The sequence below is a fragment of the Falco peregrinus genome, chromosome 5, assembly GCF_023634155.1.
Source record: "Falco peregrinus isolate bFalPer1 chromosome 5, bFalPer1.pri, whole genome shotgun sequence".
Taxonomy (NCBI): domain Eukaryota; kingdom Metazoa; phylum Chordata; class Aves; order Falconiformes; family Falconidae; genus Falco; species Falco peregrinus.
The window spans coordinates 33,849,849-33,994,027 of NC_073725.1; the positions used below are offsets into that span (position 1 = coordinate 33,849,849).

Sequence of the window (144,179 nt, forward strand, 5' to 3'; positions counted from 1 at the left end):
TATACTGGAAATTAGGCCAGCATCTCTCTTTGTAGCCACTGGTAATTCCAGATTAAAACTATGTGAACGATTGACTTTTCTCGGGGGGGGGCAGTTCCAAAAATGTGAAATGTGAATTTGCTCCAGAACAGCTAAAATATTTTTTAAAACTCAGCCATCAAAAGTATCTATAAACTTAAAGCCTGTCATTTCAGGTAATTTCAAATATTGCTACCTACTATTTTCAAACATTTTTAAGAAGTGCCTTGTATATTTCTAAAAGAAAGCTAGAATCTTTTACTTGAAAAACCAAAAATGTTTTGATTTGTTAAGACATTGGTAGTCATTCATACATGGTAGGCTTTTTTGTTTGATTTTTATTTTTTTTAATGGGAGGAAATCAGGAATACCCAACAAATTAATGATACATTTTTGTATACATGAAGCTGGACTTCTCAGCTGCAACAAAACCCATCTCATCAAATAAACTTGACTGACAACCACTATAGCAAAATACTTCTGATGAAACTAGAAAAATTTGATTTGGAAAGCACCAGAATGTCTGCTACATGGAATATCTAATCTACCACCTTTAAAAGTGGAGTTGAAGCTCAATCATCCATCCAAGGTCTACATTGGTTTACTTATCAAATATGCAACAGCACACAGGAAATGTACAATTTTGTGAGGGATGATTTAAAAACAACAGCAAATATATCTCCTTAATGGCTTGGTGGAAAGGTTTTAAAGTCATGATGGTAACTATGAGAATTTCACAGATGAATTACTATTACAGAAGAGAAATGATCATATTTAGAGCCCATGGACTGAGTAGCTTTAATGCCTTCCAGTTCTCCACAGTATACAATATACAGTGAAACCCAGAATGAATTGAACTAATAAAGAAACAGAGTAAAGAAGTAATAGAACAAGTGATACATATGAGCCAAGGTCTCAAAAGTATTTTAAGCTCATGCTGAGGAGCTGCCCAAGACCCAACAGATAAGGCAATTTAGCATTAGAGATGCCAAACAGTCCTGGTTAAACTGTTCAAGCAAATGAGACAGTGACACATTTCGTAATGTTTAGCATCATATTTAGATGATCTATCCAATTTTTTTCAGTAACTGATAACATTCAGGGCATAGTAAATGGTCTGCAGCCAATTTACAATGGCTTCTAACAGGTTCTGATCATGGACGTGCCCACAGTAAGACACCAAGCACTCCCCTTCTGTGCTCTATTTTACAGAAGCAAAAGGGTAGAAGTAAGGAGAACAGATCTGGAAAAACTAGCCAGCATCATGAAAATAAAGCTTGTGGAACTCTGCAACATTAATCAACAAAATATCTGTAAATATCTGCGAAGTTCTCTAATTTCTGTGAACTTCCAAATGCTTTTCTTATATGAGAAGCAAGAAAATAAAAGGCAGCCATATTGATTTCTCCAGTTGCCTTTTTTTTTTGTTTCATATTTTTATTTCCTCTGGGTGAGGAAATAACACTGTATGTGCATAACCCTAATAAAGGAACAGTGGAAGGAGAATGTCTTGGCAAACCTGTAAGTCTTTGGCTTCTCTGTGCTGGTACAAGGACAGGTGGAGGAAGGGGAGTTTTTCTATTTTTAAATTCAGGGTGATCTCCTAGGATCCTTATACAGCCCTTTTAAGTAATAATTTTATTCATAAATGCCTTTTTTTTAAATTCAATTTTAGTTCTCTGATTTCTTTGGGGAAGCAAAGTTTCAGTTAAATCTTCAAGCCAAGTCAGAAATCACTGTTCAGAAAGCAAATCTAGGCAAAGGTCCCTACAAAAGAGACTACATGCATAGAAAGATTACTCCTATAGACCAACAGAATCTCTCGTGATCCTCTTTAGACTGTGAGAGGAAATGTGTTTTTAATCAACCAGTGCAAAGGGGTTTAAGTATAGATAAATCTTTCTATATTCATGTCAGTGAAAATGAGCACAAATACATGGAGGTCCCAAGTGCCTAGGAGATACCAAGTAGTTGAACAGAAAACATTTGCTTTGTGTGTATGTAACAAGTTTGTGTAGTGGAAGTTTCTTTAAATAGTACACTAAGCTGGTGCTTAGTAAGCAATATCTGGCTTAAGAATAACTACTATTTGGATGATGAAGGCGTTTTTGACTTACTGAAATGCAGGCTTTTAGCAGAGAGTAGATTCATCTTGCTTTTGATCAAGGTAAGAGAAGATGCTTTGATCAGAGTAAATAAGTGATAAATATGAAATTTCAGTGACCTCATGAATCATGATGACTGTTATTAACATTTTGCCACAGGTTTGTAGCATTGTGAGGGGGGAAAAAAAGGGAGAAAAAAGTCCTTCTAATTATGGTTTTTATAAGCAGAACTTAGTTGAAAAGTCAGTTTTACAGAATCTAAGAAAAGAAATAAATCTCATGATATGTATTGTAAGGTTGCTGACTGATACCTTTGAGAGAACAAAGTGGTTTTAAGTCTGAAATGATAGGATCTATGGAAGATGTTTTCTTGAGCCTAATCAACAGATTGGTATTTTTCAATATTTTTTTTATTTTTTTTTTAATTTTCAATGGTACGATTGAAATATAAATGTTCTTAAATAGTTTGCTAATTTTGAACATCCAGAATTTCCAAATATTTGCTTTCCTGTTTTTTAAGGTTAACCTTATTTTCTCTCTTTTACTCTATAGAGATATATAGAGCACGAATCAGGAAATCTTAATTGCAGATAGTTTTATACTAGCTTTTTATGGGAAACTTTCAGATCCATCTAATAATAAAAAGGTGTTAATACATTCCTGTATGAATAAATGTGGAAATATGTTAAATAAGGAGAGGGGGGAATTTTTCCCTGCTTTTGTAACAAACATTTATCTAACATAGGTTGTCTTTTAAGAGGTGACACCTATTTTAGAGAAGTAATTTCTGATTTTGTCTTCTTAAGTTTTTTAAGCTCTCAGCTTCAAGGTTAAATTTACTCTCTTTCTGCTTTTGCTGGTCTGGATTCAACATTCAACTCTGGATATGGATATGTGCTTTATGGACATCCATATTTTTACTGTATGATTCAGCCAAAATACTTAGGTATTTTGTTATTTTACCATTGTAATTTGTTAATGGCTTTCTTAACTAATTTGACTTTATGTATTACCTGTGGCATCCTTGTTCTCAGTAGTTGAGCTGAATTGCATTATGCATGACTAACAATTTCCTCATTGCTTAGGTTTTTGATCATTGTCCAAGAATGTCTGAACAAACTGACCAGTATCTGTCAGGTACACCATCTTTACTATCCTAAGGATAGGATTGGGAATGGAATATTTAGGTTTTCAATAATTTTAGGTGTGTCTGTGTGTAAGTGATTCTTTGTCTATGTTACTGCTCCTTTGTGTCTGTCATCCAAGAAACTTGTACCAAAGATGGCATCTTTATGATGATGACATGAACCTCCCTGGGAGGCAAGAATAACTTTCATCCTGTATCTTTTAGTTTTTGAAATTAATATTCTGACACCCTATGAAGAGAACTTGACAGTTAAGAATAGCATCTAGGCTAGAGAATGAAACAACAAAATCATTGTACCGACTTAGAAGACTGATAGTCCTCCTTGGAAGGTTTTTCTTTGACTGGTAGTTCACTGCTAGCCCTCCAACACTTTGTACATGTTTTTTGCCAGGAACTACATTTACAAAATGTAATTTAGTAATCACAGTTGATAAAACCACGTTAACAGAAAGTGCCATAATTCAGGTATGTTTTCCTTTGTATCTTCCCTGTGGAAAAAAAAAAATTAAAAATCACAATGACTCAAGGGGCTGTGCTTAGTAAATTTGATCTTTCTTTTGTAAGATGTGAATAAAAGCCAGCTTCGTTTCTTAGGCCATCATCAAAAGCATAGCGATGATAATAGAAAGAGTCAACAGAGTTTCTAATGGTAATACTCTGAATAAAGTACCAGATTTCAGAGATTGTAACCTTAGATATAAGAAGTCTTATATTTTTATGGTTTTCCTGAGGCAAATCTACAAGCTGAGGACTTTTATGCTTTTCTGAGCTTCTGTTCTTATTTGTGCTGGATCCTAACTGAATAAGATTTTTTATTATTTTTTTTTATAAATATAGCCTGGCCCTGCTCACAATGGGATTCCAACATTTCCTGTTAGAATGTGATTTACCAGGAATTTAATTAATCTCCAGTTCAAACTGTACTGCAGGCCTCTAAAATTAAAAAGAAAAATAAACATAGCAATTAACATTGAAAGAGAGCTAAACTTAGCAGTTGAAACTAAAATTACAATAAATAAAAATGAACCCAAACCAAAATTGAAAAAATGAATGCCAGTGAAGCCTATTGTGTTCAAAAGCCAAACACAATTGCTGTATTTTAAATCTAGAGTTAAGAAATAAAATTATCATTATATGAATGGTATAATGTCATTAAATAATCTGAGTCCTTATCACATATACACTGTACCTTTTATATTGCCGTTTCTCTTAGAGACGTTTATTTCTTCTCCTTCCCTCTTTCTCAACCAAGATGTGATTTCAAAACACAAGCAAATAAATGTCAAATCCTTCTGCCTCTGTTCTGCCATTCCATTTCTGAAAATCTGCCAAAGTGAAAATTTTCATTCAGACTGACTGGCATTTGCTGAAATGATTATTTTTTTTAATTATTATTTTATTTTAACACTCTTTCTTTCAAAGGTAGTTGAAACTGTGCAACCCTTGCTGTGTCTATGTATGACGCTTTACAAGCAGCTGCTTCTGCAGATCTTTTTCACAATAGTACATTTTTTCCTGCAGATGCTCTGAAATCCTTTCACAAAAAACTTCAGTTGTAAGTCTTGGTCTGTGTTGTTTCCAAACTTTTATGTAGAGCAGGTACCACCCAATTTAACACCATGCCAATCTAAGAAATACAGACACCAAATGAAAAGCTACAGTAAGGAGTAAATGAGACGAGTGGAAAATTTGTTAAAATTCTAGCTGTTTACTTATTGAGGCAGTAGAGAGTTCTCAGAATATGTACTATTTTAGTTATAGAACCATTTTTTTAAAAATATACAATAATGGAAAGTCACTGGTGAATTCTTCTATGTTTGTGCAGACCTGAAAAGCCTAAAACTGTGGATCCATAGCAAGATATTTCAGGGAGCAAAGATGTTCCTTTTCTGGGCAGCTTCCTTTAAGCTGCACTCCTGCCATCTTCTTACTTCCCTATGGTGAACCTGTAGCTGCAGCAGCAGCAGCAGCAGCAGATAGAGCTAGGCCATATTTGGCCTTTGTCATATGTAACGGGGCTTCAATTCCACCTCCTGCTTTCAGTTCCTTGTTTGTTTGTTTATTTGAATGCAGGAGATATTTTAAAATAGAATTTATTCTTCAAACCAGACAAAAAAAATATTTATGACAAAATAAAATTCAATATGAACCAGTAACTTAATGCCTTATTAAAACATGATACTTTAAAAAATGAAATTCCTAACGTTCAAAGATTGCATGTTCTTCCCTTCTCCCCTCTTCTTCAAATACTGAAAATAATGAATTGCAAAGTTGCGAATGATGGTAACCTTGTGCACTCTATGTGGAAGAAGCCTCTAAAATCAGAGCTGAGTTTGGTGACCCAATATAGCTAGGTCAGAGAAGCAATGAAGTCCTTGAATATGACTGAAACCCTCCCAGCATGCAACATTTGTCCCTCTTCTTGATCCTTGGTATACTTGCAAGTGCCTAATTTTCTTATTTCTAAAAACAGGGGTAATTATGCTTTCCTACCTCGCTAACAGATTTTGGGAGGTGCAAATGTAAGTTTTTAAGCACATTAAATTCACTGAATGAAAAGATCACTTCCTGCTTCTAAATGTTCTGTGCCTGTTATGTTTTCTATGGGTTCAAGTGTTATTGTGTTGGTATATCCTCTGTGACATTTATTATTTCTGTGAAGACTTGCACAACTCGTTTAGGAGGACTCTGGCTCGTAGTTCCTGTACATCCTATTTCATCTGTACATATAATCATAGGCTCCATTTTTAAGTGATTTCTCCCAACCTCGAATTTTTTCTTACCACATGGATAAAATAATTATTTAGTCCTCCATCTGAACCTTGCTAACATTAGCTTTTCCCAGTCACTGCCTACCTGAAATTTTCTTATCTCTGAACTTCACTTTCTGTTTTGGTGGCACCTCTACCTACTACGGTAGTGCTGCCAAGGAGTAGTTCCTTCCCTGTATTGCCATCCTCTCCCTGGTCTCCATGCTCTTCTCAACCATCTTTCACAGCAGCACCCTGCTTTTGACTCTTTGCAATGTAGTTCAACCTGACTGTGATATTGTCTGCTCTAGGTAGCTGCCCAATAGCTGTAATAGCCAAACAAGCAATAATAAAAGCCTGTAGTGACCCGCATCTGCTGCTTATTTTCTGCATTACACGGGAAAAGTTCCCATGGAAATCGCAGGAACCTCATGAGTTGTGTTCTTTCAAACACTGCCTTAAAACCTCTGATTTAAAATGCCTCTGTCTGACACATAGAAGCCATACCTAGCTACTGCCTATTTCATTGCTTCTGCCTCTCAAGGGTACCGGGTTGGGGCTGGAGGGAGGACACATTTTCATTGCTGTTTAATGAAGGAACACCTATGCTCTCTAGGGCAGAGACCAGCATCTTTACTCGGCACCATAACAGGCACAATAGAGCCCCACTGTAAGGCTGTCATTCTCAGCAAGCAAAAATTACAAAACCTACTAAATATGGCAAACGTGAGAACATAACGTATATGATCTGATTATCCCGACAGAAGTTAACATAGTCCTTTTCTCCTATATTAGCTACTCTGTAACAAATACATGCTCCCTACTGCCAATAAACACAAAAAATTAATTCCTCACCTGAACACAAAGGGCAAAACATCTCTCTTACCCCGTCGCTGGCAAAGTAGCTTCCTAATTAACTGGAGATTGGGGCAGGGTTTGTCTCTGAAACAGCATTTGCAACAAGTATGCTCTTCAACTAACGTCATGGTTTACTTAGGTCTTCATTGTTTCTGCTGTTCAGTCAACTCTTTACTATTTTAAAAAGAATTAAGAAACACAACTCGCTGCCTCTTAATTTTTTCTTTCTTTAAGTAATCTATACCTGCTTTTTGGTGTCTTGCTATTTTAAGTGCATGGAGCTGAGCTTAAGATTTTGTCCTCTTTCTTTGACTCTAGTATTGTTTCTCTTGGAATACTCAGACGCTATATTCAGATATCTGGGTTTAAGGATGGTATGCATGTGAAAAAGGATGGTTAGGTCTGAATGGTTATAGGTGTTTATGGTTTCACATGTGTGTATGTAGCTCCAGAAGGGAAGACTAGTATATAAAGAGGAGAGCATAACAGGTGGTTAACATTAATAATACAGGTATGATAATGCCAATTTGATGTAGTATCAATATAGCCATTGTCTGCTAATAGTAATAGTTTTGATAGTTGCTGTAACAGCCAAAATACATAAATGAACATTTGTAAAGAGAGGAAGTATTTTGTACTAGCCCAGTTGATGCAGCTACTGAAGAACAGAAGATAAACTTAAGGCCCTTCTTTGGGTTCAAAAGCTTGTTTGGTTTTTTTGTCATTATAGCCACCCATTTAATAAACGGCATTGCTTTTTCCTCCAGACTTCTTGCTGCTATGTTAATATCTGTGCTCAAGCTCTGAGCATGTCCAGTAGTGATCTTGAGTGAGAGTCTGTAATTCTGAAAGGGCGCTTTGTATCATTTTTGTGCCTTCTGGATTTCAGGCTACTAGAAGGGCTTAAATTCAAAAAAGCCATTTAACGTGCAGTGAACAACTTCTAAACGACAGATTTTCCAGCAAACTTAGTAAACACAAACTTTAAGCATTTCTCTTCCTTTTCCTTCTTTCATGTTTGTCTTAGGCTATAACTGCATCAGGAGATTTGAGGTTTTGTACAACCCTTATGAAATATGGTGGGGCAGAAATCTCCCATAAAATATGTGAAGGATTCTGAAGTGTTTGCATGATTTTCTCTTGGTATTCATAAGGGAGGACATGCAAATTACAGCCATCTGTGTGATTAGGGGTTGTGCAGAAATTCTTTGACTGGCCTGATATCCAAATGACTTCTAGGCTTCTTCATTATCACTTAATCATGGCTGGCCATTTCATGAGTGTAATTGTAAGGACAGCAAGCTGGGAACCTCCCTGACCCTGCAAGAACCTATTACAATTCACGTTCCCATGTTTTTACTTGGTTTGCTCTTCCAGTGGCCGATATATTGCTATATTAGGTCCCGGGCTAGTATCTTTTTTATCTGATTTTGATTTGTTCAGTTAGTCAGGAAATGAACATTGTTGAGACAAGGCAGTGATGGTTTATATGAGTCAATCAAACTCATGTAACTTGTTCTCTGGTAGTCTGTGGTAGAGGACTGCTTACTGCTTTGCCTGTGATGGTATGTGGAGCTGGGTGTTCTTTCCTGAGCATCAGTTCACAGGTCTAGATGATAGTCCTCCTTTGTAGCAACTGTTATTGAAGTTATTACCTATGTGTAGCATGAATTTGGCCCTTCACTGATTCAGAAGGATCTAGATTAGGACATTCCAAGGAGCTATGTGCAGTCAGGATCTCCACAACGGACTTTCTATTATTTTCAACAGTACTTCTCAAGTGAAGAAACTGTCGTCCCACTTTATAGGCACAAACCCCCCAATGAGATGACAGGGGTTGCTAGTGCAAGGATTACCTAGAAGACTATTAGCAGAACCTGAACAATACTGAGATTACTTTGCTGCAACAAATGGGCCAGTTCCCAGGCCTTCTCATTTCTAAAGCTTTTCTAGTCAACCCTAAGTTTGAAGTCTTAGTTACACTGAAGGCTGAAAATACTGTTAAACTAAATTTATTTCTCACCTTTCTGCAATAAAAGATTTGTTTGGGCTTTTACCTTCTTGCACTGTTTGTGAAATATCTTAATTTTAGTTTTCCTGGCTAGAATAATTTTCTAGTACATAAATGTTTACTGAAAATTGCCTAGCATTGCATTATCAGGTAAATGGGCATGTAAATGGAGTTGCTTATGGAGGCCTCTAGGTTTGTGCAATGGTAGTTCTGAATTATAATGATGTATGCAATGTGTTAAAAACAGCTAAACTGGGATTACTTCTTTGTTTTCCTTCCTCTTTCTTTGAAGATACTTGTTTGCATGTACTTTTAATTCCACATCTGATAGTTTAGCATATGAATATAATCATCATGTGTTTTCTTCCTACTGGTACTTTCCTTTTCCTAGTTTAAGATTCAGTCCTGGATGCTGCATTTCAATCAAAGGCTTTACAAAAAGCCATGCTGCTGGGCAAGTATCTGCCCTATTCCTTTCTCTGTTTTTTTTTTCTGTTTAATTTTGCCATTATACACTACTTTGTTGTATGTCAGTAGCGTCATGATAAAATAAGCACTGTTAACCTGCTGTAAGAGTCAGCATCAGAAGGTTAAAATGTGGTCAAGGGTTAATTTACCAGACAGAAATCTCATTAGATTTTCATGGTTTTGCTGTACTCAGTCCCATAGTTAGTTGTTATTTTATTGAGTCTGCTATAGATTATGTTTTAAAAGTTGCTGCTAAACTGTTGTTTAGATTGATGGCATCCCTTTTATTGTATATCAGACCCATAAGTACTTCACATTTACTGGGAAAATGCCTGGATGGAGTGGTTAGGTTAAACAATTTCAGAAAAACAAGTAGGATTTTTTTAATTTATTGATATTTTGAAATTTACTTGTGTAGTATATTTAAATGGTGACTATCCTTTTTCTGAAGGATTTTCGTTAGCGTAAGCATATCTTATGAAGGTGTCCCAAAAGGTTTATTTTTCAGCATAAAGCATTTTTAGTGTGATTCTTTGCATTGTTATAAAGTCAGTTAATATTTTTTATTATTGAATTTAGATTTTATAATATTGGATTATGATGGAGTCTTTCTTCATTTGAAAATATGGTTAAATTCTTCTCACATTTTCCAGAAGAGACTGGTGTTTATCAAATCTTCTCTTTGCTCTATCTGTCTGGATTTACTTCTATTTTTTATGTTACAGCAATAATTTGTAGCTCCATAGTGTGTCAAATCAAGCAAGAAATATATATTTCATTGTCCTCTTTCATATTAGTGTGTGAAGTATATATTGCAATTATGAAATGGAAATAATATATAATTTTCAATATATAGTGAAGCTTCACAGTGTAATTGAACATGTCTGTTTCTAAAAGAAAACAAGTATCTTGCTTCTAAAGCAGTACCATTAGAAAAGCTGGATTTTTAAAACAATTTTTTCTAGTAATTTTTTTTTTAGATTTTTTTTAGCATATTTTTTAGAATATTTTCAATTTGGTAGAAACTGTTCAGTCTTTTAAGCTAAAAAATAAAGTGATTTTGAGATTACTTTTTTTTTTCTAAAAGGCTTATTTTTTAAAAAAAAGGTATTTAAGAGTACTATTTTCTGAAAATAGTAGTTAAAACATAAAAACTTTATTACAAAAAAACCCCAGCAAAACAAAGTTGCAAGAGTTTTGGACAAACATGCAAAATTACAAAATAATTACGGTGGCCACACCAATTTACAAGTAGATGGGTGTGACCTGTGACAGTAAAATTCTGCATTTCTGCACACAGATACTGGAGTGCATTGCCAGTAGGTATGTCGGTTGGTTGTGGGGTGCTTTGGGGTTTTGTTTGTTTGTTTGTTTTGTTCCCTGTAAGCATCTACTTCTTAATAGTTAATGAAATTTCCCTGAGTAGCACTCAGCACAGTGGATGAACAGACATGAGGATAAAGAGGTCTTCAAAATAGCTTTACTCTTTCTTTCCTCCCCAGCATGTCTGAAAGGGCCAGCTAGGTGGAGGAGGGAAGGAAGAGGCATGTGGTGTGAGGAGTAACAGCAAGCGATACAGCATGCCTCCTGTCAGGACATCTTTAATGCATGGCTTCTCTTGGAGTTCCAGCCCAGCCGGGAGTGCAAAGAGCTCAGCTGCTGCAGAGTGCTGACCTCCTCCGGCCCGGTAATCTAGGGTGCCAAGCCTGTGGCCGTGTGTGTGTGCTGGAAGGTGCCCCTGCTACCGTGCCAGTAGCCTCCGAGGTGCAGGCTATGGTGTAGGGAAGCACAAGATGGGAACCAGTGGTGCGCATTTCACAGGTGGTACATAATACCTGATGGGTCTGAGGTCCCTTGGAAACTTCAGTTGAGGGTGGTTTAATTAGCTTGTCTGGCTGACACACCTACAATTTTTAGTGCCCTGTTTAAAGATAAGACAATCCATCACTGATTTTGGTTTAGAAAAATACACGGTAAAAGCCCAGCGCTTTGGGGGTTGGTTGATGGTTGGCTCAGACACCCCCTCTGCAGGGTGGGGTGGACAATTAGAGATGATAGCTTCATCAGCCCTCCTGGTCCAGGGGTTAAAGTGGCCACATTGCTCCCCAGGGATAGGATAGATTCATAGCCACAGCCTTCCTACAAGCGCAGCAGCTACTCTAGTCTGGCTATGAGTATAAATAAAAAAATGATGGTCTCATTACCCAGGTAATTTCATTTATACCTGGAGCATTTGGTAGAGTTTTATTCCCCTGTAATATCACACAAGTGGCTTACAGGAGCAGCAACTCCAAGACTTGGCCAAGAACACAATAAAATGATTATAGGTTTATACAACATTTAGAATGTCATTACTTTCATGTAATTCCAGGTGTGCTTCTGCGGAAACAGAAGCAGCAAGAAAACAGAAAACATACTGCTGGTGGTGGATGCTTTTGCTGAACAAGGCAGTATGGGAAGGACAGAAGCTGTGGGAATGTGGTGCTTTGCTCTTCCTTGGCTGGACAGGACAAGTGGCAAGTGAGTACGAATAGTGAGATCAGAAGCGGGGGGGAATCACATCAGAAAGTAATATGCTCCAGAATAGACCGCAGAGAAAAAATTGCAATTTTCAGAACAGAGTAGTACAGAAGATTTAACCTGAATATTGTTAATATCACTGCAGGCTATTTATGCAAAAGCAAGTTTCTTTAGTTGCCTTTACACCCTCAGCTATAAAACAAGCCCTCAGAAGGGGCTGAGGGCAAAGCTGGACTCGCTAGCTTGGGGCTCTGCCTGTTAATTGCAGGACTACATCATAGCATAAAGATCTGAAACTTCATGGCTCGCAGCAAGCCAGCATCGTGAATACCTAAATATACCACCTGATTCCTGTGATACCTGGAATTCAGTGCTCAAAGAGAGGACAAATATAGCTGTTATGAAACCACACAATCTGCTTTGGTGCATTTCGGCAGTTCAGAGAGGGAAGAATTTTTGGACACAGCCCTCCAACAGCCACTCTGTACAGAGAAAAGAAAGCTCACTTTCTTTGAGAAGTCCTCAGAAATCCTGAGATTGATAGGTCCTGGCACCACTGCAGCAAAAAAACCCAACAAAACAACAAACCAAAACCAACAAAAACCCAACACCCTAGATCCGGTGCCTGGATGCTGCCAAATTCTGTCCACAAAACCTAGAAATTATGTCATCCTAGTAGAAATAACAATTGCTTTCTATGATTCAGCTAAGAAAAAAAAACAACAAAAAACACACAAAAGAAAACAACAACAACAACAACAAAATCCAACCCCAAACAAACAAACGGAAGAAACCAACCCCAAATCCCCAGAGCTCCGGGATGCCACCAGCTCCTGACCGGGCAGCGCCAAGCGGCCGCCGCCGCGCTCCCCTCTCCCGGGCCGGGCTCCCGCGGCGCTGTGCGGGGCCGGCTCCGCCGCCGGAACGGGCGCGGGGGTGGGGTTGTTTGTTGTTGTTGTTGGGGTGGGTGTTTGTTTTTTTGTTTGTTTATTGTGGGGTTTTTTTCTTTTCGGAGTCAGGGAGGCTAAACTTTTTTTATTATTATTTTTTGAAACCAGTTCTGTGCGGGGAGGGGGTCGCCGTGCCAGCCGGGGGGCGCAGGGAACCCGGTGTGCCTGCGGCAGGATGCCGGGATGCGCGTGGCGGCACCGAGTCGCGATTTCCCCCCGCCCCCGGCCCCCGGCGGGGGAGCCCAGGGGAGGCCGGGGGCTCGCCCCCCGCGTTGGCGGCGGGGCCGGGCGGGGGGCGGCGGGGCCGGGGCCGGGGCCGAGGCCGGGGCGGGCGGGCGCGCGGCGATCCGGCGATCCGGCGGGGGGCGCGGGGAGCCAATGGGCGACGGGGATCCGCCGGCGCGGCTCGGGGGCCCCTGGAGGAGGAGGAGAGGAAAAACCACGGGATTGAGCTCTGTCAGTGGCGCTCGCCGCTTCCAAGGGGGAAGTGCTGGGGAATAATTAATGTTTTTATTAAATTTGGAGGGAATTTTTTGCAGCCGATCGCCGCGCGTGGCCTTCAGGTGGGTCTTCCCCGCAACTTTGTCCGCCGCCCTGCAGGATTGCGCGGTGGTGGGCTGCCAGAGCGACCCTGGGGGAGAAGGTGGCGGGGTGCGTGTGCGGGGCGTGCGGGGGGGCGCGCGCGCGTGTGTGTGCGTGCGTGTGCGCGGCCGCGGGTGGCGGGCGCCGCCGCCGGGAGGTGCGCGGCCAGCCCCGCCGATCGCCATTACGAGTTGAGCACACGTTAGCGAGAGTGGGGCTGCCGCTTGCGCGGATCGCCCGGGGGTACGGCGGGGAGTGTAAATAAACCCTGCCTCTCCCCGGCTCGGCGGCTGCTCGAAGTGCCTTTGCGCCGTGTTTTCCTGGCAGAAGCGTGTAACCCAGGTGAAGGCAGAGAAGGAAGGGTTGTTTTTATGAATGGGACTCGGAGGTTAATTAGCTATGCACATTCAAGCAGTTCATTCATCGGTTTTTTTTGGGGTGGGGGGGTGTTTTTGGGTTTTTTGGTGGGTTTTTTTTGGTTTTGGTGGGTTTTTTTTTTCAATCTAAAAGCCATCTTGTATTCCCCTCTAGGCTGATTGAAGTCCAGATCCCGAGGAAATCTCCAGATCAAATGCCCAGTAAATAAAACACTGAGCTAAGACTTCTGGAAGAGCTGCAGAATGGATGGATTTTATGACCAGCAAGTGCCTTACATGGTCACCAATGTGAGTGATCAGTTCAAAGTTGGTGTTTATAAACTTGACTCCGACTTATTTCTGTGGGGGAGTTTTGCAGACAGATTATCTGCTTTGTTACCACTGTAGGGGCGACTCTTCAGCTGGGAGCTTTGCCTGTGAGATGAGCCTGTCTTCTTAGTTATTTCAATAAAGCGTCATGTTCTTTTAAAGACAGTTTTGGGGATGATTAAAAAATCATGCAAATGATTAGCGGATGAGAGAGGCAAGAGCAGCAGCAGCTGCATTCAAAGTTTCTGGCAGCGTTTGCCTCCACTCTCAGAAGAATGAAGTTGAGGCAAATGTTAACATTTGCCCCCCCTCCTTTTCGCGCCCCCCCCCCCCCCTTTCTTTTTTTTTCTTTCAGGACTTTGCAAACAATGTTATAAGTAACACAGGGAAACAGAGCAGTCTGTTATAATCTCGTATCTGAGTTCTCCCGCATAGCTTATGCAGAGGGGATTTATGTGCTGTTGTGTAGGTTTGTGTACTTTAGCTGCTAAAAATACATGGTTGGTATTGTGTTGCTGCTGCTTGAACACATTATGTATGTATCTGTACAAATAGATGTCTACATAGATAGATAGAAATGTGTTTCATTTAGACACAGGAATTTTTTGGAGGGTGTTAGGTGCTCAGCAGTATCTTTTGCTAGAAATTGGAGGCTGCAAGACAATCATTTCCCTGCTTGAAAATGTAAAGGATTCTTGGTTAAATGAAAAAAAAAGGCCAACAAACCAACAATCAAACAAAAAATCAAACCACCTAAGATTTCTGAAGTAACTGATCTTTCCTGTTTATAGAATCCGCGTGGGAGAAACTGTAATGAGAGACCGACAAATGTCAGGAAAAGAAAATTCATTAACAGAGACCTGGCTCATGATTCAGAAGGTGAGGGCTTGTCCAGTGGCTGTCCCCCGTCGGTGTGTCTGTGTCCCGTGTCCGTGTCGGCCCCCCCCCCCCCCTCCTTTTCTTTCTTAGACCGCTTTATTTTGGAGGTAAATATATCTAAATCAATCTGAATAAACCAGGCAAGAAAATTGCATTTACTACTGTGATTGCAAACTGGCAAACATAATAAATGATAAAGTTAATATTCTTTCCTTGACTTACCCTGTTGCATTTTAGGTACTGCTGCACGTGCCACATGGATGTCATGCACTGAAGCCAAGCCTTTGCAGCATCTGACACTAGTTATAGCACCTGGCTTTTTCACCTTAAGGCCTCTTGAGATTCAGGGCTTTCCTCATTCCTCCCATCTTTTAACATCCTTTTCACTGGTGTGCCTTCACCAGTGTTAGCAGGAGCGAGAATGCTGGTGTGGACGTTGTTGGTTTTCACTCTAGCTTTACTGTAGTGCTGTTAGTCAGGCTCCTGGTGTCTGGCAGCCCGTTTCTATTGCTGTGTAACACTGGTAGGGTTAAAAATCCTGGGAAATTCGTTTAAGGGAGTCTAGAGTGGGCAAAGTTTTAGGTGGCCAAAGATCTGTAACTTGGTCCCATCAGTAGACACTCACATGGTTGTAGCTTGAGAACTGTAGTTGAACAATAGCTGTTAACACATCTTTAGGTTACATGGCCGGTATAGATGCTATGCCTACACCCTGCGAGTACAAAGACGTACAGGAAGGTATATAGGGACCTACAGTTTACCCCTATATACACCTTCCTAGGATGAGGACACATGGATACACTTTTCAAAATCTCTACTTACTTGTTTGGAAAAGTTTATTTTAGGGTAGATTGAAAAGAAAACAACTTGCTGATTTTAAGTTAAATGACTTACCAATGTGAACATGAGGTATCAGTCCACAGAATAAATGAATAGCCTCTGTCATTTAAGTGTATGTAAATAGTTATCTGACAGCATTCATAAAGGAGGAAGTCTCTCTCAAAATACAGTAAATTAAAAATAAACCATTTATCTTTTGAAATATCCTACCTAGTAAACAGAATTTTCTTAACTGAGTTTCTGAGCTTTGCAAGTAAGCTGAATGCTGCTCTGGTTTACACCCATTATGAGCAATTGATTTCAGTGAATTGCAAAAAAATACAAGCTGCTGCAAAACTCTGTCCATGGAGAAGGTGGTTTCACTTTAAGTACAGTGAGTACAACATAGAGGAAACAGTGGTGATTCTCTTGTCATACAAAGTAAAACATAAAGGGAAGTACAGAAGATTTCCCATTTCTATTTGCTGTTGCAGCAGCTCAGGTGTTTGGTTCAGAATTTTTATATGATAGTTATGACACTGTGAATAAAAATACTCAGTCATTGCTCCGGCGGGACTCCTGTTGAAGTCTGAGAGAGCTTTTTCTGGGGCAGACACTGCAGGAGGAGGCCCAAATTGTATAAGGAAAAATAATTCACCTTCTAAGAAAGGTTATAATTTTTAACTTTCTATGTATTACTGAATAAGCCTTTTATACTACAAAGTTTGGTTGAGATTCTGGTTATTATTTTAAGGGTTGATAAAACAATTCAGTATGTACTTCTTGATTAGTAGGTGTAGAAAAATCAGGAACTGCAACCCGAAAATACCTGCGTGGTCTATATGTTTGACTGCCAAAATAGAATTCATATACATTGTTCTTCAGGAAAAAATGTGTTTTCAAACATATTTTAATCTTACAAGGGATTAAAGGTATGAGCCTTTTATCCATGTCTTCATCTTTTTGCAGAACTCTTTCAAGATCTGAGTCAATTACAGGAGACATGGCTTGCAGAAGGTAAGGGAAAAAACTGCTTGTAAAAAGAGGAAAAAAACTCTGGAGGGGGAGAAACAAAACAAAAAAAAAAGTCCTGAACTTGCTGTCTTAATGTTCAGCCCAATTAATTGAGCTCTAAAAGAGCCACCTCATGTGTCATGCATACATTAGAGCCTCTGATGAGTTTGTCTTTGGGGACTCTGGGGCTGCTCTACCCAGTGTCATCACAAATTACCAGGAGAAATTGCTTCCAGCTCACAATCACATCTGCTTTTGGCAAGAACTAATGCACCAAGACTTCAAGTTCTAAGCCTCGGTTCAGATTTTAATTGCAATTGATCAGGTTTATATTATTGTACCTCGAGAGACTACATACAGCCAGAACTGGGCTTGCTGTTTCCTTTAGAGCAGCACATATAATTATTTGGTGTTCTGGTGGAGTACTTTTCTGATGGCAGAAATTAGTTTCTCTGGGTTCATCGGGACGGGATGCTTCAAGATTTAAGTGCAAGTGTCTTCTTTCCACCTTGTTCACAGCACAGAACATTAGGTGTGTATGGAATACTTAAAAAGTACTATTTCTTTTTTTATTTTTCTTCTATTTAATTTTTTCCCTCCAGAAACCTTTAAATATTTTGCATGTTATTTTTGTCTTTGTATTTGTAGTTGTGAGACTGTGTAAGGGGTGATTGGAAAACTGACATCAGTCTGTTCTACACCGGCTTGTGCTTTTAACTATTTCAAATAATCTTGCAGAGGACATTGTACTGAAGAGAGAAGGTTTAAGAACAATAATGTAGAAATCTGAATTTAGAGTAGCTGTTGAGAGAATCATTTAACAATAGCAAAAAATGAGCTGCTGCATTAAGAGAACTTTTAACAAAATGCAAGGTAGCTTTCTGCTTGTTGAAGTGTATTTGTTTTCTTCAGCTATGTTTTCTGATATTTTTTCCTTTGATATTTATAATAGTGTTTATTTTAAGCATAAAGAATTTTATGTATTGTCTGTTCTTAGTGTTTCTGGTTCAAATTTTTATGTAAACTGCATCTGAAATAAACATGATTTTGATGCAAGTTAACATAATCTCTCCAAATTTATCCTGATATAAATGAATCTGAGTATTCACATATGTTTAATTTTTATCATATACTGGACTGTGAACAGCTGTTCATATACTAGGTATTCTGTTTTTTTGGGAAGGAGGGATGTTGGAGTGAAATGCTTGCTGTTGGTTTTCATAGAAAGAGAAATATGCTGATGATTACTTGCCTACATAGTGATTCTGTTTGAACAGCTTTATATGTAGTTAGGCAAGTTCTTAACCTTTAAGTAAGTTGTTGGGTATTGTTTATTTTGCTGATGTTTTTATTCTCCTAGCATTATTTTTAGCATGTAGTTATTCTATATATAATCAAAAAGTTCTCTTTAAATTAATGGAACAGAGGATATATTTTTATGAATTAATATGATTCTTTCCTAGTCACTGAAAACAGGATGTTCTGTACTGAGATCATTTTTGTAGTATAATGATCAGATACAATTGTAATTGTCTTCCTGTGGTAATTTGCCTAAGGAACTCCTTATTTTGTGTTATCTCATTCATTCTGACAAGCCAGAAATATGTTAAAATGCTACTATTTCTTGGCGGAGAGGAGAAATTTTAGTTTGATTTTTCACTGGCATGGGTGTTTTTATTTCTGAAAATGATTAAATTTCTTTGATCATAAGTCAGAAAAATAGAGGTAGATTCATAATGCATGTGCAGATAGTAATGAAAGTTTGAAAAATAATTTAAAACTGATTTAATAATTTCTGTAGGTACATAGATTACTGTAATGGCAATTTTTATTCTGGAAGCACTGCTTATTTTAGAATGAATTGTTTGACAGCCTTTTTTTCTCTGTAGTGGAGTCTATTTCACTGACTAAATTTGGATAGGTTTTGAGAGAGAAAGGTGTCTAGTCCAGTGTCAGCTAGGTTGAGGAGCCTTTGTAAAAGCAGATAGCATCATCTGGTAAGTATTTAAAAATGAAAAAAACAGAAGTTGCCTTTTCATCTAGCAGAGGATAGTAAAGCTAAATAATGTTATAATTATATTTTCCCACAGCATATTACAACTAAATATTTACAGGTGTTTCAGTGTTCTAGAAATACTTTAAGAAATCTATGTGTTTCAGGCCATGCCATCGTTTTAGGTGTTCCATAAAACACAAACTTTGTACAGCTTTTCTAAAGGCTAAACTAAAGTTGAAATAAAAAGTCAATATGAGAAACCAAAATATTAAGCTATTAACTTTATCCCATATTTTTATTAAAAAAAACAACAAAACCAACAACAAACAACTAAACCCACTTTTGGTAGTCTTTGTAATATATTAGTATTTGAGGATATTATAGCTCTGCTCAAATGTCTACAGGGATGAGATTAGCCAGGAAACAGATTTTGAAATCAGACTTGTTTACTCATTGCTAGATGTGTCCATTTATGTTCTTCTGGACCTTCATGGGCTAGAAGTCTGCCAATTTGGCAGCGTCAGTAATGTTTACATATTTCTTTTCATAATGCTCTGGAGCCAGGGAAATGACCATGAAATTTTAAAACATCTTGACCCTTTTTAAGAAAAGCAGTGGCAGCTGACCAGGTTTCTCCCACGAGTTCAGATCCCCACTGGGGAGTAACCAGGTCAAAAATCTACTTATTAGTTAGGAGAAGAAAGTGAGTTGCATTTTATGACACACAAAAAAATGCTTGTGGGTTTCTTTTTGTTTGCTTTTCCTGAAGCTATCCTTACTACATCACGTATTTTAGCCTGGAGATTTTTACAGTTAGTGTCACCTGTGAGAAGTTGGTGGTAAACAAGTAAACAGAAAATAAATGTGTTCTTTTCCCACCAAAAATGGTAGGAGGTTCACATGTATTAAAGAATTAATCCAAAATGTAAACAGTTCAGTAACCTCTTTAATATTTTATTGCTCCATAATTAACAAGCTGAATACGACTTACAGAAAACTTACAGATGTGTTCCACTAGCTGCATACTAGATTTTTATGGAAATTAGTTTTTCTTCTTACTCTGTTTAACATGAAATATGTAAGAACATCTAAATGATTTTGATATAAAACTTACTTTGAATAAGATTCCCTCTGGCAGTTGTTACGCTGGACAGAATATAGATTGTAACAGTTTCCTGATGCCAGAAACTTGAAAGTGGGGGGAGCCTTTAATAATTGTTTCAACCTTCAAACTTGAAAGGAAATAGTTAAAATTACCTATTGCTAATGAAGGCAAATATTATTCGGATACTATCTTTTGTTTTATATTTAAATAACTTGATGGCAACATTTTGTCATGATAATATTATAAAATGACTATTGATTCCATATATTTGGAATCAGATAGGTTTTGGCAGATTGCAATTGTTCAGTGACTTGATAAAAATAGTTCAAATATTAATCTAATGCTAGCTTATCATGGTAGCTGTTACTTCTTGTTCTGAAATAAAATGGACAGATAGAAAAAATTCTTAGTGAGTGAATGTCTCCTTTCCATGGTGAAAGCATTTGGTTTTGGGGTATAATGGATTTACAACAAATCAGTTTTTTATTTAAACTTACCCTTTCAGCGGCTAGTTTCTCCTGCAGCTTGTTAAAGGTATGTAAAAGGCATCCCAGGCAAAGACAAATAATGAATTTGTGCACTGGATCTGCTTCTTAAAGCAATAGATAGTACGCTTCTCAGATGTTAATAAACTGAAAAATAAAAATGTTTTTGGGTGACTTGAAAAAACACAAAAAGATTACGTGAACAATAAGTGGTTTGAAATAATAGCTACAGGTAACAGGTTCATGCCTCTAGTGCAGTTTAGCTAAACAATGGATGGGCTACTACAAGCTACCGGTATTTAAATGGCAGTTCTTGTTATCACAAAGTTACTCCTCCGAAGTAATACCCGAATTTGGAGTGAACTTTAGGAAATAACTTTCTGTCCTGTTCTCCTACTGTGAAGGATACAGCAGTGTTATGATGTCTAAGCTGGTGTTGACTTCTAGTTTTTTCATTAATTGAAGAGGTATGAAAATAAGTAGTTTATAGTTCTTAAAGTTTTTTTTTTTAAATAAAAGTACTAGATCTTCAAATATTAGCCTAGTTAGAGTGGCTTCGTTTAAATCAGTGAAGATGTGTAGCATCTTACTCTGGCTGACTAGCTTTCTTCTGCCAAAAAGTTATAAAATCTATCCAGTGTAAGGTAAATGCTATGTAGCCTTATGCGAGAACTATCCACGTTTTTATAGGAGCAAAAATAATGAAGAGATGGTAATTTACACCTCCGTGGCTGAGAGCTATCTGATGGGGGCAGACACTCAAAAGCAGTGAAAAGATTTTCATTTTGGAATCTGTAATACAAAAAAAAAAAATCCATTTTTTAGTATCATTATTATAGTGACCTAACACATTTGGCTTTCAAATACTTGTAACTCTAATATATGTGCACAAAAAAAGGAGAAAAGTTAATTAGGTAAAAAGGTGTGTGTGTGTGTGTGCGTTCTTTTAAAAAGAAACCCAAAAGAAATAAAACCACCAGAAATGCACAAGTCTGAAAGTCTCTGTAGTAACAAACTTTTTAACGTTCCTTTTTGCTGGAGTAGTAAATGCCTTTTATTCAAAACAATAATTTCCAAAGGTATAGTGAGTTTTGCGATCCATGAAAGATGCAGCAAAATGTTAAATGCGAATATTCCTTTTAAGCTAACTTTTTTCTCATTTTTAATGTAGCAGCAAATGAAGAGCAGATTCTGCAAACCCATCTTCATATTCCTAGGGATTATTCACATAAGGAAGAATTTTGTAATCTGGAGCTAGTTTTGAACTGCATTTGAGTTTATTAGTCAGAGCATCTCACGTTATGTAAAAAGGGGTTTGGATTGTTTTGACAGCAAATCCAGTGCTTATGGGAAATAATATTTTTTACCATCTTGAAATTTGTCACTGTTCTGCCTTCTGAATTCTCCTTTGTTAGAAACAGTTGTTCCCGTAGGAAAAAAACAACCAACAACCACCACCCTCACACACACCCTCACCGCTGCCCCCCCCCCCAGCCCCTGCTCTTTCAGGGATACTTCCAATTTACACAATCTTTCAGATACTCAGAAGTGACAATGAATCAAAGAAAACTCAATAGAGTCATTACTGTTGAGGCCTGAAGTCTTATTTTAGCTGAAGCCAAAATACTGCTGTTCTTATATAATTTCCTGCCAATTTCTTTTGCCGCTTTGAATAAATGATTGATATTTTAAAACAAATTGCTCTTAGCTCTAAAAGTGAAGTGTGAGGTCAGAGAACACAGTACCGCAGGAAGTGTTCTGCTGCCCAAAATAAAGTTTTTAAGTGAAGCGAGGCGGTTTGCAGCTTCTTGTTTTTCTGGAAAGTTTCCGTTTTTTAACAGGAACACCTTTCCCTGGCGTGCAGCTGAGCTTTTGGAAGCTGTTTGTGATTGGGAGAAGGAAGAGTTAAATTTAAGCCCTTTATAGTTCGCTTAACTTGTCATTTATTAAATAACGTTCCTCGGCAGGTCTGTGCTGCATCTTGAGACAAAGCAGTGAAATCAGTGTGTTTATGCCTAAAGTTCAAGTTTACTTTGCTGTAGCTTTCTGGAAGGGTGTGACATGAAAAGCTTGTGGTTGGGGCCACATGGTTCATGCTGGACTGTGTTTTTGTGAATGGAGGCAGAACTCCAGTTCTGACTGCTTGTCTTGAGGAATTGCTTCGGAGATCAGCTGTCTCATTCACTGGCAGAAAGAATGACTCATACATCTTCTGCCTTGTTTGGCTCCAGGTCATTGTTACAGTGGATAGAGCTGGTTTTAATTAAATATTAACTCCTTTTGTTCTGGATACTTGCTAGCGGGGACTTTTTATTTTTGTTTACTTGCAATGAAAGCCAGCTAACAGGCCCTAGTTCTAAACCTTTTTTTGTTTGTTTTCTCAAATTGCTTTCCATTTTCAAAATGAGCCGTCAGTTCAGTTTTTCCAAAGGCTTTTTAAAGCTCTAAAAACTACAAACAAGTTTTAAGTATTTTTGTGCTGTGAATGTTTGCTTTTGGAAAACTGGTTTTAACTCAGTAGGTAGTGAAACTGTAAAATCTAAACAGATAACGTCCTCAAGATCATCATTAACATTTCTGTACACTTCCCAAATCCTCTTGAGACGTTATAGCTATCAGAAGAAAAAGAAAACTTTTGGTAATAATCTAGGCTGAGCCTGGATAGTTTATGCTGCAGATGTTGTCTGCTTCAGGAGTCTGAGACTTGATGGCTCTGAATGTGAAATGAACTAATGTAGCTGCTTCTGCTATTAGCAGTAAAAGCCACGTGCTTAATATCCTTCAAAACCTTTTATTAGTCTTTTGGAATATACTTGCCTTCTCAAACCCCCATAATTAAGTAGCTCAGGGAAATACTCTCATTCAGTTAGATGATCATTTCGGATATCTTTTTCAATTTTCCTCTGAATGGCAAAATGGAAAAAAAAAGTTTTGGTGATTTATGCATTGTGTCTTGTGTTGAGTATGTTAACCGAAGACCAGTGAAGATTTTATGGCAGCCTTATTGAACTGCAGTATTTGTGAATAAAAGAAGAAAGGAAATGAATGGCATACATAAATGTGCAGACAGTTGCAGCGCTGCAAGTTAAATCTTCCTTTCAGACATTCAGGTTGAATTGTCCTTACCTGTCTGTTTAATTTCCAATGAAGTCTGCCTGTACTTATCCAAACTCAAGGTACAAAAGCCCTCTTCCCTTTGAGTAACAGAATGATGTATTCCAGCAGTTTGCCCTCTTGTAGCAAGGTGCTGGTGCAAGACGTGTATTTATTGGGCCTGATGGTGGTTGCTTGCATTTCTGCAGTATGATCATGAGCGAGTTTCAGTTCTGCTAGTTTAAAAATAATAACAGATTAAGTGAAGGAATAGTTGAAGTTCTCATTTCCAACAGTTAACAAGCCCTTTTAATTTCTTTGTATAGACTTGTGGGCTCGTTTCTAAGGTACTGCTGCTACTAAAATTAGATTCCAGTAGGAAATACATGTTCCTGGGTTGAACACTTTGGATGTTGTTATTTGTTTTGTTTATATTTGGCAGGGTTTTAAACACTTCTTAACTTGCTGTATTTCTTTTCCTACAGAGGCTTTAAGGCTATGTTACTGTTGTATTTAAAATACATTTTGACAGTGTAGTCTCCATCTATTTCTAGAGTACTGATAAAGTGATGCGCTTTGATCTCTATTAAATATGCCTTCATCAATTTGGGGCATCTATGAATTAAGTATATTTTTCTTATTTGCTCCAGACCAAATCAGGGGTAATGACAATCTCTCTAAAGTAATATATTGGTTTTCCATGACAGTTCAACCAGATGTATTTTATTTTTTCTTACTTTTTGGGTGGGGAAAAAAAGGACCTTATTTGTTCTGGAGTAAGTCAAGTTAGACGGATAAAACCTGAATAAAGCACCGGTGAAGCAGTCTGGTGCACAGAGTATGCTTTAGAAAGTTATGTAAGATTGCTGTCCCGGTTCTGCAATCACTAAATGTAGCCTCCTGATTTCAACAGGAGGGTTTTTGTTTTCTTTAAGACTTTTTTAGATATCCTGGATTCACAAATTAACATATATATATATACACATATATATGTAAAACACACGCATGTATGTGTATAAAAAAATTAGGCATACTAGCTTTCTTGCTGCATTTGAAAAGGATAGCTGGCTTAAGAAAATGCGTGGGATGGGAATTCTGTAAACAAGAAATTACTTGATACAATTCCTTTAACTGAATGTACTCACAAACCCTTCAAAAACAATTGGAAATGTAAGAAATCCTTAGAAACTGATCTTTTAAGTAGGAGACCTTGATTTCATGGTCAGATTCTTCTGTGACAGTCAAACATTTGGCATTTTTGTAAGGAAGGTGCCGAACATTTGCATGCAGTGAATTGCCTGAAATGTCAGAAATTGTGGAGCGTTAGTGTCTGGCCTTATGCTGTCCCTGTGTTAATTTTTGGTAAAAGTTCTGTGGTTTCTCTGGAGGAAAGAGAAATGTAATCCATGAAAAATATTGGGAATATTTGGGTCGGTAAAATACATGTTTTATACAGCTTCAAACTTCGAGGAGCTAACATGTCCTCAGAGGTACTGGTTTCTCCTAAAAAGGATAGGTTACTGTATTGTGTTGTTTTCTTTTTTGAATTAAAAACCCCAAACAACAAAGCAACAGTAGCTGTGCTTTTTTCCAGGGTAATCCTAATTACACTTTTTGTATTTATCTTACACTTCTTTTCAAATCTGGGTTTGCAGATTTCCTAAGGTCATTTGTTCTTAAAGGGTATTTGCTGCAGTTAAGACATTAGGACTTTAAACGTTTATTTTAAAACTGAGAGCAAATAATTTTTCAGTATAATGAGCCTGATTCTGAACTCTTTACCCAGGAAAAAAACTCCCAGTTAAGTCATTAGAAATATTTCCTGAGTTAAGGAGTGGAGGTCTGGTCCATGAAGAGTACTATAGTGCACATTCAAAAAAATTGTGAGTAATTATAATTAAATATGTATTTTTCATTCAAACAAATTCTGTTAAACTAGTAGCAGTTCACATATATCAGGGGGAATATACGCTTCCTAAACTAAAAAGTGTTCTGAGAGCATTAAAGTTACATTTTATCATTTAGCGTATTTTATTTAATGGTTTGATAGTCATGGTTTTGATAAAAGATTATATAACCAGTATTTACCTCTCAAATCTTATTGGGTAACCAGATCATGGCAGATGTTAACTTTTAATTAAGATCATATGAATTACTTGCTTGTCTTTAGACAAGAACTGTGTAAATTATAGTATTTTCAAACAGATAATTTTATGCAGCTTTGCTGTGATGATTCTTGTTAGTGTATGTTGAGGAAAAGATGACAAAGTTCAGAAACAATAAGCTGGATCTCTCTTGGGATGTCGAGTCATGCTCCGAGGATGCCGCTTCTCAGTGTCATGTTCTGCAGTTGTTCGAATGTATTCACCTATAATGTATATTCAGTGGTATTTCAGCTTAAATGGTTTACAGGAGTTTAGAACACAGTATGAGAGATGGCTAATGTCTTGGACACATAATGAAAAGGAACTGTGGTACCACAGACGCAAAATTATGTATCAGCAGACCGTGAAATGATTGTATTTTATAGCTCAGATTTGTGATAAAAGTTTCCTAAAAGCACAGATGATCTTACGCAAGGTGAATGGATGTTAATAATGATTCTTGCTTTAAGTAAATAACTTTTTTTGATGCCTGAAATGTTGTCGTTGAACCAGGAATTCTGTGGTTTGGTAAAACAGTTCTTTTTGAGTATTTAAAATAATAACAAAAAAAACCCCTACTGTGTTGGCTGACTGCCATGAGAAATTGGAATCACTTTAAGTAAGATGAAGGTGTGGTAGTTTGGGGTTAAAGATGTGTAAATGTTAAACACTTTATGTAGACTTCATGTGTACCTATTTTGAAACTGACAAGTTTTACCAGTGGCATGGTAGGTCCGGGCCCTGATGCAGGCAGTGAGGCAGGGCCAGGGCCAGTGCCAGCCTTCACGGCCTCCCACCCCTGTCACTGCGCCGGGGCTGCTCTGGACTCGCAGTGTACCGCACAGCTTCACCCCAGGGTTCATCTGATAGTAAAATGGCATGCTTGCCTAATTTTCATGCTCAACAATGAGAAAAAAAAAATTGTTAGTTCTAATCTTGGCTGCGTTTCAAATTAAGCACAAGAGTCTTTATTTATGCTTTAATGGCTTCTTTTAATTCTTTCCTTGTTTTTGTTTTTTGTTTGTTTTTTTTTTTTGTTTTTGTTTTCCTTTCTTCAGCTCAGGTACCTGACAATGACGAGCAGTTTGTGCCAGACTATCAGGCTGAAAGTTGTAAGTATAGTATGAATCATCACTTTGTTAAAAATTAGTATATTTATATTTGAGTTTTCATATTTGTGATTTATTGTGTCATCTGCAGTCATGTGATAGCTCCTTTTGCTGGTCGGTGACATCAGAATGATGAATAGATAAATCAAGTGGCATTTTGACATGCAGCTAAAAAGAAGGTTTTTTGGTCTGAAGGTACCACCTTTAGCAGTTGGCCCTCTCCTGTAGTTCCCACCTGCCAGCCCCAAGGGAAGCAAGGAGAGACGCAGATTGTGGGGATGGGGGTGTGTTTCTCTGTCCATAGAGTGAGGAGTGGAATGTGTTGAGGCAGGACAAGATCAGATGCTGTGTGATACTGTGATACGCTGAGCAGAAATAGGGCTGCTCAGTATGTTTTGTGTATAAATAAATTCACCACATAATCAATCAAATACAGTCACTGCTGAAGCATTTTTAAGTTGTCTTAGCATGTGGCACTTTGTTGCTCTAACAAAATTTCCCTTTGAATTAATGGGAGGAAGCAGGAGTTACGTTAAGCTGGATGCTTTGCATTGTTTGGTTTGCTACTTTACTTAGTATGTGCCCCAATTTACTTTTTTTAGCCTGTGCTCCTCAAATCTTGCCTTTACTTGCTGAAGTGCTGCTGTTCTGTTAAGCACTGATTCCCCTTCGCTGTACCTGCTGTTCTGTGATTTTGGGTGGTTGCAAGGGCCTAATAAAGAAATGGCATGAGAAACTTTATCTGCCAAAGTCACGGGATTCTTGGAGCTTCTTTATGCATCTTTCTTCCTCATGGCAAAGCTTCTCTTCGTCATCGAAGGTCTCTTCTAAACAGTGTCTGCTGATTGCAGCAGAGCGCTTGGTAGCTTTTGCGTTTTGCTAAATAACTTAAGTAATTTATCCTATCAGAGTGAATTTCTGCAGTTCACTAAACCAGATAGCTGTTGAATACAGCATTCATGTACTGAAATGTTAGGATTAAAATTAGAAAGATTCAAAAGAATTGCATTAGAGTAGTCTTTAACCCCACAACCAAATTCAGACTTGTTTTCTTATAAATCTTTTAGAGGATTTTTTCCCAGTTATTTAGAAACTGTTTTAAGAAGAATTTGAGCATATTCGTAACAACATTTTGTAGGGAAAGAAAAGAAAAAAAAGATGATTTTTTGTCCCCTGTACTCTTGATAGTATACCTGCACAGCAACAATTTATTTTTGTTTTTCTCTAGAAGTTCTTGTACATATACTAACCAGCAGTCATGGTCACTTTCAAACTTCAAAAGTTGGCTTTTGTAACAGTTGGGGTTTTTTTTTTCCCACCTCTGGCTTCAAAGACTTCTTTTTTTTTTTTTTTAAATGAAACTATATTATGAAAGCCAGAACAGTCTGTAAGTTGAAAATCAGTTATGTTATCCTACATATGAAGCTGTGTCCAAATATAGTCATGTATGCATACATCCTTTGTGTAAGAGTACAAAGTTCAGTTAGGGCTTCTATTAACCCGCAATTATCGTTACACAACAAGTCAATGATTCCTGGAAAATAATTTGTGAACAGTGAATGAAAAGCCTCATTGAAGCTGGTCACTGCTTTTGGTGATAAAGAAATTCTCCTAATATGGCTATTTTATTAATGCTGTTGTATTTCAAAGTTCCTTAGCCACAGCTTACACATTACTATCAAAGGAACATTTATTTCTTCATTTCAGTTGGTTTCTTTATCTTAAGTAAAGGTCAGGAGAGCTTCCTGGAGTGTTATTCTGGCAAAGGTTGTGGAGTTTCAGACATATACTTGGATATAATGTATGTTGCTGTGGGCTCTGCAAAACAGGAACGGAGATCAACATAACCAAAGCCATGGGGAAATTACTGCTGCAGAAGTAGCACAATTGTGACTGTTATCTCTGGGATCCAAACCTGCCTCCAAACGCTATTATAATGACTATATAATCTATAAGTACTTGCCCTGTTACTGGCAGCAGCCTGGCAGGAACACTTGGCGCTTTTTTTAAATTTTTTTATTTTAAAAAATGTTTATTGTTTTGAAACATGGGAGAGGATGGGCAAGCTTTCGTAGGTTCAGTCTTTAGTACACTTAACTGAGCCATAAGCAGTGAAGGACAGAAGTGTATGCCAGTGAAGGGGGTCACAGTCGCTTTAGTTCACAGGCAACCAAACTGTTGTTTGCTGCACAGATTCAGTTTATGGAGCCGTGTGTAGGTAAGGGTGTGTGTGTGTGTATTGTGCAGAGTTCGTGAAGAAAACAAGTGCTCCACTGAAACAGTTATAGTCTGCAGTCCAGGTACAAAAATTAGTGAGGTTTTATTTCTAGTGTCATTGATAGAGAAATGGGCTTTAAACCTGAGGTAGGTTTGTGGTCATAAATGGAAATTTTTAGCACTGAAAGAACTTGTAAGAAACTTTGGTAACAGTAGCAGTGCTGGAAAGCTGTGGTAAAAACTTTCTTGCCTAGAAATCACCAAGTTAGTTAACTCTTGAAGCAAAGATAGGGAGCATAGTAGAGGAATTGATACTGCCAAGATCATGTGCTGTGTCCTAGTGCTGAGCAGGATTAAATGCCCCTTAAAGTGCCATGGGTTTTGCGTTTCTTTTCTGTAATAATGATTTTAACTAGTGAAACTGCACTGGTATTAGTAACTAAGGGAAACATTTAGTTTAGATTAGATACATAGTCCACTTTATCCACTTTGGGGATTTAACTTCAGAGCTAGTGTGGAAGCCATGAATATTTCAATTATGAGTTGCTATTAAACTTCACTCAGTTTTCAAAAAGCAAACATAATACATATATTTATAGTTCAGGTGTGGGCTTTAGATATACGAGTGAGATCAACAGCTAGCATGACTTCATGTGATATTATTGACGTTACTAGAACTGTGCATATTTCTACTAGCTAAGGATCCAGCATAAGCTTTGCCTTAATGTTTTAAGCTTCAGTTTACCTGTTCAAAGCTGAATTTATTTTGTTATTCCATTATGTCTTCTTGAAAGTGGTTCTTCCTGCCATAATAATCTTAGAAATGTCTGCATTTCCAATCCTTTCTTTTTTTTTCACAGCGTCCAAAGCCCCATCTTGCCCATCTTGTATTACCTTTTTATTAAGTATTTTTTTAACTTCGAATACTTATCACAAAGAACCTTTTTGTAGTTTAGCTCAGTGTGAGCGGAATGAAGAGTAGATAACAGCTAGCCTGTTCGGATGAAATTTGAAAAACAAATCGCAGTTTAGTTTCTTGTAACCTTTTGCTTTCTGCAGTGCCTGAACTTTTTGAGTTCTAAGGGAGAAAAACATGTTTCAGAAAGACTTTTGGGTATTTTTTTCGGCTTGCAATTACAGTGGAGAAATACCACAACTGCATATTAAATAATGTAGTTTTCTTACTCTTTCCATTCTCATTAGAAAAAAATCCACAAAAAGAGGGAGGAAATCACTTTTACAGGCATTTGCTTCGAAATTCTGTGTTAGGCAGATTGATTTTGCCCCATTCTGAATCTGCTTCTACACTTCAGCTGACCTGTTTGCGATATATTCAAGTGACTTCCTAAAGACTCTTCTGTTAGTAATTACATGAAAAATCGTGTAAGGCAAAACCACAACATCTGTTTCTCCAAAAAGGTGGATGTCTCTTTTTTAAAAAAAATCAGCATTCTGTATGTGACACTGTTCCCAAATTCTTATCTAATTCCTAAGACCTAGTTAAGCTGTTTTTCTGCCTGTATAAAGTCAGTATTCATGTGTGGAGAAGGGTGACCTGTGTTAACTTCCTCAGATAAGGTTTCCTATTGTTTCAAATCCATTTTCATATACTGAGGAGGAGCCAGATCCTGAACCTGTTGTAATCAGTGGTGAGGCTTTCAGATACTGTAGAACAGCAAGGACTTTCCAGTCTAGGAGTAAAAATGAATATAGTGTTCAGCTTGCTTGAAGTCAGTAGCTGTTGAGGTGAAGATTGCTTGCTCCCATTGTTTGGATGGTTTCTATGACAGACACAAGAGGAAGTAGGTAGGATTTGCTGATGTTTAAAGGATGTAGTTGGCAGAGAAAACTCTGTTTTGTCAACAATCCACTGATTTGTAAATCAACCTTGGTACAATTGGTTATAAATGGGGATTACCCTGCACCAAACCAGATTGCCTGGTGTGTTAATAGCATAATTGTTTTTTGTTTTGTTTGAATAATATGTATTTACGTTGCTCTGTTCTTCCAGAGTTTGGGATGCTTTTTTTCCATTTCTTCTTTTGCCCCAAAATGTACATTACTCCTTTAAAATTAATGATAAACTCTGTCTTTTTGCTCTTTATTTCTTACTGAGTTTCTGCTAATGAGGATTTGTGTTGTGCTTCACCTTCTTGATCGGTTTCCTTCCTTGTCTTTCATTTTGTTCCTGTATTGTTTCCCTGACCATCAGAGCCTTAACACTGCCGAGGGGTAAATGTTAATGTTAGACCACAGCTGTTGACAGTAAATGGGAAGGGCTGGCTGTAAAATCTGTGTTCCTCCATGTCTGATTCAACTTTAAGATAGGAAAAATACTTTTTTAGTAGTGATTTTGTCACTCATCTTTCACAGCCTTTATTCTTTCACTTACCTCTGGATTTTTTCCTCCAGGGTTAGCAAAGGAGCTCTTTCAACGTAGATTCCAGGAGCCTTAAATTATTCAGGGATGTGCTTTTTAGATGCTCTGGCTTGCAATCTTTAAAAGCCTGTTAAAGAGAGATTCTTTACATAGGCTTCAGGTAGCTGTATTCTTCTGTCATTTTAACTAATGGCTTAGGATATTCCAAATGCGGTTTAAATGAGGAAAGGCTTTAATATTTATTTACATGTTCATAGCATCCAAAATCATACTTTTTTTTTTTTTTTTTCACGATCAGGTGAAGAATGCTTGGTTTGTTTTATTTTTGTTCTCTTTACTTTTGTGGCTTAAATTCCAAAAGGGAATTTCAGAACTAGAAGAGCATTTCCTGTTTGTTTTAGTATAGCAAAAGATGGTGAGCAATTGGTAGAGGTTAATTTTCACTTATTTTGACATATTTTGGAGAAAAAACCCCACATGATTAAAACAGTAGAAAACACCAGAATGATATAAGTTCTGATGGGCCTGCTGAAGTCAAAGGGAGATCTGTTTACTGGGTTTGTTTTTGTTTATGATGCAGAATGTTTTAATTTTGCAGCTTCTAGAAAAAAATTTAGTGGACTGAAAAAAATGACATTTTTTTAACGCGGTGATTCACTACGTAGGCAGCTGGTAGTCATGTCTTGGTAGTGCACAATGTCCTAGAAATTGCAGTTGGTAGTGTTTTGGTTTTCTCTGTACGGCAAGTTGCACACACTAGTGTGTTTTCAGGTTTGGGGTTTTTTTTCTACAAATTTCCTTTTTATTTCTTTTTTTTTTTTTAAAGAGCCTATGTGGCTGGTCTCAAATGTAGCTCTGCAAGTGTGGTACTGTAGCAGGCAGTCTGATAAATATCCTACAAGGTGGTGCTAGTTATTCTTGGTGCTTAGCTATTCCCTAGTAGGGCTTTCTACTGCAGCTGTGTTTTGGTTTTTGCCACTTGTCTTGAAACTACTTCCTTTCATAGGTCAGACACTGTCAAATACAGAGACATTTACTTATTTATTTTAGTGCATGCCCGACTGTGACGGATTCTTTCTAAAGGGCTGCAGGAGTCAGGGCTCTGTGGTTTGTTCTGCCCTTAGCTTTGCATGACCTTGGGCATGTTGCTTAACATCTTTGTTTCTCGGTTTGAAGTAGGTACAGAAATGCATGTATCATGCTGCTGTGAGATATACAGCTTTCTTAATGATCACTTATCTAGAGATCTCAAAAGCATTTTACAAAGAGTGTCCAATGCAATTGCTGTTGTAAGAGCTGGAGAGGTCAGACTGAGGAGTCCATGCAGACCACCTTATCTCCCTTCATAGTTGCCTTAGATAGCCTTGCTTCTTTCATTGTGTCCCTGGGCACTTGTTTCCTTTGTTTAAAGCAGGACTGAAACTGTTACCAGCTGTTAACTTTCTTTTTCTTTTTTTTTTTTTGTTTTGTTTTGTTTTGTTGTGGGGTTTGGTTTTTTTTGGTTAAATTCTTGTTCAAAAGAAATTAGGAATTGGTGTTTTTCAGAGAACCTTGTGGGCTCATTTTGTGGTTCATCACTGGGCATCAGCCTGTGCTAATACAGATTTTATTTTTTTTTCTTCTTCTTCTAGAGGATTTTTGGAAATATTTAAAACTGCCATAATCGTGACCTTTTCCATAATTGCAAGATTTAATTCTTGGAAAAGTTTTACCAAGAGGCAGACTGTTGACCATAATGCCTTTAATTTGTGATCTTAACAGTAGAGAATTTGTGGGTTTGCTTTGATTTTAATAGGCAATTTCTGTTTATTTGCTTTTCTGCTTGTGTTGTCATGCTGAATTTTCCAGCTTTGAAATGGTGAAGACTTTAGGCTCTCCTAGATTCTAGTAGTGGTAGTGGCACACAGGTTGTGTAAATACTAATGGCAACAGTAGCACTGTGAATTGAATTACAAGACCCCATCAAATACACAGGTTTTGATTTTAAAAACTTTTTAAGTGGAAGCTATTCCTTTCAGAGTGCCCTGTATGCCATGTGAACATTATTACTAACGAAAAAGTGCAACTGGGCATCCCAGCAGAGATGGCAGCCACATTATGCAGATTTTAACTGCACAGGGCCACTGTGAACCTGATGGTCACCAGCTCTATGGGGCATGGAGGAGCAACAGCACCTGGACAGGGCTCTTCTTGTGGGGTGCTGCCCCCCTGGCTGCCCCCTGGCCCTCCATTGGCATGTCCCTGCTCAGCCAAACTGACTTGATTTCCTTTCCTCAGAGCCTCATCCTAGTTTGCTGTTTTATTGCAGATTAAAGGCTTGGGTTGCATGTGGACGTTATCAGCTAATGAATAAACTTCAGTCATCCTGTCCTGTGATAAATCTGCCTCCTAGATCAAAGATGAAGCATGTAGACCTTTTTTCTTTCAAATGGTAATTTCTTAAGGCTGTCAGATCACTTCCTAAAGTCTGTTTACATAAAAACAAAAACATTAAACATATTTTATTCAAAATGTTGAATTTTTGGTTTTGAAAAAACCTATTTCCTCTCCGAGGAAGCCTCCCCTCCTCCCGTCCCCATAAGGACTCTGTGAAGATCCCATCTGTGGAAATACAAGCAAGCCTCACATTGTGACTTGTAGTCATGGCAGTATTTTCTTAACACTACAGTTATTTCTGTTTTAAAACAGATAGTTGTTTAGTTAATTTCATCAGGAGTATGTATATGTATTAGAGCATCTGTTCAGTTCCAGTTGTATTAAAGTATGCAAAATTTGTTTCAACTGTATTTTTGCACAGAAACCAAACAAGGCAGATTGAAGGGTCTTTGTGATTCTGTTTTGATACAAAACTGTTATTCTCCCTAAACTGCTTTCCATGCAGTGTTTTTGCAAAATGTGTTTTGTATTCCAAGAGCAGCCTAAATAATGATTTGAAAATCCATGAGCTCTGAGATGGTGTAAAATAAGGAGGCAGTCTGCAAGCTGAGTCCATCTACTTCTCTTTATTTCATATTTGATATGTTTAAGTAAAATGTTTTTACGATCTGTATAATTTCTGTGTCTTTTTTCTTCTGGTTGCTGCCTCAGCAACTGAAGACAGAAGTCAGAGTCTCCCACAGACTGCCATGAAGTTTTCAAAGGGTACAGCAGGAAGAAGAGGGAGGAGAGAGTGATAGTCCTCAAAATATCAGTTAAACATTGGAGAGTCTGTGACATGTTCATGTCATGTAGGACTGGTATAGCTAGCCCGCTGTAAGCATACAGGAAAAATAGCCTTTTGTTTTTTCAGGTTCTGTGTCCTTTTGTTTTGGTCTTATGCATTTCAGTACTGAGAAGTAATTATGGTGGAGCCATTTATAAGCAGAGAAATATGCGGAAATGATTTTTTTTTTTTTTTTTGAGTTTTAGAAGTCATCAGTGTTTCTCCTAGGAATGATCTAAACCTAGTCTAAACTGGCAAATGGAAAACTGATTACTTTTTCAAGATGTGCTCTAGTTTTTTTCCCTGAGAAGGATTCTTTTCTTTTCCTTTCACTTACTCTTCATGGTCTCCTTGTCTGCAATACATTAGTCTTACCCGTTCCTGGATTATAGTTTGACCTTGGTGAGGTGAATAGGGAAGTGAACTGTCTTGGTAAAGGATAACTTTATTCTTTCCTATCTATTTGTTCTGTAAGCTGAGGATTATGCATGTTAGAAAAGAGTGAATCATTAGCAGCTTTATTTCTGGCTGTCTTTTTTCCCGTGGCTGTTTATGAACTTATTCAGCAAATGTGGTTGCCAGTAAGTTAATGTAGTGAAATATTTTTTAGCAGTGACATTTACTGCCAAGTCCTGCAGTCACTGAATAGGAAGGTTACTGACTGGCCAGGTTTTTGTCTTTAAATTTATATATTATGAGTCGTCATCAAGGGCATTTGAAAAATTACATGTGCAAAAACAATTCCCAGTCTTGCTAATTTGATCCTCTTTGCTCAAATATTGTTTCCGTTCTGCTTCTAATGTATACCTAACAAAAATACTTAATTATTTTTTTTAATTCTCTGTCTTCATGCTGAAACTGAGTGCAGTGTTTCCTTATTAACCCATCTGTAAATAAAATCGCACATGACCAAAGCACTAACATAAATGGAGACAAAAGAGACTTTGAAAAGTGTCAGTATTCAGTGAAGACCGAAAGTTTAAAGCATTTGGGATTAGAATCTGGGAGCTGGATTTGTACAAGTGTATGTGTATATGCAAAGTGTATACTCTGTGTATACATATTCTTTGTGTATATGTATGTATATATATGCATGCACACATGTAAGAAATATACATGCCATGTAATCATCGGTATTACTGATTGCATGCATGTGTGAAATAGTCATACAACTTCAGGAACAATTGGCTTCAGAAAAAATGTGCAGTGTGCATATTGGTAATGTATATTCAGTTGCAAGTCTCATATACAGTTAAGAATGCTTTAAGTAGCGGCAGAAGCCTTAAATATCTGTGCTGAGAACCATGAGCCTGTTTGCAGGTGGTCAAAATTCCGCCAGCTTCAGAAAGCACTTTGCTGTGAGTCTTTGAATATTGGGCTACTTATTTAAGCCCTGACTTTGTTCCTAGAGGTAACCACTTCTGACAATGGCTTCTTTGTTTCCCTGTTGAATCAGTGATAAAACTTGTGAGCTGAATTTTATTGTCGACTTAGTGCAATGGCCAGCACCTTTTCCAGTGGAGACCGCAGTTTTTTGCAGTGGTTTTTAGTAGTGGACTAAAGATTTAGATTTCAGCCTTGCTCTTATGAATTATAAATTAGATCTGTTAGAGTTGCCTTACTGGTGGGCATTTGTGAAAACTTAACATTGAAGCATGAAGGACACATGTATTTAGAGTAGTGACAGTCTCGTTCTTCTGAAGGAGTGTACGAAAAGTAAACAAAAAACTAGAGAACGAAAGTAAACAAAAATCCCATTAGCTACCCTGAGTTAGTGTATACTTGTTCTATGAATGTATACACATTTTTATTGTTAAAGGCAAAATCAAATTAAAAATCATCTTCTCAAAATGCAATTTTGTTTCTTTTAGTGCTTATTATTGAGAGTTGCTAAAATAAAAAAAATTATAAATATTTTTAAATTAGTTGTTTAATTTATGCTAGAGAGTGCTCACTGTAGTCCGTTTCATTATTCATTGACTCCTCTTGCTTTTGCATATTCCTAAGTAGCTAACTGACAGGCATGATTATCCTTAAGAGTAATCTTTTATTATGATGATACTCCTGTTTTTACAAGGAAGCAAACTGACACACTGCTTATGAAACTCAGAAGGTAGGATCCTAAGACTATTTCAAACTAGAATCAGCCTTCCGACACCAGTTGTTTAGGTTATGAACAACAAATGGCAGAACCAGAGATTAAATCCAGTTTCTTTCACATATTGTCCAGCTGCAAGTACAAGATCAGCAGCCTTCCCATCTATAGCTGGCTGTTGGCTCTTAGCACGGATACAGCAGAAAAGAACAAAAAATAATAACTAGATTGATATAACTTGAAACTTCCATAAGAGAGGAAATGAGGCAGAGTAAGTTCCTGTTTGTTTTCTGCTGTGGGTATGCTTTCCTAGATACCAAGTTGTTGATACCTTTGAAACAATAAATACAAAAAATATGAACTTGTTTATCTTAAAGCTTATTGTTACTTCTGGCAAAAATTCTTGTTGCAGCCTCCAAAGTTTTCTTCATAATTCTGTTTCCACCAAACCTATTAAAATCCAGACGTAAACTGTCAAACTGCAGATTTACATGAAGTGGAAAGTGTATGTGTGTGGAAAACGCTGGGATATTATCTCACTTGGATATTTTAGTAATGGAAGTTATGTAGTGCTTAGCCATTACCTCTTACAATTTAAATTAAATTTTGGAAATTGCTGCAAATGGAAATCCTGTCCTCAGAAAAGCACACAGATCCTGATTTAGTGGCCAGCTCTTCTCCTTGCGTTTAACTTTATTGGTAATTCCCAGGTAGGAATACAATTTAGGTTTTCTCCCAGGCTTGGTTGTACATTAAAGCCTTTCTCTTTAGCAGGATCTCTAAAGGTGGATCTCCTCTCCGTGCACTCTCCGCCTGGGAGCCTTTGGAGCCACATATATTACAAGTAACTGTAGGAACAAGTGCCCCGACCTCCTCCCAGGATTTTAACACTGAAAGCTAATGCAGATGAACAGCAACCCTGTTTCTCTGTGGGGTCTTGGAGGTTGCAGATCCAGCATAGAGGGGTTAAAAATTCTTCAAGATTTCTTTTTTCTCCTACAGTCATCTTATGCTATTCACAGGTTTTAGATCAATTGCTACAGAATCCAGCTGGCTTAATTTTTATTAGGTTACTGCTTCCTCCTCCAGAGAGCACTAAGCTGCTGTTTATTTTGGGGGCAGGGGGAGAGGGAGAGCTCTTCCTCCTGCCTCACCTACTCCTCAGACATCAAAGCAAGCCAGTTTGCTCCTCCTAACTTAATCCTCCCTTTCTCCCTCCCGCCAGTGTTCTGCAAATTTCCTTGTATTCTTTTCAGAGTTCCCGGTGCCCGTGGTATTTGTCAGCAGGTTAACTCCTGCCCTGGAGGGACTTGCTCCCTCTGCCTGGAGGCAGAGCTCCCCTGGCAGCCCTTTCCCCTCCACTGCCTGCAAGTACGAGTCTCCTACAGCCAGACAGGTAACTGTCTGGAAAGGAGAGAGAGCACTGTATGAAGGGGACGTAAGTCACAATAAAACAGTGGCCGTGACAGCATTTTTGTGAGATTGCTGCTTTTGCAGGCTAAGAAACCATGTCAGTAACTGCAGCTCCCACTGCATGAAAATATCTTCTAGACAAAAACTGGAAGCTGGAATCTTTTGGGGGTGGAGGAGAAGAGGGGTCAGCTAACCAAAATCACTTCGAACCATTCCTTTGCTTGGGGGCAGAAGAGTAGAGAAAGTCTTAGAATACTGTGTGGCAGTTCAGCTGCCCTAATACAGTGTCAGTTTAGGCCAAAGGACCTATAGTATCCTAACAAGGTGTTTACTAGTAGCCTCTTGAAAAGTTTGCTTGGAATTGCTCATTTTGGGGTTTAGGGAGTAGGTTAACTGTTACTGATAATTACTGAAAGCTTCCCCTGTGCCCCTGCTTCTCTAGCTAGGTGGCTTACCCTTCTGGGTGGGCTTTTTAGGTTTTACTATACTGAACATACTCACAGACTTCACATTTCAACCGACACGTTCCTTTTAAATGAGAAGCCAAGTGGCTACAAATATCTGAATTATCTCAGTGGTGCTTTCAGCATTTCCAGCATCAGAAAGCTGCAGGTGTACCTACCCTCAGTAACTAATGAATATTTCAGAAATTGCAACTGCACAGACAAGCAAATAAGGGATGTCTTGCACTAAAAATAGGGATTTATAGCACTGAACCAATTATTAAGCTGTATGGGTGCAACCTCTAATATTGTGCCCTGTCTTCCACACTGGCTGAGAACCCCTCCATTGCTTAGGAAGGCTGCATCTGTCATGGCAGGGGGGATCTTGAATTAGCTGCCCAGAAATAGCTAAACTGGCAAAACTTTTTAGTATCTTAACACCCAAGCTTTAGAAAAGCACGTTTCAGTTAAAGAATAACGTTTATTTCCATTTGTGAAGAAGCATCTAGAACAATTTCTTTGCTGAATAGGGGCAGAAGTATCATGTTTAGAAGGCAGAATAAGCTGTGCTGTGGAGAAGTGGCGTGTGTCTGCTTTGTAATGACGATTTTGTTGGTCTGGGGTTTTTTTCTTCCTTTTTTGTCTTCCATGTACAAACGCCCTCATATAAACCCGCTTTATGGATAGTGGTGCAGCTTTGATGTGCTGTAGGTACAGTGAACCTGTCTCTGTTCTCTGCTTCAGCCTTTTTTTGGGCCTCACCTGTTACCATCGAAGGCTTTATGTTGATCTCAGATCATAGTAAAAATGGAGGGGAAATTATGGTGGATATTTAGAATTAACATACTCTAGAGATGAACAGGTGATTCAATTAATTTAAAACTGGTTTTAATCCATACTTGTTTTTTGTCTTTTAGTCATTAATCTGTAATGCTTTTTGCTTTAAAAAGAAAAGGAAAGGAAAAACCTCTCTTACTCCAAAGCAAAAGAAAGTTATTTTAACAATTCTTGTTAAAATGGACGCATTACTGCAGATTTTGAGGTCCAGAATTTCCCAATATCACTTGTAGGAAAATGCTGTTATTTTCCATCTTGAAGCTCTGTAGTGGTAAACAGGAATAAATTCAGTTCTCAGTGCAGTTCATCTTCACCTGCTTGCTACTTTTTCCTAATTCAAATTCAGAATCAATATTCTTTTTCTTCTTATACCATATTATCTGAGAACAGTCCATGCAGACTTTAAGGACAAAATCCCACAATTTTGGGCTGTCTTTTATTGTTCACCCCTCCCATCTCTCCCCACCCCCTGAGGATTTAAAGACTATACTATTATGTAGCATTCGTGCATGCAGTATTCAAGTAGATGGTTAATTGACATGCACGGTATCGTATACTTTAGACTGGAAAAGAAAATAAGCAATTTGCTTCATTTTGCAGAGTGAGTTCTAACTGTTATTAAAGTGCATTTGTAGTTGCGTATTTTCCAGTAAAGGTGACAGATTACTTCAAAGCTGGTATTTTCTTTTTGTTAAATAAGGTTCTCAAATAGATCCATCTTGCCCACATATTCTATTCTTGCCAGTTGGCTTTGAAAGCTGGTGCTTGGGCTCATCTTTCAGAACTAGCTTCCAAAAAATGAGGTCCCATGCTGTTTCTATCTATTGAGCTGGTAGGGGCTGGAAGGATCTGATCTGAAGCCAAGGCAAAGACTGAATTGATAGAATCATATCTAATGGGTTTGCCAAGTACTGCCCAGTCATGAACTTCCACTTTCTGGGAAAGAGCACTGAGGCGAGGGGTGGTAAGAGCATTTGCAGTGATACCAGCTATCCTCAGATTTCCTTCCCTGGGCGTAGTCAGGCCACCACATGAAAGAACTAGCCTCTTGTTGTTGGTGAATGCATTTTTGCACATTTATGTCTTGTTCCTTCCTTCTGCATACTGCTTCCTCATTTTCTCCCCAGTTACATACATGCATCTGAAGAGGAAAAGGCTTACTGCCCTTTATTATGGTATTGCATGTATTTTGACCATACATAATGTATCATTGCAGAGGCATGATTGCACATGTGGTATGCTTATTGCCATGTGACTCTGTGTGCACACACAAATACCCATGCAGACTCTGTTTTAGATGAATTGTTACCACTTAGTGGGACTAGATGGAGGCCAGTTGTCTTTAGGGCCGAATTCTGCATCTTAAGCAAGTTCTATTTTTCTATATACAAATATACAACCATACACTGGAGGGTAAGAACAAGATCATGCATGTCTTTGAAAAACTACTTGACATGATCAGTGTCTGCAGTGTCAGTGTGTGCCCTCTGCCCCACCCCCACCCCCCCCTTCTAGCAGCTTTTTTTGTGAGGTAGTGAAAGCTCAATTCTCTTGTCTATGTTCAGTTTTTATATAAACTGCCAAGATAGTCTCTGAAGCCAGAGTGATGATACACATCTGTGTGTCAGATATCCAATTTGTCACCAGCTTCTTCCAGTATCTGGCAGAGAGCAGGACCTAAATGAAATCCAGTTGACTGGAGCTCAGCTAAGATCTGATAGAGGTGACTTTGATAGATCAAGTGGTCAAAGAATTTGGTGGAGCCTGTGTAGATGTAATCTGTACAGCCACTTCTAAATCAGTCCCCAGTCTTCAAGTCTTGCTCATCTATGCAGCTGTTGCAGTGGTCAGAAACAAAGGGGTGGTTTTTTGCCATTGTCTAGGCAAGAGATTGCTTAGGGTGAAAACAATTGCAGACCTTGCCTCAGTCATCCATCTGCCTTCAGCTGTTGCAGTGGTCTGTATGTGTAGGCTTTAGTTCAAAAACATTGGGAACAATTTAGCTGGAAAGACCTGGGTGCCAGCCTTTACTGTCTTTCCATCCTCCTACCTCTCCTCATCTGCCATCTCTCCAATATGGTGGTTTTATTTCAGTTTTTGGTTCTATACTAGGCTGCGTACAGCATTCAGCTGCAGCAGCAGTAACCTCCAGAGTATGAAGGAATGGTCAGCTGGCTCTAGTACCTGCTTCAGCTAATTCCTCCTGTGCATCCCAAAGATTACTGGTAAAATTTCTCATCTTAATGTATAGTGGAGTGAAATGGAAAGAGTACGCTACTTTGGCATCCCATTGTCTTTAATCAGATGCCTGTTAAATGGTTGTTGAAATTCAGAGTGCAGCTGTCTACAAAGGTCTGTAGCTCAAATCATAATGATCTAGAAATAATCAATAAATAGCCTCCAGAATGCAGAAGGCTATTGTTCTAGGAGTTAAATATGCATTTTTTGAAATCTTATCAGAAAATATGTAGAAAGCCTGGCAGTCTCACCTGCAAGGTCATATAGAAAGTAGTTAGTTTCGTAGCTCATTTCATCAGATACCCAAATACCTGTTACTGAATATATGGTTCAAAAGGTAAGTAACTGTTGCAGAAACAGAGTGGTTTGGGCCTTGTGTGAACCTACAATGCTGTGTTTGGATTTGTTTAAAATGTCTACTGATAAAAGCACCTAGGTCATTACTATCACCTCAGAAGTAACCAGCACTTTACCATCCTTGATGAACTGTTCAATAAACTGCTGGTTTTCGAAAGTAGATATTTTTTTTAATTATTTATTAAAATGCCTACCTGTTGTACTTACAGCATAAATAATTCGTTTGAATCATCAGGTGAGTGCTGTTAAGTTATAGTGAGCGAGGAAAATTGCAAAAACACGAATTAGGGTCCCTTTCCTTAAGTGTATTTCAGTTTGCATTTTGATAGCAGTTTAGAAATGTTATCGCCTGTTTTGTCACAGACATAATTCACATCTTTCTTCAGGCACTGTAAACAAGAGAAATGGTTTAATGGCTCCATAAAAGGCACTCTGCGCTGATAGCTGAGATTAGACCCTTTAGTAATGGATTTTTGTGTGTTGGGGGAAGGGGAGGGCTTGGCAGAGGTAAATGTACTGGAAAAGAATCTTGGAGAGACTCTGATATATCTGAAGTGCCTGGTGCATTTCTGTGTGTATTGGGAGATAGATTTAAAGTGTGACAGTGCTTTATCAGTACAGGGACCGCCTTTTCTTGCTTTTGACACAAAGTACTAACTTGGGTCACTTCAATCAGTTTAGCACCTGGAGTTGTGGCAGTAACTTAAATATTTTTACATCCTCTGTCTTTTCATCTTGCTGTTAAGAAAATCAAGTCCCCTCTATTCAAATGTGTTCAAGAAATCTCTCTAAACTTACATTGCATGTTGACAGTTTTGCTTCATTCAGTCATAAAAATGGATGAGTTTATTTACGAAATCAGGTTTAGAGGGTGATTTGAGAGCATAAATGTGAAAAGCGGTTTAGAAAACATGCAGCAGAAATTTTTAGGGCAGGACATACTGTGACTCCTCAGTTACTTCCTTTTCTCTGCACTTAATATACAAATGTAGTATTAATTAGGAGACATTGGAATTCAGTGGCACAAGCAAGGTTGCTGCTGTCAGTTGATTTTCTACTATATAGTAAATGCTCTTGCCCTACAAGTGTTGACAAAAAGACATCTTTGTCTCTTTGGTCAGTGGAGTCTAGTTTGCCTGTTGTTAGCCAGTGTCATTGAATTACAAGCAATATTTCATGCCTTTAAAAAAATATGTTTAAACCAGTTCTTCTTCATAAAATAAAATCGGATTTTATTTTGTGTTCTGGGCAGGAATCTGAAGTTTGAAAATTATAAAATAACTTTTTGCTCAAAGGAAAAATTATTTGCAATTTCATGTATAATATTGCTTATTTCTTCTTCATCTTGAATAATCATCTCCTGAATTGAAAAATACTATAAACCATTGCTTTTATACTTGATGCAGTGCATTTCTGGCGTTTCTCAAAAGAAGTGATTCGGTTCTAGCTGTACAGAGGTGGTACATTTCCTGATTCTCAGGAAGTATACAAATCGGTCTCCTCTGAGACAGATTCCTCCTTTAATTTCAGAGTTCTTAATAAAATTGTTCTTTGTTTGAGTCTTAAAGTGGGTGTTATTAGAAACAAAATTTGGGGATTAGGCTGTTGACAGATAGCAAAGAAGAGCAGCACTTCAAAACGAGGGGTAGTAGGTTTCAGCCTTTGCAAGTTCTGTGTGAATTTACTTCATGGTGAAATTATTTTATATAAAATCTAGGTCTGTACAACAGCACATTATATATAACACGCAAGCTTTCTCTTTCTGCAAATATAGATCTATTTATGCACAGAGAATATGCATACAGTAACGTATTATACCTTAATCAGTTTGCTGCAGATGGTAGCAGTCCTGCTTGCCTTCTATCTGCATGTGGGGCTGCAGAGGATCTCCGGGCAGGGTCTGTGGATTGAGTCCGTTCTGATACCGATAAGCCTGACTTTCCCCAGTAGCTGAGATGAGGTGTTGAAGCCATCCATCTAAATACACCTTGTAAGATTGTTTGCCTTTCAAGTCGGGAGGTAGTTATCTGTAAGTAATCACTCGGGATGAAATCTTGGCCCTTGGTCACTTCTTAATAAGATCGTTATTAAGGCAGAGTGCCCGTTAACTTTAATAGGGTTGAGACTGTTCAGGGGTTAAGTAAAATGAATTTGCCGTCAGGAAGAAAGAAGTGGTGAAGAGCTGGTTGTTTGAAATGTCATTTTGTTAATTTGGATGTGTTGGTAGCTTGGTATGCTGCACTAAAATTAGATTGTATAAATAAGCAATGTTGCTCTCCTCAAAAGAAAGTGGATTGAAAACATAATACAAAATCCAGCTTAACAAAATGGTGTATGTTTAATATCTGTTTTAATAGGTGCACTATAGAGTGAGTGTCACACTAAAATGCAGGGCGATGGGTAGAGGGTTTCAGTGATGATACGAGAACTGCTTTGAATATTTGAAATTTTGTTGTTGGAATAAGTCTGTCATCTTCAGCCACACTTAAAGATGTGGTTTGAAAGGTCAAGTAACCTTCAAGAAAGCCCCCCCCAAATCCAAATGCAGTAAGTATTTTTGTCAGGGTTTTTTTTTTTTGTTTGTTTGTTTTCTGTTTATTTTTTTTCTTCTGCCTCTAGAAGTGTACACTTAAGGAGTTACAGATAAAGCTTAGCATGGTGACTGTGTCAGGGGACTGCCTGAGGAAGGCTTTAAATTTTACAGCTACATTATCTTTCTGGCCGTAGTTAAGATAAAGATCTAATATAAAATCACTTTGGACTGTAATGCTTTCCCTAAATGAAATGAAGGTGTTAACCTACTTGATTTGATACACTTTACCCTGCTTATAAAGCTGGAAGGAAGGTGAGGTAAACTTTAATTAAAACTGTAGCACAGATGCCTTCTAGCACTCTGCCCTGTACCTTGCTAGGACTGTACAGTAAGCAAAATAAAACGTACCTCGCAGCCGAGGCAGCAGGCTGGAGCCGTGTTCAGTGAAAGTAATTTAATTAGTGTTGATCATGACTCCAGATGATGGTGATTTGATAAGGAATAATTTAGTACTTAACAGCCTTTTACATGCACCAACTCCATGTGGGAAGGTAAAGCAAATTGCACAAAATGAATGTGCTGCTTTCACTTGTGCCTGTGCCAGTGAGCTGGAAAACTGCCTGTTAGCAGACGTTCAGGCTCTCAGCGCTGTGATGAAATACCCAGCCAGTTCTCCGCACAGGGCTGTGGTGTGGGAGTCTCTGTACTCCCGTTATTTAAAAATAAATAAGGGAAGTAATTTTTCATAACGGATTAACTCCAAGGAAGTAGCAAAGTTAAAATTAAAAAAAAAATATTAAAAAATAGAGCAGCATGGGGCCTTTGTGCGAGTATATGATACTGGCTTTAAAAAAGAATCTTGTTGCAGTTGCGTTTTAATTCTCCGATTCAAGTCAGAGCGATTGTCTACCTTTCCGTCGGAGCCTCCATCCTGTAGTTGTGGGGCCCATCGTACACATGGAATGTGCGCTGTGCGTTACCTGACCAGGACATGCAAGGAGAGTCAGCAGCAGAAGTTCACTAGCAGAACCTGAAACAAACTACTGGATGACAGCCTGCTTAGCAGTTATGGTGGAAAGCTGACTGGGCTGCATTTTGCCGTGTTATTGAATTTGAGAATCTTTATTCAGGAAGTCTGTATGGTCTCTTACATTAGTGCAAGTCCAGGCAGTTTTATTTAGAAAGCGTTCTTTCCGTGTTGTGATGTTCACCAGTTTTCATCTCTGTTTCTTAAGTTACTGTGCTGTGCGTATGTATTTGTGTACCTGTTTTACTGTCTGCTTTTCCTTTATAATCTTTCTAGATGATTGACTGTTACCCATCAAATATAATAGCTGGATAGTCGTTTTAGAGACAATTCTTCCAAGTTTTGTGAAAGTATGTGGCAAAATAATACAGTGCTCTCTTGCAAATGTCTTGGCTGAAAGGCAGTAGTAGAAGTTGTCATGTAATAGGGTACTGGAGGATCCATTTGTGAGAGTCCTCTGAGCATTGCCCAACTGTGAGACAACCTGTGGTGAGAATCTGAAATCCAGATCTTACTCGCAGATACTTAAAAATCAGTTTATTAGTTCTGATGCTTACTTCTTAGACAGCGTTTCATTTACCTCCCCCTCCCCATCGGACACATGCATGTATATGCCAGGTGCATTAGTATCAGAAAATATATAATGTGTAACAAATTGTCTTTCCTAAGTTCAGGTGCAAAGGGAGGGTCAAGATGCTACTTGATTGAATATAATAATGGCCTGATTTTGTGCTGAGGATCTCTACCAGGGACTGATGCACATACGTAGATTTCCACAGAGGCACAAGTGTCTGTGTCAGGTTGGAGCGTGATGTTCAAACCACAGTCTTTTGGTGACAACATAAAAAATTGGTGATAAAATTGATCTGTGAACTCTAGGCTTCTCAAGAGTTCAAAAATGTATTTACAACCGCATTTTATTTAAAACTTGGTGGGTATGTTTTCAAGCTGTTACATACCTGTCTTTTAGTCCTTTGTCCTACTAGCTGCTTTAGATTTGTGTGTGTCTGTTGAACTTTGAATTTTTGTCTGCTTTAATTTTGGTAAAGGTTGCGTATGAAATAAGAAAAGTTGGCTGGCTTAAACTAATATGCTGGTTAACCTTGACTTTACCTTTGGCCTTTCTCTTAATCCAGACCAATTTGTGCTTCTAATTAATGCTGCGTTTCTGTCATACTCCCTCTGTTCCTTTTACCTTTTAAAAAACGATTAATAACGTCTATTATTACAATACATTAATGTCTGTATCACATTTACTATTGAATTTGGTGAGACCAGGATTTTCTTGTGTATTTTTGAGAAAAATTAATGAAGCCATTTCTTGTGTATTATTTTCAGATGTTACTTATAACTAAAGGCACATGTAGTCATCCAGTTTGATAAGTTTCACTGCAAATTTTCATGTGTTCTGTGAGACAAAAGTATTACTGATCATGTATTTGAGGCTGACATAGGAGAAATTTATTTTGGAGTCATTTGTGTGGCACTCTTTGAAGTAAACTACTGTTGCATTTATAGCTAAAAGCTACCTCACTAACATTACTTAGAAACATTTGGTTCCTGGGAAGTATTTTGCCTTTGACAACATTTACAGTAGTTAAGCCAAATATAAGTGGGCTGTTATTTTCCTGTTAATGAGATGGGATCCTGGCCATCATTCTATTAAACAATAAAAGTGCTAATAGCCAATGCGAAGGATCTGTGGTGTCTATTTTTCAATTGACACCTGAATAAATACTTGAAATGTTTATTTCCTATATTGTTTTTAGTATTGCAGTGGTTTAATTAATCGTGTTTAATTAGCAGTGTCTAGCTTACTTGAGAAAGCTCATTGTTAATATTGTGCTTGGATTTTAATTTTTTTTTTTTTCTTTCCAGTGGCTTTTCATGGTCTCCCTGTGAAAATCAAGAAGGAGCCCCATAGCCCATGTTCAGAACTTGGCTCCTCTTGCAGTCAAGAGCAACCATTCAAGTTCAGTTATGGGGAAAAGTGCCTGTACAATGTCAGGTAAAGCAATCAGGAGCATGTTTGCAGTTAGAACTGCTGATTTAAATGAGGACTGACTAAAGAGTAATAAAACCGTAATAGAGATCTTACAAAAGTTACCTCTTCAGCAGATAACAGACTGATGAGATAATGCATTTAGCTGATGAACACTGATGGAGTTGTTTACAGTTGTATCAAACACTTACATAACCATTTTAAAGCAGTGTTTTTCATCAAAATGCATATTCTCCATGGGAGATAGCCAGAGTTTAAAAACCCAGGGTGCAGGCATGAAATAGAAGGAAGGAGTGTCTTGCTTGCTGTGAGTTGTATTGAAAGTACTTCCCAAATGCATTGCACACATTAGGAAGGAGAGAGAGATCTGTGTAACAGGCAAGAGATTGGCAGGTCTGAGCAACACATTACGTATTTGACAAGTTTTGCAGATGTTACATGTGTGTATTTGTGGGTGATTAAAATTTAAAATAGTATTTCAGTAGGCTCTGCACCTTTATTACCTATTAAAAATCAAGTTGTCTTCTTTTTTAGGGATCGATAAGAAAAGCTTTATTTATTTCTGGGTAGTGGAGGGGCTTGATACCACTGTGTTCTTTATTGACTCTTTTGGTTTGCACTTACATGTCACTCCTTCCTTTAGTGTCAGCAGTGAAGGATTTCTTATTGACGTTTCAGTCTATTTCAGAATCTTTCATCTAGCTTGTGAGTTTTTATTGTCATTAATGTACTACAAAAACTGTTAGCACTTAAAGCATTTACATTTAACTTTTTGGATAGGAAAAGGGAAAAATTAAAGAGGACTGGCACCTTTGGCAGTCACAGAGGAGTGATTCTGATTTCAAAAATTGAATGCATACATTGATGGATTTGATGGGCACTAGGGGACCTGACAAAAGGAAAGTCTGCAAGTTCATGCTTACTATCTGCCTAATGTTTGCGATTTTCCTGTTTAAAAAGAGGGATGATCAAAGTGTGCTCAAGTCCTTTCCTGATTTGGGACACCTTTGAAAATAGCATCTGCGTTATTTGTAGGACCAGTATTTTGGGGGAGGGGAATCTGTCAGGAGAGGCTGCTGATATCCTAGTGTGGGTAGCTAAGCCAACACACCATTGTTTTTCTGGGTCAGATCCCTTCCCTCTAGCCGTATTGTTTTACTGTCTAACTTTGTGGTTTGTGCAAGCTCTAAAAAAGTCTTGACAGGCACTGCCACCTCTTTGTTGCTCTAGTTCCAGGTGTTTCTACTTTTATGTATTTTGTATACCTCCTGTTAAAATGTCATTGTTAAGACTGAATCCTTTAAAAATACATTTCTGTGCTCCAGAGAAGAAAATGCTGTGTTGAACCACGTGCCTTTAACATGATCTTTTTCTGTGCTCTTTGCAATGTAAAGTAGAAAATTCCTCTACCCCAGACTGGTAAATAAGGTAACTATAATAAAAAGCTTATAAATGTGACACAGGTTTACTCTGGATGTATATACCACCTTTTTTTTTCCCCCTCAGATAAAATAACCTGACCTTCTTTCCCCTTGCTCATAGTGCCTATGATCAGAAGCCACAAGTGGGAATGAGGCCCTCCAACCCACCGACGCCATCCAGCACTCCTGTGTCACCGCTGCACCATGCCTCCCCAAACTCAGCTCAGACTCCTAAACCTGACCGGGTTTTCCCTACTCATCTCCCTCCATCCCAGTCCATTCAAGACAACAACTTCCCTATGGACCACAGGTAAAACACAAAACACGTGAGAGACACACGCGGGTGGTGTTTCAGTTGTGACTGCAAGTCTTTTACGTAGGGTAGCACCAGCTTCCTGCTCACAGCTATTGCCTTTTGGATTGGGGGACCAAGGTGAAAACCAGCAAGGTTCAGAGTGTCAAAAATACGTGTTTTATGAAAGGCTAGCACCTGGCTTGGTGCACTTCAGTAGCAGTTTATATTGGCAGTGACAGAGTTTTAATGACCAGCTGCTTCTGTCTTGTGTGATTACAGGGTGCTAGATAATCTCATCTAGGCTCCCTTTCCCATGAAAGGTTGGACCAGATGGTCTTTCAAGGTCCCTTCCAACCTGGGCTGTTCTAGGATTCTGTGATTCATTTGAGGCTAGTAAGCCCTACAAGTTAAGGAAGTCACTAGCAGGCATGATCTTGGCTATAAATATCTGGCCTCTTGCTAAGCAGTTCACCGAAGAGATAAGTGGCCACGTTATGGCGTTACTGCTTCAGAATATTCTGTGGAAGGGTGGATCATTTTTCCAACCCCTTTTGAAATGTAGCCTTTCAAACAAAGTAAGATGCCAACATAAACTGTGCTTAAATAACATTAGTCTGAGTAAAAGCCACAAGAGCTAGAGACTAGAATTAAAGCTTAAACTGTCCTTAAGTCACCCTGTTTTGTTTTGATACGTTAGAAGTCCCCAGACAACTGACTGTCTTTCTTAGCTCAGTTTTGCAACAGATAACGTTCAGTGGATTTCCCTGATTTTTGAGACCAAACACTTGTTTGTGGAATTCTGTTTATCCTAACCTGTATTGCATGAACCTGGTTTGGTCTGTTGTGTTGTGTGATTGCTGTATTTAAAACTTCAGCTTTATGTAAAGAAAGTTGTGTGTTCAGAAATTCGACTTAGCTTTTAAACATGAGCAAATTAAGAAGTGCCTGAAAAGGAAATCAGTTGTTGGGAGTGTGATTTGCATGCTTCTGCTCTAATAAGGGCTATTATCTCCAGGGATTTGTGCATATCGCTTCTGAAGGGGGGTGCTAGGGTTTGGATTGCTGTTTCGTGTTCTGCTGAGATAGTTTTAAATACCACCCAAGGTTATATACAAGCCCTTCTGGTGGTGAAGAAACGCTGAATCGGCCCCTTCAGCTGCCATAGTCACCATCTTTTCCCCTTCCGTGGGCTGTGGTCTAACCACGCAAGCCCCCAGTGAAGCCAGGCAGTGGTTTCGATTACAGGATGGTGCATAAATTGTGTTTCTGTATATACACCAAAGTGAAGTTGTCAGGAGACTGAGATCTCCAGAAGCTAAATGGCTTCTGTGCAGAAAGCGGTAATACGATTCTTCAGATGAAAAAATGTTTTGTTTTAGAGCAACTTGTAAAGAGAGTACTGAAGCTGTATGTCATCCCGGATTCGAGTGTTTATAGAGATTTGCATACACCTGCCCCCCGCCCCCCCATCTTTGATATTCATGTTCTTTAGGGCATTTTGCACTAATGCTTCCCTTCTGTAATAGGACATCATGTGTTCTAGTGAAGTCCAAAACAGCTGACTCAAGCCAAAAAGATCTAAGTTTTCTCCTTTTTTAAGGAAGATACAATTGTAGTGGAAGATATATTTTCCCCATTTTCTTATTTGTTTTGAATCTTCTCACTTCCTGTTGTTTGAAGGAAGTGTGTACTTTGTATTTCTGTGAAATTCAGAGCTTCCTGACTTAAAAGGTGATATGCTACTACAATGAGTGTATGCAATGAGAGAGAAAATGTCGTTTAAACAAATGGCATACAAATGTGAGTTCATGTATAAATCTGTAACTCAAAGCTTATTTCTTTGGAACATGCATTGGTGGCATAAGATGGCATTAGTATCTAGAACATACAGCCCATACATCTTCATACAGGGCATGAATATATGAACGATAAGTGGTCCTAACAAGTACCAACAGGAATCAGATCCACTTGTATAAACAAATGGCTTGATTCCATACAAAGCTTCCAGTACAACAAGTATTATTAACTTCCTTTGAGGCTTTGTGAGTGAGCCTGTTTCTTATTTTAACTTCAAGTTGCAATTTTCTGATTCACTCCTTGACAGTTCTTAATGATAATTTCTGCTTCTTTTTTTGGCTAATGAAAAAAGGAAAAGAGGGAAATGAATGCAGTGCCAGTCAGCCTAACTGTTTCATAATACATTTGAGTTTCTAAGTTTATTTTCTGCAGGTGTAGGTGGAATTGCAAAACCCAGTGTTACAGTGCAGTACTCTTTCTACTGCAAAATCTAATATTTACACCAGCATTACAAAAATTAATTTTATCTCCACTGTTATATTGTAATAGTTTCTATCTCTGTAGCTCCCACAGTATTTGTAATTAAACTATGACAGTAAATATTTGTCAGACCAAGTTCTCAGTATTTACAACAGGCATTAGTAGAGATTAAATTGTTTCAGAAACATGTACTACATACGAGTTGATAGTCAAGGATTGTATTGCCTGTGCAGTCAAGCCCTTGCATTCTTCTTCATTCACACAGTTTTCTCCAAGAGATTGTCCGCTTTTGCTTGCAGGAACCAAAGTCAGTTCAGATCTAAAGTACAGGAAGGTGAAGAATGATTAGTTCTTGGGGTGTTTGTTTTTTTATTTATTTTATTTTTAGTGTGACAGTGAGAAATTTGCAGAGAAAGGCACAGGATTTGGTGGGGTTTTTTTAGTGTCTTGTTCATGATGAGTGATAACAGGACTAGTAAGCAGTTTGTTGCAAGAATGTTGCATCTGCTGTGGATTAGTGCAGACAATATTACTACAGTGGTGGTTACCACTACTGTGGTAATCTGCAAGAGATGACAGGAAGACTTCGTGCGCTTCATTAGGGCACGGTGGGAAAATAGCATCCTTGTGTTCTTCTCTATGCTTGCGAACTTGCAGATACCCAAGTAAATGCATTCAGGCCTTTTAGTTCAGTTAGGTATGGTTTATGGAAGAATCAATGAGGATAGATTCTTGAGTAGTGTTGCATGTAAATGAAGTTAATTTAAAACTGAATTCTCGTATTTTATGCCTACTGAAGAGCATTTGAGAGTAGTAAATAGCATCATGGCTTGCATGGATGACTTCTTGCATGTAGAAGTGACCAAGGGAACAGGTTAAGGCAGGAGGAGAATTCCTAAGCATTGTTTCTGTTAGCAAAAATTTGCACCCTGTCCTTTTTCAGGGTGTTTACTTTCCCTTCACATTAGGCCTGCAGTGCAGTGCCAGCCTTGCAGGTAGATCTCCCACGGCACTATCCCCAAGAGGACAGAACTGTGGACTTTTACCCTGGAATGATTCCAGATGTTACAACAGACAATACTCTTTATTCAAAATGTTTGTGTTTGTTGTGGTCAGAATGGTTTCTGTGTGACAGCAAGAATGGTAAGAGTAAATTAGAGCACAAGCCATATGTTGCTAATACTCGTGAAAGAACAGAGAGCTCTCTACCTAAGCACCTGTAGTGTTACTGTGGTAGAATGTCAGTCTTTCTACTGATTTGAAGGTGGTGCCTTTCCTCTTTGCCTCTTCTGTTGAGAGAAGTTACTGAAAGCAAAAGAGGGTGGTGATGGGGACAGGTCTTAGAGCTGGTATTAATAGCTGGGGTGTTTTGTTTCTTTGCTGGTTGCTGTTCTACAATGCAAGTCATCCTGGTGGCAGCATTTGTCATGATCATAAGCAAAATGTTTGCTGCTGAGAAAGTGATACAGCCAGTAGTCATGACCTGTGAAGATCTTTGGGAAATGGAATGTAGCTCAAGTCCCTTACATGACCTCTCTAACTTGTGTCCTAGATTTCGCCGCCAGCTCTCTGAACCTTGCAATTCATTCCCACCTTTGCCTGCAATGCCAAGGGAAGGACGTCCAATATATCAGCGCCAGATGTCTGAGCCAAACATCCCTTTCCCGCCTCAAGGTTTTAAGCAGGAGTACCACGATCCAGTTTATGAACACAACGCTATGGTTGGCAGTGCAGCCAGTCAAAATTTCCCCCCTCCTCTGATGATTAAACAGGAACCTAGAGATTTTGCATATGATTCAGGTAGGTGAGACTCTCCTTTAGTTCTGCATAGTAAGACTCATCATAAATGAGTCCAAGCCAGTGCTATTGATGTTTTGATCATATGAATTGAAACTTGCTCTTTTGGCTTCTCAGTCTCCCAAAGTAATTTATGTCTGAGATTGCTTACAAAGTAGTAAGATTGCTACATAGTACAGTGTGACTCGTGCCACTGTTGCTTGCTCTGTAAAGGATTTTGTTTTCTAGAACTCTGTCCAGAAAATGCACACGTTAAAGAAGCTGCAGAAGTAGAAATCATGGGTGCAAAATTGAGCTTTACTTAAGAGAGGGTTTGTTCTGTACTATCTCATCTCTGACCTCTGAATTTGCGTGCTGGATTTTACAAGCTCTTTCATTTGTCTGCCAGAAATAGAGGACTCTCTCCTCTTGCTTGCGCTACTTTAAATCAGGAGTAGCTCCACTGAAGTGGGGTTTATACAGCTATAAAACCAATGAGGGAGAAGAATCAGCCAAATTGGTGTCAGCTTCTCAGTTTGTGCATACTGCTGTGTTTTGTGGAGGTACATAATCTGGGATGCCAGGTTGCTGATGTAGAGAATACGCTGTTGCTATTAATAATGTTTATTATGATTGTGCTTATAGGGCAGCTGGAATGGAGCCTTATTGCTCTACTGACAGTACAAAACAGAGGAGATGGTGGCAGAGCCTGCTCTCAATAGCTTCTGGTCAAAATAGAAAAGATAAGGGATAGAAAGGATAAAAACATAAATCAAGGGAATACCATTGTAAATGTTTGCCACGATTTAAACATAAATATTTACATTATACTTGGGAAAAGAGAGAATTAGGGAAGCAAAAGAAAGAGTTTAGAGTACCAGGAAACAAGGAGAAGGAAGATGGAAGGGTGTTAAGGAGAGAAGCCGACTAAAACAGAATGGAGTGGGCTAGATGGGGTAGACAGTTGATCAGTATGGAGCCAAGAAAATAAAATCAAAACACGTGTTTCAGTCTAAGTGATTTCTGCAGCTTCTCTTCAGTCTCTGCTTTTTTCCTGCTTTGTGTGTGCCACACTGAAAGGGAGGGGTTTCAGCGAGTCCCTGCTGTGCTTCTGGAGGAGAGTACATTGCTTTCATACACGTCCACGCGGAATTGAGCAGGGGGAATGGGCAGCCCTGTCTGACTTGAGTCTGATTCTTCTTCTGGATGCTGCAGTACCTGCAGTGCTTTCCTGCTGGTTCAGTCTCTGGCTAGATGCTTTTGCACTTTATTTCCCAGAGGCTACATGACAGCTGAGTTGAGGTCTCCTTTCAAAGCTTAGCCCATGACAAACTATTTTGCAATTTGATACAGTGTAGAACTGGGTTTTATTGTCTTTTCAATAGCTGACTTAACATTGTCTGTCTAGTGGGGTATTTTGTGTTACTGTTAGTGTAAAGTGCTTGTTTTAGAGTTGACCTCTATGTTAGAACGGGGAAATTGGGAAAGTAGAGCTGCTTTCTCCTCCCTTGCTCTTGACAAGCAAAGAGCCAATCCTTAGGCAAATTTGGGTTAGGCCTAAACAGGGAGGGAACCAGAGGTGAAATACTTCTCCAAGTTGAAATACAAGACAAGCTGAAAATAAGTTCAGATTACAAGAATCAGATCTAGAACTCAGCCCTATCATTGATGAAGGTTCTGAGATACATGGTGGTATGTACGTATCTCAGACTAAGGATACAGTTGTGTATCCTCAGTCGTACAGGGCGGCATGGGAGAGACTGTCTGCATAGTTAATGTAGCAATGGATAATAAATGGGGGACTGCAGCTTCAGGCACTGCCAGTCCCTTGCAACCTTCACAAGCACCGTTATTCATCCTGCTAAATTAAAGGATGAAAAAAGGTCCTTTTGTAAGCATGCTTCATATTTGGCTAGGAAGTGGGATCTCCTTATGGTGTACTATTACTTTAAATCTGGGTTGCCTGCTAGCATTTATCTTTCTTTGGAATATTCTTTAAAGCAGGAAATTTTATTATCCTGAAAGGAAAATGTGCAAACTTGTATCCAATTCTGTCATGCCTTTCTTTTTTTTTTTTTTTTTTTTTCTGCCGGCAAGAACATTCCACTCTATAGTAATGATGTTCCAGCAAAATTGTTGTTTCTTTTGTAGATGAATAATTAGTTTTTAAAAATGTAATAGCTGTGTAACCAGTGGTCATGAAAAATTAATCTGTTGGTATCAGGAAGTACTTTTATTGGCCTCAGAATCACTGCATTTAAGTTGACACATCTGTACACTCTGTAAATTGCAGTCAACAACTGTGGTCTGTTGATATTTTGTCTTGTTACCATCTGTTCTCTAGAAACCATCATTTTCCATCCTTGCTAAGAGTACATTAAATAACCCCTTAGGAAACATAATGTATTTGTCACTGATTCATTGATTTCATTTTTCACCTATGGATATTCAGGGAAGAGGGAATGCCAAAGTGAAAAGTCTTTTTTGCATGGTATTTTATTGCAGCTCAGATAAGAATATAGAAACATACTTCAAAAGTTCATTGTAATACACAGAGATGTTCCTTTTGGGATGTTTTTGAAAGAGCCTCATAAAAGTTCATTGCTTTTGTGCAGTATACTTTGTGGGAAGCTGGTGAATGAAAAGCATTATTATGGAATGATTATAACTCTATTAAAACATGACATTAATTATGACATGGGAAATGGCAGATCAATTAGTTGTAATTGTAATTGCAGGTATGCAATTTCTACTGCGAAATGTTTGAGATAATGGAAAAAGAAAAATGTCAACAGAGTAGAAGCTTTTCCTTATCCATCTACACCTCGAGAAGTCACAGTGCATCATACGTGTTCAATCGATCAGACCTTAATTTTCTGACATGGATTTTTTTTTTTTCCCATGGCTACCAGTCGGATGTATCTAGTACTTGATGCTATATCTAACGACTTGAAGCACAAAGACGCAGTTAAGGACATAGAGAGCTTTGATTTTCCATTATTAATGAGTATACTCCAGAAGGCTTCCCAAGATCTTTGTTTACAAGGACTAATAGTTGGCATTCCTGTACAATTAGCACTTCTAGAATTCAGTTCATGTATTTGGGTACTTAAACAAAAAGGCCAAACAAGATAAGTCATCTGTTCTGAGCTTTATTTTTAAGCAACATCTTTGCGGGCTTGATCCTCTCTACATAATGTGGCGTATTTGCAAATATGCTAACATACAATGGTAGCTATGCATGTACATGTATTGATTAATACTAAAATTCTAGTTTTAAAATGACATCTTAAATTACTAAGTTTAAATATCTTCTCCCCACCCCCCCCCCCCCCCCCCCAATTGAAAAAGTTATTTTGGTTGGAAAGTTCTTTTGTGACCATGTGTTTGGGAACTTGAAAATGTGTTGAACAGAGGTGCTAGAGGTAAGTAGAGGAGGAGTTGTTGTTTGCATGTACTTATTACTGATTGCCAGGAATTTACCTGTTGAAGTCTAGATAGATTTAGTGTTTTCTAAGCACGTTAGAGGCATTAACAGGGATATTCTCACAGTTACATTTCAGGGTAGCCTCACCATTCATACACTTGAATGGACCTTAGAAAATTTGGTTTCTCTCCCTGTTGCTTTCCAAGTTTTCTTCCAAGATACTAGTTGCATCACATAAAGAATGAACAATCCAGATAGAATTATTAGCCTCCACATCTTGTTGAGTTGCTCATCCCTTTAATTCCTGAGGCCTCACAAGCAAATAAATACCTTGTGTTGGCCTCCATATGTGAACTACCCCTCTGTTAAACAGAGGGATGAGTGGAGGCAGGAGGGACACAGCAGAGATACTTCGGATACCCAGTCAGGAATGGATAATTTCTAAAGAACATTATGTAATACATATGTTCAAAGCTTAGCTGCTAGAACCTTTCTTTGTATTTCTAGCTGAGGAAGTACAAGAACATCAGATGAGGGTCCCTGTGCATGCACTGCAAAAATAATAAGTAAAATGAAAAATCTGGCAGAAGCGACATGACTACTTTGCAAAACTTCATTAGGGCTGGAATGGGTTTTGTTAGGGCCTAAAACTGACCATCTAGCTGTATTAATCTTGAGGTCATCTTTCCCTTTCTTGAAATGTTGTGCTTCACTAAGTACACAACTTCCAGCCTCTGTTACAAATGAAGTAGGGGCTCCACCTGCAAAGATGTTTACAGCAGGGCTCTCCCTCCCCTAAACAATTTTGACCTGTGCAGTCAAGAGGCAAGAATGCCAAGACAAAAGGCTGTATCATAATTCATTTGCAACAAAGGAGTTGTGTCAGAGTTGTGCAGGAAGTTGTAATTATGACACTTCTTAACCTCCTAAATTTGCTCTTATAGGTATAGGATGTTGTTAGTATGCTAACAGTCCTGTTACAAATGTGCAATTATCTACTGACTGGGAACAGAATAAAAAACAAGAGTCCTTTCAAATACCTCATGTGGTGGTTTTTGAAAAGCAGATGAATGTGAATTAATGTGGAAAAAGATCCCTAGTAGTTCATTCTTCCTTAGAGATCAGCTGACATGTCCTTAAATTTGGGAGTTTGCACACAGCGTAAGAGAATGTGTTGAATTAAAACTTCAAGGGGAAAAAGAAGTAAATTTATTTCTTAGAATTATATTTAGTTGCAGATTGCTTTTTTCTTTTACTTTTTAAAACAACATTTGTATATTCTATTGTACTTCTTGGAGGTAAAGTTTAGACATTTGGAGATGCTAGTATGAAGGAAAAAAGGAACTCTCAGCTGTCAGAGTCAGTGCAGATTTGCTTTTTCCAGGATATTCTTCAGTGCGTTGACCAGTGCAGCATTTAAAATGACAGCACTCATGGTGCTTCTGCTACTGTCTTTAATTATATTGGCTAATTTTTGTACAGTGCTTTGAAAACATAAAACGTTGTATGAGTGCTAAGTATTATTACTACAATTATTCCCCTGGGAGATTATTTCAGAGACTAAATAGACTTCACAGTTAAGAAAAATTTCTTGATCGTAAGCCTAAATTTTCCCTTTGATCAGTTTCATTCCCTTGCTCGTAGCTACACATCTTTGGCTCATCGCAAAACAATTCCTTGGTATTAATGCACCACCTCTAAATCTCTGTAGACAGCTTACATGTATACTCTCAGTCTGTCTGTGTGACTTGTTCTTGAGGTCTTGCTTCATAAGTCCTCCAGCTGCTTAATCTTTTCCTCAAATTATCTCTAGGTTCCCGCCCGCCCACCCCCCCTTTTTTTTAATGGTGAGACTGCAAATATTTGCAGTGGTTTTGAACATAGTTTTATAAAATGCTCTGTGATGTAGAACCGACTCCATCATTTTCCTATATATGGTGCTTCAGTACATGCATCTCAAAACTGCATCTCCTTATGGCCTTAAAGGAATTCTTTTAACAGAGTACAATTTTTATCAATGAAAATCCGGCTGGCATAAAGGCAGGAGGGGCAAAGGGATAGGGGTTTCCTCTTGAGTTCAATAGGTTTAGGAAGTCTCCCCCCACCTCATTTTTGGTTTTGCAGTTTTCCTGAGTCTCACTTCTGTGGTTCAAAATGTTTCATCCTGTTTTTTCAGGAGCTTGTCTGCTGTGTTGCTTCAGTGAATGAGCGTGGATTTTGTTGTAGATAAACTGCACAGCTCTTTGTACTTGCCCTTAAAACACATAAACACAAATCTGCTGTTGGATGGTGTGACAGTAGAAAGTAAGAGCATCTGAGGGGGAGACTTTGGAAACCTGGACTTCAGAAGATTGCTATGAAAGGCAAAATTATAACTTTTCACTTGCTTCCCATCTAGCTGATTTCCTCTGTTCACTAATTCTGTCTGAAAGAAATCTGTAGTTAGAATTCATTTTTGTTATACTACCTTCATGAATGAAGGAAAACCTGAATACCAAGTTAATGTGAGCATGTAGGCAAGAGACCATGCATCTCTTTTTTTCTTTTAAAGCAGACAATACGATCTGAAAAATTGTCCTGTAGTCCCTGTTTTTTAAAGAAATGGATAAATATCCTCTAAATCTACAGTTACAGTAAGTGGCACTGGCTAATGATTTGATTTGAGGATTGAGAGCGCAGTCTGGATTTACTCTTTGTGCATTAACGCAGGTCAAATGGACACAGGCTGCATTTTAAATCAGTAATGGAAGGCTGAAGCCTGCCTTAAACCAATCACATCAGCCTTACCCAAGACTGATTGATCCCGAGAGACCGAGCCCTGTGAGCATAGCTTTTTATATGAATGGACTCTGTGCAGCCTGAAGTTTCATTCATAAAATGGATGCTGAAGGGGAGGGGAAAAAAAACAAAAAAAAACCCAACCCACACTCGCCAAACCCTGGAATGTCCATTTATGCGGAGCTGAAGGGTGTAGTGTTCCCTCAGCTGCTGCTTTTGCCAGTTGCCTTAAAGTAATGATTAATGCGCCTTGGCCCTGCCTGCCTGTAACCTGACTCCATTTATGGCCGTGGTGTGTTTCTAATGTATAGTGAATGAGAAGGCTATATTCTCAAATCAGAAACATAAACAGGAACTGGTTGGTCTGAATTCCATTCAAATATGTCACTTCAGCCGTGCAGTGTTTGTCCAACTTCAATTTTACAGGCAGGGGATGGGGCGGGGGAGAAAAAGCAACACAGACATTTTTGCAGTAAGATCACCAACAAAAGGAGCGAGGGAGAGAGAAAGTACTGCTGCCTTTTGTTGGACTCAAAGAGCAGCGATGTTTAAAATACATTTTACAGTTACTGAGGTTAATAAAAGCAAATAAGAGATTTTTAAAGTATGCTCAAAAGATCAACTCCATGTGGAATTTCAATTCAGAGCTGAATGTATGAGCCTTTGTTTTCCTGTTCTGCTGTATAAAAAGTTACACATCGCCTAGACAGGCTGTTGACATCTGGTCTCAGAAAATGCATTAGATGTTGTCATAGATCTAAAACCCAAAGTTGTGGAAAGGAAGATGTTTGCTTAAGGTTTTTTTTCTGTATGTGTGTAATAATTCCACTTAGACATGAGCTGGTAGGGCCAAATCTCATTCTCTGGTAGGTTTTTGTGGAGTGAGATGTAAGAAATTAAATGTTAAGTAGCTATTTTTTAGAAGGGCATGTATGCGTATCCATGAGCACACATACTTGTAGATTCATTTTTTTTTTCCCGAATTGCTGTTACAAAGGCTAGTGACAGACAAAACAATGAACAAAACCTTCCATTCTGAATGTTTTTAAACTGCATAACGATTTGGGAAAAGAATGCTTAATTTTTACGTTGAATATTGGAAAAGATAGTGGCTTTTTTCACCCATGTAACTTCAGTGTACCTACATTTTCATGCTGAATCTGCTAATAAAAAAAATGCTGACTTTTGTATTGCTAGGATTTTACCAGTTTGTAGGACTCTGTTGTAATTACATAGATTCTGAGGGGATAGTTCTTTTAAAAGTGGTTGAACTAAAACCTGATCTACCAGCATCCGAGTTGTGAAATATGCTTAAACAATTCCTGTATAGGGAGATTGTTACTGGTTCTAGTATTTCTACCTGAATGTCTCTTTTTGGAGAGACATACAAGTTTTAATCTAAATGTGTTCTGCAGATTTACAAAATCATATGTTTCATGACCAAAAAAAACCATTTGGTATTTCTCCCTGCAAAACACACATCATGCATTTTTCTTAGTGATGCGTGGTTGCTGCCTTAGCCACTTGTTGCAATCTAGTTTGAAGAATTGCCTTTCTTACCTAAAAAACCCTGTCTGTTTTCCGGTGACTTCAGTTGCTCTTCACCCTTGAGCTGGTCAGAGCTTCTTGGTGGTGGTAAACAGCTGCTTTCCACCAGGAGGCTAAATATGTTTCAGTGGTGGGTGAAGCACTTCTTTGTAAACAGCTTGTCAGTGCTCTTAGAAATCAATGAACAGAAAAGTTACTTGCAGTGCGATTGTGATGTTTTAAGTTTGAGGACAAAAGTATGATGTGTTCTAGCTTGAACATTTTATTTTTAAAAGGCTACCTTTGTCTCTGCACTTGGTAAAAATATCTCCATTGCACCAACCACCTCTCCGTGTACCAGAGAAATGCTTGTATTGCTCAAGGAAGCGCTGTGCAAAGCTCTGCAAGGCACCCAAGCAAGGACTGGCGTACTCACAGTGTGTAACAAAGGGTCAGGCTGACATGTGAGTGAGGTGTGGGAGCTGTGTTGGTCACATACCCGAGGGGCTTGTGCGTGCCCTTCTGTGCCCGGTAGCACAAAGGGAAGGGATCTGCGTGTGCTGTATTTCTTGCCTGTGGGAAGACCAGTGGCACAGCACACTTAAGTCTGTTTGTATAGATATACCAACTCTGGATTGCTGAAATAGGAGCCAAAACCCATGTAATTACTTTTCAGACCAAAAGGGCAATTGAGGAGGATAAAATGTAAGTTAAATTAACAGGACTGGCTGAGTCCACTGCCAGTGGAGTCCCTCCAAAGTTTTTGGGAACTGCTCCTTTGGGAACAGTTCCTTTTGAGAACTGTTCTTAATAAGGCTTAGCTGGTGGTAAAGTGTAAATCAAAAAAGAGGCAGGCAAACAGTAAGAAGGCTCCAGTTTTAGTGTCATCACTTTGTTTTATACCTGTAAGGAAGTAGGCAAGTTTCACGTATGAGTTGTTTCATGAGTTTGAGTGACTTGTTAGCAGGCTGGCTGCATAAGGCAGCCGCTCGCCAGTACACTGTACCAACCACTCACCTGAGCTGCCACGGGGAGACCAAGGACAGGCAGGTGGCTCAGCTTCTTCAACCACCCTGTTCCAGATTGTACGTGCCTGCTAAGCCTTGGCCTCCCTGTCTCTCTGCAAGTGCACGTACACAGTGCAGTGCCTCTGGATTGCATTGTGCTTTGTCACATCACATGTTCATGGGTAGTGAGTGCCCTGGGTCTCCAAATCTTGATGTTGATAAAGTGAAGGAAAAAGTTAATTCAGAGTTACAGGGTAGTGTAACAATGTGTCCTTTAGTTAGGAAGGCTGTGTAAGGTCAGAAACGGGAATGGCCAAAGAATAAATCCTGGATCGGGTTTCCAGTTCCTGCTTTGCTCTGTGTCATTCAGGAGAAGACAGTTACTTTGTCCCATCGCCTGCAGAAGCTTCATCTTCCCTATGCCTCATGTGGCTAGGGATGCAGGCTGAAATTCTGTTTCTGTGCAGGGTGTGATTGTGGGTCTGAAACCTGGTCCATATCTCTGAAAAACAATTGAAAAAGAGGATTTAAGGATTCATTACCTGCTTTGAGTTATACAGGGCTGAGACAACGTAGCCCTTTAAATTCTGATATGATAATTAATGTGAAATACTTCCTTACAAAGGGACCCACTCAGTTGTCTTACTCGATAATGAAACCTAGAACCTGTGCTTGGTAAACTCAGTAGCAGATTTTTCCTGTCCTGAGGAAGTCTGGGCTTTTTCTGTATTCATGTATTTTAACTAAGGCCCAGGCAGAGGTTATTTCTAGTATTTTACTCTGTGACAGTCCCAGATGAGAAGGCATTTCTGCAGTCTCTAGATTACATGTAATTTTAAAACAACACCTACTGGGAAAAAATGGTTTCAAATCAATGTGATATAAGGACCATGTTCATTCTTTTAAGATGATTGCTATGTTGCTGTTAGCAAGAGGAGCAATGAAGAAATGACCTCTTAAGTATTCAAAATTAAGAAGCAAAGATAAGTTAATTTTTTAATGTCTCCATATTTTTAGTTAGCTTGATCTTTTTAAAGGGACTCTGCTGTTCTAGAGATGATGTACCTTTACAATATGAATTACTTCATTAAAAGTCTGAAGGAATATGCCTGTTGTGTGTCCTAAATGAAGGCGCGGTTTTCTTTTGCTAAAAGGTGATAGAATCAGTCAGCTGAGACACTTGGATCCTGCCCTTGCTTCTGTCTTATTAGTTGTCTTGAAACAATGCTTTAAGGAGAAGAAAACATATAATTGCTCTGTAATTTCTGCACTAAAATGTTTTCTTTTGAAGTAGCTCTGCTTAGCTTGTAAAAATACTTCTGGGTCTTAGTCAAGCATTTAGTACAATTTAAAACTGCAACACTAAATTTCATTGGTTGGACTTTTTATTAGATAAGGTAGAAATGAAAGCAGCAGGCAATTTAATTAGCAGTAATTTTTCTGGGCAAGTCATTACTTTGATGAACTTCAGAGCAATGTTTATGGCTCCTAATTAACCATGTTAGTCATTTGATTGAATAATCACTTTGGAAATGTTTCTACAATTTGATTAGAGTCTGACCCACTCTGATAGTCATAAATTAACTGATAGCACTTTAGGATAACAAGACTCTAGTTACTTTACGAGAAATAAACTCTTCCTTGCTGTATTCTTCAGTCCTCTGTGGACTGTTTAAGCACAAGCTAACCAGAAGATTAAGTAATGTTGGTACAAACAATGCTTGCCTTAAAAAGACTCCAGATGTTAATTATAATTGACTTAGGAGCATGGGAGATGAAACCCCAAATTGGCTAAGAACACAATTTCTGGGATGTGTGCATAATTCTTTATTCTGTACACTCTGCTGTATCACTTTGCAAGAGTGGAGTTCATGAGTCAAAAATGGTTTTGCTGCCAATACTAGTGAATTTTTACCTAAAATAGAAAATAGCATCTGTTTCAGTTTTACAACTTCCTCCTTTTTTACGTAGATTTTTCCATTCTTCTTAAAATTCAATCTACTTGTTAACATGAATGATTCCTTGCAGGTGAGCCACTACTTGCAGCCTTGACTTCTGGTCCATAGAGCTATACTTGACTCAGGTGATCGCTGAATCACTGATTCGTATCTTTGATCAGAACAGCTGCCTGAGAGGTTAGAGATTGTGCAGGCCTGAGGGGACGGCAATGAGTGTTTCAGTGAGAGTGGAGGTGATGAAGAGTTAGGCACTAGGCACGGATGTGCAAGAGAGACAGTGGACTGTTACAGGAAACTTACTGCCCTGTGTTTCACTTGTTCTGTGAAGTCAGTGTAAAACCTCATTTTCTTATCCTGCCAAGTCTTTGATACTCATCACTAGTCGGAGAACAGTGAAATTTGGAATTTCTGTCTGTAACAGTCTGAAAGAGTTGTTGAAAAATAATGTCTGGTCTTTCAACCTCCGTTTGCATCTCTTAAAGAGTTACAAGTTACTGGTAACAGATTGCATAGCTTGGGGTAGGAGTTTATCACAAGATCAAACAGACTTTGTTAAGCAAGACTTTTGATACCCAAGAAGTGGGTTAAACATGGTTTAGAAGGGCAAACATTTATGGTCTATTTCTGTTTGCAAGTCCCAGTGCACAGGATGTGGTTACTTGAGGACAGTGCAAGGCATGAGGAAAAAAATAGAAAGACCTTTAAAGAACACCATTTTCATTAGTTCTGTTTGGTTTTCCTCATTCTTCTTACAGATTTGAGTAGAGGTGGGGAAAAGCAAATAAATATCTGTATTACTTAGAATATACGCAGTAATTTTTGGGGGGAAGTGGTGTCTTTTTGTTTAAGGATGTACCAGTGGAGGGTGAAATTGACGCATCTTAATTCCTAGATTAAATGCTTAGCAATTACAGAAAATTTCATTAACCCTTCAAATCCTTAACTAGAGTCTAAAAAGCAATATCCTACTCTAAATTCATTTTGACATTCTTTGTGTTACTGCAGCGTTTATAAATCTCCAGTGTGACGGCATGCTTTTCTGTGCAGTTGATGTCAAATTAGTTACAAAGATAGAAGTACAATCACAGGGTTTAAAATGCTCGTACTGTCTTGTGTGGACTTTTTGGTCTGTGAATAGTCTAAAGTGTAATTGTCATGGAAGTCAGCTTTTAGCAAAATTAATTACAATAAGGGTTTTACTTCAGGTGCCTATGTGAGATGGGATCTTTGATCCTCATGTGATTTTCTCCTCTGCCATGCCTTGTGCATGCTGCTCTGAAGTGCTGACTCTGTGTTGACAGGTTCCCCCTCGCTGTAACTTGCATCCTTTTTTGTTGCTCTTCTGCCTGCAGCCTGTCTCATTGATAACCTGCACACTTTTAATTCCAGACAACCTTTTGATTAGCATTGTCGTCTTCTCCTTTCAGAAGTGCCTAGCTGCCATTCCATTTACATGAGGCAAGAAGGCTTCCTGGCTCACCCAAACAGAACAGAAGTTAAGTTTTCTATTATGTATCACTTTTGTATGAGAGGAATGTGGAAAATTAAAAAGCCTGGAGGGTTTTGGGGTTCACTGGTTTAATTCTGCTGCTGGGAAGACTTGCATCATCTTTCCCTTCCTAGTCTCAAGTTTCTGATGCACTGATTTTTTTTTTTTTTTTTTTTTTTGGTAGCTTCTTTTAGTGCTACAGGTTGGTCAGGATAGAAGCAATGTTATGAATTTACTCATTGTGCTTTTCAAGGCCTCTAGCAGTTGAAAGGAAGAGACGCTTAAAAATTTATCCATTTCACCATTCTGTTTAAGTGATATTTTTCCAGGTTATTTGTGTGACAGGCTCAGTTAACTGTTAAGTAATCCATTTTATATTTTAAATTCAGTGAAGGGTTTTGGCTTTTGCTGTTGTTAAAAATTTTGCAATGTGTTGATGCTGCTTAACCCCAAATTCTACAGCCGTGTGATATGTACCAAAACTCCCAGTGACCTCAGTAGGGCAAAACTTAGATCATTGTCAAAATTAGTAATTCTGAGTAAAAGTAGTTTGTATGTATTAAAAATAAGAAGGCCAACAGAACAAAATAAAAATGAATGTTGGAAGAGAGGTTGTACCATGCACTCCTGCTTGGGTGTATCTTTCTTGTCAATATGTGATTTTTTGTTTGTTTGATTAGAGTCTATTTGTTTTTCTTCCAAGGGACAAACTTCACAAATGTGAGGGAAGTTGTTTTTGAAATTGATGAAAATTCAGACAGATGTGTGAATTGGAGTCCTCTAGTAAGACTTCATTCACTAGTAAAAAGAAACAACTAGAAAGATAACAAATCTGGCTAAAAGGCCAAGTGCTTCAAGGGGTGGAATAAATTTAGAAAATAGAAATGGAAGGTAGAGTTTCACAAGGAGGGTGAAACAGGAAATGGAAATTTATAACAGTCTTGGTATATGAAATTATATGAAGTATAAAAAACTTGTCAAGGGAGGTGAAAGCCATCGGAGAAAAGTCCACGATCAGCAGGGAGGGTTAAGGTCAACAGATTTGAGGTTTAATCACAGTACAGATAGGGAAAAAACAATCTGAGCCATGTTATGTACTTGTAAGTACTTGTGAGGTGGTAAAATTGTTACGAATTATGTAGAAAAAGAAGTGATGTTCTATAAATACTTGTTTTCTGTATTTGGAATTCAGTCAACATGGTTTTGTGGAATAAAGGTCATGTCAAATCTGATTCTATTCTTTGCTGAGATTAAAAGTTTGCTTGATAAAGGTACTTGTATCATATAGTTAGGCTTTTTATGATGTTCAGTTTGCTGCTGCATTAGATTCTGATTAAGAAGTTAGCACAAAGTAGTGTCAATGAAGTACACATTAAATACATTAAGACCTGGCCAACTGACAGATCTAAAAGTGGCTGTCACTGGGCAGTCATCTCTGAATAGATTGTTTCTATTATATTTCTGCAAGAATTGATATCAGGAGTGTTGCTATTCAGTATTTTCATTAAAGATACAGGATGAAGTTAATAGATAACTTTATGGCATAAAGATAGGCAGAGTGGTAAATAACAGGCAGGACAGGTCAGTCACACAGAGCAACTTGAATTGTGTGGTAATCTGGGCACGTGAAACCAGATGAGGTTTTAATATGCTGAATGTAGACGAGGCCTATGGAACCGGGAAAGAGTTTGTTGGAAAAAATGATTTTTGAGATGGGCCCTCCTCCTCTTCAGATTCACAGTGGGAAACCAGCCCAACCAAACATTGCAACTGTATGGCAAAAAGACCTTCTGTAATATTTGTACAGTCAAAAGGAGGGTCACAGGGAGGCAGGAGAGGAGGAGATCCTGTGTCTCGCTAAGAAGCACTGGTGAGGCCGATACTGGCAATGCAGTACAGTTCTGATTAAGCAAAACATTAAAATAATACTGAAAAGTAGGGAGTGTGTATAGAAGAGAGTGCTAGAAAGAATGCAGGATTGCAGAGAATGTCTTTTAACCACAAAAATTAAATTCTACAGTATGATCTTAATTGGAGGAAACATCAGGTGAAGGGCTTCTGTGAGTGTGAGGAGGAAAAACGGGCAGGACTTTTTTAGTCTCAGAGGGAGAAGACCTGCAGGAACTAATGGTTAAAAGTCAAAGCCATGCTAGTTCAAACAGGAAATGAGACAAACATTTTGGAATAAATCATAGAGAAAAATGGGTGCGTTTTCATTTTTGCAGGTGGAGATTAACAGTCTTTTGGGAATGCACACATTAATTAAACACCCCTGTACTGAGGCCAAAATGTTGTGATTGGGCGGTGTGTAAAGGATGTGGGATATTAATCTGATTCCTCTATGACTTAGTGTTCCCTCTGGCATTAAGCCTATGATCTCTTCTTTCTCCATGCATCTTTTATATAAACACCTCTCTCTTTTTAACTTACAGGCTGTATGTATGAAAAGGGACCTAGGCAGTTTTATGATGACACTTGCGTTGTTCCAGAGAAGTTTGACGGTATGTATGACACATCTTTCTTTTTCTTGTGTGGGGAGATGAAAAAGGAAGAGATGAGGGACTTTTCTCCGTTGCTGATCAAAAAAGCTTGGTAACGTTCCAATTTAGGATTCCTTAACACACCATTTGCGGTGCACCCAACCAAAGCTGACCTTTGCCTCTTGAAACCAAAGTCTCGTCTTCAATAGGATGTCGTTCAACTTTTGCCAGTGAAAGATGCTGTATCCAGAGCTGTGGCAGAGGAGCTCAGTTCCTGTACTGTTGAGAAGTAATAGGAGGATTTCCATTGCACTGATGATCACATACCACTGCTTGTTTCAGATTTAATGAAAAGCTCTTCTTATAATTAACAAAACGGTGGAGAAAGCAGCAGCTTTGGTTTTACTGAGGATTAAGCCTCTTGTCTCGCTGTCTGTGAAGTGATGAATAGTGGGGAGTGAGTGTATAGGGCATTTTTGTGTTTGTGTCAATGTATTTGCACTAGGTTAAACATTTTACTAGTGGTTTATTTTTCAGTGGGATTGATAACAAATCAATGATCTTTTCACAACACTACCCATTACAACAGATTTTTTTCAAGAGGGATTCTGAGGTCAATTATAATAAATGACCCAAATTATCCTCAGTTACTCTGATGTAAAATCAGTTTCCTGGTGTAAGCCAGTTTATATCAGATTTATTTCATTATAGACAAAGTAGATGGACTCAGTATTTCTCGCTAGTGACTCTGTATAGCCTGCAACTTTGGGAAGTAATTTGGACACCAATTACTTACGTTTCCTAGAGTGGCTTCTCTGTGTTAGTGTATGTATTTCCAGCTTTATTTATTTTAGCAGGAAAGAGTAGATAATTTCTGATAAACTTGTGAACAGCTTTCTGACCATAGCTAAAAGTAGAGCTGGAGAACTCTTGAGGTTTTTTCTCTTGTTTGTTCTCCCCTGAGAATCACTTGCATGGATTATAAAACTGCTGCACGCCTCACATCATTTGTTGCGTTTGCTGAAAAATGGGAAACTCTAAAATGAAAGTAAGACAAAGTATTACACATTCCTAATGGAAGTATTATGTGCATTTCAGAGTTGGTAAGGAATAGGAAGAAATAAATAAGAGTATTTTAAATAATGATAGATGTAACCGAAGATTGCTCAGTCCAGTATTGCATTGTCACTGGATTGGCATGTTCACTGAAAGGGTGATTTATTTAAAGTCTACTTTATGCCCAGCTTTGGAATGTACACTAACCCACCCACCCCACCCCACCCCACTCCCCCCTTTTTTTCAAATCACATTGTGTCAGGGCTTTTTCTTCCCTCAAAATGACTGTGGACCTGATCTGTTTTCAGTACCACCAGCAAATTCATATTTACATTTCTTGGAATAGGTCAGACCCTGTACTGAAGAAGTTAAAACTCTTCAGGAGTAGGGATTGTCTGTGTCTTTCTTGAAAATCCTTTTTGTTTGTTTGGGTTATGTACAGGGAAGGAATTGAAAATGGAGAAGAAACACAAATAAAGTAAAAGAAATAAATGTTTGGAAATATTTGTGTTGCAGTCTGTTGCTATCTTCTATGACTGTCCATTCAGAGAACACCTTGTACTCTAGAAGATTGATGTTGTGATACAAATAGGTGGGTTTATACTGCTAGCATGATGACTTTTGAGGAAAAAATAGCAGATGTGTCATCATGTTTTGGTCAGTAAAGCAAAAGCGGAGTAAGACCAGGACTAGTCTTGATGTTTCAGAAGTAGATTCTCAGCTGCTTCATTTGAAATCGAAGATCGGCACAGGCGAAGAATTTGATCCTCTCTAATACTGTACTTGGTATTTGCACATTGCTCAGCTATCATTAAAAGAAAAATCCTGTCCTTGAAAAAGAAGGCCTTTCAGGACTGGAACTTGAACCTCACATAAACTAAAAAGCCTTGTGTTGATTTATTTGTTTTCCACAGCTATTGACTCAATTTTCTTTCCTGATTACAAAAGGAAATGCTCCATTTTTAATATTATTATTCTTACTTTCACTACACAGAGCCGTTCTGTAATGGCAATCAGAGCATCCTAATGTTGTGGTTGAATGTAAAGTCCTGGCTTTCCATACTTAACAGGTCGTGCTGCTTATTGGAGGGTATTGCTGTTCTGGTAGTTGAAATGAGGAATTTTACCAGCATATTAAGGATGGCTGTCATAGTGTGGAGAAAGAAATACTCTCTGCTTCAGCATCAGACCTCTCAGCTGTTGTTGTTTGCATGCGTTGTTTAGTATGAATATAATTTAAAAACAACAGAGACACAGTATGGGTATAGCAAGATGTTTTTTTCATTGGCAGTTTGTGGAACAGCTAGCAGAATATTATTATTTATTATTGTTGTTTTTTAGAAGCTTCCTCTGGACTTGAAATTTTAGAAAAATTAACTTACTGCTTTTCAGGGGGAATACTAATCCTGTATGTAGATATGAATAAAAGTAATATGTGATTATATGCAAGTCCAGTATGCCACAGAGGAACTTGCGTATCTGCAGGATTTGCATACCTATACATAAAGCACATGCTGTTTAAGTCCAAGTCAAATACTTTGTCAAATTTTCCTTAGAAGCATTTGCATGCAAAAGAAGTTTCACTCAATAGGGTTTTGCAGCTTTATGAAGCGTACATTACATTTCCAAAACTGGGGCTTGTGCGAAGTATAGTACACAAATGCAGTTCTCCAGGCATCAGAGTTGCTTACAAAAATAGTTCATGCTCTTGCAAATGGAGGATATTAAAAAATGGTTTGCAAGCGAGATTTGCATGGATCAGAAGTAAATGGGGATAGGGTTAGAGAGGCTTCCATAAATTATGACTGAATTTAGGTACTTCTTTAGTATATTAATATGTTATTGTAAGAGTGTTTGCAATTAACAGCATTCAGGGGAATGTTGCATTTGTGGGTCGCTGGGTAGTAACAGTTCTTTCTCTCTGTTTTATTAGCCCTAATGATTGCTTTCGTGGTTAATCTAACAAACTAAGTGATGATGCTGTTTACGCACTGCTCATCTAACATTGTCACTATTCTGTGCAGGTGACGTCAAACAGGAGCCAGGCATGTACCGTGAGGGACCCACGTATCAACGGCGAGGCTCGCTTCAGCTGTGGCAGTTCTTGGTAGCTCTTCTTGATGACCCGTCAAACTCTCACTTCATAGCATGGACTGGCCGAGGCATGGAATTCAAGCTGATTGAACCAGAGGAGGTGGGTTAGACAGGCAGCATGCCCTGACATTTACTGCCCTGTCCTGCAAATTTAATAGTGTTCCTTTGGACTTAGGCCTTGTTTTCCTTCAGTATTTTGCTTCAGTAGCCCTTTAGGAGGGTGACAGAAAGGACTGGCAAGGGAAGTGCTTCAGTTAGGATAGAGGTGTGGTTAAGCATAGACTTGATTCCTGGTCCCACAAAATAATAAAAATACTGCAAGTACTAGAATTACAAAATAGTCTGCATTAATTGTGGGGCCTGGATTTTTCAGAACGACTTCATGAATAGAGGTGTGTTCCAAAATCCTTTGAAAACTTTTCCCTGAATATTCTTTCAATACCAAATATTTTTCAGCATGAAGATGTGGGAACTTGGAACTTTTAGGCTGTAGAGCTAAAGACCCCAAGTCTGACAGGTGGCAGGGGAGGAGATTAAGGTTGTTAAGCCATAAAATCCCATCAAAATGATACAACTCCCCTACTTTTTAGTCTTCTTCAGAGTCTTCCTGCTTATCTGTATCATTAGATTGTTTAGTGCACACTTAGATCCTAGGTTTGCAAACACTCATGCATGTGCACAGCTCTCATGAACCTTGAAGGACTCATGGGGTAGATAAAATTACTTGTATTCATGAATGTTTGCTGAAGCATAACTTGGTTCACTTGTGTGATAAACAGGAATAAATTGAATGTTTTATTATGTAAACTTTTTTTGGACTAGGTAACATTATATAATCTATCGTGTGTTCTAAACAGCCATGGAAGCTGTTGGGAAAATCTGGTGTGCGTGAATTTTATTGTAATACTGATGTGGGTGATTTGATTAGGTTGTCAAAAAGCAGTATTATTCTTGTTTAATTTTTGCCCCTTGGACAGGTTTGGGTAAATAGAGGAGACTGCAGCAAATTTTCCCTCAGGGTCCCCACTGAGTTGAGTTAGGGCTGAGTAGGAAGACTCGGGGGTGTAAGGCTGCTTCTGCGTTCCACCAGCTATTTCTGCTGTTCGCCATCCATCTGCTGGCATAAGCAATCTGAAAGCTTTCTTGCATTTAAGTTACATCGTCTGCCAGCAGCCCAAAGGGGATGGCAGAGTATTTGGGGATGGTGACAGGACTGATGTCCCTTTCCTTCCTGACGTGGTCTGGCTGGGGGACGGGTTGCTTCAAGGATTTGTGCGCTGGTAAGAACAAAGAAGACTTTGTCCAAGCATTACCTCTACTACTGATAGTCACCGTGGCAGATCCTGGTATTGTGCATCTGAGGATTTGACCACAGAACAGTCTTAGTGGACTTGATACCAAAACTTTGCTGGCAAGCCTGATGATTCAGCAAGCTACATGGACTTCTTAGTTGTGTTATCTAGCCTAGAGCTGAGTGAAATCTCTGGAAAGGCTTGTTTGATTTTGATGAATGAGGTATCTAATTTTTCCCACTGCTCCAGTCTCGGTGGGTTTTTTTACCCTCTTGTTTTGTCTTTAAAGAATGCCCAAAGTTTTTCAGAATTGAAGAAATTGAAAAATACTTTCCAGCAGATGGTGCAAAAACTTTATAGATTTTATTAGCTGAGGAAGGGAAAGTAGCAAAACAAAACCCTAAAGTTTTCCTTACTGAGTAATTCCCTGAAGAACTGGATTTTCTGATTTAACTTAACCAGATCATCTGCTTGTCTGAATTTGTAGCAGTTGCTTTATGTTTTTGAGCAACACTGCATCCAAGATCTGAAGGAGGTAGGCTACTGAAAACTTAGCTTGCTCCTGTGTGCTCTTAGGAAGTACAGAGGAGCCTAAGTTGTTTTCATACTAATGTCATGGGTCTGACATAAACTGGCGATTAAAATAAGAATAGCCTATGGGAAATTGCACACTTCCGTTGGTTGCCAAGTTTAAACTGAAGTCAGAGAGCTTGTTGGTTCAGCTGTGGCAGATTAGGATGTCAATGGCATGACTTTCAGATCCCATCTCTTTCTGGAGCTTTATGCCCTTGTAGAAAGGGTGACAACAAAAATGTACGTATATCAGTTCCTTGAGCACCATAGTTCATTCAGAAAGTAGGTAACTGTGAACTGTCAAAGCTAAGAATTGGGCATAGGCTCATTGATGCTGCCTTGTTAGAGGGACCGTAACCTTCAGCAGGAAGGTGGGATGGAAGGCTAGAAGCCTAAATCCCTTCAACGGAGCAAGACTTGGTAAGTCCTGTGCAGTTCAGGGACAGGAAGACTCGCTTAACAAGACTTCTTCTGGAGCTGCTTGCTTATTTAGGAATGTCAAAATACTACACAATATAGCATATTGTCAACCATTATCTGGTTGTTATCTCTGTTGTGTATTTATTTGTTACGCAACCCTGTTATCTTGGGGACTTTTAGGACTATAATTAATGCAGAAAAAAACTTGGCAAGAATGAACAAAGAGTGATGTGAGCATGTGTTACAAAGATAAATAGGTGAATCGAGGTTACACATTAGGCCAGATCTACAGCTGGAATAAATTTACATGATTGGAGGTATGTTTCAATACACCTATAAAATAGCTGAAGTTAGAGAGCCATGATAATGTACATAAGCCTGAAAAGCTGCACCACTGAAAGGAAATAATGCCTTCAAAATAAATCTTAAAAATTATTGTCCAGATGGAGATCAAAGTAGTGGATTTTGCTGTTGGTACTTAGTCCCCTTCAATTCTCAGTGCTGCGTGTCATCTATGGTTTTAATCAAAAGGCTCCAGACACCTATGGGAAAGTTTCATAGAGCACTCTGCAGAGAAGCTGCTCAGCTACTCTCTTTTCCAGAGCTGTATGCATATGCACCTCAAACATTTTTATGAAATGTGCTTTAAAGAGTTCATAAGCTCTGAGGTTTTTTCCCTCTGGTGACATGATAGTCATTTGTACAGCCAGTAATTGAAATGTCACCAACAGTTGATTATAATTTCAGGTGGGGAATAAGCAGTTAAGCTCTTTAAACAAAAGGTCTCTTTATCCAGTACTACCTTTGGCAATAAAACGGGAAGCGTAAAGGCAAGTAGAAATTGTAAGTCAGAGCAGAAGGCATATTGTTACCTATGGAATAGCTTCACCAGTTGCTTGCAACTCCCCTTTTTATTACTATTTTTTAAGGCAGATTATACAACTGCAACCATGAACTTTCTGTCCCATTCTTCATACTACCATATAGTTCTTCCAAACAATTACCTGGCCTCCTCTGATAATTCCTTTTCTTTGCTGAAGTGATATTTAAGTCTGGGAGTTGTCTTCTGACTTGTACCTCCTAATAATCTCAGCGTTGCTGTCTTTCCAAGTACAGTCTGTATTAGTCATCTTTTTGTATGCTTTATTTTCCTGTAGTAAAAAACGAAGAAAGAAAAAAAAACACCTTAACCCTCCACTGCATTTTTAAATAATTAAGTCTGCTTCAAATTTAATGGATGACTGTGTGTCCAATTAAAAGTCATAGTAGTACATGGGAAATTCAGGTCATGGCAACATTTTCTCTTGTTTATTAATTGCACCTGCAGGGTTCCTTCTCTTCCATCCCCAAATAAAGTATCTGATGATAAGATCTGCTTGTTAAGTGCATTTAACAAATCAATGCTAATCCATTTTTGTGGCAGGTGGCACGTCGCTGGGGGATTCAGAAAAATAGGCCAGCTATGAACTATGATAAACTTAGCCGATCACTTCGCTATTACTATGAAAAGGGAATCATGCAAAAGGTGAGTAGCTAGTTTTGTATTAGATTTCACTAGTGTATTGCAAGGAGTACTTGTAACTCTATTGCTTAAGTAGGTTTTTCATCTACTTAGGCAAACACTAAGCTTTTTCACCTACCCTGTCCAGCATATGCATCAAGATACTTTTTTCTGTGTAAAAAAATACCTGTGGTATTAGTTCACACAATGCATGTCATCATTGTAAGGAAAGAGGTAACATTCAAAAATATCCAAAAGAGTTTCCTGGTACCTGGGAAAGGCAAACAGAGTACAGTATGAATAATGTTTTGTAGATCTAAATTAGCTGCCCAGCGCTTGGCTTCTTTGGTAAGTACACAACAGGGGAGAAAAACGATACCTATTAACATACCAAATACTTTAATATTTTACCAATAGTGGTGTTGTAATACGATTTTAAGTGGAATTTAATAATTTATAATAGGCTGAATTATGAGAAACATTTAAAAATAATTTATATATAACAGCCTGGTCTTGCTGACAGTATTCAGCCCATCCTTCTACTGTGTCTTGCTGATTTAAATGTATGTTTTTAAGTCTTGCTGGGCAGTACTATGTAGATAGACTGAGAAATCAACAGGAGAGAGCTGTCTGCTGCATCTACAAAACTGGCAGGTGTGGTCAAAGATCATAACGAACACCTTGTGCTGTAAAACTTGTTCCATATCTTTTCACATTAGTTTTGTGACCTGTGGTGACTAATATGTTTAAACCTGCCTTTTGCCAGTTCCATGAATGGAAACAATGCTCTTGGCTCAAGTTACTGGACAACTTTTCTGGTAGTTTTTGTGAAGTCTCTGTTTAGAGCTGCCTGTTAACAAGTTCTCTTGCTTTGATTATGGCATCGTTGTAGTGCTCTCTTCTTTTCACTATCCAGGAGTCAACTTGGACAACAGTCTGGGCTAGCATAGGCTCACGGTACTTGAGTAGCACAGTGCCTCATCCATTTCTGTGTGTCACGTAACTGTGCATTGAGTCTTTGTGGACTGTAGATTGGGTCTGGTCCGGGAGAAGCAGAAGTGCTTGATTTTGCTGGGTGGTGCTTCAGGCAGAGGAGTTGCTGGTTGCAGGTTACAGCTTAGCTGCATAGTCAGTTGTGGCAGCACCGTTCAAAGGCAGCATGGAGGCAACAGTAAGTATCAGAGTGAAATAAGTTGAAAAGGTGAGAATGGGAATTCTATAAGGCTGGTAATGCTGCCCAACCCACACATCCATTTAGAAGGGAAAATTTAGAAATACTATCAACAGCTAGCTTGCTGCCTCTTAAACTACTACTTATTAACTACAAGATTGTATTTAACGCACATTTTAAAAGCTAGTTTGGATGCTTATTTTTCTGACATAGCAATGTTTCAGGTTTGCCCTAGGATCACCCTATCTTGCCATTTAGTATATGTTGAAAAACTAGTGGTGGTCGTAGATTGATAGCAGGTTTCTTTACTGCAAGGTTTGTATGCACATTTTTTTCCCCTTTTAAGTTAGGCAATGGTAAAACGGGTTATACAAATGCCCAGTTTCTGAATGCAGCCTTCAGTCATGTCTGAGCTGACATGAATTTGTTGAAAAAAAAAATTCTACTGCAGATATACCCTCAACCAAAAATTTGCATTATTTGTAGAATAAATAAGCTGAAAATTTGAGGAGGTGCTTCACACTATTTTGCATCCATAGGAATAGACTTAAGTTTGCAACACTTTTGCCACCTTCATTGACTTACTTCCAGTGCCTTGCCAGCTGGCATTACAAGAAGCAGACAATCCAGTCTTTATTTTAAAATAATTTTAATAAGCCATGAGTGTGCAACATAGTTCAAATTTTTTTAAATAAGGAGCTTGAAAAGACACTACATAGACTTTTTTTTTTTTTTTTAAGTAAAACAACAGTTCTGTATTGGTTTTATCATTCTTTAGCTTTTAGGAAGATGAAGAGCAGACATTCAGTGCTATTTCTGAATAAGCAAAAACATTAGGATCTTTGGACAGGTTGCCCCCCCATAAGCAAATCCAAATGTCCCAGCTTTGCATGAGCAATTGCTAAGTACATATTAGCCTACGTATTTGCTTACGCTGTCCCTGTACAATCAGCATGCACTATTAATTTAAGTGCTTTTATACGTAAGTATGAATCAATCTGCATTTAGGGAGATTCAGATCTCTATTGTGCAATGTGATTCTTTCCTCCATGTCACACATAAAGTGTTGGACTTCGTCATTTTATTTTGCCACTGTTGTGACAATTTGTTTACATTTCCATTTCCCAGTAAGAACAGCTCCATTTGTGGCGAAGTGTAGGAAACGATTGCAAACAAATGTTTAGAAGTACAATACCTAGTCCCTCTTCCAACTGGATATTACATGTGGCAAAACCAAGGGTGTTATGCACAGTCTGCTTCTGCAGATTCCTGCTTTCTAGGCTAGGTCATTGCCTTACCAGTTCTGCCATTGCATTATTAATTATGTAACAAAGGTGAGTTCTTCACAAGACTGTTGAACGTGGGCTTGCAAAACCTTGAGGCCTTACGCTGCATCTTTTTCTCCCTTCTGTTGTCCTAAGGTGGCTGGAGAAAGATATGTCTACAAGTTTGTTTGCGACCCTGAAGCGCTTTTCTCCATGGCTTTTCCAGACAACCAGCGTCCCTTACTGAAGACTGACATGGAGCGCCACATCAATGAGGAGGACACTGTGCCTCTGTCCCACTTTGATGAGAGCATGGTCTACATGCAGGACGGTGGCTGCTGCAACACCCACCCCTATAACGAAGGCTATGTCTATTAACAACAGTGACAGTGAAGGGGATGTTTTCCCCCTCCCTTGGGCTTCTCCTCTTTCACAAGACCCAGAGGAAAGCTGAACCGACTTCAGTTTGTTTTTTAAATAGTACACTAAAAGGGGCTTTTCCTGTTGCATTACTCCTATGGTCTGCCATGGACAGTGCACTTTATTTGAAAGGGGAGGGTTGGAACCTAAACGTTATTCTGTGTAACAGGAGGAAAAGGGTGGGTTTGCTTTTTACTTAAGTTTGGGAAGGGAACATACAGGTTTTAAGTACAAAAAAAGCTATATCATGTCTGTTTTGTTTCATATCAGCATAAGATATTGTACATTTTCTCTGGGTATCCATAGTACAGTTAATTCTTATTGTGCAAAATAACCACTTGATGATGATATCAGCACAGCATGCCTAGGGCATTTGTTTCTTGCCATTCTTAATTGTCTTTCTGCAGTTACAAAGGAGAAAGAAAGCATATACCACAGCATTTAATTTAGAAGCTTGCACGGCAGACCTTGCACCTTGCCTCTGAAAACAACCAGATCTCACAAGAGTTTTTCCTTTTTTTTCTTCTTGTCTTTTTTTTTTTTCTTTCAGTATGGCCTACAAAAAAATCCTATTTAATTACTGAATGACAGAGTGGCGACAGAGTGGCCATAAGTACAGTGACCAAGCAGCAAAATCCCAGACTTCAGACTGCAAGCTGCATGCTGTATCTGGTGCCACGTTGCTATGCATATATGTCCCATCCTATGGCTTAGACCTTTCAAGATCCATTTGAGGGTAGTAATTACATGTGGTAGGCTTTCTGATGATCATGTCAGCATTAAATACAGGATCATGATTGGGAGGGAGAAAACATTTTGTATCCTTCCATTTCCTTTGGTACATAAATAAGTTATTTAATCAATAGGAATTAACTGTACTAAGTCACATATCTAATAATGCTGTTTAGACACAGCAAGCACTCCTTGAGAAAAATATCCAATACACTAAATAGGTACTTTAGTAATTTTTAGACACGGTACCCATTAATATGCATTTAAACCTTTTACTGCTGTGTTATGTTGATAACATATATAAATACTAGATAATGCTAATGCTTCTGCTGCTGTCTTTTTCTGTAATATTCTCTTTGATGCTGAATTTACTATGACCATTTATAAGCAATGCTGTAACTACAGGTAGCATTTCAGGACAAAATAGATGACTTGAACCATTTATTGCTTAGAAAATAGCTTACGCCATAGCTGTGCTATAAGCAGCTTTTATGCGCATCCACAAATGACTAGTAAGCTTCAGCTCGCTGAGGAAAGCTCTGCAGAACCTTTTGTAATTTTCAGTGGAACGGAGACTTAGACGAACTGTCAAGGAATACCATGAAGTCGCTGTATGACGTTGTAGTGCTGGCACTGATGTTACCAATCAACTTGTTGTGGACGCTAAATGTAAATGTGATCAGATACGCTCAGAAGACAATTTAAATTTTGAGGGGTTGGGGGGGTTTGTTATTTTTCCAAATTGTTTTCTTTTTTGAGAGGGGTAATCTTGAACACAAGCCACACATGCTATTCTACATGTAAAACAAACAAACAAAAAATAACCCTGACAAAACCCTAAAAGTTCTAAATATTTATGAGCACCTTTTCTGAAATGTAGTATTTCCTAGTTTGAAGGGAAAGAGCGGGGGTAAGATCTGGATTTCTTTTTGTGCCCAGTGAAATTTAAATAGGTGCTATATGGAGTACCTCATTTTCCTGTATTCCTGAGAAGCAGGAGGAAAATGAGTGCATAAACATAAAACAACAAGTAGAATTTTCATCATAATGGATGGATTTCAAAGACAATCCTAGGTGGTTGGTTAATTTTCTATCCTGTCAGTTAAGAAAGTAGTTAAGCTATGAATATTTTAATATGCAGTTAATCAAAGGTAAGAAACGGTGGTCACTAGAAACCACAGGTGCATAGAAAAAATTGGGTAGGTATTCAGTTTACTCAGATCCATAAGACAACATATTTTATGGGAGTTTATATATGCCTTAATATGTCACCTGTCATCTGTAAGTCTCAATGGCACTTAAATTTTTGGTAATCCCAGAATCAGAAGTCTAAAATTGCAGAATTGGCAAAAAGGAAAGGGAAAAGGTTGAGTGAAATTGTTTTAAAAATGTGGTTTCCATTGAAATAAGGTTCAAATGAAACATGCTTTGATCAAAAGTTCTTGGATTGGTTTTGGTTCTTTAATGTCAGCATGGAGCGCCTCTTGCCTGTGGCAGGATGTGGGTATTTGGGAAAGGGGTTGGACAAAAAAGTAAAAAAAAAAAAAAAAAAAAAGGAAAAAAAAAAAAGGAGAGGAAAAAGTGCATCAAATGTGTAATATTTAAGAAGAAATATATATATATGTCTGTATATGGTAGTGACTCACTGAACAAAGCAAGCAATCAGACCAACATTACATGATCTCTCAGCAGAAGATACAAGTCTTTCACTGAACTGATTAACCCTTTTAAAAATGTACCTAAGAAGTTTATTTAAAATCTGTTTTTATTCTACTTTTTTGTTCTTTGGGTTTTTTCTTTCTTTTTTTTGTTTTTTGTTTTGTTTTTTGTTTTGGTTTGTTTGGGGTTTTCAGGTAGAATAATAAATCTGGCAGATGATTTCTGCAAGGTTGTTGTGTATTGGATTCCTAACCATTTGGACTGGAGAGGCCGCTGCAGTAAGTTTCTTCTTTTGAAAGAGGAGATGATGGTCTGTTCCCAGTGCTTAGAATGGCTTCCTGCAAAATGTTAGGAAAAAAAAAACCAAAACACCCAAACAAAAACAAGTGAGGAGCGTGTGCAGTTAATGTGTACATATATATGAGTTGTAGCCAGGAGTTAAGATTTCCAGAGTGTCGTATTTGACTGACGAAGGAGGATGGCCCATGTACATTTAGAGAAAGATTGATTCCAACTAAAAACGCTGGCACGTTTTCACAGGGCATCTTAATACCCTACTGAATTTGAATGCGGGGTGTTTGGGGCTGGGGTGGGGGTGGTATATTTTCTTCTGGTTGGGTGGATGGGTGGGGTTTTTTTATTGTTTTCAAGCTGTGTCACAAGTGGAAGAAAACGCAGGCCTCAACTCTGATTTCAGGAAAAGCTGTAATGAAGTTAGCTTGTGCATGTTTGCTTGTGTGTCTTTTTGCTGGCCAGAGCAGTGGGCAGCCCAGGGTAGTGCTAACCTGAAGCAAATGTGGGAGGCATCCCTGTGGGATGCACAGGCTGTGGCTGTAGGTGCTCGGGTTTCCTCTGCCGTGACGGCTCAGTTGCACCGGTAGCTGAGCGGAGGTGAAATTAGATAAGGACTTGGCAGATCCCCTCAGAATCCATTTGAGAGGGTTAAGATTACAGGCTTAGGGCAACACAGAAATTCTGCTGTAGGGATATGACTTTCCATGACAGAGAGCCTAAGCCTTTTCTCCAAGGTCACACCAGGCTTAACTTCCCACACACCAACTACAGTGCAAATCTTGATGTTTCATATGTCGTCAGACCAAATCTGCCTGCTTACTTACAGTTGACTGCTGTGATAACTAAGGGAAATGGGATACAAGAACATTAAGGATCATTTTCTACAGTTATTCCCCCTAAAGAGCCCTTTACTCAGAATCTGTCCATCTTTGGGATTCTCTGGTACCTGGCACCCCAGGGAGTAGTGCTTAAGAATTTTACTGCCCTTGACATCTGGCTGGTTTGGGCTGCAAGTTCATCTTCGCAGGACAATATTGTCTAGTAAATATTTTTGCCTTGTTTGTGGGGTTTTTGTTTGGTTTTTTTTTAAGAGCAGGTAATGGATTAGTGTGTGCAAAGGGTATTACAAGGAAATCTTTGAATTGTTAATGGCTGTACTTTCTCCTCAGAAGACCGTTAGCTTCATTTCATGTACTAGAGGTAACAGCACCCATGAACAGCCCTATTCAGTGCTTGAATTAATAGCACAGAGGACTTTCCCAAATAATCTTTAAAGATGTTTTGGGAGTCTTAATTAACATGGCATCTTACACTCTTAAGAATCATCGCTCTGAAATACCCCGCTTGGATGTAGCTGTGAAAGCCTAGGAGATAAATTTCTCAGTTTGCGTTGCTGGTTATTGGGGATTTTGTTGTTGTTGCTGTGTGTGGTTTGTTTTGTGGTTTGTTGGGCTTCTTTTAAAGCAGAGGCTACTCTGCTGGGAAAGGAGGGAGCAGCTGGGAGCAGGTGCCTGCACCTCAGAAACTCCAAGTCCCCTGCATTTTGCTAAGATACAGGCTGAGAACTGGAGCATCTGCAGGAGATAGTGGAGCCCTAACCTCCATGTTCTTCCGCGGAAGAGGGAACGGAGTGCATAGTCTCCTGTTGCTTCTGCTTACTGGACTGGTAATCTCTGGCAGGGCAGGGAGACGGAAAGCTAGGGGTCATAGCATTTTAAAACTACGATTACCCACAGGATGTCTGTCATCCCTAAGAATCATAAATGCACCAGCAAAGTGCTGTACCTTACCACCCAGCTTTCGTGACTGCGTAGGTAGATAAAGTTAACTTCATCTTTTACTTCAGGAGGTTGAAATAGTGGTTTCCCTCTTGAACACCAATTTAATTTCTGTGGGAAGGAAATATCTGTGCCATCTTCTTATGTAATAATATGAAAATGCCTATGAAGAGTGTCTTTGACATTTTCCCAAGGAACTATTTTTGTGTGAAAATGACACAACATCACCAAAAGAAGTGGTAAATAAACTCCAAGAAGGTATACATACAGCGTGTTCTCCAAAACTGTAGCATTATTTGACCTAGAAATGTATCACGTCTTTAATACTGCTGCAGTATTATCCTTGTTGCGTACTCCATTGGACTGACCTCAAAAATACACAGCCTGCAGTTTGTTTTAGGTTTGATTTTGGGGTTTTTTCAGTGTGCTTCCCTGCTGTTAGTAAAGGTTACAGGAAGGTGGCCCTGAGTCAGGGTCACAATCAAACGTTTTTATACCTGGTAAACCGTAATTCTGTCTTTGCTCTTGCAAAGCTCAGTGAGCATCTCTGCCCATGTCCACACTTTTTAGTTGCATGGTAGAGAGGTGATTATGGCTCTTGGAGTTGGTTTGGTGGAGGGTTTTTATGTTAGTTCATGAGTAGTTCTGATGTGTTCTGTTTCAGAAGAAATGTCTCTGTACTTTTTCCGCACTCCAGGTAACCAGGTAGATGCTTGGGGTGCAGAGCAGCACTTTTTCTGTGTAATCCACACTACAAGCTGTGGCAGTTCCTTCCCGCTGCCCTAAAAAGGGGAAGAGTAGAGGAGATTTCACTGTTTTGTTTCCACCTCCCCTCTGTGATAGGACCCGGCTGATCTACTTGAAGACAGACTAAGCCAATTCTTTATTCACCCATGTTATTTTAGTGAACAGTGTGCTTGCTTGTTAGTACAGTGGCACTTTATAGAAGCTCAGGTACAGAGTGTTTTGGGTGTACTCAAAGAGCCCTCTGTGGTGGCTTTCAGTCAAACCCTCGCTTGGGGAGTGGCATATGGCTACGTGACCTAAACAGAGGCAAAAGGAGGTGTTTTTGCAGAGGTGCCAGCTTGTCGGTGCTTGAGGCTTTTGCTGAAATAAGGAGTTAAGGCTGCTGCCTGGCCGGCTGGGGTGAGCCTGTTCTGGAAGAGCTGGCGAGGAGCTATGAGTGCATGTAGAAAGCCAGGGAGCACGTGATCCCAGCGTGCCTGGGTGAACACAGAGATGGGGAAAAGTCTGTCAGGGGCAATCTGGCCCTACCAGCTAGCTAATCCAGAGCTGATTAGTACAGGAAGGAGGAGGTTATATGACCAATATAGTAAATCACAAAGATAATTACTTGAAAGACATACTGCAGTAGAATCATAAGAAATGATGGAAAGTAATAAACTCTGTAAACAGCAGTGATTTGTTAAGACCCCGGTGCTTGTGGGAGTGCTTCAGGAAAAGGAAGAGAGAAAGTAAAACACAGAAAGGGACAACAATATTAGATGAGGACAACAGGAGTCAAATCATGAACTGCATTAGGGGACCTGGAAGATTGCAGTGTTTTAGATAAGGAAAGGACTAAGATAAGTATAGTCAGTAAACTGAGATAAGAGCAAGAGAGAGAGTGTAATTGGAGGCAATGCACTTTGTGGTCAGTGGGCCAAATGTGTTAGGCTAACAGAGCTGCACAAGGGATGTGTTTGGCCCTGGTAGTATATCCCCATGGATGGGAATATCAGAACTGACTTTGGAATGATTGTTGATAATTTAGTAAAACCATCTGCACAGTGTTTCATAGCTGTTAAGAAAGCAAACAAGATATTGGAATATGCAGATAGTGTTCTGGGCTATAAAAGTAGTGACTTTATTGTCCCACTATGGTTTGTGTTGTTTTTTTTTAAAAAAAAAATATCTTACAGGATAATGGGTCAGATTGTGGGTTGGTGTAAATCAGATGGATTTCCTTGAAGTCAGCTAAATAGCTTTATGCTAACAGAGTCTGTGGCCTGTATTTAGTAAAGTGTATGCCTGCCTATTGTGGTATATAGACAGGACACTTTTGGTTATTACATTATTCAGAAAGATAAACAAATGGTTAAGACCTGGGACGTAGCATAAGACCGATAATAAAAGATGAAATTAAACAAAAAATAATATGTCTTCTGAATTCTACTGATGTAGACAACTCATTCCATTTTTGTATAAAGCTCTCGGCTGGAGCTCTGTGCAACCCTTTAATCCTTACAATGGTCTTCTGTAACCAGTGCTGGCAGACTGTACATGCTGGAGTCCCTGCTACAAGTGGCTCAGCATTGGTCTCTGCAAAGCTGGCTGGGGTTTGGAGGGTCAGGCTGCCTTCTCAGCTGTTGATGAAGGTCATGTGGACATTACAAGTCTTGAGGAGTGCACTAAGCTCTCAGACATCTCAGGACTAGCCAATTTCAGGTACATTGCAGATTTAGCCACAAAGGCTAGACTTGCAAAGGATTTTCTGCCAGTGCTCTGCTCCATATTACAAGTCTCTGTGAGCGCAGCTGTAAGTATTTAGGATATCTAAGGGCCTCCACAAAACCTTTCAAAAGCTGGTCAGCTGAATCAGGGGTTTTTTGCTTCCTGCAGGAATGAAAAGTGGGAAAGACAGAATGAGTGAAGACCTAGATCTACATCTACAGAGAAATAAAATGAAAAACACCTCTGTATTATGATCTTAGAGTTTCAGTGTGACACTGCAGGAAGGGAGTACATAGGAGCTGAGGCAGTCAGATGTTTCCTTGGAGCCCAGAATAGATTCCTACACCCAGAAAAGGACTGATAGTTTTATGCAGTGCATGCATGTACTCACTAAAGCTTTCATTAATTTGTTATTTCGTATTTATTAGGAGTATATTCTGCCCAGTAACAAGTTAACTTTTAGATACTATAATACTCTATAGTATAGAAACTTTCCTTGTGAATCTAGCCTTTATGACTGAAGAAGCACTGCCATGTCAGGAAAGGTCTGTTCCTGGAACTGCATCCATTAAACCGAGCAGTTTCTATGATAATCTAGGCTTGGGTAAGTGATGCAGCTTGGCTATGGGAAAAACAGTCCTTGAACCTCAGGTTGGCTTATTAATGCTTTATGCTAGCTAAATACCAGGAAAGCAGTGCCACACATCTACCTTCTCTCACCCCTCTAACCAGTTCTGCAGTTCTGATCCCTACACCTAAGGTTATGGGACACCTAGAAAGATACTGGGAGATGTCATAAGAATAAGCAAGGCTTAAAAATGGCATTTATATTAACAGAAACTTCAAAGGATTCAACTTGGGACAGATAGTTGAGAAAAGGAGTAAAATCAAAGTATAACATAATGAATTGTTTGGAGAAGAAAAGCAGGGAATCAAAATTTACTGAGTCTCATAACAAGAATTGGGGGGGTAATAGGAAAAAAACAGTTGAGGCATTTAAAGAACATGAAGCGCTTTATCACACAACATGACTATTAATTTGTGAAATTTATTGATGTAAGCTATATTGGATGGCACAAGTCCTAATTTAAGAAAAATTGCTTAGACAAATCCATGGAAGAAATAGCTAACAATCATTCTCAGCTATGATGGTGAGGTTTGATTCTCCAAATCCCCATTAGCGAGTCCCTAACACAGAGAATGTCAGACCTTCAGAGGACATGCCGGGGTCACCTTCTTCCCATACTCTCTGAATGCTGATGCTGGTCTATCCTGGGATGGATGGACCTTTGCCTACAGGTCAATTGGGTATCCCTTAGTATCAGTATTATTTGAAATGAAGGCAGAAAGTTCTGGTGGCACAAGGTGGTCTTGTATATCCTTCATTTTGTTTGGGTCCTGTGATTGTACTAAAAAGGTTATAACAAAACTGGTTTACATAGTTTGGGTGTTTTTACACTAAATCTGTAAATTTGAACCTGGAATTCTTTGTCTCTAGGATTTGTTTTCCTTGGTAACAAACACACCTTTTACAAAGGGCTGTCGTCGACTTGCTGACATTGGGGTTGGAGTTATTTTTAAAGGGAGAAGAGAAACATTGGCCCATTTGTGTTTAGCTGGGAACTGCATGTCTTTCAAAAAAGAAGAAACAAACAAAAAAGCCCCACCAAGAGCAAAATTTGACCAATTAGTGAGTAATATTAATTTCATATCCCTACACTTAACACCTAACATTTCACCATGATGCTTTATCTCTGTGTGGCATTTTTGCATGTAGCAAGCTAAGGCCATTTAGTAACATGCAGGGTTGGAGCAGGACTCAGAAGTTATAACCCCCCAAAATAAGGAGAGAGAGAAAAAAACACACTAATGAATGTCTTTCCCTTCTCATATTGCCTCTAACTCTATCAATAGCATATTCCATAATGCTCTAAGTTCCATCCTCAACAGATAACATTAAGCAGTGCATATCCTAATTTCATCAGACTTGGACTCTTGCTTAAAACCTTTGGTGACTTCATGCATTTGTATCAATTGCATCAACAGACCAGTGTATCTTGACTCTCTGACAGTATGTGCGGATCCACACAGAGATTTCTTATGAGAAGATGGGCTGGAGTTTGATGGGATGATTATGGCAAACACAGACAGCAAGAGACCTAAATCTGTCATGTAAAATAACAGAAAAAGCTCTGGAAATACTGTCTATTGGGGGTCTTCAGTTAGTAATATTGTTGGAAGACAATAGGCAGGTTTATTTGGCTGATTTGTGTTACTTGGGGATGATCCTGTACATAAGCTGTAATGGGAAATCATTTTGAAATTTCTGAAAAATTACATAAAAGGATTAAGCCAGTGGTGTGACCTGCTGACTCATTGTCCCAAAATGGTATCAGTCTAAAATATCATTGCAAGTGTGAGCTGAATTCTCATACAAGCCCTAAATGGGAGAGACAACAGTTCCATACATTAGGAGGACAGTGTGTCACATATGGCTGTATCCAGTAGGGAAGAGCAAATAAACTATCCTGAGACCGTTAAGCATAAGAAAAGAAGATTATAGTTCTCAGTCTTGCTGCAAATTGGCAACTGCAAGCTGTAAACTCAGAAGTAAAAATTAGCTTGGAATGGCTTGCTGAGACCTTTTATTCTGGGGCATCAGATGAGTTCAGCTTCTGTCGGACTGCGCACCCAGGATCTCCCTTCTATCTGGAGATGTGACTCCAGCCAATGAATTTTTGCACGACATGAAGTGGTCTCAGATTTGCCAAGAAAAAGCCCAACTAGAATGTTCAACCAGACGTGTTACAGAAAAAAGCCATCACGTTAAAAAATGCATCTCTATATTAATAAGATAAAAAATGAGAATCAGTACATAGACAGTGCCACTATTGCTAAAGCAAGTATCTAGGAGTACTTATATACATAGCAAAAAGGACACAAAGAAAAGCAAGCCAGTCCAATGTCTCAGTTTTTTTAATGTTTAAACCGGTAGCTTCCTTTTTTGCATGACCCTGCTTTATGATGGAAAAATAAGCTTCCCCTTAAAAAATCAATAGCTATCAAACTTCCTAATCTTTTTCTTTATTCTTGTTGTTGAAAGATGAAATTCAGATCTAAAGCTGAAGCCTGTAACCCACTCTTTACTGAATGCAGCTGTTGTTATGCCATAATTACAGAATACATCATGGAGCAGTATGGTATAATGTTTTTATTGACACGGATGTGAAGGAGAGGTATTACCATGCCCGAGCTGCTTGTTATTTCCATGCTGTTTATTTGCGAAGGCAGAAGTACACTTTACAGATTCCCCCCCCCCCCCAAATAAAAAGGCTTTTATAGGAACGTTCCCAAGCATCTTTTATTCTCTCTGAGCCCTATATGCTGGGAAAAAAAGAAAAAAAAAAAAAAAAAGAGAGAGAAAATATTGTTTGAATGTTTAGAATTTTTGATTAATGACACAGGTGTCATCATTTGTCTGCCTGTGAAGTTAATGGCTGTGATGGAAAGTCTCAAGTCCTGACAAAGGATTTGAAAGTGACATCAAGGTAGAGTGTCTCAGAGAAGCAGCACAGATGTGTTAGCTAATATTTGTGTATTCACGCACATATTCAAAGTGCTTCTTTCAAGAAAAGTTATCAATGATTTCAGGCATTTATAAGAGAGATGTTGATGGATCCTGTCTTGTCTAATCTACCAGAAGCTGAGTTAATGTGGTTGAATCTGTCTCAAGCTGTTTTCTTGCTCTGTTTTGTTGAAACAACAAAAATTGTTTTGGCTCTCTCCTGTCGTGGGTTTCCCTGGGCCCAGGCTGTCTGAGGAAATGCACGGGTTCCTCAGCCGCCAGCCTGCCCAAAGCCTTTGCAGTTCAGTTGTGGCTGTGGAAACGGAGAGAAAGGCAACAGGAAGAAAGAAACCTTCCACCTGCAAAAAATGGAGCTTTTGAGACTTTTTTTATACTGCACCGTCATCATCCATTTTAAGCTGTCAGTTATCATGTTCTGAATGGTTTTCTAGATGTAGAGAAGCTGTTTTAAAGGAGGATCTGAGCTTAAACCACATTAGTCTATATAGGTTTTTAGTCTGTTGTAATTTTGGAAGGAAACTTCAAATTTTGTGGGAAAAGGAGCGAAACTTTATCAGAAAAGAAAAGAAAGGAAGATTTAAGTTTTCCAGGGTGCTGGAATGTGAGGTTGCCCAGTGGAGCAGGAGAAAAAGTTTAAAATGCATGGATAATTACAGTTGACATATAGTTTTGTGATTTACTACATGGATACTGTTCACGTACACAGACTCTATAGGCACTTTATATAATAGCCATGTAATTAATGCATACATTATTAATATAGAAGTGCTTCTATTAAGAGATGTCATTAATGATCCTGCCATCCTGAAGCTGTAAGATACAACTTACTGTGATCCCCATCACTCATTTGTTCCGGTCTGTCAGAATTAGACAAAAAAGCTGGAGTAAACTGTTCCCAGTACATAAAATCTACTAATTAAACTGTATGAAAGCAACCAGTCTCATTGCCCTGGAAAGGGAGCACACGGGCCAATTTTTGGTAAGACATGTAGAAAAGATTTGGCAGTGGATCAAGGAGAACTTAAAATACACTGACAACAGTCAGATCTCTAGTAACAGACCAGAGGAAGAACTGCATCAGTACATAGTATGTTCAGAGTGAAAAATACAAAACTTTTTGCTTCTCTGTCCAGTTTCAAAATAGATGTGGAAATCAGAAAAGGACTGAGAAGCAGTTCTGGTGGGAAGAGCATTTAACAGATTCCTGTTACTGCCATAAGACAATCCATTTATTTGCTGCAAATTTCTGCATAACAATAGACAATTTTCAGCTTCCCCTGAGAACTGTAAAACAGCATGTCTTCACAAGACTTCAAGAAAACAATAATTAGTGAGTTTAAGGTTAAGTATAATAATTACAACAGGTAGCAGAGACTTCAGGATTGCAAATATAATTAACTTTGTCAAAAGAAGTTAGAGGAATATTTAGTCACAATGTTTTAATGTACACACTTCAAATGCTTTCTCAGTCTGCCTTAAGGTCTATAGGCTTGGTGTCCCTCTGCCTTTTTAATACCTCCACGTGGTACCCGGTTTCCTGAACGTGTGAACATCCTCTGCGCAGGTGGAAACCGGCACTGTGAGGGGATGGAGATCAAGGGCCAAACACAATCAGAAGCATCAGTTTTTGTCAACATTTGCTGGCAAAGCAACTCCATTTAATGGCTTGGTAAGATCTCCAGCAGTGGTGCTACAAATTTTTCTGTACAGTTTAGAAAAAACATGAACCCTGAACAGGACTGGGCCCAAGATATCCTTACTCTACCTCATTTTCATATGGATGAAGCTAATCTTGTATGCCTTATTGGTTTTTTTGTGTTTACTTGCTATGAGAACACTGATTCATTCTGCCTCTGCCTCTTCTTTATACATTTATATTCTTTATACATTTATTCTTGTATAAAGGATGTGAATTGAGCAAGGTCAAACCAATCAACACAAATGCAAATGAAGATAACAAGTAAAGAACTGGGCTTGGCATCCAGTTGTTTGCTGTCTTCTCCATGCAAATCCAATAGTTCTGCCGCCTCTGTGGTATATTTTAAGCTGTAACAGACTACTACTTATTTTTATTCTGTATCTCTGTCACCACCAGAACATTGTAAACGGCTGTTTCTTCTCTTCAGATGAGAAAAATCTTTTTTTTTTTTTTTTTTTCCCATGTACTTCACTTGGCTTGGGTTTTTCTTCCGTGTTTTACACTCTTTCATTGTGAAAATCCCCTTTTCAGGAAGCTAAGGCAGACAGATCAACTTATTCAGATGAGTTAACACATCTTACAGAGAGTACTGTGGCAGAGAATACGAAATGCAAGTATCTACAATATTTAGTCTTAGTGTATGAAATATTTGAGCATAAAGACCACTATAAGTCAATACAAGGATACGATGCATTATTAAATATATCTTCCTTGCTGAAACGTATGGACAGAACTGTTTCCAACCCTTACTCAGTTTACCAGATCGAGAGGAAGGATGTTCGTAATCAACTTGCAACCCAAACAGCCTGGTGTTTACAGCACTGCTGATACCCTTTTGCAAAGCTCCTTCTTTTTCTGTTACCCCTTGCGACCCACAGGATTCTCCTGCCCTTGTAAAATGCTCTGAGATCTACAGTTAGAAATATTCTGGGGCAGCTAAGAATTATGGCTATTGACTGATTGTATCAGCCTTTGATGTTCAACCTGCAAATTTTCAGTCCTGTCTAATACCTTTGGGTCATGAGTTTCTTCTTAGAACAAGAAAACCCTAAAAGACCTAAAATTGACACTGTATTTCGCGTCTCAGAATTTTTTTGGATATCAGGCAACCTGCAATGGTGTTTGAGAGAACTGAAGTATATAGCTTATGTATGTAAATAGTTTCACTGAGCCTCACTCAACTCACCTTTTTCTTACCTGCCGATCGAGCTGTAACAATGTTTCGTCACTGAAGCGTGTCCTGCTTACACCTAGAGTACTACTGGACAGCAGCTCCCTAAGGAAATATTAAGTATCTATTTTGCAACTAATAAATTATGAAGATTGCAGGAGCAGTATAAAACTGTGTTTGCATCAGAGACAGTGGGAGAAACCGATTCCTTTCCTAGCATGTGTTTCAGCACATGATTAGCCTTCCACCATGTACAATGTCACTGTAGAGGACGTTACCTCACTAAAAGTCACTCGACCTCATTTGAGTCAAGGTCATTTGTTTACTTTGGAGATACAGCCTTATGAAAAAGATAAGCAGTTACCTGGGGTTCTCCATATTCTTAAGCAGTCATGAGCTTCCTAACTGCACCGAGTGCTATATAATTTTTCCTCACAATATTATGGGATCAGAAAGTGTATTTCCTGCTTTATAGGTATATATTGAGATATGGGTGGGGAATGGTCCCACAAGGATTCATTTGACCTGGAGCTGAATGCAGCTGCATCCAGTTTGGTGGCTGTGCACCAGGTGCAATGTCCTACTTCACACACAGGGTCTCTAAGGAATTCTTCTGATGGGGACTAGGAGACCCTCGTAAGGAGCAGTGCATTCAGGCAAAGCTCCTGCACTGAATCCCAATCCCACCTTGGTTGTCTGCTGTGGAATCCAGCAGCACTGCAGAGGTGGTTTCCCAGACTGCCATTCTTTCCTAGACTGGAGGTCAAGATAGCTGGCAGGAGTTTGGTGGGAAGGGAGAGATACAGGTCCTGTGGAAAGCCCAGTGCTGTGTTTTGGTTGAGAGCAATTTCATGCTACTGTGTGCTGCAAGCCATTATGGGAGCCAAGTACTCCACTCTCATGTTTTGGTGCTACTCCTATTTGAAATTCCCACAAGATGTCTTGGCATCTGACATATGGGCCAATCCCTGATTTCCGAAGGAGTGCTGTCAAGACAGGCATCTCCGGCTAAGCAGGACCCATAACGGCAGCTCCACGCAACTGAAAAGGGTAGGATCAAGTTGGTGATTTTGAAGGTTTCGTAACCTTGGTAAGAGACAAGCTCAAACAGAGTGCTTGCACATCAGATATACTCTGCATTTACTAGGAGGTTGTTGTGTCCTTGTACAATTCCATCTATCTCTAAGGTATTTTGTAGTGTTGAAGGAATGATGGAGCAATACTGAACAAGTAACATTTTCACTACCATTCCCTGCCTCACAAACCAGCATCTGTTGCATTTGCATAGCTTTTATTCATAGAGGAGGGGAACACAGGACAATTCTTTGTATTTCACTCTTACTTCTAATAAATTAATTTAGTAGTTAATAAAAACAGGGGCTAAAAATCTGCTGTGTGAACTGCCCAAATCACAATGACCTTTGTTTGAATGTGAGCTATCAAACAAACAGCATAAGCGTGGCTCATACAAGACCTCAAAATTTGTTTGCTTTTGCACCTAATGCCAGAACTTAAACTCTGTTCTCCTAAGGCCAAAAGGCTAATGTACTAATTTACAGTGTTATGCAGCTGCCTATTTGGTTGAGGTTTTTTTTCTTCTCACAGAAGGTTAATTTCCATAAAAGGGATTTGATTTGACTGGGCTTGTTTGGACAAGATTTTATGGGATTTGGTTTCAGTCATGGTGTGTGATGTCTCTTTGCACAAAGAAATATAGCACAAGGACAGAGAATACTGTTTAATTTTTCACTAAACAAGCCTATCAAGTGTCTTTTTGTTTTAAATGTGTGTGCAGTTATGTTATCCTGGGCTAGTGGAGTATTTTCCTGCATCTAACACTTAGCAACATTATGTTAACCTAGAACTCTTTATCACTCTGGTCTTTGTGCTGTCTATTTTCAAGGTATGCGTACCAGAAGATAAAACTGATTGAACTGAATGATAGGTGGTAGGAACCAAGTAGCTTCACGTATCAGGTCCTGGGTTCATAGTTATCTGGGGGAAATATTTGATTGCTACAAAGTCACTGGGGAAGATTTCCACAGTCAAGCATTAAAAGTGTGGTGACAAGCACACAACAACCCCAACAAAACAAAGTTAAAGTAGTTGATAGATATGCTCTTGATCAAGGCATATGGCTCTTGAAGAAGCAGCTTTGTAATTAGAGCTGATAAAATTGATTAATAATAGAAGAAAGGTGAAAGAACCTGCTGATTGTTGTTACTCATATTCGTTTGGTGTTCTGGGCTCTCTAGCATGCAAAAATCAAAATGTAGAACAAAAATTTCCATCGAGAACCTGTAGTATAACTAAAATAAAGGGAAGAAAAGTCTCAAAGCAGTAAACAAATTAATCTTCTTTACTGGATGAAATCCAGGTTGAGTTCAGTCCTCTACAACCTTGCTGAATTTCAAGCCATCTGCAGGGGGGTAACTGATGGCAGCATTTGCCCCTGCTACTCATTTAGAAATACATCTTCATTTGGCACAATCCTGCAGAGATGAAAGACAGCAGCACTTTGTGAGCTTTACCGAGCCAAAAGGTTTAAAGCAGCTGACAAATGTCATAAGATATTGTTGTACCAGTTTGTATTGATTGTGCTGGAGGGCACCTCCTTGTGGAAGAGGATTGATTTTTGTGTGTTTTCACAAAGAGATTTTAATGGTCTTTGTACTTGCTGTCATGTCGCAAAAGCCCACAAGCAAGATATGTCTGATACCACAACTTTAAATGGTCAGCCCTTCAGCCTCCAATAAGCATCAGCTGATACTGTATAAAATCATCTCCAATGCAGTTACACTGAAACCCAATTTTTATATGGTTATAAAGGCAAATTACGCACTCATAGCAAAGAAATCAGTGCCATCCAGGAATTAAATTAGCTCAGCTTCAGAGAGAGATTAAGAGAAAGGGTACACAGTTTCTGATTCTTAGTTAAGAAGGTCATATTCTTTCTTAAGCTCATGAAAATGTGAAAGCTGTTAATTGCAATCATTTGAGTCATTGGATAGAAAATCGTTCCTAGAGTTTTTCTCTTTTGTTTCTTTACTCAGACATTTCATGCATCTACCGTTTACCGAAGTAAAAATTCATGGAGAAGAAATGACTAGCTAGTTAACTTTTTCAAATTTGGGCAGAAAAAGCTCTGCAGAGAGCATGTATTTTCTTGCCTTATACATGTAGGCATGGTCAAGGCTTATCATAGATCAGTGATATGATACTGCTATTAATACAATAGTAGTTCTCTGTATAGAAAACTCCTGTAGAATTTAGCAGGGTTGAAAACATTAGGTTTCTGTTGACTTTAATGTAATATAAAAAAGTCTGAATATAGTGGAATGCACAATAACGTGTACAGATTTTCTAAAAAACATCTTTCCAATAATAGGGTAACTATAGTAATTTTCCAAGGGTGTGTCAGGAAATTTCTGTTCACTTTTATTGTGCTTTTCCGTAAGGTGAGGAAATCCTTTGAAATTTCACGTCCAGCCTGCCAGCCCTGTTGGGCTGCAACGAAACATCTGCTCTAGCAGAAATAAGGCACTGGTTGTCCCAGCTTCTCCAAACAGTAAGTGGTCACTTGCAGTTTCTCATGACTGCAGTGGGTGATGCCCCCTCCTTGACTCCATAGTAACTGCTGGAATTGCCGGGCTGTTGCAGGTGCCATTGCTCAGCCATGACTGTGCTTGCAGTGCATGCCACGAAGTGCTGAGCCCTGCATCCCAGCTGCATGCCGGTCCAGATATCATTCTCTTCTACTTCCATTCCTCCTGTAGTTGTAATTCTCACCTTCTTACTTCATATATCTTATTATAGGCCTGGAACAGAAACTGAAGTTTTGCCCCAGAGCCAACAGGTAGTGCAATTCTCCTGTCGCTGCTGTTCTGATCTGGCATTTAGAAGCAGCACCAACAATGCACATGCCTAAATTAGTTACCCAAAGTCAGATAGAGACAATATTCTCTGCTGCTTTATTTTTTGTTTTGTCTTAGCAGTGCTCACAAAGCTTTTTGGATTTTCTGGAGGTGTATATGTGAGTTGCATCCATTATAATGCAAATTACAGATTAAGCCCAAATCAACATGGAGGTAAATAAAATTAATATGACTATTTCTGCTGACATCCATAGTAGGTTGATCTGAGTTAATAAGATTTCTGAAGTAAAAGCTGTATATTCATGCAGTGTTTTGTGAAGTGGGGTCTGGAATCTGGTTTTTTACTGCTGCTGCACTAAAAATAGCAGTGATGTAATGTACTTTGCAAAAACTGAGCTTTACTGTGGAACCTACAGTTGTAGCTTCTAACTTTTTCTAGTCTGTAACTTTTATTTGTAACTCTCCTTGCATATTCACACAAGAAAATCTCAATGCTTAAGTGTTGGGAAATGTAAGAAGCAAAGAAATAAGAAGATGGAAAATGTTGGATGGTTCTTAAGAAACAAAGATGGCTTCTATTCAAAGTAAATTAAATTAACCTGAATTTAGTTGCCTGTTTGTATAGGGCATTGAAGATGTGAGGGTGGACAGAAAAAGTGTCCTTTTTTACTGAAATATAAACCTGGAATATTTCAAGACAAATCATACTCTGGTCATTATCAGAACCATCAACACTATTTTTTCCAGAACAAATATGCAAACAAAGAAAAGACTGCTTCTTTTGTAAAATACTGATCAGAAAAGTAGAGAAAAGAGTAGAGAAAATGTGGAAGACAGACAGAGAGAGAATGAGTAACATGACTTTGTGAATCAGCGAGTATTGGCAGTGCTCCTTAAACTCTTAACCAGCTGGAAAAAGTTGGCTCTGACTGTAAGCTTGGATACAGAATATTTATATTCTGCAGGATAGCAGAATAAAAAAAGAAAATATATTAACTAATTGTTTGAAGATGAAAAGAAATTATAAGGTTAGCTAATATACATATAAAATTCTTTATTTATACACTATATGTTGTATATTTTATATTTTGTATCTTGTACATGGGGAACAACTACTATCTCATCCAAGCATGTGAATCTTTATTTCTAGTGCAAGATGCTGGTAAGGCTTCCATTCTTCAGTAGTTTTTGGGGGGGATGAAAGCACAAATTCGTTTGATAGAGACTAGCTGAACAGCAGAAGAATATAGAGATGATGAGGTTTTTCCCATAAAAACCCTGCATGAGAACATTCTGCCTCAGAGTTTATTTTGAAACCCTGCGGTGCTGGTTTGTGTGTGTGTGTGTGTACATATATGACACAACCAAGAAGTTTTTAAAAAGAAGATGCAATGTGAGAACAAAGTTGACATTTTAGGATAAAAGCAATCAGATCCAAAGAGCTTTACCTAATTAAAATAGTGGATCTTAACAGTCAGGTAAAGGTGTTCAGGGATCAACCGCATAATTCTGTCACTCAAGGAGTACAGAAGCCTGATCACAGAAGCTTATAAAAATCATTAATTAGAGACAGAAAAATACTGTATGTGGATTATCTCATCCAGCTCTGTTATGTGACTGTTTCATACAATATTTATTCTACTTTAAAAAAAAAAAATATCACTACTTAACTTCCAAATCTGCCTTTAAAAACAATCCTGAGTAACTAAGAAAATATTCCCATGCAAATATGATGATTTATTCTTAGAAGTAGTATGGAATAGGTAATGACAGCTCGGTAATTTGTTGTGTTTGTATAGCTGATACTGCATAGAATTTAACAGCTACTATTACATGTCTGAAATAAACGTCAAATCTTTTCTTATGCAGTCATCAAAAATTTCATGTGATCTTGTACAGAATCAAAGAAATCTCTAGCGATCTCTTTCTAGTTCATTGGCACCGTCAGAGATACAGCTGGATTGTGGTTGCAGGACCTTGCAAAGATCTGTGTGTGTATATCAGCAGATATGTTTCTCTGACAGGAAGGTAGAGTGATGGCAATTACAGGTCAACCATCTGAGAAAAGATGAGAAATGAATGAGCCCAAGGGCTCAATTCTTAACCCAGAAACACGAGCATGTGTGGTTGGTTTGCTGTGTTCCTTGTCAGTTTAACTCTTTTGGTTGTGTAACATTATCAGTGATACAGTATGTTTTCATACTTAACGGTGGAATTTCTTCCTAGATTATATATTTTCACTTTGGTATGAAAGACTTTAGATGGGTGACTTTTCTTTAATGTTTATTGGGGGAAAGTATCTTAAAATTTGTTGTCAACTATTTGTCGCATGAACTACAGGCAGCTAGAAAAAATGAATGAGCCACAGTGCCGTAAGTATAGCAATTGATTATTCAGCCTTCTACGAAGACTAAGGTTTTCCAGAAATGGCTCAAGTGGTGGTCAAGGGAAGAACATCTAAGCATCCAAGAAGTACTGAAAGCTCAGTAACTTTTATTAAACAGTTGACTGATTTTTGGAGCATGGTTGTTGACATTCGTAGGACACAAGTTAAGTGTATGACCACAAGGGAAAGGTGGAGAACTGACAAGTAGGGGAACAGAGGAACATGTATACTTCCGTAGAGATTATTAAGGGGGAAACAATGGGAAAATGAAAGTGGAGTGACAGGGAAAGTAAAGAAAAGGAGGAAAGAATCATGCTGTGACTAGAGCCATAGGAAGAATAAGGGTTGTTGGAGAAGGACTAGAGGTTAGGAGAATATCTAGAAAAGGCTAAGAATGGAGAGAAGAGAACAAGAAAGTCCTAAGTGAAAAAGGCAGATACACATGACCAAGGAATACTAATAATTTCTATCTAGCCTTGCAGTAGTTTGTGCACAGAAATACCTCCTGCAGGAAGATGTGATGTGGTAATGGAAAAGCAAATATGGTTCTAGACTAGGTCAAGGAAGTTATCGCCATCAGAAATCGAAAACCGTCAGTGTCGTTGTGTTTTGATGTGTTGGTTATGTACTTCCAAAAGGACCTGTAACTGTGATGGATGTACAGAAAAAAAATACTCAGGGCCTGTTCTTTTCTAGATTGGTCACAGGACTGGAGAGCCTGTTATGTGCCAAAAGACTTGAATGAGTGGTTACAGAAAATGGCATATGATTAGCATCTATAAATACTTTCTGTGGTTCTAGGCAGCAGCTAGTGCCTCTAATTGCTCCTCAGTTCTTGCTCCTCGGTTCCTAGCTCTAGTCCTATATGGCACATAGTATCTCTTTAGGATGCTGATGGTGTAAGTGACATTTTCTAGGTGGTGCATCTGCCACTCTCCTTGTGGAACTGAAAAAAGCACCATAATATGACTCATTTAATGTTAAGGAGGCTTTTGGCTTTATCATCAGCAAATTTTACTAACTCTCCTATATGCAGTAGATTTAGTTGTATAAAAGCTAAATACAGAGTAGGACAGTGTTGTTAATGGTGGAGGAATGCTGCAATTGTGCACAATGTATAGTTTTCCAGCTGAGCCATTTGTGGTGGAATCCAGTCAATGAAATACTGCTGAAAGTTGCTTGAGATGAAAACCTGCTGAAATGACAGGAGTTCAAATAGAATTTTAAAAAGAGGAATACTGAGAATCTGAAAGTTACTAGAAGTTGCTGCTAGCTATATGAGATGGATTTGGTCTCAGAAGTATGTATTTGGAAAGTAAAACCCCAGCAATATTAACCTACCAGTTTGTTACACTTTCAGTAACGGTAGAGTATTCCAGGCTAAAAAAAAAAGTTATATTTAAACAGACCATGGGAACTAATTTGTAACTAAACCACCGATGATATTTTAATGCTTATTATCTCCTATCATTTCAGAGGAAGATTAAGCTTTCCACAGAACCTATAAACATTTAGTTTGTTGTAACTACAAATTTTAATGGTTGAAAACCAGGCTCATCCATCTGTTGGAGACCAGCAAAACAAATACCTTAAGTTACCTGTACAAGCTGCTTTCTCTGTAAATGTAGTTCTAAATAGGCACAACAAGAACTGATAATACTGCTCATTTTTAGACAGGATGTCAAATTTAGGATAAATGATGCTAAAAAATATTGTAAAATGGTCCCTGGCCTCTGTCAGTGCAATAAAATGATCACAGCAGTTTTTTCTCTCATCAAAGCAGATGGCTTTAATGATTTTTCAAGCCATGCTTAATTCATCTGCAAACAACAGAGATCGGTTTGCAAATGTGTACTGAAAGAGAGAGATGTTACTGTTCATACATGCTCTGCAAATTTGTTTTGCCCCATCATTAGTGGCAAATGGTGTTTACTTAAGGTAAATTATTTTTGTGAACCGTCTCAGAGTCAGTGTTGCAGTTGCAATAAATTGCCTGCAAAATGAAATGAGCATCACCTGGTTAATGCGGCTAGTACAATTGACCTGATGGAATAAGTAAAATTATCTATTTTCTTTTGACTTAAAATTGCATTTTAGAAATTATAGCCATCTTTCCCAAATACTTGCGTGCTTTGTGCTATAAAACTGAATGGTTTTTTTTTCCCACAGTTTTATGTTGTGAGTTTCGTATTGCTGTAATGTTCTTTAGCACCAGGCAGACAAAACCACATGATCAATTCACATATGGGTTCATATTTAAAAATAACTTTGTTTTTGTATAACATCAGAAGCTAGTCAGACAAGAACAATTGAAGAACCAGTCTGTATATGATATCTTATAGCAGGGGAAGCTTTAAAATACACTGAGTAAATAAAAATGTTGATTCTGCCTTCTTTGTGTCCTTAGAAATTCAGTTATTCCTAAAATTATGTCATTCCTCCATTTACCTAGTGACCAAACTATAACTGGAAAATAAATGTTAGTGTTTAATGAAACAATAGACGTATTTCTGAATACTGAAATTTAGTTCTGAAGAGGCTTTTTTCCCATTAAAAGCTCTGGATTTATCAATAGCTATGTTGCTCCAGGCCATAAAGAAACTGAAAATTTTGTTTCTGTCTATAGATATATATCAAAACTCTGAAAAAAAAACCAGCTTTCTTTTCCAGAACAGGCATTTATCACTTATAGATGTGAGTAATGTACCCAATTAGGCCATACAAGACTTGTTTTCTTTCTAAACTGATTTTAGTTGAAGTTAAAATACGTCTCATGATTTATGATTGATGGCTTGCCAGCTAAACCATTTAAAATGTAGCAAGAATAGACAAAGGTGTTGGGATGACACTGACTATAATAAATAACATGAGATATGTGTTAAGAAAACTGTGAAATTAGATGTTGAAGAGCATTGGTGCTTGGGGTTGTAGATGTTCTTGATTTCAAACTAGAATTATAAACAAAAGAAAGTTGTCTCAAATCATTTAGAAGAAAGTTAGTTGCAAGTGGCATTCCTGTTACAAACATTAGATGTTTCTTTATAATGCTGATCTTGGACAGTCTAAACATTTGCACTCAAGCCTCATCAAAATGTTGATGCATTTATGCAATTAATGAAAATTATTTGGTTCCTTTCTATGTCATACTCTGCACTCTTCCAAGTCACTCACTTGTGAGGGTGCTCTAGAAAGTCATGGTCTCCACACTGCTCAGGTCAGAAAGGAAAGCTCAGAGCTGTGCTGGCGCAGAGAATTTGGGTGTGCAGAACACAGCTGATCTCAGGGGTGAGGACACTTGACTGAATCATCAGCTATACAGAAAAGATTTATTGGCCACCCTTATTTCAATGGGTGGTTACGCAAAAAGCCTTTTCTGATTTCACAGAGCAGGTTTCTCAGACCTTGGCTTGCAAGTCCTGATAAGATCGGGAGTAAGAGATACACGTGGTTTATATGCTGATATAAAATTTTAATTAGGCAGACAATAGAAGAGATCTCTTCCACATGACTTTCTTGTTTCACTGTTAGGAAGAATATTTTAAAATCATCCTTATTTCAAAACCTTGCTGATACAACATTATTCATGATCGTTGTCTGGGAGGAAGACAAGTCCCTACATGCAAAGTTGTGACATTTCTGAGTCACAGCCATTAGTTCAGTTATCTAACACAATACAAGTGAAAGTGAGAAAGAATGGGCCAGAACAAGAATAATCCACAACATGCCTTTCAATTCAGAGAGGGGGTCAGGGTTATAAAGATTGCATTCAAGATGTCAGCAACAGTGTTAGAGAGAATAATTTAGCAGCGACGTTCATGCCTAATGCCAGGAAAGCAGCTGGCATCCTACAAGGAATACACTTGAATAGAAGACAGTTCAAGACATTCAAGACCTTTCTGAGAGGTGAAAACCTAGATGAAAATGCAGTCTCAGAGTATAAATGGAGGATCTGTCTAGCACTATGCTTTTGGCATTCTGTTAAAAAAAAAACAACAAAAAAAAAACCAGCAAAACAAAACCCAACCAAAAACCGCCCAAAACACCAAAAACAAAAAACCAACCCACAACAAAACCCGCAGCTGGAAGGTGGGAGGAGGGGATTGTATCCTGCTAAACTGTGAGTTTCAGTAATAAGGCTTCACTAAGAAAAGTGCAGCATAACTAAATTTAACATACATTCTAGAAGAGCAATCAAATCATATAGCCAGAGCTTCAGTGAATAATTCATGTGAAACCTGATGAGATAAAAGGACTGACATGAGAGAACACCATAAATAACATACTGTAAAAAGACTGAAGACCAAAGATCTAGTCTTTCATCAGCAGATATAAGGCAACATCCCCCTTTGGAAATGCTGGTTCTTCTTCACTCTATCTAGTCAACTTGCATTTTCAGTTTTCAGTTGGGAAACTGACAGAAGGCAAATTTCCCAGCAGACAAATTTAGTATTGCTAACTTGCTACTAACTCTAATTCTTGCCAATTATCTAATTTTCTCAAATTGACATTTTGCTGAACAGCATAATAAATATGGGACCTTCTTTCCATTTCCAGAGACTGTGAACACCGTGACAACCTCTCCTGCTTGATCTATAATCCATACGACACCTTTAACCATTTCTTCCCTTCTGGGTACACATCTCTGCCTCCTTCTCCTTTTCTTGATCTTGTCTTCTAGTTTTGAAAAGAGAGATGAATAGTGCACACACACATGTGCACAGACTGAAAGACTAAAAAACACTTTGATGGGAAAAATGATGTTTATTTGAATATGTCTCTGCTGCAAAATATTAATGGAAGTGAGGCAACACTTTAAAAATAGTGATAATCTAACACTGCAATGGCATTAGTGGCTGCAGTGTATCTGCCGCATTGCCTAAAAGCCCATCTCTGTCTCTTCCACTGCTATATAGCTGTGTTACTCTTACCTCGGAGTTTTGATTGTGGCATTATGACTAGAACAGTGTAGGGTTTTGTCTTTGCTCCCTGTCCCGTCTGTCCCGTGTCGTGTGTCCGTGTCGTCGTGTCGTCCCCAGCCCCCCCAACTCCTGGCCCAACACCTGGGACAACTTTGTCAGTATGCACCAAACTGTAACGTGGACAGTCTCTATTATTTCTTCTCCTAATCTAAAAGGACACCTATGCTAGTGTAGTTTACCACAAAGCCATGCTAAAGATGTTTGTAAAATGTCTTTACATTATAGATGTCTTATGCTATAGCGTGAATGTTCTCTGAGGTGCAAACTGCACTCCTTCCTAAGCTTTTGCCTTAGTCAACATACTTCTGACTATGTGTCAGGATGGGATACAGGTGTGGTCCCTTCTTTGTAAAGAAATACTGATATATAGGCAATATAAAAGCATCTGTGACTCCAACAGATTCCTTTGGTGTAAATAATCAGAAGACCAGGATATGTGGTGGCCTACGGAGTGTGTTTCCACTGGTGGGAAAGGGTCAGTTGGAGACCTCAGCGAATTGCAAACTATGCAGGTGCAGTATACATGCTTGATTGTTCTTGAGTTTAAAGTCAGATATGCTTATGTACTTTACTGGACCAAAGCCAAGATGCTCAGTGCTATGCAAACCCAAAGCTCTTGTAGCATTTAAATTAGATCTGGTTACATTATTTTCCATTAACTATTAAATCTGTGAAAAAATGCAGACATCACCAAAAAAAAAGTAATTTTTTTGCTGAAGGAAAAAATCAAAACTACATATATCATTATGGTATGATAAATCATAATCTCTCAACAACATTTGATTTTGTTAAACTAAATCAAACTAATTTCTTTTCAGTTAAGTTTAATATTAAATAGCAGTTTGTGTTTTAACTTTATGGGAGCAATAGTTCAAGAAACTAATTTTTGCACGGCCTGGGTGGTTTAGAGTGTTGTCTTGTCTATGTTGGAAAGTGGAATTCCATTTATACCAGTTGCTTACAGCATCTTTGGAAACCCAGAAAAAGTGGAGCAGTATTACATGGCTTTGTGACACATTATTAGACTAGACAGTTTCGTAGAAGAAAAAATGTTTGCCAGCTTCACTTCTATTCGTTACAATGAATTATCATAATGAAATTAAGTGTGGTGCTGAAATGACCAGAAGCAAATTGCTTCACCTTTAGTACCATGACAGAAATGTTTTCCCACTGTACTGTATGAATAGTTCTCTTTCAAGTTGTCACCCTGATTTGGAATCGTGATAAATGTTGACATATGGCTATTGCCTATACAGCATCTCACTCCTACTTAGCTTTCAAAACCTTTTCTTCCTGGCCTGTCAGAGCCATTGCATCTTAGTGAACATTTTCTAAAACAGCAAAACGGCCTCCCACAGCCCATTTGGATTGCTGTGGTGGGCCAGCGTCTGGTTCACTGCAATGCGGTGGTAAGCCACAACATCCCGAGAGTTACCGGACTTTCTGAAATGCAAAGCTGGCATTTGTCATTTTAGCCTCCTTCTTTTATGTTCTGCTGAACAGCTCTGCCAGCCCCAAGGAGAAGGGCCAGAAACTAACCTTGATTAACCATTGGATTCATTCATCTGGCTGTTCCTTTAGCTGATAATTTTTTTTTTTAATTTTTTTTTTTTTTTTTTGGTCTGTGAAGTTATTTCCCAGGCTTTCTATTTATAATGCATGTAATGTCCCCTACTGGTGGTTTATTTGTGGAGTATAGTGGTACAAAAATATGTATTAGAAGCAGACAATATTAGTCCTAGACGTGCTAGTTGCCTCTGAGTTTTATTGAGCAATTGTTTCTCTTGCCTGCAGGCACTGATTCATTACATCCCAATCCAAAAAATAACCTTGGATTTCAAATAAGTAACTGAGGTCAGAAATTTGGCATGAAACACTTAAACCAATAGTGGAGGAAATTACTTTATTACAGAGTTAGGCTGATATTTTCAGAGGCAAGAATAACTCCCATTAACATTGTTGGCAATCACGCAGCCTAATCCCAAGCACGTAACTTAGAAAACTTCCCCCTGTGTGGACAACTGTTCTCAATGAGTTTCTAAATTTATAGAAGCCTCAAAAGCCCATAGACTCTATGTTTTGTTGTTAGAGTCTACGGTTAACTCCCAAAGGTGGGACTCCAGCATAGCAGCAAGCAGCATTTTTACTAGGCCAACAACATTCAGCAAAGAAACATTAGTGTGTGTATATATGTTCTTATTTTTACACATAATTTTCATGATTCCTTTTTAGCTCTATTCCCAATAGATGTCTGAAGCACCATTGCTCTAATCTCTACTGACTAAGAAAACATGCAGTAGATTAGGCAGTAGTAATGATTACCAAGTGCAGGGCCCCTGCTGTTAAACTCAAATGACAAGCTCATCATGAGCTCTGTTTCTGATGTTCAGCTACTTTACTTCATTATTCTCCAAGAAGCAAAGTTGGCAAGTCACCACCCTGCTCTGAGAACAGTGACAACATAACAAGAAAAGTCAAGGCTTAAATCATGATTTTCAAAGCACAAAAGCTTCCAGCAATATGTCTTCTTGGTTAGTGTTTTCTTTTTGTAACTTTCAAGGACAGTATGAAAAAGACTTATAAAATAACAGCAACAACACTAACAAGTTGCCATGACCTATAAGTTTGTGTTATAATGTCTGTTCGTAGCTCCAACAATCTGTCTGAAATCTAAACGCAAGTCAGGCTCGTAGTACTACTACGTCCTGGGGTGCACAAAGCAGAAGTTCCTTGTGGAACAATTTTGTTCTTGAATAATAGAAAGTTGCAAAAGCTGTTAACACGTCAGAAAGAGAAGAGGCTGGATCAAGAATCTAAGATCTGGATATATCCTGAAGAGGCTCACATTTTCTCAAGGAGGTGAAGGTATTACTTCCTTTGCTTTTTTGGTTTTGCAATTGCTATTAATTCTCTTTGGATAAAATTCAGCCCCTCGCTCTCCTCACCTTCACAAAGACAGAGCTTCCAAGTTGTCTGTCGAGAAATCTTGAGCCAGAGAAACTGGCAGCTCCTCCATGTTTACTGTCTTCTTGTTTTGAGGCCTCAATCTGTATACATTCATATGTAGATAGATTAAGTATATTCCGGTAGCTCCTGAAACATTGGTCTGCTTGTTGTTGGCAGACAGCCCCTGTATTCAATTACCATAATTTCTTCCTGGGAGGGAAAATGTGGAAGAGAGACAGTACCATCTGCAAAATGAATACATAAGTAAATAAAATGCACAGAACAGTCTTCTGAAATCCTCACCTTCCTCTGTCCTGGTTCAAGCAATAAAGACTATGTGAGCCATTAATGACGGATATTCCCCATCTATATCTGGCAACATGGTTACGTTTATTTGGCATTTTACTATGAAGACCAACACAAAGATACCATAACGAGGAGTGCCTAGGATCCCAGCTTCCTCCCAGGGAGCAGAGATTCCTTCTCACTGATAGTGTCTAGGTGGCACCAAAACTCTTGGGGGTCTGGTGTAAAACCAGTCCTGAAGCTGTGTGCCCTCTCTTTGGTTGATGTTTTGGGAAGGAAGAAGCAATAGCTACACAGAGCTGATAAAACCTGACAGGAGCAGATCTGGTATGGCCTACAGAGCTAATCTGATGGTGACATGAAGCAGGGGTGGACACCTACAGGGCTCAACCCGGTTTGTGAATGAGAATAGTGGTGTGTTGTTACGGTTGTTGTCTGGGTTTGGACAGGATAACAGAAAGGCTATTTAGTCCTGATAAAATGAAAGGCAAATATTTGGCGTGAGATATTTGTCTGAGAAAGACAAATAGGGTGCAGATGATGAGTTATGTACGAAAGAAGATAGGAAATCTGTGTAAGTCATGCAGGACAGGTGGGTAGGCCAGGGAAAGTGGGAGAAAAGCGGTTACCCATTGACAGTTGGGAGGGCAGAGATGATAAAATAGTGGGAGGGAAGAGTAGACGTGGAAGTCTTTATAGAGAAGGGAAGTGAAGACTCACGAGTCTCCAGTTTTTTTAACTCCATTGGGAGTAAAAAGGTAATATCGGCCAGAGAAGGAAGGCATTCCTGTGGCTGATCAAGCTATCTTCCTGCAAAATATTTGATGAAAAGATAGGCATGACTCCAATAATGTTTTGGGTTTTTTTTTTCCAGAGAAGCCATTTAGAGATGAATTTTCACATTGCTGTTTCAAAGGAATATGATTTTTTGAAGACACTGGGAAATACAGAAAGTCTGGGGTTTGACCCACTCATTCTTATACTGGGTTTTAGCCATGTTGTTCTAGAGAGGACATAATATTTTTACATTAGGAGAACCAGATACTTTTTCTTACTAAAACTTGTGAAATCCTTTTATTATAAATTCTTCATTACTTTGATAACTGCACCCTGTACAGAGGCACCTTAAGAAAGAACTGTATAACTAAAGTAAGTCAGTTCTCTGGCACCAAGGTTAGATGAAATATTTACTATATACCTGTGGCAAGAAAACCACTTTAGTTATATTGGCATTTTTATCTTTTTGTCAGTGTACAGTTTAGATTTTTTAAAAGTGGAATCTATTAACCCTGTGCTTCAGCTTTACTAGGTGTACAAAGAAAGGTAATGCAGAAGGACCTCTCTGGACTGAATACATAGCCCTGCTTGTGACAATCACCCAGCTTCTTCCTGGCAAGGCCAGTCCTCTATGTATTCATTTCAAAGCCGATGTGTGCAAATTGCTTTGCAGTGGTAATAAATATATTCCTGGTAAAAGGGGGAAAAGTAAATTAATTCCCTCTTGAAAGTTGAGGTTGGTGATGAACAGTGCAGGCCTATACAGTAACTTTCTAAATTCTGTTGCTTCTAGGAAGGTAATTCAGGACCCATGACTCAATCTTTAAGATACTGTATCCCTAGGTTTTTAATGAGCCTAATTAAAGAACATATACTTATGAATAAGCCGTCCCAACAGGCATGAGCTTAGATGTATAGCTGGAATGAAACAAGGTGCTATGAGCACCACGTTTGGAAAACAGTTCGATATCAGCGTAGGGGCAATTTTCACAGAATCAGAATGGCTGAGGTTGGAAAGGACCCCCCGAGGTCATTTGGTTCAACCTCCCTGCTCAAGTGGGCCCACCTACTGCCAGTTGCCCAGGACCTTGTCCAAACAGCTTTTGAATATCTCCAATAATGAAAATATTTAATTATATTTAAAATCTAACTTCTGCATTTCCGAAAATGCTCCTCCCATTCCCCTTCATAACCGTTACTGAAGCAGCAGGCTGTACACTAACGTGTGCAACAAATCACTGGGAACTCACAAGTAAACTGAAAAGCTTTGGTGTGAGCATGTATTTACCCCATCACTCAGGGTGTTGTTTCACAGCAGTACACAGCAAGCCAAGGCCATAGGGCTGCGTATTTCCCCCCCGCAGCCTTTAAGAAGAAAGCAGTCTTCTGCTGGCTCAGCTCCATGAACTAGCTCACTGTCAGATCACAGAAACAGCAGCATAGATGAGAAGGAGTGCAACCGTATGGCTGGGGCAGAGCTGAGGGGGAGACAGAGCTGTTGTAGTTTGAATATGACTTAACAGTCTCATACATTTGATATAATAGGGAGAATTGAAATGCTATGGAAAAAGATGAAATACAGATTATTCTCATCTCGGTACATGTTGATGAAGAGCTGATTCCTCTTTCAGTCCACAAAGTGCCTTTGGCATCTAAACAAGGTTTATATTCATGTATCTTTACTGAATTTTAAAAATAGTCTATTGCTATTGCAGGGTAAGGTAGAACACAGTATAAATAATGATGGAAATCATATTGATAACCATGTCTTTCCTATCCAAACTTACTATCTTCTTTGGTTTATACCCTTAGGTTTTTTATTGTAAGAGGTTAAGTATTTTTCTTCATAAATCATGGACAAATTAAAGCTAAAGTATTTTCTCTCATTCCATGTCATGCTCATCTACAAGAGTCAAACCCAGTGACTTCAGAAGTAACAAATTATGTTATTAACGTAAGTGAGCAAACATTGTAAGAATATAAAAATGGATTAGACCGAAGTGATTGTTGAGTTTGCTGTTTCAGCTGGTTTGGATTTTATCAGAAGAAATTTATGTATCTTTTCTCTCGTGCCATGTATATTCTAACTTTTTTCCCACCTTTTATTTTTTTAATAGAAACATTGTTATTTCAACCACATAACTGTACAATGTGGAGCCCTACATGGGCAGTGATTTGTGAAGGATTACTTGAAAAGCTTACAATATAATTGCCTGAAGGAAAAAAAAAAGAAAAGTAAGAAGAAAAAAGAAAAGCTTACAGTAATGTAATGTATCCTGGTAATTTCAAATTGGTTCTACATGCAGAGTGTCAAGCCTGCTATCTTTGTAGCAAAAAAATATCGTTTCAGTCACTGTATGTCAAAGAACAATGATACACTTGCAAATAAGTTTTTGCTTTAAGCTGTGTCTTAAGGTATGTGAAGGTTTCATAAAAAAACTGATAATACAAATAAAATTCGAAACATTATTATTATTATTATTTATTTTTATTATTTATTATTATTATTATTATTATTATTATTATGCCTGGGGTAAAGGAGCCATTTTGAACTGATGAAACCAATGAAATTTCTTGTCATGACTAGCATACCGGCAGCACACCTGTATTTTCATCCCCCTGTATTACCAGATACTTTATAAATCCCAAGGCTTAATCATCCAAGCTGTTGTTCACTGTGTGTCTGACCAAGGCAACTACGTACCACCTTATTCATGTATGGAAAACAGGCAGAATAATTACACTAATCTCTTTAGCTATACCATTATAACCGCCTCAGGTACAACCTGCAGTGAACTGAAGCTGACAGTGCATCAGATGTGCTCAGTCCTGCACAAGTGCTGAATTGCTGTAGCTGGAGGTAAGCACCACTTCATGCATCATTCCTGTAAATATGGGGGCTGTTAGAAGTGTAAGAGAGGTGTATGCGTGAAAGATGACACATGCAACTGGAAAGCATATTTATAGGGGCAATCAGGCCGTTTGAAAAGTGAATGCCATAGGAGGAGTGTAAGATTTGGTCCTTTCATTACCTGTCCATGCAGCACAGTGAAACACTGATGCAACACATTTTATGTGTTCTTTGTCTTCTGTGATGTTAAATTGTCTTTAAAAAGATTTGTGTAACTTGTGTTTGTATGTTACTGAAATGTGCTGAGCTTCACATGCATTTCCTTTCTATAGGATAATCTTTTCCTTTAGCTTATTTTTTTCTTTAGCACTTCTTCATACCACTGTTCAGACATCATAGGACTTAAATAGAGCTGTTGTAAACCTTCATAAACAAAGTTGGTATTTACCTCCTTCCTTGGTTGTGCCAAGGATGAGGAGCAGGGACCTGACAAGGTTCAGGACTCTCCTGCTAGAAGAGCCAAAGGGGAAATCTAACAAGTCTATGGAAAAATGGACTAGCTTCTTGTGAGGTTTCTGGAGGAATAAGAGGATAGGGTGGGGACTTATGCTTCCTGGGGATCCCTCCACTCTAGAAGTCACAACCCGTACACTCCAAACTCTTTCTAAGTGGCAGGGACAAGCCTGTCTTCCTTGGTAATTGGCATAAGCAAAAGATGGAGTCATGGCTTCTCTAGTCTGTTGCTGTAGTTTTATGCCTAGATCTGATCTTCTTTATAACATCAGAGTTCTGTAATCACACCTTTTTCGTATTTCTTGAATGCCTTTGATCGTTTTGCTGACTTGCTAGTCTCCTTGGCCAGATGCTCTAAGGGATTTATGTGCCACCTCACTCTTAATTCAATGAGCATTAGATACCTAGATGCAGGCTGGGCACACAAATAGGTTTGAGGACTGAGTGCATGTTTCCTTTGCTGTGATCCCTGCCTTTCCCTACTTCAGGCTTCAGCTATGTGTTATGCTGCAGTGTTTAGCCATTTGAAACAGACAGCCTTAGGATATTTTACTGTAAGTTCTGTTCTGGTGAACTTCAAATTGAGCACAAAACAGTTTTCCTACTGACCTCACTCAGATTTAGGTTAGGCCTAGATGCTGGGGCAGGGCAGATATATATTTTAAGGATATAAAGTTATGCAAATTCCTGCATTTTAGTAATGAGAAAGTAGGGGATGATCCTTTCAGACAGTTACCTGCCTCTTATGAGTGATGTGAAAGATTTTCGTGTTCTGTGTGGTGTTGTACTGGCTACCTGAAAATGCCGGCTGGGTTAGGCGGTGTTTTCAGTTCCTGAATATGTGCATGTAGGATGTTTCAGGATGGCACTCAGTGTCACTTGAAATTGTATCACTTCACATCAGTGGAGGTGCCCAAGACAAGAGCTCCCAGCTTTCATCCAAGAGATTTAGGGATGGCAAGTATTTTGAAGGAAGGACCCTTCAATTCAGTGTTTAATTCCTACAGTTGGTTTCATATAACCTGGGGGCTAGGGAAGAGGGTTTGCTTTATCACATGCAAAAAGTATCTGTTAACTCTGGGCTTCCTTAAAGGAGTGGCCCAGGGGTCAGTGTGCTGCCCAGGCAGAGAAAGTCAGGGAAGGATAGGTAACATACTGTGAGTGGCCAGCAAGTGGAGAGAGAGACAGCAGTCTAGTAACTGCAATTCTTTACAACTATAAAACCATCTGAAATTTTGAATGGACTTTTAAACATTTGTAAAGCTATTAATGTTACAAACAGGCATTTGTTGCAGTGAAATTGAAACAAATAATTCAAATAACTGTTGCTTCTAAACATTGATTGGCAGGTCTGAACTTCTGACAACCTAAAGATTAAGGTTTCCTCTTTGGAACCAGCTGATCTGTTTCCCGAAGAATAGAAAAATAAACTCAAGCTAAAGAAAAAACCCGAAAAAAATAAAAAGAAAAAGCAGAAAATAAAAGGAGAAAGAAAGCAAAATAAACCTGAGAAACCAAGCAAAGTCTTTCTGGCTTCTATTTTCTCTTTCTCCCCTTCTCTCCCTACTTTCTCGCTCCACCACTTGACTGTATCGTACTGTGTTGCTGGTTGCTGAGGTGCTGCTTCACCTTCTGCAATGTTGCTTGATCTTTGATTTCCTGTGAAGCACAATGAATCTTACATTAAAGTGTGCAGAGTCAGGTGGTGCACCATCTGTTTCCCAAGCTCCGAAAACACTGAGTAACAGAGAGCAACAGAAAGCAACAGCTACACCAGTTTCATCAGAATATTCATATTCACACAGTTACAAACAAGCAGATGACTCTGTTTTCAAGCACAGAAAATCATTTTAGTTTCCAAAATGTTGAGGTGCTTTTTTTAAAAACAAATATTAAAATGCATTTAATATTCATTAACATGGCTCAGTCATAAAATATGTTAACCAATTCATACTACTTAGGTGATCTGATGTTATGGAGACCATGTAATACAGACTGCAAGGTAGTGCTAATTTAACTGTATTTAAAAGCATCGGTGCATGTAGCAACCAAAAGAGCTGAACAGCTGCAAAGCTGCGGTGCTAACATAGTGAAGCACAGGTAATGCAGAAGACTGGTGAATTGCTAGCTGTCAACCTATAACCCCTTTTTTAAAAAAAATGCACACTAACATTCTCTTAAGCAAGTATTCTGTGTAACTGGCTTGCCATTAGGAATCTCTGTGCTACCTTACTAAACAATGATTATGAATCACAGGCTACAACTATTTAACGGTATATTTTCTCAACTGAGGCTTAATCAGACAAAAAAGAGCTACCTTGAATGCCTTAGAATATGCTTATTGGTTGAGAATAATTCAGCTATAGAGTCAGAGTTGCTGAGACATATGCTTCTAAGTCTTTAATGTTCCTCTCCATATTAATGCTAGAACAGCTTAAGTCAGATTTACAGGAGCCCAAAATTGCTTTAACTACTTTGCTAAATATTGTGCTTATTATAGAAGAAACTAGAAGAAAGATTTATCACATTTTTAGAAACCATTTAAAAAGCTTCATTGATCTTCCTGCACTTTAACTTCCCAACATGCTTGTTTTGAAGCACTATATTACAGGGAGAATATAAACGTTATAAAAAAAAAAAAAAGTGCTTCTGCCAAAAATGAGGAAATCAGGGAAAGAAAGAAAGAAAGAAAGAAACTTGTTTCATAATGGTGTATCAGTACCCTCTCTAATTCCCTCCATTTTGGAATATACAGCACAGAAAGTGTACCTCCTGGCTGGGTTTGCCTATTCCCAATTGTGCTTATGATTTGATAAACAATCTTGACAAAGTTACTATGTACTATAGTTTATCCAGATATGAGTAGGAACAATCACTATGATTTTGTGTATACAGGACCTTTGACTCAGAAATGTTCACATATTTTACAACCATGCATTTATCTTGCTTCACAACTACCCTGAAGGATTACATATGTCTAGTTGGCATTCACATGTAGAGTTGTATGATCATATAATACTAAAGTATACTACTATTTGTATTATTTTACGTATGTGCATATATCTGTATGTGCTATATGGATTATATATAATGTATATAAATGTAGGAAAATGTATACAAAACCCCTTTGTCATGAATAAGGTAACTGCATGGTTATAAGACATTTGAGGATGTCTGCATCAAAGACATTGTACTAGCACAAAATAAAAAAAAAAATCCTGCCTAAAAAAAATGCTGAGCCCCTCACTGTTGTACACAGGGCAATGGGGGAAAAAGTCAGATGACTTAAAAAGCTGACACAACCATAGTCTGTGGACTTGGCAAGTGTTGGACGCAAAATTGATTTTGCATTGTCTGTGTTTGGAATGTCTGATATTGAGATCTAGCTGTTAGTGTGCAGAGGAGCTAAGACTTTTGGCAGATAGGGATAAACACAGAATATGAAAGTAAAATGCACTAGGAAAAAAACCCGTTAAATCTGATTTTCAGCTTGGGCAGAGCTCAATGCCCAGCTGGCTCAGCCTTACGCTTCATGTCTAATCGGGATGATCAATTAAAAGATTTCTCATTGCTTAATGCGCAGGTATGTCCTAGATCAATGAGGCTTAGAAGTCCTGCAATCAGATGTCCTAAGCTTTTAACCTTTGATAATTGAGCTGTAAGAGATGCTTCCTTCTCATTCTTCTCCTTGAAGCCTTCAGGAACACGTGTCAGTTTATTCTTTGCCTGTTAATTGTTTATTTTGGTGTAAGAGAGTCTGACCCTGCGTTCACTGACCTAAACAGCAATATTTCCATTGAACTCACTGGATTTGACTGCACTGTTTCTGCTTGGGGGTCAGCCCTCCCTGCACCAACCTAAACACATGGGTGTCATGTATGCTGGAAAAAGCAAACAGCCCAGCAGAGATAAGCTGTTAGTAGGAGAGTAAGTCTGATGTTTTTCACCAGCCTGTGTAGCAATGCCTGTGAATATAAAGCATGTTGTAGAGATAACTGAGCTACCTCTAAAGGAGGAATTAGGAGCAGTCCAGCTGCAATTTCTTCAAGTTGCATCCTGTCTAATTTATTTTGCTCTGAAAAGTAAATGAGGGATATCTAACCCAGCTCTCCTACAGCTATAGCATGGCTGAGAATGATTTACTCCTTCAGATGCAAGGAAGCACAGCCTCTGGTCTAAAAACAGACTACTGAGGCAGAGTTTGGGCCATGAATTTGTCCACACTCCCACTGGAGGTCTGTGGCAGAGCTAGAAATCGGGGCAAAATACTGCTGTATCAGGGTGACTGGAGCCTTATTCCTGTCCTTTGTATGTAATGCCAGCTTTAGGCTAGCTAAGGATCCTTGTTGTGGGTTAAGAAAAGGACACCATCCTCCCCACCCTAGTCACACTTTTGTGCATGTAGGTTCACCAAACAGCATTTGGGTCGTTCATCTGGGGCCAAGTTTTGAAGTGATCTTGCTTGTACCCTTTCGAGATATGAGAATTTTCTGAACAACATAGTGATGACTAGGACAGTTAATGTTTTCCAATAGCTGGTCTCACAATCAATTTAAGGATAACTGAACTGATTACTTTTTTCTCTTAAAGTGAGGGTGGAAGTGTGTGTGTGAAGCTGAATGGGAGCTTGTAAGTACAAAAAAGTAGTCCTGAGGGTAGGAAAGAGATTATTCTTCAGTTCATTCAAGGTGCTGTGGGATGTCGGCTTCTGTTCAGGAACTCCTGGGGTTGAGTCTTGCCAGCAGTTGCTATGGACTGGCCTGAACTGGGGAGCATCCATGTCTTGGGAGGGACTATGTGCAAAGACCAGCCAGTTGCCAGGGTATTGGCACCAGCAGCAGCAGAAAGTGAGTATATGCTTCTAGGAGAACGTGGACAGAGTTGGGAGGGGGAGCTGGGATTGTGTGAGATTGGACTTGATATATATATCTGTTTGGGTTTAAAACTTTAACCATGTAATCTGTTTCTTTGCTGCTTTCTAAAATTTCATTATCTATTGCAATACAGGCCTAAATTTAATTTAATGCTGACCCATTGACTTGAATAGGTGATGGCTCTAAATTTCAGGGAGCTGAATTTGCCTATGTTCACATTTCCTTCAATTACAATGACAGCAGTTTTAATTTAGACTAATATTATCTGGTACATATTTATCTTGCTGCTGCCAACTAGGATCTCCATGGAGAACCTGAGAGATTGTGACATAATTAGTAGAGATAATTTCCAAAATGCCAGAAGTGAGTAAAATTGCAGGCAATCCCTTCTTGAATTTACTTGCCAATCTTTTTTGCTAAAATGTGTTATGATTCCCATTTGTTTAATATTTATGAAAAACTACAAAGTATTTATCAGTAGCTATACTCTGCATTAATCACATTTTTACTATTATACCTGTTTATGACTTCATTAATTGATTAGCATTCATTAATAACGTTAAATAATGTTTCTATTATTTTGTGAGTGTATTCATGTATTAAAGGCATTCTGTTAAAGAAAGTGGCAGTGAAATATTTTGAGGCCCACATATAATTGAAAAAGATGATGCCCATCTGCCTCTTAAATATACAGTAGAAACTTGCAATGATAGATGCAACATGAAATTATCCCATAGCTGAAAAGCTGTCACACAACAGATTTCAGAGTCTTGCCTGATGCAAAATGCTAGCAATCTCTATCACTATGTACCAGGCTCTAAGCCCTAGTTGACACTTTCCCAGACTGGACGTGTTCAGTCTGAAACATCAGAACGATACTGAATCACAGTTTAACATATATTTTCTTTTATTCAGACTACTGCACGGATCAGTCCTGCTCAATATGAGATTTCTGAATGCAGAAATTCATGCCAGGATCTATGCACTAATAACCACATTAATACAAACATAGGCTGACAACTGGCTTCTCATTGACAAGAACAGTAGAATTTTACTTACTTCTTTTGACCAGATTAAGCCAAATGCCTGATATCACCCTCGTATTTTGGAAGGTAAAATCACATCAGTTATTCATTCTGTTAAATTTTGTGCTCTACCACCTGTGCTTAAGAAGAAAATTGCGTTTAGTTTCAAGCCCAGTTGTGAATATGTATCAGTCAAAGTTTTTGTACACAGTTGACAAAAAACCTTATTTGTCAAGATATGCATTTCCTTTATCCCAAGCTAATAACCAGTTTCATTTGCATCAGCTTCAGACGGTATGTGTGAAGCTGACACTGAGATTTTGCCTTTCCTGATTGAAAACAGACAGGTGAAAAAAAAGTTAACACCCACCCCCCACCCCCTCCACCAGTAGATTTTAGAGAAATCCTAACTGGATGGTGTTCATTTTGCTGAAGAAAATTCTTGCTTCATTTGTAAGACAGTTCTTGACTTTGTTTTTTGACATGCCATATCATATTTTGAGAAGACACAGCATGTCTTGATATTGATGTTGAAGTATAAAAACTATAATACTGCTTTACTGGGGGTTGAGTTAGAGCAGCAATGTGTAATACATTGGCAATGCCTAATAACTTCGCAGCTATGTATATTCTTATACCTTCACATGTGGGTGGTAGCTTACCCATCAGCGAGAAGGCTACCATATGAGGTTACATGCTTTGCTGCTTAAAGTGCCTACAGATAAGTTGGACTATTTGAACCTAGTTTGATTATATTTACAGCTTATTGTATTTAAATAGTAAGCGGGTATCTTTTTTTTTTCCAAACTGAAAAGATCTGTATGCCTTTTGACCCTTATATGTATTTGTCAGTGATGTTTGACAAATAACTCATTTTCACTGTACTTGCCTGATTTATTTTAATGGCTCAGGAATGTGAGCTAGCACTTGCAGCCCTCTTAGTAATAAGAATAGTGTCGCATGTGAAACAGGACCAAAAAACCACATTTTTTCACCATTTGTTATAGAGTTACAAAAATGCTTTAGAGCTGGGTGAATCTGATAAATGTATAAGTTGAAAGATTTCTTGCATATGAGTGTAATTTTGAGTTCAAACAGAGGAATATGGGCTCAGTTCCCCTGTTCCTACCACCAGCTGAGCTAAACGTTATAGTAAGCTGGAAATGAGAGATCCTTCATATTCAGGATACGTGGAATAATGGAAGGAAAAGACTGGTGAACTCGTCAACTTGACAGTGGTTCTGTGAACTTGCCCACTGTTTTTCAGGAATACTGACATTACACGTTTCCTTATAAAAACTGGAATGAACCAAAAGGCCTATATATTTGTGTGTACATAGGTATTTTTGTTCAATATAAACCAGACATAATATAGGACTTCACAGTACCATTTTTCAGATGTTATATAACCAGTAAAACAAGTTGTTTTGAATTTAAACTGTTTACTCAGCTCTTGACATCTCTATGCATGGCCACCACTATCACCACCACAAGAAAACACTCTTCCTCTGAAACACAGGTAAAGTAATAATGTTTTTCTGCTTGTCCTCCTGTTGCATGCTATATCTTCTGATCAGCAAGAAAGTACATTTTGATGTGAAAAATCATCCATAGGTTACAACAGATGTTTGGCTTGGAAGCATCCTAAGAAATTTGCACCACAGGATACAAAACCACCAAGACTCACAGAAAGGGCAAGTTATATCAAAAGTTAGTAGCATCTGAATAAATAGTGCTGGATTTTTCAGGAATAGTGTACTATTGCAGGTCAATGCTCCCTAAATTCATATGCTTTTAATATCTCCACGTGTGCTGTTGTGCTTTGCCCAATGCTGAATTTTTTTGTTCTTTGCAGACTATCTTTAATTGGAAAATTGTTTAATAAATCCTCACATTTTATCTCATCAAAGAGAGACATAGCGTGTGTAAATATTCATTACCACTTCATGTTTAAAACCACTTTGATAAATTAACTTCATAACCTTTAGAGAACAGGAAGAGACAGGAAGCCTGGATGTAACAGAGACAGTGCATTAAAAAATGAAAAAAAAAAAAAAAAAAGTAACTCAACACAGTCATTTGAAAATGTGCTTAGAAAGATTTTGATTGTGTCTATTAGTAGAAAGGAGATTCACAGCAGCTGTCTTAGAGGAGAAGATGAATTACCTTCTTGAACTGCCAATCTTACTCCTCTGTCTGTAGAAGTAGCTTTGGCCACTGCCTTAATATAACTTTATAGCTTTAAGGTCACTGCAAATCTAACTCCTGTGGATATTTAATAACCACCAACAATGACATACTGTAGGAAAGTTCAGCTGTCCTAGACAAGCAGGAGATAACACCTCTGCCTGCTGCCCACCACTCCCACTTGCATAACAAGCACTAGCCATCTAAGACTTTGATGACAGCATGTCTTAATCCAATTTTGGCAACACAGTCAGGTGTCATGGGTGTCATGCAAAATGCTGTTATGATCATTTCCTTAACTCATTTCTTCAGTCCTTTAAAGGATCACATTTGTCCTTTCTCTGCATCTTTTCCCATTTTTGTTATGGGAGCTCTGCACTGCTTGCCTTCACCCTTAAGGTTCTCCAGAGCTTGTCTCCAGCCCTCCATATCCTTCCTATTCACAGGTGAGTCTTCACTATTCACTTCTTGTATCTTCAGTCACCTTTGTGCTTTCTCTCCCTCCGCTCTTCATGCTGGGGAAAAACTCCTTGTAGCTACACAGCTACTTTATCATCCTCCTTTCACTCCCTCCTTAAAAACCTTTTCTTTGGGGCCATAAATCTTAGCAAACAGCTGACAACAATTATGATGTGAATCTGCTTTGACCCCTATCAATCTTAGTGACCAATATTGTCTCTTTTTTTCCCCTTGTATTCCCCCATATGTCTGTATGTAGCTATTCTCCCTTATCATGCACTTCAGGTACGTCTCCATAATATTTACAAAGCTAGCTGCAGAATAGAGACAAAATACCTAAAATAACTTCAAATGAAATGGTTTTGTCATGGGCAGTAGTCTCATGTACAGTATAGACGTGTCCTTAAACTGTAAGCTCACTGAAGAAGAGCCTGGGTTTTTTGGCAGGACTAGCATAGTTTCAGTTTGTAAATAGGTCTCCTAAGTACGAAGGCAACGCAAATAATTACTAATAATGCCAAAAAAAACCATCCTGGTTACCAGACAAGCTGATTAACAGCTGAAGCGAAAGTAGAGGTCTTGTCTGCGTGAAGTGTTGAGAAACAAGCAAATAAAATATCCTGTATCACTTTGTACCAGCCCTCTTCAAGGTTTGCTTGTGCTAACGCTTAACAGCATATGCACATCATGCAGTTTCTTCTGGTTTAATTAGAGATCTGTGAGGAGTGAATTCTCTGGAGATAAAATCTTCTGCTTATCCTATCCACTTTTTCTTTGAACAGTTATTTGATATTAGAATCTACTGTTCTTGAGTAGGAAAAAAAGTTATTCTGACCTTTGATGTGACATAATGCATAGTGAATGAATATAGAGAACATGATGAAATGTGGCTAGATAGGTCTTTGGAGTGCTCAGATACACAGCACATAAATAAAAAGGATTATATGAATAATCTTGACAGATTACTACCTTTTTAAAAAAAAAATACTAATATTAATTTAATTGCAAAACACTAGATGCTGTTATACACAAACCAGTGAGGTTTGCTTTCCTAGCTAGTTTGGTTTGGTGAATTGTCAATTGTTTTACAGTACAGTGGGGCATTATTGTTTCTCTCTATTGCAGCATGGTGTCAGAAATATTTAAGATGCTGATGCACCTTAAAAGAGCTCTTACATAAGTGAAGAGGGTAGAAGGGCAAAATAATTTTGGCAAAAGGTAAAAAGAATGTCAATATTACAAAGCTGGTACTGACACAGTAGCAATGATTAGCAGCAGCTGGGTGCTACTGTTCAGATGTTGTCAGTTTTGGAGATGTTAATATTTCCACATTTTCCTTCACAGTGCAGCTGTATAAATCAGGTTTGGTTGTTGCTATAAGAAATATATTTGCAGGGATCCTTGCTGCAGTATAGCAGGTAGGACTATGGTGTATTAGAAAATCTCCTGAGGAAGTCGAAACAAGAAGGTAGTACAAATTGTGGGCAGTCACCCTTTTCGTTGGTTACAACCTGCTGTTCAGTCCTGGCCATAAGAGCTGTGTTTGCTTTGCCCTCAGCCACATGCTGCTCAGCTGTGTGCAGCGTTGAGGGGGTGGGAGGCAGCCAGCACCCCTCGGGCTCGGGGGCTGGAGCAGCTCCTGGAGCTGCTAATTTGATGCCCCCTCAGGCTGAGGAGGGCCTGGTCCTCCCTCACTCTCCTCGGGGAGCACCTCTAGCCTCTAAGCTATTACATGTGGTTCCTCCTTTGGGTATATTTTTGAAATAAAACAATGAGGTCTGCTCAAAGAGCAATTGCTAAAGCTTTCCTCAGGAGAAGATTTGGGGCTGAGGATCCCCAGTGAAAAGGGAGTGTCTGTCTGCTCACAGCCCAGACCTGGGAATCGAAATTCCAGAGGAGAGGAGGGATTGCAGACAAGATTGGCATTTCCTATTAGCTAGACATAGGAGATTCCCAGCTCCGTAGGAAGCTTCCTTTCATTATATGATTTTTTTTGGGACCATCTTTTCAAGGTGCCTAATTTTTCACCTAAGTGGCTCTGAGAGGTCATGATGTCTACCACAGGTCTTGGGACTCCAGCTGAGGGTTAGAGGTGCCTGGCGCTAACAAAACTGGGAGTAGTAGCAACAGATTCTTGACCACGTCATGCTCTCTACCTTCACTTTGATTTATTAACTATCTCGGATCTGATAAAATGTGACTCTCTTCAAAGGTCTCAGGTAGAGGACATTAACATACAGGGAACTTTTAGCTTTATTATTAGACAGTGTCAGGTTGTTCTTACCCTGACAACTGAACTCTACATGGCAGTCACTGACTTCATAAATTTCTGACCTCTCCTTAATACACAGCACTGATGTAAACCAGCCAGAGGACCAAAACTACTTTCTTGTGTAAGAGTCTCCAGCCAGAAGCCTTGCACCAGTTTTATGCCTGTGTGACTTCCTGGACTTCTGAGGAGCTACTTCTAATACGTACTGATCAGATGGGATCTAAATCACGTCTGTAACACGGCAGGAAGTTCACTTTGTTGCTCTGACTTCTTTGTCTTCCAGTATTTGTTATAAAGTTAATGTGTTTATAAGGAAGGCATAAATTAATACAGTAAATACTGTAGAAGTACTGGAGAAGGAATATTTTCCTTTAGACAAAGTGTGTGTGTATATATATATATATTTTATAAAACAGACTTGGCCACTTAAATAAGTCCCATGATACTTTCACAGAAGTAGGAGCATTAACAACAAAATCCAAGCATATTTTCACTCCTTACTCTTTCCAAATAAATGGTTTTGTACTTGGAAGGTAGAAGTGCTCTTGCCTGCACCTGGAGCCAGGCAGGTCTCCTAGCAGCCAACCCACACCCACCCCAGCCAGACCGAATTTTCAGGGACCCTATCATTGATGCTATGCATCATTGGCCTATACAGAAATCATAGCTCCCAGTGAATAGGGACAGTTAATGGCATTTGTACAGACAAGGCCACTTTGTCTGATAAAATGTAGATATCTAAATTCAGAAGAGGGAGTCAGTCTACTTTCCATCACTGCCTAACTCTTGATGGCCAGAATGAAAACAGATAACTGGGACAGCAAATCTTTAGCTTATTGATTCAGGACACCAGCACAATGCATGCAAGATCTGGATTTTGATCTGTGTTCACTGGACTGTTTATGCCTTGTTACATTCAATGGTCTGGGTGAATAACAAACAAACAGACAAATGAGACTGGACTGTGAGAGCAGGCCCTGGTCTTCTGCTCGGGTAGGCGCTGCCTGAGACCACTAAAGACTGCTGAAGGGCTGCATGCCCCCACCGTGGTGGCACAGCTGCTGTGGTGGTCCCAGCACCTTTGGGACTCTTCTGTTCTGCATGGAGTCTTCCCTCTGGAGGTGCAGATGTATACTTGAACCCCTCAAAGACTGCTGAGGGAACTGAAACACAATTTCGTTGACTTACAGGCAGGACTGTTATGAAAAAGATGTGCTGTGACAGGGAACAAACTGCTCGGTAATTTTGTATTAACCAGAAGGGCAGTTCCGAGGGCTGCTGTAACTCAGAGGGGCCTGGCCTCTTGATCTTGAAAGGTTCAGAAATAAAACCTAGCCAGTTTGAGCTGTACCCTTGCACCAGGTCTTGGCTCTCTACTGAGTTTGCAGAAGTGTAGTTCCCTGCCTCGTAAACTACCTGCCTGTCTCCAGAAACAATACAGGGTGGTGGGCAGCCGCATACGTACTCTGGCTTGCTTACCCTCCTGGGCTGAGGGAGCATCTTCTTAGCTGGCCTACATTTTATTTATTATTGGTCTTCAGCACCACTTGGTGTTAAACCTGAGGCTACCTCTATGTTTCAGCTGGGGTCTAGAAAGCTAAGCCCTAGAATAATTTTTCATCTTGCTGCTGGAAACTGTGTAGCCATAACAGGCTTAGGTTAACATAACTTGCCTAGTTTACCTGGTGTTTGAGCCAGATTGCCTTAAGCTACATAAAGGTATCTCTGTATCAGTCTGATGTTTGCAGCACAATGTGCTTAATTGTGGAATCCTCCACAGTCTTAACTAATTCAATCTTTATTTTTATATTAACATTTCTGATTAAAAAATTCAAATTTCAGATCACCTTTTGCGATGCTGACCCAGATACTCTTACAAAAAAACCTTTGAAAAATAACCTTTTTACTATGGAAGAACTTGCAGAAGCACAAAAATGTAAGAAAAGCTAGACAGACAAAACCTGCTCACTCTGATATCCTTGATTAGAAATCCTGTAATTTAGAAAATTAACTCTGCCCCAGCCAGAACCAGCAGAGGTATCAAGTCAGTTATCATGTTACTGGCAGAAATCATTTGGAATACATCTAAACCTCTTTTCTTTCCTTCTCTCTCATTTGGGTGCCTATTCATGCATAACATGATAACCCTGGGGTGCAATTAATTTTAACATCTACAGAAGTTAGTATGATAAAAAAACATCAGCAGTGTCATGTGCTGAACTGAAGGTTGTATGATATCACCTTTACTGAGGGGAAAAAAAAAAAAAGGAAATTAATATATTTGTGTCCATGGCTAATTAACTTAATAATTAACTAATGAAGTCAGCTATGTTTTATGATAATGCATTCTACTACTCTGTCACTCTCCCAACTGTTTCAGATCTTTGGAGGACTGCCTAGCAGGAAAGGTGTTCAGTTCTGGGGAAGGATGGAGTGCAGATAACTCTCAAAGAAACCTAAGCATAATTGAAGTTGACTGTTATTCTGCTTAACACAGGAACTTGATTTACATGTTTCCTAAGCAGATGTAGAAGGCATATTCTATAACTTAGGCTAATACATGAAGTAGCAATAACAGTTTTCTCTGTGAATATAAAGAAAATTCATCTATCATTGCTAAAATGTCAAGATTTATACTCTCAGCTTAAAAATGGTTTTATTTTCTTACCTTTCTTTTGGTTACTAATGACAGAAAAAGAGGCGTGGCTCACTCAATCCAGAAGTTCTTTTCAGAATAATAAAATAAAATGATGAATAGAAAACTGATGCAGGGATGAATTCTTTTTTCTGGTCATGGAGATTGTACTAAAGTTATGGCCATCTTTGAGGATGGTTCTTCCTGACTCAGAAGCTACAAGGTCCTCATTGTTACCCTCAGTTCTGTTGCACACTATCCTAGGTGTCAGATCCACCTTTCTAACAATTTTTAAAGTGTTTTACAAATGTGTCTGGTTTAGGCATAACAGTGGCAGAGGAGCAAACAGAGATAAGAACTGTGATCCAAACCATGTCAAATTACCCGCCTTTTTTCCCAGGAGATGAGAAAAAGCCAAGGGGTCTTCTCACTTCAGCAATAAGTTTTCCTCCACTGTCCTGTTGTGAGCACTAAAGAGATAATGTTTATCAAAACTGCTCCCATTTTTCCAGCCTCTGCCATAATTTGTAGCAGGAACGTCCAGCCATATGAATGTATCTTACTGTTCTTTTCTTTCTTGAGGCACAGAGATTTATTTCTCACTGTCCTAAGGGGACATGGTAGGATTAGTCATCTCTTGCTATATTGGGTTATTGTAAATAACAAAACAATTATTTGCAAGGGCATTGGGAAGATATTAAAAAAAAAAGAGGAGAAAACAAGTTGAGTTGTATATTGAACTAGGGCAGATACTTTCAAAAATATCATTGTAATAACAATTTTAATTATTTAAAATTAATTAAGATTCAGTCATCTTTTGAAGGACTAAGGACAGACCAACCATACCATATAATGTAGTGGTATTTCTAACTCTTACTCTTACTTTTTCTTTTTTTTTTTTTTTTTTTAAATAAAAGACAATTATTGTATGGTTAGTGCTACTAAATCTATAAGGGCCAGATGGAGCTCTTCACTTGACTAAAGTCTGAAATACTAAGACAAGTATATGATACAGTAGAAGCTTGTTAATTTTCATTCTGATAATCTGCCCACTGCATAATTAACACACAAAAAGACATTATCTTCTCAGATTCTCAGCAAGGATATGATGTTCCACTGTAAGCAAGGATTTGATGTTTCACTGTTATAGTATGGTTTTTGACTCATGAAGCATTTGTTAGTCTTATAAGTTACAATACAGAACATCTAGTATGAGTTAGCATAATTACTATATGGTAGTATACATTATATTATTATATTAATATATTATTACATTGTATCATATATTATTGTAAAGAACATGCAAGTTATATATGTAATATTATTTTACACAGTAATTGAAATGTAAAAGTTCTTTTTTTTTTAAATGTAATTGCTCTTTCTTCTTTTTTTACAGCTGTTTCCCTGCCATTAAATGAAGGCATGATATACCCAGAAACTTCATCCTCTTCCCTGCGAATCCCTCTCCAGCTTTTATTAATGAAATTGTTAGACCACAGACATGAATAAGTGTAGCGCTTAATGGTGACTAGTCTCATGCTTTCCTCTTTCCTTTCTTATGAGAGATATGGGAAACCACTTAGGAACTGTTTCCTGTTGCCCTAAGCAGGCATGGTAGGACTAGTCGTTCCTTGCCCTATTTATTGTTGTTAACTGTGTTGTAGGTCGAGGCTACTAGCCAGGATATCGGGGAGATTTTCAGAAGATGAGAACAACTTAGATTATCTACTGAACTCTCGCAGGTAGATTTGAAAAATCATACAATTAAAATTTGAAAATCTTTTGACAATATAAGGACAACTGATTTACCTATGTAAAACATAATTGCTATGCTAAGACTTGATCTTCAATCCAGAATATACTTCCCAAACTAAAATATTTTTATATTTTTCATTAAGAGAGCTGCCCCCAGGGAACAGATCTGTATTCATAGAGCCCCAACTTTGGCAGCTCAGATGTTGAACATAGACTTGAGTCCTTCCTCTGTATTTATCTGATTTCAGCTGATGACAGTTATTATTGTTTTTAATAATTAAAAAAAAAAAATCAAGCAAAATAAAGCCCAAAATGACTCTGGTTCTTCCATGTCTATTGCTCAATTATAAATCCTAACAAAATGTTGAGAATTGCAACACTTCTTGCATTCTTATTTTATGAAGAATGACTAGAACGGTACCAAAAACTTTTCAGAATTATTCTTCATGACTGGGTCATAAAGCTAATTTTAAAATATCATGCCATGATTATGCATGAAGTAAAAAAAAAGAAAAAGGTGGTTTTGTCCACCATCCAGAAAAAAATCTTTTCAATAGCTCTACTTAAAATTGATGACAGCAGGAGTACTTATTCTGTGTGGGTTAAACTATGTTTCCAATAGGAGTAACATTTTGAAAATGCAAACGGAATATTCAGTGACATAGGGAAGAAATTTGATGAATTACAATGCACCTTGCGATGTAGTTTCAAAGGCATAAGCACAAAGAACATCAAGAAGTCTGAGTGGTCATCATTTCTCTAGATAACTAAATGCTGCTGACTTGCTGGTAGTATATGCCCTCTGCTAAAGAAACCATTGACTGACAACGACAATCTTACTTGCTATCCACGTTTTATACCGAAAGAGGTTGTGATAAGACAATCTATTTTGTCTAAATGCACTGAGCCTCTATACTATTTGGGAAGCATTTTGACCACTTTGGTAGAAGATAGTGTAGAAAGCATGCCTAATGTTATCAGTAACTTTCCACACATGATTGGAAAAAGGAGCTTGGAAAAGTCCATTCTGCTATGTCAGCAAGGTGCATTTTTTTGTTATTGAATCGAAAATTAGCATCTTTTGGTTCCAGGATGGGAAAGCCCCTTCAAGGGCTTCATTGCAAATTTCATGCCAAATACTGTAGTGCTCTTAGGGATCTATTCAGCTGAAATTATACACTGGCTTTTATGGATCTGGCTTTTGTACCTAGATAAGCCATTCAGCAGGGGTACTAAATAGGGCAAAAATGCATCTTTGCTGATACAAGGAGGTGTCTCCCCAACTGGGCTACATACGTGTATGCCTACATATACATATTCTACCTTCTATAGGTGATCCAGGAATCACAGTATTGCAGAAGAAATGGTGTTCCCAGGCAGCTATAGGAAACACAGCTTAATTTTAAAAAAGGACTCTTCTTTAGCTAGCTTAATGATGGTATATTCCTTTAACCATTGGCACAGAAGCTCAGCACAGACACTCGTTCCCACACACTTGGATGAGATGCTGACCTATTGTACTCAAACGTGATGCACATACTGATTCTCAGCATGCCAACACTCATGCCCATCTGCTAGCATGGCACTGTGCCCACCACAAAGGTGGGATGCCATTCTCAAGAGGCCTAGGTGCCAATTACCTATAGATCTAAAAGGATCGTTTAGAGAATACAAAAAGTGACACTTTCATTGTAGGTGTCCTTTCTGGTGCCACAAACTAGTTCAAACATTGTTTGTGCCAGACAAAATTTTGCTAGTTCTGCCTTATAACGAGTATTACCAGAAATATGGTCTTTGAAGTGATACATAGACAAAATTCCAGACAGAAGAAAAAAAAAAATTCTTAATAACCTTACTAGGCAGAGTCAGCAACCATAATGCAGAAACTCCCCCAAAGTTGCCCCTACTTTTGAAAAGAAACAATTAGGGATCTGCTGAAGGCATGAAAGCCAAGAAACAACTATCTGGAGGGGGAAGCCACCACACCCACTGCTGGGACATGGAGCCTCATACAGCTGTGTCTCTCCCTTCTCATTTCTCCTTTATTTTGGAAAATGCAGTTTCTTTCGAATCAAAGTGGTTGCACACAAAACTCAATATGCAATCAGTCAGATTTGTAAAAAGACTCTGTGTACCAAAACAAATGTCCGTATTCCTCTCTGGGTGAAATAAAAGAGAACTGGGGTGGGGGAGGAATATGACTCTCAGATCACTTAGGTTTGTTTCGCCTTTTTCTTTTGGCTTAGTCCTTTTAAGGATAGGAAATTTCAGTTTACTAAAATCTTTCGGACCTCCAAAGTCCTCAGAATCTTCCTGGAAGCAAGCAAATACCATGCTCTGATATTAGATGTCTGGATATCAATAAACTTGTATCAGAAACAGTCTTCTGTGGGAAACAGTGAGTGATGGCAGTGGGAAATCACACAAGTTAAGGCTCTGCTGGAGGCATCGCAACCTAATACACGTTAACGGGCCCTGGAGAGGAAAAAGTAAAAAAGTTGGCACTGGTACAAGTGAGGGGAGGCAGAATTAGTGAATCCTGTTCCTGAGTTTGATCTATTTAACAAAAGCACTGTTCCTTGAGTCGCCATCCAGACCACTGCCTTATCCAGTTCAGTATTATCGAAGTCCCCAGAATGGGTCAGGTATGTTTGACTACCCAGTTACTGCTAAGGGAAGAGTTGCAGAGGGTCAGTGCCTTTTGAAGGGGTGCCCACTCCTTCGCAGGAGCATATCTGCCAGGACCTGGCTATATGCTGTCACATCCACTGCTTGTGTCACACACACGAGTCACTTCCAGAATCTGAGGGAGCTTAGGTCTTAGTATCACACTGTTGATGAAAGTTACTCTTTTAAACCCTATTTTACAATGAATTTGTTAAGTGTGTATGTTATACTTTTCACAACGAATGCAAGAAGTGTTGCAATTCTCAACATTTTGTTAGGATTTAGTTTGCACACAAACACATAAATGTCTGTACATACTTATTTTACAGTAGGTAGAGAAAGAAAAAAAAAGCTTATTACAAAAGCAGTATCATGGAAATAAATGTTGAAATGTTTTCACTACATGTTAACAGAACAACCTCCTTAAAAACCGCAGTAGCTTAAGCCTTAGCATTTGGTCTTTACTCAAATCTATGCCAGAACATGAAAGCAGAACCCAAACAGCCAGTCAGTTAAGATACTCCGGTTACAACCTCAGCAAAGCAGATGAGAGATCCCTTATCTCCAGATAGAAGTATTTGACATAGAAAAGGAGATGTGTAAGAGACATTCTACACCAGCAGGAAAAAATCTGCAGCCTTTTTATATCTTGCTGAGAACTTAATTCTCTTTGGAAAGTTTCAGGAAAAAGTCTAGATTTCTTCTTACTCTCTGCTTCCCATTTTCCAATTTTGAAAGTGACTGGATGTGTTTATGGAATCGTTGCCATGATCAGACATTAACACACATTATTGAGCTCGGTACAGGGTTAACTGGATGAAGTGTAATGGCTTGTGATTTACAGAGGTCAGACTAATGCTCCCTTCTGGCCATCAGACTTTATGAATCTGATTTTCTCTGAAAGATTTTGGTCTCCTCAGAACATTAATTATAAAATAAACTAATTGGAATCAGAAACAAGTTTCTTTTCAAACTGCTTACATCTCATTTCTGTTTCTGCTGCTTATCTTGGCCATATGAAATATAAGATATGGAAAATAATCTGAGCATTAAGCATGTATGCTTAGCTAATTTTGCAAATACCTTTGAGGTTATATATGTTATGCCTGGCTTATATAAAATTAACAGGTTTATTTTCCTCTCTTTCTTCCTCTTTGTTTTCCTGCAAAGCAGAGACTGCGCAAGTGGCCTATACCCCAAATCAATGGTGTCTGCACAATTAACTACTAGAAAAGAGCCAAGCCCACTAGGTAGCTGACAGCTGCTTGAATTTAGGCTGACACCTTTAAACACGAATAGAGATAGCAAACGTAAATGATGCTGGGATGTCTCCATGGGGAATACGGTAGATTAGCTAGCTTAGGATGTAACTTCTGTTGTATAAATACAAACTACTGAGCATTTTATGGGCCTGATCCTTTGAAGCACCAGTCTGGCAGCATCTCCAGATCCCACTGAACGTACAGGCGAAGTGAAGATAGCCACATTATCTGTAGCATTTCCTTACAGTTTCTGCTTTTATAGATCAGGTCAATCATTTTTTAAGTCCATTCTATGGAGCTAATGGAAGAGTCCTGCAGATGCTTAATTACACAGAGAAAGGAAGAAAATCAGACAATGGACAAAAACAGCATAGAAATTGATCCATTGTCTAACCACAGTGAAGTAGAACTGCAGGACTGAATTGAAGAGCAATAGTTCGTGATTGGATGAACTCCAGAAGGAACTCAGACATTAGCATGAAGTAATTTAACTTTCAATAGGTCCTCCTTCCTTCCTTTACTTTCCTTCCCCCACCCAGCTCACAGTTTATTCAGAAAAAAAGTTCTGGAGCTGAAAATCTTAAGCATAAATGAAGATGATGCCAGATGCATCTTTTCATGTTACAGATATTTTCAGCATGTAATGAGAGATGTAGGGACACACGTTAAAGACAGTACACTTAAAAGGACCAGTTCAAATCACTGTGCTGTCATTTTAACTTTTCTCATAGTCCGTTCAAATTAATCTTCTCAAGAAGTAGCTAAGATTTCCTAGATTGTTATGATAGATGCAATGCTGAGTTAGGAACCGAAATGTGATTATCTTATAACTGTGTGTAACATATCCTACTAAGGATGCAAGCATTGAATCAATACAGGAGAAGCAGTCTTTTCTGAGGGTTTTATGCTCTAAGTAAACAGTCAAAGACAGAGAGAAAAAGAAATATCAGCGTCCCCATGGGGAGAATGGAAGGCAAGGCATGGAGATTTTGAGCATTCAGCACATGGCCATGCAGAAATAGGTGGCAGCTGTAAGATTTAAACCAGATCTCCTGACTTTCCATCTCATCCAGCTCTACAATTATGTATTTCATCTGAAAAATATGCCAGCAGAAAAGTCTTATGCTGCATCTGGTAGTAGACTGAGAATGTAGACCTTTACACAAGAAGGTTTACTATCATTGCTGGCATGCAACGCGAGTTCAGCAGAGCTATATTCTGACTTTTCTTGAAAATTCCTTAAAAAAAATAATCAAAGAATAGCATCCATTATGGACTGACAATAATTTTTCAAAGCCTCCAGATACAACAGCTGAATACATCAGCCTTTCAACTCTTATTTGCAGCAAGGGTTGCTTGGCTTGCCTTTTTTTTTTTTTTTTTTATAAATGTGCATGAAAGAATAAATCTGAATAATTTGGTGGTCAAAGGCATAGCCAAAAAATATATTATAGTTGTCCTAGCTGTTCATGTCCATGACTAACTTTGTTAGTCCTTGTAATTTTTGGTGCAAAATAGTCTTTGACTGATACTGATTAGCCTGCCCTGGTTTTAGGCACACAAAACAAATTAAGAGGTGGTAATTAATATTGAAAAAAAAAATTTCAAACCACAACAGCTGCTGCTAATAGTTAATTCTTTATTTAACCAATGCACATCATTTTTTCATGCAGCTTACTATTCTAAAAGCTGTAATACCCATGTTTAAAGGCATTAGTCTTAATTCCATAGTAAATGGAAGTACTATATAAAAATCACTTTTGATTTGTAAGTGAAAACCTAGAAACAGCTAAACATTGTTTTGCTGAGCAATAGTAGTGAAACATGTATAGAGGATGAGAGTACTCATTATGCGTGTGCCTGGATGACTATTTGCTTTCTTACATATTCACATTTACCTTTGTTGCTTCTGGGTCCTCTCCACCTCTCTCTCTTTGCTGGATTGCAGACCTGCTCATTTTCCCCTGCACTTCACTACTCCTAGTCTAGAGCCTTGAAGACCTCTGCAAGGGTCTGATGCTGGTACCTGCAGTAAACGGAACCCTTCTTTTTCACCCCCTAACGAGACAAGATACGGATCATTTTGAACTCTGTGTCATTGGGGGGGGGTATCCAAAACAGAGGCCTGGATCAGTGCTGCTGATTTGGAATCCAGTAATATTCCCAAAGAGAGAAAGAGGTCCTGAGGACAAAGTCAGTTTTGTTACCACTTTGCAATGTCAGCTAGAGATTGTTATTCTTTGCTCTCCTTTTACTACCATAAAGTACAAATGGCTGCTACTTTTCTATTTCAGTGATAGATCAATGCTGTTACACCTCATTTGTTGAGCAACTCTGTGTTTCACAAGTGAAAGGTATTAAGCTAGGTTGTTTTGTGTCTGCTCTACAATATACAACACATGGGGAGAAAGTTTCCTGGGTACAAGATTTGGGTGAAACTGATGTTTACATTCCTGTTCTCTGGCTTACATTTAAGGAGTGCCTGAGGGTGTTCCTTGAATGCCACCTTAGGCTTTAAGAGACCATATCCCTAGTACTAAATGTAATGGTACTATGATCACACCAATATCAGCCTGGGTAATATAAAGCCATCTCTGCTCCACACTGTGTGGTTGTACCTACGTGCCATATGATATTTAGTTTACAACATATGATCACTTTGCTGACTGTTACACTCTAAACTGACTCCACTTCTGCTTTTAGTGAAGTCTTCCAATCAACCAAATAAACTTCCTTTGCTCTATATTTGTGTGGCAAACCAAAGACTATTTTTAGAAGTTGACATTTTTTATAAACCCAAAAGTACACAGCAGAAAAAAGCTGTGAAAAGATAAAAATCTCTATAGGAAAAAATGATCATTAAAGTTATAGAAGATAGTTCTTTAAAGCAGTAAATCTGAAGACCATGGTAAAGAACTAAAGAGGAAAACTCATGTGAACAGGGAGTGGAACTCATGATGGGACAATTAGCCTAGGACTTGGGAAAGCTGGAGTGAGCTCCCTGCTCTGCTACTGAGATCTGGCAGAGTGCTGCGCAAGTTAATAATCTCTCTGCCATCAGGGTAGAACAGCAAAAGATGAGGACAACAGCACTTCCCAGCCTCACAGGAGTATTGTTGGGGTAAATTATTGAAAGACTATGAGATATTCAGGTGTCATGGTGATGAGGAAAGAAGAGGAGAGGGAGGGAGTGAAAGAGAGCCCTGGTGGCCGTATACTACAAACAAGCGACAGAGAAGCTCTCATGCAAAGCCTGCCTCAGATACAAAGGGTCCTGTATCTGCTGGTTTGGGGGATTTCAGGGCATTCAGCATACCATACATAAACTGGCCCCTGAATATTGAAAGGTGTAGGCTTTCCACCTGAAATAGACAAAAGTAGTTTCATGGATCCTGTTTCCCATTGCCCGATCCTGTCCTGAAGACACATGTAACAGCTACTGTCCTGCTGTGGTGGGTTGACCCTGGCTGGATGCCAGGTGCCCACCCAAGCCACTTTATCACTCCTTTCCTTAGCTGGACAAGGGAGAGAGAATATGATGAAAGGCTCATGGGTCGAGATAAAGACAGGGAGAGATCACTCACCAATTACTGTCACGGTCAAAACAAACTCATCCTGGCAAAATTGGTTTAATTTGTTACCAGTCAAATCAGAATAAGATAATAATAAATAAACCCAAATATAAAAAAAAATTCCTCCCAGGCTTCACTCCTGATTTTCTCTACCTCCTCCCCTACCAGCATCACAGGGTAACAGGGAAGGAGGTTACCATCAGCTCACCACACACTGTCTCTGCCGCTCCTTCCTCCTGACAGGGAGGGCTCCTCACACTCTGCCCCTGCTCCAGCGTGGGGTCCCTCCCACAAGGGACAGTCAGTCCTCCATGAAATTCTCCAACATCAGTCCTTCCCACAGCCTGTAGTTCTGCACAAACTGCTCCAACATGGGTACCCCATGGGGTCACAAGCCCTGCCAGCAAACCTGCTCCAGCCTGGCCTCCTTTTTCCACAGGGCCACAGGTCCTGCCAGGAGCTGCTCAAGCACAGCTTTCCACAGGGCCACAGCCTCGTTTAGGCACATTCACCTGCTCTGGCGTGGGGTCCTCCACGAGTTGCAGGTGGGGATCTGCTCCATCATTAACCTCCATGGGCTGCAGGTGGGGATCTGCTCCACTGTTAACCTCCACGGGCTGAGGGGGACAATCTGCCTTACTACGAGCTTTACCACAGGCTGCAGGGGAATGTCTGCTCCGGCACCTAGAGCACCTCCTCCCCCTCCTCCTTCACAGACCTTGGTGTCTGCAGAGTTGTTCTTCTCATGTATTCTCACTCCTCTCTCTGGCTGCAGTTGTGCAGTATTTTTTTTTTTTCCCTTCTTAAATATGTTATCCCAAAGGTGCTACCACCATCGCTGATGGGCTTGGCCTTGGCCAGTGGGTCTGTCTTGCAGCCAGCTGGCACTGGCTTTATGGGACATAGGGGAAGCTTCTAGTAGCTTTCCACAAAAGCCACCCTCATAGACCCCCCCTACTACTAAAACCTTGCCACACAAACCCAGTACACCTGCAGACTGAATCCTGCACCTGTGGCTTGGGAAGGTATGACAGAAAGGCAGGAAATATGGTCTGAATAAGGTTGACAGTGGATGGCGGAACAATCTCCAGGCACTGTGGTGTAGGGTGGGAGGGTGCACAAAGTAGGAGATTTGGAAGGTGCTCAGACTATGCAGTTCCTTATTTGTTCTTACCACAAAATGCAGGACTACACTTCAATTTTTGCTTTGGGAATTATTATGGCTAGCTCTGGCATAATTACCTAAGTGAAAATACTAGTTATTATTGCCATGTACTGTCAATAAAAAAGACATTTCATTTCCATGTCCTCATGCCCATTAATTGCTTCCTTAGCAATGATGCTTTGCAGAGTAGTAGTGGCAAGAAGTGAGGCATAGCTCATTTCTAGAATCTCTTTTCGAGACCTCAAGCAGCTTCCTGGCCTGTTGAATGCTGCTTCTTCACCATCACCCTGTGAGGTGGGTTGTGACCTGCAGAACGCTCAGCCCCTGCACAACCTGCAGCACAGCCTGTGCATGGGGCTCTTTCCTGGTCCAAATTGTCTGATTTACCAGCACCGCACTGAGAAAAGCACAGGAAATGCTTCATCTCCATTCTTGGCACGGGTGGAAGGGGTCAGGCTGACAAAGGAGTAGGAAAGGAGAGGTGGTAGCCAAAGGGGACGAGGGTCCTGGCTCTCCGTCCATGAATTGGTTTGTATGTTTGTTGGAGCTGTAGCTTGGTAGATGTATAGCAGACTTGAAGGCTGCAAGGAGCATTCTGCCTCTGTAGCCATGAGAAGACACTTGAATTAATTTGTAGATGAAGGAAATGGAGCATGGGGTATTCAAAGGTCACATTTTTTTCAAGTCAAGTTTCTAAAGGTTTGCATCCAAATCTGTCCTAAGTGAACCAGGTAGAGCCATTACAGCTTGAGTCACTGCTTTGTGCAAAGCGCATGATAGCAACACATGCTGTAAAATATCACGGGGGATACATTTCTCCGTTAAGGTACACCCTGGGCAAAAAAGCTTATGCTGTCCTTCTAGGACACATTTACAAAATAAACCAAGATTTCTACCTTTTTGGTCTTTAAGAGTCTTGAAAATTTATATATCAAGCCAAAATCATAGAAACCCTTTTTTTTTCATGTTTGAAAATAGTCATAATCCCTAAATATAAAATCTCATGAAAATTTCCAATGATAATCAGCATATCCTCTACTTTATACCTCTTACATACACTGGAAGTATGGCTATATTTATCTTTCAAAACAGTATTTTAGGTGAAGGAAGGAAAAACACTTTCCACTTAATTTGAGCTTCACATTTTTTTTCTGAATTCAGTTTCATCCTCAAAACTTTCTATGATGAATTTGGACCTACAATTAACTGAAAGTGAACTGAACTTTTTCTTTGCTGTCTGCAAGAAGGTCTTGATATTTCCTTTTGTTTTGTGGCTGGATCTAAATAAAATGTGATTTTGCAGATTCCTTTTGTCAGACATCCCTAGTTTTCTATCTAAACTGATCTGTGCATTCACAGTGAAGCTTCATTAAAGATCAGGCCAAGCAGTCTTTAAAAAGTACAGGGCTTCAATGATAGACAGATGGTGGCTTTCATGATGTCAGGAAGTGTCAAATATTATGGTTGGCTGCAGAATGATGGCTACTTTCCAAACAGATTGAGAAACAGACAGAAAGAGCAAGAACACCATTTGTTGTATTTAGATACATTGTGAACAGAAGGAAGCAAGACAGAGCATACTTTTACACATCTTTTTTCCACTCCTTGTGAAAACAGTTTAGGATTTGTTATGTTATATTAGCCCTATCATTATGCAAAAACATGTGAAAGCCAGAGATGCTGATATATATATAAAAAAACATTTCCATTGTGACTTTCTGTAGTTTTATTTGCATTTCCATGGGTAATTTTGTAACATTATGGGCAGACAGACAGAACCCTACGATTTTACTTTTTTTTTTTTTTTTTTTTTTTTTAGGAACAAAGCTGTGCTATTAACATAATTTGTAAAAAATATTTTTGGTTTGGTGGTTGTGGTTTGGGTTTTTTTTTTTTTTTTTTATTATTAACCTATATGGTCGTTCGAGCCCCTGTGTGGAAAACCACTCATTCAAGTATTTAAACTTAGATAATTGCTTTGGTGTTGAATAGATGTGGGTTTTGTTTGACATCTGTCTTGATGTTTCTGGAGTTGGGATTCAGAATGGGACAATTTTGAAATATAATAGGTGTCAACAGCTAAGCAGCAAGAATTTTAATAAAAATACTGAAAGACATAGGTCGTGCAATGGTCTGTGTGCCTAGATGGGTGGCTTAAGCTGCACAGAGACTCAATGGCATCAGCAAGTCAGAGATTGCTGGTGTCTGAGGGATGGGGCAGATTTTGTCCTTAAAATATAATTAAAACTATAATTCTTTATGAGTGTATTTTTTGGCTCGGTGGAATTCAGTGTGAAAGATGCTGAAATGAGTACCCTTGGTGCATATTATTTTACCCTGGAAGTCTACGTCAGGTCCGCATTTTGGAAGAGCAAACTGAATGTTCCTCATGATTATCACCTTGAAAAGTACATATCCTGGATGGGTTTTATGTGCCTAGCACAATTACTGGAGTGCCTGTCTGCCTCTGTGGCTATACGGGAGAAATGTAAGGATGCTCATTATGCACACACTCACAGATTAAGCGAACAAGCCTGCAGCTGCTGGTCCATGGGCGGGATCATGCCTCTGGCTCTGAGGACACTAGTGTGTGTGCCATAGCATTGCCGGGGCCATGGGGCCAGAGCTCTGCAGGAAACCCAGTGTACAAGCTGGGAAACAGTGGGATAGAGCCCAAAACATGGGGCAAGCCACTGAGGCACAAGTTGTCCTGCACTTATAGTCTCATTTAGGCTGGTCTGTCAGATGGCTAAGCAATGGCTGATTTAAAGGGAAGGGAAGGAGCTGACCTAGGTCAGGAGGGGTGAAAAGGAAGAGAGGGACTGTAGGGAAGAGACATCTAAGAAGCTGGGAACTAGGACAGCTGCCCTGTGTGTGTTCGTGCTTATTTTATTTATTTATGAGCTTTTCCATGATCCTATTCATTATCTGCATATAATCACTCCTTTCCTCTTCATCGTTCTCACAGAAAATCTGTTTGTTTCTTCAAACTATCAAAATACTTAAAGAGAAAATACATACTCATGTTTATAATAATTAAACCCCTGTAAAAATAAATGACCACATTTGGGAATATTCTTCTGTTCTTTTTGCTTATTCTCCATACACTCAACCAGCGGACTAGCTGAATCCATGGACCCATCATGTGAAAATAATTTTACACTTCCAAATTATATGAACATTTGCAAACAGCATAGCAATTACAGTCCACAAGGAACCCCTTTAACCAGAATCCTGTTGCTCTGTAGAAAGAAAACAAAAAATGTAGATTGGAGCTTATTCCTGGCTTGTTAAAGTGCAGGTTTTGATAAATGGTGCACAATAGAGGGATTGAACTTTTATGTTTTTCTGCTTCAGTATTCCCCTATTTGAATACTGGATATAGTTATTTTTTATCTTTTTCTTATTTTGGTCCTTTTCTGTCTTTTGTAAGGATGTTATGTGGATTGAAGGCGTATTTTATGTAATTAATTCTTTGTCTATAAACAAGCATGGCATGAATAATACAAAAAATGTCTACAAATAATCATTAAAGCCCTTAAATGAATTTTCTTTGCCCATAGACACACAGAACCCACTCATACTTACTTCTCTGCAAAAGAACAATAAACTGAGTTTTACTTTTACAGAAACGTTTATCAAGGGCAATAATGCAAATTTTGTTTCACACAAGCATTTATGGAAGACTGATTTTTGGGGGGAACACACAATTTTGTGTGCAAGAAGTAGTATTTCTCACACTCATTCAGTCAGAAAGAACAGTGTGACCTGATTTACCAATCCCAAATAAGTGACGCAGCTTGAATTTCGAATATTTGCAATCAGTTCACAGGGTAAAAACTCATATATATTTGTTGGGTGCATTTAAATGATAAAATCATGATCTGCTGATGGATATTCCATGAGAAGAAAAAGAGGTTAATTTAGTCAAAAAAATTACGGGCAGAGAATTACTCACTCAGTGCTACTGTCAAATAGTAAACAAGTGGCACCAAGGTTTTAATTCAAACACTTAACAAAGAAAGCAACTAAAAGCATCTTCCTTTTTCATCTGAAGTACCATGGAGCAGAGAGCTAGCCCTTCTGCCAAACTGTTTTTATAGAAATGTGACTTCTGCCTTCATTATTTTTACTCCAATCACCTTAATTAAGAAACTAATTCTCCAACCCTGACTTTGATCCTGATTTCAGACTGGGTGTGACCGGGTTCATCTTTAGGGACTTGCTGATTTGCTGCTGGATTCAGGTCAGAAGTCTGCAGAAGTCTGCTTGTCTGCAGAATACTCCACCAAATGATAGTCTAGTGGGAAAAAATCCATTTGAGATGATACTTCTCTTAATGTTTATAATAAATTGGAAAGTTATTTAACAACTTCCCATGTTGAGAGATTTTGCCTCTTTTATGCTGTAGAGCACAGCACAGAGTTAAATAGCAATTTCAAAATCTCCTATTCAATTTTTCTTTAAAATCTACTATACCTGGGAAAGCTTGTGTGGAGCTCTTCTTTCTGGAACCAAAACCTCATCCTTAAGCAGAATTCCAATATGAACTGATTACTTGTATAGTTTGGGCTCTTTGCATAGTGTATGGATGTTGATTAAGCTTTCAGGTTCTTACCTTGGTTCCAAATGGTTAGTAATGGGATGATTTACTGGCGGCATGAATTCTAAATTAATACTGTAGATAATAGCTACAGTAGCATGATAATTGGTAGCACTAATAGATTTTGGTTGCCTGAGGAAATAACGTAATGTTTGGGTTAGGATTTGGAAGCCAGTTCAAAACCATGACTTCATCCTTAGTCTAGTGGTGAAAATAACTGAGCCTCTTCTGTGCAAGGGAATTTCTCTCTCCAGCTGTGATCTCACTATGATATTAGACAGAAGCAGAGCTGAATAAGCCCCTGAAAAATGCTAATCAACTAGTGGAAAAAAACAAGCCTTATCCACTGTCTGAAGGGGGGACTTCCTAAGGGTATTCAATGAGCATCCTTGAGTTTTGTCCCTTTCTGAGGCATGGGAATTCTCATAGGGCCTCTCTTACCCTGTCCTCTTCACTGCCTTCCATACCTGGGAAAACATGATCTTGTCTAAGGGAGGAGAGTAATGAAAGATGTTCTATATCTAGAAGACTTTTCAAGCTGTATTTTGTAGTCCCCATCTCATCACCTGATTGGGTGATGGATGCCTTCATCCATCTCTGAGGAGACATGTAGCGGGTTGTGTGCATGAACAAGTAATAGCTTCTGGTTGCATAACCTTTCCCAGTTATTCACTTTCAAGACAAGGTTGGGGTCATGGTATAAAAAAGGTCCTCATTTTATGACCAGAAAGCCTAAGGGCTGTAATTGCTCATGACTGAAAGGCCACTGGGAGCAGGCTTAGGAAGTGGATTACACATAAATAAATTAATTGTCTTATGGACCATTTCTGTTCTCCTGTATATCAGCAAGATCCTCTAGCCCTAGAAAATCCAAAATGGCTGTACACACCACAGTATTAAGGAACAGATTTTAGTACACCTGGTATCTCCTGCTTGTGCCACTAGTGTATTCCCCTAGATACCAAGGTCAGTCATTCTGTGGAAGTTGCTCTCATGAGGCAGGGAAAACCACCTCCTCCGTAGGCCTCTTCCTGACCTGTTGTGATATAGAAGAAATTTTATTGCTTTAAGGCAGCAGTGATTAAAAAAAAAAAAAGAAAGAGAGAAAAAAAGAAGGTAAAATTGCCTTGTAAAATATTCAGAAAGGGGGGGGGGGGGGGAGAGGCAGTTGCATTTTTACAGTATTTGAGTTGCGATATTTCAGAGGATCTTCAAATATCTTTTTTATAATTCCTATATTCTCCATTATGGTAATGAGCTACAAAAATTAGAGAATAACAGATAACTGATAAGTTTTTTTGACCATGTCTTGTATATTAATTAGACAGGAGATCACAGTCCTGATTTAATTACTAGAGAACAGTTGTAAAACTGTGTGGTAAATACACCAAGAGAATAATCAAAGTTTGTGAAGATATGTAATGAACTGGTTTCTCAAAGGCATGTCCTGGTTATGATTGTGTTCAGGGTTTTCATTGATGGTCTGGATAAAGGACCAGAGCTTACTTTTAACCTTTGCTTATGATACCACAGTGTGTAGCAGTAAGTATACTGAAGCACAGGGTTAGAAACCAAAGTGATCTTGAAAAACAGAAAAGCAGCTTGAAAAAACAAAACTTAAGAAATTCATCAGAAACAACTGCAAGGTATTACCCTTGAGCAAAATAGCAAACCATGCAGGCAGAGGATGAGGAACTTTTTCAGAGAAAGGTCTGGGAACAATAAACTCAGCATTAGTCAACAGTATCATTCTGTTGAAAAAAAGGAAAATAATACACTAGGCTGTAGGTTGAGTTGCCCTGGTATGCAAAATATCCACCATGGCTGAACCTGACAGACCTTCGTCTTTACCCATGCAAAATTTCAGATAATAGGATTTAAATGAGAGGGAGTCCAAACAAATCCAGACAAGATGGTTGGGAGTTGGGAACAAGACAGTAAAGAAATGGCATTCTTCAGTCTCAGGAAGTCTGGGGAGAAGGGGATCATGGCAAAAAAATTAAAATTAATTCAGGGAAGAAAAAGATTTATCCTCAGAGAGGATAGGACAAGAGGTAGGTTTAAATTTCAGCGCAAAAAACTTAGCCTAAACATATTTTTCTAAGTGTCTAGTAAGGACGGTGAAGTCTACAGAAGTTTCCTTGGGAGGTGGTGGTAGTGGGTTAATGCTCACCCTTTGGGAATGATGAAGGTCCAAGTGCTTCCCTCTCTAAGGGGCTGGAGGGTGCTCCGTGACCTTCTGAGATCCTCTCAGGCCCCTTCTTTTTGCTGACTGTGATTACTATCTTGCCCCACCTTGAATGTACCAAAATAAAACTGAATGTTAGAGTTTTGTTAAAAGGGGCTATCTATATTAACAGATATTTAAGGTTGCTCAGTTTCATGTTATCTAAATATAAAAGAAATACATTGATTAAACAAATTCAGAGGCTTTCAGTATATCAGCTGCTTTTTCTGAGAGCTTATTTCCTTGAAGACTTTTTCAATAGTTATCAAGTTTGCACAAAATATAAATAATATGGCTCTCCATGAAGATGGTGCCATTCTTTATGGAACTGCATCAGTGATAGGTCAAATTTATAATGCTCTGCAGCACGATTTTAATATCATTCTGGCCTGGTTTAGGCATAATCAAGTCTTCTGTTGAAAGAGCTCTTGTAAGGAGCAATTAAACAATAGTCCTTTAGCTAAACCCACATTAAATTATGTCTTCGAATTTAAGTATCTGGGAATCATCTTAAATCTCAGCTTGAATTTTAGGAGGTATTGTATCTGCAATTTATACTGAGGTATAAGACAATCTGTTTGCATGTTGATTTAGTATTTATAGCTTGAAACGTTACTTTATTATTAAGTGTTCTATGCAACTGTTAGTAAGACCACTAATAGATTAAGGTACTATTATTTATGATTACAGCTTCTGCTTTTCAATAAGAAAAGCAGCTGAACATTCAGCAGGCAAATTTTAACATGCTTTTCGAAAGCCTTGAAGTAAATCAGAGCTGGCTGGGTACCCTTCAGCAGGCATGAGTGGCAATTCCAGCCCTTCATAACCCAGAGGAAGCAAAGGGCTTTGGACTACTCTAAAACTAAGGGCTCAACAGGACCTTTCTTCTAGGCAGGAGCAGAAGTTTATCTGGAAAAGTTTTAAACTAAAATTTTCCCACCTTCCCTTTGCTGTGGACTGGCAGGACTAGCACTGAGCATTCTCACGGACAAGCTGATGTATGACTCTGGGCCCTTCAAAGCAGATTGTGACAGTAACAATAATTGGGAGTTCCACTCACTCCAAAAGGAGCCCTGTAATAGCAAGTTGACAAGTAATACAGTTTAGATTGACACGGGGCTGGAAACGGTTCCTTGTATCTTGATCAAAGTAGATCACCATTGAACATTACATTTGAAATCTCTGAAGCCTAGGAAAAGCTTTATGTGTGTGATGGTTAAGTCTGTAGATTTATTTTAGCGTTAATTATGTCCATTGTTTATGTTTTAAAGATATGTTGTTTATGTCAGTATCATTTCTGTCACTGATGGAAGCTTACAGGTTAGTTTCCCTGTCAGCACAGAGATTTCTTAAACTTTTATGGACATAAATACTTAAAAATGTAAAGGAATGAAGAAAAAGAATGTTATTTACATCATAGGAAAGACAGGTCCTCTGCGTAAATCTCGTGTTGAATGTGTTAGATTTATTTGGTCCAGATTGGATGACTACGAGCTGTGAAATTTCCTTTTTACTTTCCATGTACGACATAGTGCAATGGCTTGACAAAGCAAAAGCAATCTTATAGTTGCTGCACCATACACATACTTTGTTAACATAAACAGTAAAAAGAGGTTATAGTACATAATATTGCCTAAACATCAGTCCTCTGATTATAAGAACTAATTTCTCCATACTGAAGGTCTGTTCTGAAAACTCTTGTAACTTAAGAGGGACAACTTCTCCCAGTTTTGAGTTTATCATGGAAGAAGCAGAAATGGGGAAACAAACCTTATTCCTGTGCGTTCCTACAAGACACAAACACTGATGTTGTCCTAAGATCTAGATACATTTTTGAGAACTGTGTTGCAAGTAAAAACTATGAAATTCTACTTCAGGAGGCTTGTTGGCTTGGAGACTTGGCTAAAGACAATCAGATTTGAGCCTATGAAATTTGTCTGATATAAATGAAATTAGTTTTCAGGAGGCTGAGTGGAACCCATGGCCTTCATTTTCCTAAGAACCCTATGTTTGATAATAAAGCTCCTTATTATATAATCAACTGACCCAAAAAGCAAGCACAGCAGTTATTAGATGACAACCTAATCATATGTATTAAGACTGTTTCTGATTCGGTAATATTTACTATCAGCTTTCCAGTAATTAGAAAGCTTATACTAGCTGCTAATAGGACCTTGAAAGAAGACAGTGTTACCTATTCAGTTTTGAAAGGTGATGTAACCAAGCCTGTGACTAATACATCATGCAGGACAGGCTCAGAAATCAATTTAACACAGCCATCAATATTCAAGTTTGGGGTAGAAAAGACTCTGTCTGTCTTGCCTAATATATTCAGTATGTTTTCTAGTATTCGAGCTACGTATGTTAAGTAACCAAAGTAACAATGTCTTTAGAGTTTATGCTAATTCTGTAGTTTGGAATTATTCCTCTCCCATCCCATAGCTTTTCTTTCTGAGTATCATCCCATTTCTCTTAAATCTATTAATTCTGATCCTTTTACTTTTTCAATTAAGACACACCAGCATTCTAGCTACCTGGGGGCATGGGATTAAGAACAGGGGAAAAAAAGGACATCTTCCTAGTGTATTTTCTATTAGAACAGCTGGAGAGAGATATAATTACTGTAGTCCTATCCAAGCTTAGTATTTCCACAAAACACCAAGGACGGCATTTAGGTGAAATGTTCCTCTGTAGAGTTTCATTGCTTTACTTTTATTCATAGTTGAGAGTTTAGCCTATAGCAACCTATGCCACAGTTAATGAAAATTGAAAAGTTACTTTATATATTGGCCTTCAGGGTAAAAAAATTAAAACATCAACTTTATCTAAAAGGACGGTTTCATTCCAGCTGCTGCATTTAGGGAGAGAAGTGCTTGCAAGGCATATACATTATTGAAGTGTCTCTGTCCCCAAAGAATAAAGGAAAGAATGTCTTCTGGGCATGAATCTCTGTTTTTTAGAGAAGTGTTATGCTAATTTGTTGTTTATAGTAGACTACACCATAAGGTTGGTTTTACATGCAGTGTGCTGACTGAGTGATGAAGTCATTCACAAATTCTACTGGAAAGGGATAGATGGATGAAGCCCATTATTGTAACAGCTTCTTACTTGAGTAATATAAAAAGGATGAGATAACAGCAAATAATTTCACTGTCACATCCCTGCCTTTTGTTAAGAAATAAGATACAATGGCTCTGGATTCTGACTATGACATAGCAGACACAGTAGCAAGCACTGGTGCGGAGGAGTGGTAAGGAGTGAACTGTAACTTTCTGAAGCAATTCCAACCACAGACCAATTCTGCATGGTTGTTCCCTGGTCAGCTACTCTTTATGCCACTAAGAAAAACTTCTGTATACTTAAGACCCATTACAGTTTGTATGCAGCTCCTTGGAGTTCTCATTAAGCACCAAAATTCTACCACGTCCCAGTTACACTTTCTACCAGAAAAACTCAGGCGTAAGTACACTGCCTCTGATACAAATATAAAGCAATGAGAAGAAGCTTAATGAGCTGGAGAATAAAGTACACAAATTATTATTTTTCATTTGTAAAATGTAATTTAATTATTTTTTAACTATTACTGTATATCTTAGATATCTAAATCCTTTTTTTTTTTTTTTCCTATGTGACATGTGGCAGTTTTGTGAGGGCCCCAAAGTTTTTTGCTGGCACCTCAGTTTAGCAGGAAGGACTCTGGTCTGTACAGTACAGTAGATTTGCTGGCAAGGACTAACTTCAGCAGAGCCAGAGTTTTGCA

At 38.7% G+C, this 144,179-nt stretch overlaps 1 protein-coding gene across 4 annotated transcripts; it reads left to right on the top strand.

Annotated features, from left to right (window-relative positions):
* The first annotated feature begins 13,186 nt into the window (after positions 1 to 13,186).
* ETV1 (ETS variant transcription factor 1) lies at positions 13,187 to 80,329 on the top strand. 4 transcript variants are annotated; one of them, XM_055805932.1, is made up of 13 exons: positions 13,188 to 13,390; positions 13,941 to 14,074; positions 14,887 to 14,974; positions 16,763 to 16,810; positions 26,689 to 26,742; positions 47,360 to 47,489; positions 49,026 to 49,214; positions 53,029 to 53,276; positions 65,377 to 65,443; positions 67,869 to 67,939; positions 70,999 to 71,168; positions 74,777 to 74,878; positions 77,447 to 80,329. In XM_055805932.1, exons 2-13 carry the CDS (start codon positions 14,030 to 14,032, stop codon positions 77,666 to 77,668), a joined length of 1,434 nt encoding a protein of 477 aa, XP_055661907.1. In that variant the 5' UTR covers positions 13,188 to 13,390; positions 13,941 to 14,029; the 3' UTR covers positions 77,669 to 80,329. The 4 variants fall into 4 exon arrangements, with proteins under 4 accessions (XP_055661909.1, XP_055661907.1, XP_055661908.1 ...); XM_055805933.1 differs by lacking the exon at positions 13,188 to 13,390 and adding an exon at positions 13,558 to 13,751; XM_055805934.1 differs by lacking the exon at positions 65,377 to 65,443 and having other exon boundaries at positions 13,187 to 13,390; positions 67,871 to 67,939.
* Positions 80,330 to 144,179: the final 63,850 nt, after the last annotated feature.

What these genes read in the sequence shown, in the direction of transcription:
- ETV1 (XM_055805932.1), top strand. Translation starts at nt 14,030, where the DNA reads ATGGATGGATTTTATGACCAGCAAGTGCCTTACATGGTCACCAAT. An exon ending in TGCCTTACATGGTCACCAAT is followed by an intron (nt 14,075 to 14,886) that starts GTGAGTGATCAG and finishes TCCTGTTTATAG; the next exon opens with AATCCGCGTGGGAGAAACTG. An exon ending in GGAGACATGGCTTGCAGAAG is followed by an intron (nt 16,811 to 26,688) that starts GTAAGGGAAAAA and finishes TCCTTTCTTCAG; the next exon opens with CTCAGGTACCTGACAATGAC.